This window comes from Periplaneta americana, chromosome 16 (genome assembly GCF_040183065.1).
Source record: "Periplaneta americana isolate PAMFEO1 chromosome 16, P.americana_PAMFEO1_priV1, whole genome shotgun sequence".
Lineage (NCBI taxonomy): Eukaryota > Metazoa > Arthropoda > Insecta > Blattodea > Blattidae > Periplaneta > Periplaneta americana.
In genome coordinates, this window is record NC_091132.1 from 155,963,922 (window position 1) to 156,108,100 (window position 144,179).

The 144,179-nt window shown below is 39.4% G+C and overlaps 2 protein-coding genes and 1 non-coding gene across 8 annotated transcripts; 1 reads left to right on the top strand and 2 right to left on the bottom strand.

The window, feature by feature from the left end:
* Positions 1 to 2,534: 2,534 nt before the first annotated feature.
* On the bottom strand, positions 2,535 to 2,606 carry TRNAY-AUA (transfer RNA tyrosine (anticodon AUA)). The gene has a single exon. It is a non-coding gene; the product is annotated as a tRNA-Tyr (tRNA).
* Positions 2,607 to 35,363: 32,757 nt separating this feature from the next.
* Positions 35,364 to 118,910, bottom strand: LOC138691512 (zinc finger protein 235-like). Of its 5 annotated transcripts, none has more exons than XM_069813506.1 (10): positions 118,623 to 118,910; positions 116,804 to 116,892; positions 115,311 to 115,400; positions 106,836 to 106,973; positions 103,141 to 103,220; positions 92,789 to 92,844; positions 67,766 to 67,851; positions 60,261 to 60,398; positions 58,088 to 58,161; positions 35,364 to 38,950 (listed from the first exon to the last, which is right to left on the bottom strand). In XM_069813506.1, exons 2-10 carry the CDS (start codon positions 116,885 to 116,887, stop codon positions 37,411 to 37,413), a joined length of 2,286 nt encoding a protein of 761 aa, XP_069669607.1. In that variant the 5' UTR covers positions 116,888 to 116,892; positions 118,623 to 118,910; the 3' UTR covers positions 35,364 to 37,410. The 5 variants fall into 5 exon arrangements, with proteins under 5 accessions (XP_069669607.1, XP_069669608.1, XP_069669610.1 ...); XM_069813510.1 differs by lacking the exon at positions 35,364 to 38,950 and adding an exon at positions 48,229 to 50,937; XM_069813507.1 differs by lacking the exons at positions 92,789 to 92,844; positions 115,311 to 115,400; positions 116,804 to 116,892; positions 118,623 to 118,910.
* LOC138691513 (zinc finger protein 678-like) lies at positions 71,445 to 86,807 on the top strand. Of its 2 annotated transcripts, XM_069813511.1 has the most exons (5): positions 71,445 to 71,494; positions 75,777 to 75,874; positions 76,249 to 76,386; positions 78,295 to 78,365; positions 79,634 to 86,807. In XM_069813511.1, the coding sequence occupies exons 2-5, from the start codon at positions 75,797 to 75,799 to the stop codon at positions 80,337 to 80,339; spliced, it is 993 nt and encodes a 330-aa protein (XP_069669612.1). In that variant the 5' UTR covers positions 71,445 to 71,494; positions 75,777 to 75,796; the 3' UTR covers positions 80,340 to 86,807. The 2 variants fall into 2 exon arrangements, with proteins under 2 accessions (XP_069669612.1, XP_069669613.1); XM_069813512.1 differs by lacking the exons at positions 78,295 to 78,365; positions 79,634 to 86,807 and adding an exon at positions 77,646 to 78,257 and having other exon boundaries at positions 71,446 to 71,494.
* Positions 118,911 to 144,179: the final 25,269 nt, after the last annotated feature.

Sequence of the window (144,179 nt, forward strand, 5' to 3'; positions counted from 1 at the left end):
TACATTAACATAACTCTTGTTGCTGTAATATAATATAATATAATATAATATAATATAATATAATATAATATAATATAATATAATATAATATAATATAATATAATATAATATAATATAATATAATATAATATAATATAATATAATATAATATAATATAATATAATATAATATAATATAATGTAATGTAATGTAATGTAATATAATATAATATAATATAATATAATATAATATAATATAATATAATATAATATAATATAATATAATATAATATAATATATCACTCCTATTAGCAAAAAATTGTATTCAAACTCCCATATTTACACAAAACAAACATGGGAACTGAGAGCTTGGAGTTGGTTCTAAATTGCAAAACACTGCACTATGGATTCTGTTTTTGGTGGTTGGTTCAGATCTCTCTATGGGGCAGCATGTTACAGATAGGAGTTGGTTCTATTTTGTATCAGATACTATAGACATTAAGACACATTTTGCAATAGAAATCCAGATATTCATAAAATGGTGGTTGGTTCCATATTGCATAAGTGCATCACAATTATTGTGATCGATAATTTATTGGTGTAAGTGTGTTGTCTTTAGTTATTATTCCTATGTATAGGCGGCAAAGGTAATAGTATTGTCAATTATAAGAATAATTTGTGCTTAATCTACACAATCATTTTCCCTGATGGTTTTTAACAGTGTGGGGCTCTGAGTTATGAATTCATGACTGGCCTACGTCTGTGTTCATTACACAACGGAGTGTAAAATGTTGACATGTTCCACATCTTAAAGCTTCATTGCTCATGTAAGATCTATGGAATAAAATAAATGAATGAATGAATGAATGGGCCATGAAAATTTTAGCTCTCCTTGACAACGCTTTGTTGTTAAATGTTAATTGATTTGAATCTTTCTTACTAGAAATAAAACTGTTCCTGAGTTTGATTTACTTATTATATTGTATTCACACTACTATATTGGTGAACCCGACGTGATGGAAACAGCGAACATTCATAAAGATACAGAGCAAAGTTCTATATCAACTGGTAGTGGTTGTGTGTGCACAATGTGTTGAGAAGCCATCTCCATTCTACAAGGACGATCCAGATCTGTGGTTTGCAGAGGTGCAGCGGTGGATTTTCGGGGGAGGCAAGGGAGGCCGTGCCTCCCCTAATATTTTACCAGAACACAATATGACAGTAATAATTTCAGCAGGATTAAGATCACAGACAAGTTACAGCAAATGACGAACATTTTTCCTTTTATATTAATATTACTGTTCAGTACGACTAAGATGTACTGTAAGTTACGTAAAGTCGACCACATCCAGTTGGTGATGCCCGCTCGCTATACTGTAGATAGTACAAATAATTCGTACTGAAAAATTACAGATAGCGCTGTAACCTGTACAGTCGACATCTAGCAGCCTGCAGTGTCTATGCGAGAGCGGGAGAGAGGAGTCGGCTACATGACGCTACTCCCCGGTAACCATGACAACAGCAGTTCAACCAATAAGATAGCTGGTTAGAGGAGTGTTTAAACTTGATCGGTTTGCGAAGAAAGAGGATCGTCGAGTTAATTTGCTGTAAAATTAACCTATGTAATAGTGATGAGAAACTCCCGGATTCTTAGGTTCGAATCAGTTTTGTTGCTATCTCGTTACTCTCGAAATATTGCTTTTCTTATTCGTTTTATGTAGCAAAGAGTAACGTTCTTAAATTCAATACGAACTAAAAAGACCTAATTCGTAGGTTAGGACTTAGAGTGTCCTAAAGACAGGCAATCTTACCAAACCGTTGTAATATATTAACAGTATGTTGTTTATTCCCCCCCCCCCCGTAAAATCATATAAATTCCTAAACGTAAGATTTAAAATCCTAAAACATAAATTGGAAAACCTAATTTTAGTTTCTTAAAATCTATAAATTCTGGGCTTGGTAATGAGGTACGTCACAGGCTTTATATTTTTATATTCTCATCAGTCACGTCTTGGCCTCCTCAATTTTCAAACCCACCGTCCGCTACTGCTACACAGACACATAAACAAACTAGACCCAAAACACATTACACACTAGAAACTGAGAACAACACATCGTAAATTTTTTAGACATCACAATAACAAAAACAGACAACAAACATAGTTCAAAATCTACAGCAAAACCAACTACTACGTTAACACATACACAACACCTCCAATCACCGCACACAACACTAACATACAGCATTACGATCCACGATACATAAACATGCCTATGAGCCAATAAGACTATAAGGAAGAAATACACACTATCAAATACACAGCATAGGAAAATGGATACAATCACTACATAATAGATATCATAAAAAAGACAAAACACAAACAAAGAAACATAACACATATACAGGGACACATAAATACATCACACTAACATATAAGAAAAAAACACATATAAGATTGCATCATTTTTCAAGAAACTAAAATACAACATTGCATAAAGAACACAGAACACATCACAAAAATACGATGAAAGACTAATGGAACGGAGAAAAATTCTCTCCGGCGCCGGGATTTGAACCCGGGTTTTCAGCTCTATGTGCTGATGCTTTATCCACTAAGCCACACCGGATACCCGGCGCCGGAGAGAATTTTTCTCCGTTCCATTACTCTTTCATCGTATCATGACGCAGAATATCTGCATGGAAATATCATATGTACTTCGGTACATTAAATAATACACATCAAAAAAACATATAAACGCACAAACAGAGGCAACTTCACAGGTGTGTCTAAACTATCATGCAGTATGCAAATCTAGCTTTGAGGTAAAGTTCACTGGGAAGCAGACTTGAATAATATCAAGGGAAAAATTGTTCCGGGGCCGGTTATCGATCCCGAGACCTTTGGCCAAAGGTGGAGTGGAGTCGTTATTTATCGAATCTAAATAACTTAATAGTCCATCAGTGACTCATACTTTGGCCATATTCTATTGTTTTATGAGCTTTTTATGAGTCCAGTATTCAATATTACTCTGAGGTGTGAATTATAAATGATCGATTTTCTCTAGAAAATTTGCGTCATATTTTCTTTTTTCCTACTTCTTAAGTTTTTCCATGTGAAATTTCTTCTCACCTGTTTTCCTCATATCTGCTTCGCCTGTCAGTATTAATCATCAATGACATCAAAATAGTTTCATTACTCTAAAGAATTTTATACTCCACCATGCCGAAATGTAGTAATTATACACCTGGTAGCAGCCCTTTAATGGACCTCATTAAAGTACACCTATTCATTAAAGTTCAGGTCTTCCGCCAATCAGAACATACCATTGTAGCAATATGAAAGCGCAAGTATCGATTTCACCAATTGCACAATAAATAAGCTACATTTGAAATAAAGTCAGTTCTGTTACTATAATAATTAGCGTTAATTGTAAATAATATTCAAATAAATTCAATTTGTCATCTCGTTTTTCAATGTCGAATTCAATTTCAAAGTTATATCAAGATTAATGTTTATTTTATTCTCTAGATTATATCAAGATCATCGACATTTGTTTCTCGGAAAAAATCAATACTTTCGCGTCTGCGCACATCTCACAATTTATGAGGTAAGTTATTGCACAAGGTCAGTTCCGCTCCTCACTCAGATAACAATAACATGAACACTTATGAATAATTTCAAGTTAGAAATATGGTCGAGGATAAAAAGTCGTATGAACCTTGCCTATAATGGTAATTAAGACGCTCGTATGAAAATTATGAAACTTGCTTGCGCTCTTTTCATAAACATACTCGCGTCTTAATTACTACCATTATAGGCTCGTTGCATAATATACTATTATACTTCTGAGTAAGTAATTTTCAAACCTCTGGCGTAATATCAATATATTGACATTATTATGGTATTACGTTGCTACTCATAAGCCAAGAAATATTATGTTAATGCGTTCTTTCAGTAATAATTTTATAAAGTTTAAAGAGTAATTGTTTTGAGTTACTGCAAGTATAAAAGTTCATATGTATACTATATTCACATTGCCAGCAGGAATAACATTTTCGCGTGTGCACAATATGATTTACCCTTTCAGCTGCCCTAATCACGAATTAAGACGTACCGTCCTGGTAAGGTAGTTTCTATGTTGCAGGACTGGTGCAATGCCACGCAGGTATCCAGCGCCACCATCTGCATCCCCTCATGCCACAGACTACGTCAATTACGCCTTCGTGGGACTCTGCATAAAAGCGTACAGCCGTGAGTACACACTCAGTACATGTGCGTGCTGGTCTGTCACATCCTAGACTTAGTCTGGTTTCCTCACAAAGAGGCATAATTTACATAATGTTAAGACGAAGACTATAAAAAATATACTTCCCAAAGTACGCCTCAGGAGAACAAAAACAACTTCTTTGCGCAAATAATGACGGGGGATGATCTGTGCAATGAACGCGTGTCGAGGAAGGGTTGCATGCAAGGGCCAGCGGAGGATTACTTTAGCTTCTAACTGAGCTGCAGTTAACATGTCAAGTGTAAGAAAGGAACAATTTTGTGATCAGGAGACAGCTCTTAATTAGTGAGGGAATATGACAATCTGTACAACGCGTTGTACAGGCTTGGGCAGATAAAACCGGCCCGTGTTATAACATTGATAGGTACTAATGATTTGAAACAAACTTCAAATGGAATGAAAATAAAATGCATTTACCTTCATAATAAATGTTGGAAGTGCATCCAGACACTTCTGTGCACGTTTTAACAGGTTCATGAAAACACGTGTCAATTCCTCATGGGTGATACTGCGGATGCAACTGCAACCATGTCCAACAACCAGCGGCAGAAATTTACACGTTTATCTCTATCGGGCTCTTTCAATTGTTGTACAGCTGTCACTCGGTACGGTTTGAATTTCAAACACTTCAACACACGTCCGCAATTTCTCCTACTCACATGAACCTGTTGAGCCGATCTCGTGGTAGACTTTCGAGGACTCCTAGTCATAAATTCATTAATTCGCGCCGTAAGTTGAGGAGTCCGGACAGAAGGAGTGCTGTTCCTTGTTACATTTTTTATGGATCCAGTCATACGCCATTTTCGCACCAAATCTTGAATGCTGCTTTCCGCTGGTACTGAGCGAAGCGGATATTTGTCTCTGAATAATTGTTGTTTCCTTAATAGAGCTGGTCTGTACGTACGCCTCCACAATGAATATTCGCTCTGGTATTGAATAAGTCATGCCTATTTAAAGAACAACTCTTTACATGTGTTTAGAACGTCTGACTTTTAAACAGCAACCAGAAGAGGTTATAAGCAACAAGTCGACCTGGTTGGCCAGTTGGTATAGCGCTGGCCTTCTATGCCCAAGGTTGCGGGTTCGATCCCGGACCAGGTCGATGGCATTTAAGTGTGCTTAAATGCGACAGGCTCATGTCAGTAGATTTACTGGCATGTAAAAGAACTCCTGCGGGACAAAATTCCGGCACATCCGGCGACGCTGATATAACCTCTGCAGTTGCGAGCGTCGTTAAATAAAAAAAAAACAAAAACATATAAGCAACAATGACACAAAACACGCGGAAGATACAGTATAGCCAACATAATTACATTTTCAAGAAAAAAGAAAGAAAAGAAATCAATACCCTACATAATTTATTTTCCAAATCATATGACATGATATGGGGCCGGTTTTATCTGCCCAATCCTGTAGCAAAACGGCAGCTCTCATGAGAGTTAGGAAAACCACCACACAACATACAACATGCGACAGAAGAGCTGCAGTAACCATTTTCAGAAAGTACTTTGTATTTGCTTCGTCCTTCATTATTATTACTATTAATGCTGTTATTTTTTTACTTGTAAAAAGTCGTACAATTTCTATGCGTTTTGTTGTTTTTGTTCGGGGTTCTATTGTACTGCAGTTATTGAATTTAAGTGAGACTACAGGCGCGCTTTGGATTTTTTTTTAAAATTGTTTGGAATTTTTGCATAATTTGGGATATATATATATATATATATATATATATATATATATATATATATATATATATATATTGCATAATATATAAATATCTCTGCAACTATTTGGTTGTGGTTTATCGTGTTTTGTATGCCCAGTGGTCTATTTATAGACCCTTGCATACTCAACTACATCAGATTTTTTTACTGGCGCCACATTGATTCAATATTAATGATCATTATAAATATATCATATAAGATGTTAACTAAATATGCCAACATTTTATCTTCTTTCAAAAATAAGAATTCATTAAGGTATCTTAGTTCGCATTAGTTAGGTATAAAATGATGTTTCGCTCTGTAAAGAATATAATTATTTTTCCGTGTTATATGGTCTCGATATTGCTATTGGTTTGTGATTTAGTAGTGTCAAGGTTACTACTATTGCATGGCGCAAGGAAAACACAGATGTATGTAAAATGAACTGAAACAGCTGCGGTGTATAGATAGACCGCTGGGCGCTTATGGTAGCACGTCAGAATAACAGTAGAGAGAGGTGTGTCATTGCAACAGTTGATATCAGCCAATGACTGCCAGCAGTAGGACTGTGCAATTGCAAGTAGATTAGCATCTGAAAATTGGCTTACTATTCGATCTCCAGAAATGTTATTTTATACACTAAATTGGAAATAAATGTGATAAAGTGTACGTCTGCAGTGTAGGCTATACATTTTTGAACAGTGGATTTATCTCTTTTTACTTCTAAGTACAGTGGCCTATAAAATGTGCAATAATATTTTTCGGCCAATAATGAAAACCACGCATTCTATTTTCACCAACATAAGCCTATAACAGTAAAGAGGAAAAAAATTGAATATTGTAATGGTACGATATATTGCTTCATTTTCTTTCGCAATATTATGTCAGATAGTATCAGTTTTCACGGATTTCTTTTGTGGCTAGCATCGCATTGAGTTTTTCTTTTCTCTGTGTATAAAATCTCTCGCAAGGACACAGCAGTAATAGGCAGCAGGGTTGCGCATCCTCGGGCTCACGACACATAATTTGATATTTTTTTTAGAAGTAGAGACCTTTTGCTCCACCTTCAGAACCTTGGTTTCCGGGTTACAGAAACTGTGAGAGAAAACAGAATGGACGCCTGTCCTCTTCAGGATACGAAATTACTGCAGAATTCAGTGCTAGAGTCGTACAATTATACATTTGACACTAATGGCGAAATTCTGTTCGTGAAGTGGGATGACAACAGATGTTTATCTGAAGAATCAAACTTTGATGTAGGGATTTCTGCAAGCAGGTGGGACAGAAATGTGAGACAGAAGATAAGTGTGCAGCAACCACTGGTTATATTTAATTCAGTAGGTTATTTTACAACGATATATCAACATCTCAGGTTATTTAACGTCTGAATGAGATTAAGGTGATAATGCCGGTGAAATGAGTCCGGGTTCCAGCACCGAAAGTTACCCAGCATTTGCTCATATTGGGTTGAGGAAAAACCCCGGAAAAACGTCAACCAGGTAACTTGCCCCGACCGGGAACGAACCCGGGCCACCTGGTTTTGCGCTAACCGTTACTCCACAGGTGTGGACCACAGGTCATAAAGAACTACAGTAAGTACATGGGTGGAGTGGACCATCATGATTGATTAGCAGGGAAATATGCCACTTCAATCCGTGGAAAAAAGTGGTACTAGGATCTCTCTGTCAGAATGCTGGATATGGCAATAATAAATGGTTGGATTATCTACAGAAATATACAAGGACGAGACTCCCTGGACATATTTGAATTCCGACGATGCTTGGCTGTTCAATATCTCAAGATGTTCTTGAACTGCAAGAGAATGGGGCGCCCTATTTCATCACCTCAAGGAGTGAAATTTGATATGAGGGTAGATAGTAGAGGTCATTTCATGGAAAAACGACCCTCTCAGGAACACTGCCGGATGGAATGGTATAAATGCAGACCAGTAACATTCCGCAAGAATTGTGATGTAACTCTTTATCAAAGATGATTTGAGCCTTACCACACTCGGTAAAGACAGACATTCCTAAAATAAATGTTTCATTATTGCTGCAGCATTGTATTGTTGCATTAAATACTAAAACTGTCATAAATAAATTTATTTATATTGGTGTAAGCTTTTGTGTTTATAATACATTAAATACGTAAAAATATATTTACTTTATTTCAAATGAATACACAGATATCGTAAGTGCCCAGAGGTCTATTTATAGACCGGGTGATTTTCACCTACATGGTGCACGGCAGAAGAAACGAAACATATTCTTAGCATCTTATAGATAAAATTTATGGAATAGATACGTTCTCTTCGTTTTTTTTAAATATATAAATTAATTTGGGCTTTAATGGGTAAATGTTTGTTTTATAAATTGGAGATATTTTTTAAGATTGTAGTGGTTGACTTTTTTTCAAAACAAGTTTAGTATACTGTGTTTTTAGACATTTAAGTTTTTTTAATCTTTACTTTATCACATATCCTCCAAAGTTAAATATTCACAACATACGTACGTTTTTCTTAGAAGCAAATTTTACAAGTTATCTGCAGTATTACATTGGTTGCTGAGCTCTCGGTCCAAGTCATTTGCACAATAACTTTGTTTTGCTTGGAATTAATACAGTCTATCATTTTTCTCTTAAAAAGTATTCGGTTGCAAAGAAAATTCTCAAAATAATTTTGAGAAAGCCTTTGAGGTAAAATTTTCAGACAATTTATTGCCCACAATAATTTCTACTACACGGAGACATTCCTAAGAAGGTCTATGAGATTACAAAAATACGTTGTCTTAATCAATAAAACATGAGTTCATAGAATTGTTTTGTAAACAAAACAGATGTGATTAGACTCAATAATATGTGACTAAAGTGAATGAGATGCAGAAATGAAATTGAACAAGCACAAATTTATTTGGCTATATGATACATGGCGGCTGTGGCCGGCGTTACAGGGCGGCTCGGTGTAACAGGGTTGCTGTGGCCCGGCGTATCTGTATCAATCTAAATCTGAGTATAGCTATCCAACTATACCTCTCTATCTATATAGGCCTACGTCTATGTAGGGTAAGGTTTCCTAATTTCGTGACATTTAATAAAGTCTATATTTATGCCAAAATTGTACTAAAAATTGTCAAATAACACCTAAATGATGTTATTTGGACCTTTAGCTACAGTGTTTACAACATTGTGTCAACAGTTTCTCAAGTTTGATATATAATATATGATTCTTCATTGTTATACAGTGGTTCCTAAATCCGTGACAGGGATCCAAATTCCGTGATAGTGGTTTCCTAATTCCGTGAGTGATATCCTAATTCCGTGATATTAAAATAATCCTTATTAACTGCTTAGAAAACAAACGTGTATTTGGAAAAAAACACTTTAAAATCATGGTATATTGTTTTAATATAGATTAAGCAAGAAATTACAACATAGAAAAAGGGCCTAAGTGACAAATTTCATAGAAAACACTTGTGTAACTACAGTAATATATATTACATATTAATATATTATAAACAAAATAAACTGAAAGTTAAATTCAATACAAAATTAAATTTGAATAAATTTAATTATATCACAATTATTTCTCCTTATTTATATTCCTAACGACAGCAGTAATTAAGTTAAAAATATGCCCTATTATTTTATTATAATTATAATTTATGTTTTCTATAACTTATTTTATTATTAATTCCACAAACTATTTTTTTCATAGACATTAATTTTCACAATTTAGCGTTGGCATCACTGGTCGAGTGAGCCAGGAAGGAGAAATATGAAAGTAAATCCGAAAATGGGAAATGGGAAATGTAGCATTGTTATTGTCTCACAATGTTTAAATAATCATACGCATTCATTCATCTGACTATAATCTGCAGTACTATATCATTTTTATAATGCTATATTAATTCTTACCTAAAATATAAAATGTTTCTTCAGGAACGGTCACAAGAGAGAGGAAAACTTACTGGTCAACCACCTTTCACTGAACAAAAGCATCTACAGTCGACTGCTTCTATTCAAAAGGCGGATAGTCAATATAGTTGAAAAGAAGACATCTCCTGGCATCTGTTAGGCATTTCAAAAACTTAAAAGTCAGAGACCACAACTCCATGTGAGTCAATTGAAATTTTATCACGGGATTAGGGGTATCACGGAATTAGGCAGCTTTACCCTATGTCTATCTATATCAGAGGCAGAAAGCTAACTACATAGGCGGGCAGACATGCGGGGGAATGGACGAATAAAGGGATAGACGAACATACAGATAGACAGACTGACTTATAGACGGACGGAGGTAGGGACGGACAAATGAACAGGCAGTCAGATAGATATAGATAAACAAATATAGACAGATTGACAGAACAGATAGATAGAGCAGATGGATGGATGGGTGGGTGGGTGGATGAATGGATGGATAGAAAATCTGTACACAATATGTTCTCTTAAATTCATTTCGATATCAGGTATAGTTGATTTTAAGAGGATCAGCTTTCCTCACACTAGATGACGGATTTTTAGGTACTAAAAACTTAAAAATATTCATGTTTTACGTAATTAAAATAAAATTATTTATCCAAAATTTAAAAAGAAGGTAGGTACTCTTAAGTTCGCCAGGTCTCCAAAGTTCGCCATTCGTCATTTTCGTGAAGATACGATATTTGGCCAAACGTTGGCAGCAGTAACTTGATGCGTGATGCATTAGAACTTCGTTGAATACGCAAGGTGCATTACCAGAATCTCTAGCTATGAGGTGATCGCCATATTGTGTTAACTGAGGTTGCCGGTATAAAATTTGCTCCGTAAGTGTCCGTTTCATCCAACGGAATAAGTAATGCATTTACAGATAATAATATATTATTTTAAAGCTTATTTTGTGTACTATTTGACTGTATTTTTATAATTACATTTACTATTGTGATGTCGTACTTTATGAAATTGATATTAAATTTTGGAACTGTTCTTAAGTTAGTCACTGCAGCTTCTTCCACGGTCAACGTAGGACCATTCGTTGCTGCTCTGAGATCGTTTTAAACAGTTGGCGGTTTAAATAATTGATTACATTTTAATTTTAGGTTTAAATGAATGACATTTTAGATATTTTAAAATTGTTAATCCTGTGATAATTTATTATTGATATAACTTTGTTCAATTCCTACTATGTCCATTTTTTTATGTATTATAATATATTACATTTGTACTCTGGTGAAATTAAAATATTATTTGAATTTACAACAGGTACACAGTGACGAACTTAGAGAACGCATTCGTTCTAACTTTGCCGATTGCAACACCCTGTATTTTTTGTTTTTGTACGAGGAGGAGTACATTATTCTTTACGAAATTATTATTTAAGATGTTCTTTAATATGAATATTGCAACGCAATTTTTTATACTTTCGAAATAAGACTTCATCAATTGAAAATAAATTTGCTTATGGTGGCGAACTTAGGGACACTTACCTTAGTTTGGTTCGGTATTATGTAATCAACAGACATCGGATTCTAGGGCAAATGCCTATTTTGTTTCTTTAGGAGAAAAGTAAAAATAATTATTAATATTTGTGTTTCATGGAAATTGAAAGCTATTCAAAGAGTTTTATAGTGCCCTAAAATGCCCTAAAACGGTTATTAGAGCCTAATTTGTTAATATTCGCCTAAAAATGCCTAACTCACTGTAAAGTTTCGCATTTTACTCTTACTTTTTATAATTTATACATACATTCACTGCGAAATTTAAGGCATTTAAAAAGTGGAAAGTTTGCTTCACACCGGCCATGAAACCATTGATAAAGGAAACAAAATGTTTTGAATCTCACGACACTCGCAATAGATTTCACCGAATTTAACATGTTTGGAGGCAAAAATGCTGACAAAGAACCAACCTTAGTTTTGAAGCAGGCAACAACCACAACATGTGCTGCTACCGATTCAGAGATATACTATACTATAAAAATGACTGTTTTCGGTCTGAAACCGATTAGCTGTACTGCCCTTCAGAGTGTCGTAAAATCACAATTTTTGGAGAAAGAGTGTTTTTGAAATATTTATGAAAAGTCGTAAAACTGCGAATTAGTAGGGTAAACCGTTACAAAATATTTAAAAGAATGGCTCTCCTAGTGTTAACACTACCAGGAAATGCAACAATAAGTGGAACTTTGTATTTTTGTCCAATTGAATCTCAATAACAACGGTTCATTTGAATGCTCGTTAACAGTTGCTCTTTCCCTCACCTTATTTGTGTTGAGAAGTTTTGAGCGGTAGGACGTTTTCCTGTGAAGTTTAACGCGATAATGCCGAAAAATATAAGTGCAAAATCTACATTGATCCGGCAATGGCTAACAGAATATTCAGAATTCACTTATGATGGAAAAATAATATTCTGCAAGATTTGTAGCAAACAGGTATGTAACAATAATTGAAATATATAAATTCTATTAATTTTAATGAGTAGGCCTATAATATTTATACATTGACTGAGCTATCCTGAGGTATAATTATTCTTTTTAAGACCACTACACTTTAAAATTTTAAATTCCGATAGTTAAAGTATTTGCAGGTCATTAAAATTTTGATTGTTCGAACCCACTAACTTTGTGATAGAAATACGGCAATACAACAATTAGGATTTTATTTTAATTCAGTTAGTTTACATTTTTAGATTTCGCAAGAAAAGAAGTGCCACCTAAAGCAGCATGTACAAGGAGCGGCTCATAAGACTAAAGCTCAGCAGAAAAATCAACTGCAACAAACTTTACTAACACAGCCTACTTCATCCAATCTCAGCAGCAATTTCTATGTTGATTTAACCAGACCGTTTGTTGCTGCTAATATTCCCTGGAATGCAATTGAAAATCCGGTTTTAAGACAGTTTTTACAAAAATACTGCAAACAAAATATCCCATCTGAGTCGACCCTAAGAAAAAATTACTTAGACAGAATATACAATGAAACTTTAGCTTCCATTCGGTAGGATATAGGTGATTCTTACATATGGGTCTCTGTGGATGAAACCTCAGATCCTATGAATAGGTATATAGCAAATATGGTAGTAGGAAAACTTAGTCCTGATGGACCTTCGATTCCACAACTCGTATGTGTTAAGGAACTTTCGAAAGTGAATAGCCAAGCCATTGCTTATTTTTTAAATAAAGGCCTACAGTCTTTATACTCAGGTAATATAGACGATTCTAAAGTTCTGTTGTTTTGTACTGATGCTGCCTCATACATGGTTGCTGCAGCTCCACTTCTTAAAACATTTTATCCTAACCTCACGCATGTAACCTGTCTAGCACATGGCCTTCACAGGGTTTCTGAAACAATCCGGAATGAATTTCCTCTTGTCAATTCGTTTATTTCTAACACAAAAAATGTTTTTGTAAAGCCCCATCCAGGATTTCAATATTCAGAGAGAACTTTCCAGATATCCCACTCCCACCTCAGCCGGTTGTTACACGATGGGGAACCTGGATTCAGTCAGTGGTGTATTATTCTAAGTATTTTAAAGAAGTGGTCACAGTTATTGATAAATTACCTGAAACTGATAGTGCAGCGTGTGTGAAAGCAGTGAAAGATTGTCTGAATGACTCACGAGTGAAAAACGATATTGCCTACATAACATCAAACTTTTCTTTCATACCTGCAAGCATTGAACAATTAGAACGTGAAAAACAATCTCTTTGTAGCCAAATAGCAATAGTAAAGGAAGCTCAAGTGAACATACATTCTGCTTTGGGCGAAACTGGGAAAAAAGTTAAAAATAAGTGGGACAACGTATTAAATAAGAATGTAGGATTTTCATTGTTGGAAAAAGTATCAAGAGTGATATCGAGGGAAAGTGTAAATGTTGCAGTAAATATTGATGTTTCTATTGTACCTAATTTAACATTTGCGCCTCTCACATCACTTTCGGTTGAAAGAAGTTTTTCTGCTTTCAAAATGATTCTCAGTGACAAAAGGCAAAGGTTAACTGTGGAGAATTTAGAAAAAATTCTGGTGGTGTACTGTGCAGATAATTATAATAAAGTCTGAGCATGGAACTGAATTTCAATAACTTAAAATGAGTAATCTTGATATCAATAATCATTATTTCATTAGTTTCAATATATTAAATTTGTGCAGCTCTGTTTATAAATATAATATAGTATTCTTTTTTAATGTTTAAACATACTTTTTTGTGCGTATTTTAGTGTATAACTAAAAATTTCAGTGAAAGAAATAAGTATGATACCTTGATGTGCCTAAAATGCCTATTTTCATTAAAATAGAGCCTAATTTTACAAATTTTGAGCTTATTTTAGGCGCCTAAAACTGCAATTTTTAGTGCCTAAAAATCCGATGTCTAGTAATCAAACTAATTTTGTATGTAAGGTAAACACTATTACTCGTCAATTATGGCGAGACATTGATGGATGAAAATACTTCGTTGTTGCGCTGGACAATGAATAGTACCTCTTCCAAGTTGTTCATCTCAAATTAATGTCTATTATCAACTCACTGCATTATACCTAGAGAAGGACTTCTTACGTCACAATAAAATAGCATATTTTAGTCACTGACACGCAAATTCTCAATTTCATTTGAGTCTTGACCTTCTTTGCTGAGTGACTTGAGTTAGCTGGTCTGCTTTTACATACTTCTCATATTTTTTACAGTATAGAATTTTGCCGTTACATGTAAATATTCCTTTAAACCAGGGATCGTCAGCACAGTGCACGCTGGGGCTAGCATCTAGTACTGCTTATGATAGGTTTTTCTCCGGAGCGGTTGTTTGTGCGCTTTCAATCGGAGACCTTCGGTTACCTCCGATTGATGTCGCGCAGGTTATATATGTGCTGTGGCGCAGACATACATTTTCCGCTGAGCATTCCTTTAATCGGATCAGGTAGTGATTGGAGTCCGCTGACGTCCGCGTATCTTTTAGAATAAGTGTGTAATTTTTTGTTGTTTATTTTCTCTTTTTTTATTTACCTCTCTCTCTCTCTCTCTCTCTCTCTCTCTCTCTTTCTTCGGCTCTTCTTTTTTTCTTGTTTTGCCTGAAGTACTATGTTAGCTGACAGATTTTTTTTTCTAGTTTTGAAATTCATAGTATATGTGGAAAGGTGTATTAGTTTTATGTCATTGATCAAATTAATAACATTAAAATTGACTGAAAACTAACGCAGAAGTAAAGCTTTTCACTAGCTAATGTAAACATTTATGATTTTCCTGGAAACACTCGTTTATTCACAAACAGTTTTTGTCAATTATTATTCTAATCGGTTTACTTTAACTTAAAATATATTAAGGGAGTTTTAGAATGGAACATAAGAAACGTGTGGTATCAATGGGTTAAAGTTTACTGTCCAAAATAATTTATTAAGATTCTTCACCAGACAGGATTGTGATCATTGTGTTAAAGGGTGTCAATATTTGAACTGTCTCTGCTAAAACGCGTCACTCTTTCTCTGTAATAAAAAATATAAGCGGATATCAACTTAAGGATAATTGTAATTATATTATTACCACACGTTTCTTTAGTTTCAGAATGAAACTCAATATTTTCATGTGATAACTCAAGTTGCCTTTTAAATATTCCATAATTATGTATGATTTTTATTGCCTCGAAAGTTGCGTTTTATAGAAATTTCAAGACTTTTTTTCTAGACTGTGGACCTTTGGAACAATCGTATCAAATGTTTTGCGTAATTTTAAAACTACGAAAACGATGATATCACTAATTAACCGTCAATGTGTATCTGAATGGTAATAATTTATTTTTGACAGCAAGTTCGAGTACCACAACCGCGGCTCTTAATGTTAGCCTAAACACTTAGGTACATACCTAAATTTTAAAATTTAGACCTAATCAGAGAATCTATCTAACCTGATCCACGCCATAGAGAATTCCAAATACGGACCTGTTAGCGTCCTAGGAGCGTTTGGCTTTTCTGGCAACACAATCACCAACTCATACTCGTATTTCATTTCAAGTAAGCGGCTCCTCACTGAAGTTTGGAGTTTCATCTCGTAACAATATGCTGGATCAACCTTAGAGGGTCCTTTTTTTGCTGAAATTCTTCTGCGTTTCAGTTTTTCATTCGCAATGTTACTCTGTCTGCACACAAAACCACGAAATTATTTATTAGAACTTTTATATATAAATCAAAGTAAACGCGCTTTTTAAAAGAGTTCAAAAGTGTTTTGAATAGTTAAATTTATTACTTAGTTTCTTCAAGTTCGCGATTGTGCGATCGCTTCAAGTGGTCTAACAAATTCGAAGTACCACCAACCTTAGAGTAAATTCGCCGATAAAGTTAACAGCGTGGGACTTTATTATTATCTCCAACTAAATTAAAGAATTTCCATGCGACGGATATACGATTTGGTGTAATTTTATTCCACTCACAACTATCCTCGTTCCGTACGCGTCGGTCGTCCTTCAGCTCTACGTCCTCCACCTTCGCTTCGCTCCGAACCACCGCATCCTTCCGTATGTTCCCTGTTCCACCTACGATAGTACCGGAGATCACTGGTGGAGAGCTTTATTCGTAATCTCCGATTCCTCCGCGTAGTAGTCACTCCGATGAACAGCACTACTAGCATGTCTTACCCGCTGAGAACACAGTGCACCATAGTGCACTGCGTAGCTGCTAGCGGGTATGCTCTCTATCTCTCCCTGCTGCACGACGGTGAACATGGGACGGCACCGCGTACCCGTTGCACATTTCAGCGAGTGCTGAAGACTACTGCTTTAAACTCAGCAGCATATTCATGATAACGAGAAATAACATTTGACCTGATTTTCGATATCACACTTACTTTCCATATATATTGTCTCAATTAATAAAGACAACACAAGTGACTGAAAAAAATTCCGTATGCGTAGCGCATGATGCAACAGGGGATTCACAGTCCCTACACAATAAAGTAGCCAAGTGCAGTCAAGATCACGCTCACGACTGTGGTGCAATAGACAGAAGATTTCTACAATCACACATTACAAAATACCTTCACATTGTGTTTACTTTAATTTATGTAGGCCTATATTTATATTAAAAATTTGTAAAAATATGTTTCTTTGAGGAAGAGAATTTCATATATAAATTTATGACCTATTCCTAATTTTAATATTAGTTACAGTCATTTATTTACAAGCAGGAAAATATTTATTTACTTAAAAATTTTTCTCTGGTTATGGCATTAGTTTTGGAAACATTAATTTTTATGCCATTCTTTCCAGACCGGTTTGCTAGAGCGTCTAATAATAATAATAATAATGATAATAATAATAATAATAATAATAATAACAATAATTATTATTATTATTCAGAGTTGTCTATCCAAGGTCAGGTATTTCACTGCAAACCTAACATTCTTCAATCTTTTCTATGTTCTGCCTTCTTCTTAATCTCTGCATACGAACCATATAGTGTATCATCTGATAACGAATCCAGTCTTCTGTCAAAATATCTGAAAGTTAGAATTTATTAAACAGTTAAATTACCGGTTGTTCTTTATGGTTCTGAGCTTGGACTCTCACTTTGAGAGAGGAACATAGATTAAGAGTGTTTGAGAATAAGGTGCTTAGGAAAATATCTGGAGCTAAGAGGGATGAAGTTACAAGAGAATGGAGGAAGTTACAAAACACAGAACTGCACGCATTGTATTCTTCACCTGACATAATTAGGAACATTAAATCCAGACGTTTGAGATGGGCAGGGTATGTAGCACGTATGGGCGAATCCAGAAATGTATATAGAGTGTTAGTTGGGATGCCGGAGGGAAAAAGACCTTTGGGGAGGCCGAGACGTAGATGGGAAGATAATATTAAAATGGATTTGAGGGAGGTGGGATATGATGATAGAGACTGGATTAATCTTGCTCAGGATAGGGACCGATGGCGGGCTTATGTGAGGGCGGCAATGAACCTCCGGGTTCCCTAAAAGCCAGTAATTACATTAGTTAATAAGAAAATTGTAGGTCTTTGAAAGCCAGTGTACTACTCTACGCATTTTAAAACCTTAGGAGTGTCTTGATCTAAACATATATCCTAACATTTTAACATAAAAGTAGATGAACATACGTTGAGACTTGTATGACATGGCATCGATCGGTATGATAACACAGGGTGTTAAATTGACAACGAATAATCATGCATGCGCTAAGAGAAATTTGAGTCCAGCACTGTGGTTTTCACACAACGTTACGTGTTTTCTGTAACAAAATAATTCACATAAAAACTATTCTATAAACCTAGAGATACCTCTGATTGAGGTTCTGGCTGATATGTAGGGGAAACTCGGAAAATTTGTCAATATGGGAAATTTCGCAATATTCTTGTATTTCTTCTGTTGCCAAATTTCCTCCACAGTTTTAAGAAGTTCAATGACACGATCTGAGTGCAACATCTGAGTGTACTTTTAGTTTTCGGTGCATTCGAATCCGCGCATTATAGTGGCAAATATTGTTACTAATAGAAACATATTCGAGCTGAAACAACATTAAGTCTTAAGATTTTTACCCCCTTTTTTACCCCCTTTCTTTTCCCTCAAAGCAATCTATGGAATAAGTCAAACAATAAGTTTGAAAGAAGTGTTGAATACTCCCTGTGAACGTGGTGGTTGTGTGGACGTGTGTATACAAAGACGGAAGAAAAGTGTTGTTCATTACCTATGTTTATTTGTGCATTACATATAAAAATCTGAGATTCCATATTATAAGGTAAGCCATTTATATAATTAATATTTTCTGTTAATTACTCATCATGCCTTAGCTCGTTTTATGTTCTTCTTAGCAAAAAAGTCTTCTACAGAGTAGTGTGAATTAGTCATTTTTCTTTATAGTGATATATTACTGCTCTCTTAGAACAAGAATGTGTACTCGATGGTAAAATTTAAGAGTAGGGACGTATGAGGGATTTTTACAGTCTTCAATGCAGCACTGTGTGTGGTGTGATGCAGATATGCCAAGGAAACGAGGACATTATTCTGAAAAATATTCCAAAGATGATCGATATGCGGGCTGCGGTTGGGAGTGTTTTGAAGGTTTTGTGTTTATGGTATTTAGTGATTTCTTGACCCAGTAAATTAAGTCTTATAAACCTTGTACCGCCGTTTTATTTTGAAAAATTTATTTTTTAATCGTATTGCCAAATTACCCCTGTACTATTGCCAAATTGACCGCAATCAATTAATCGTACAGGACAGCGAAAAAACAGAAAAATTAAATTCCTATTATGCCACTGTTTTTGGGATGAGGACAATAGTACCACACTTAGCTTCTGTGGAAAATACGGGTCAGTTTTCTATCAAGCCTAGGGACATAAGGAGAAGGATCTCTAAATTGAAAACTCATAAATCAGTAGGACCTGATGGTATCGCCGGAGACGTACTAAAATTTGGAGAGGAAGCCATGATTCCCTATCTAGTGCGTATATTTTAAATATCAATTAACAATGGTACTGTCCCGCGAGATTGGAAAGATGCAATGGTGGTGCCAATTTGTATGTATACAGTACATCAAAATTTGTCATACATATTCAACACTATATTTTACAGTATAGTACAATAGCTGCTAACAAGAAAGCCGTTCACATTACGAAAATTAATGTCAGATGTGGACTTAATTTGTGTAAAAAATATTCAGATATTAAAATTGTGTGCACGAGCATTTTACTAAAAGAAATATGCAGAATCACTGGAATGAAAAACTGATGTGTGTTTTTTTAAGTAATGTAAAAATGTTGACGATGAAACTTTATTGAACGTATTTGAGGAGCTCGTAATCAAAACGTGTTAAGTCCACATTTTATCGAGAATGTGTTTTTTTTTTCGAATTTGCCTTCTTTTAGGGACACTTCATCATGCTACACTTGACATTTGTTGCAATTCACATTTTCAGCCTCTTCAAAGCCAGCCTGAAATTGAAGGTCTGATTCAGAACGTATTCTGTCCATCACCCTGAATAGATCAAACCGAGTTGAGTCCATGAACTTAAGATATCTTCTAACGAAAGCAGTACACCAGAATGAACGTATTTAATTCGACACCTGCCTTTAACAAATTTTCATTATTGACTCTTTTCTAAAGTTTGCTTGTTGCTACCTTTAAGTTCATGCAGTAAGATTTAAAAGGACGGGTTTATTACCTGGAATCTCTATTTAAATCTTCACGCGCAGACAGTGAATTGGTGGTGTGCGGTAAGTGGCATTTAAATGCAGGTGGAGGTCGTTTGCAATAAACATGGGTCTTTTACTACAAATTGTGATATTATACTCATAATTTGGTAACAGTTTGAACAGTATGTTAAGTTTCGAAAGAGTCCAGTACAAAACATTGTTTGCACCCCCACGTTGTTTCGCTTCTTTCTTGTGAGATTTACAAACTTTGCAGGTTCTCGCTGGCTTCTTTTTCTGTGATCGCTCAATGCATCCCCAGTTAAAGACAGAGGATACCGCACGCTGAGCGGTGGCCTTTTGAAGTAAGACGGTCCCCCCAACCTTTTCTGTCCACTCGGGGATGGGGTAATCTCTGTTACCGCTTTCTGAGACAAACATAAATGTTGCCAATTCTTGCCTGAATGCTAACACTACGTAACTGCAGTCTTTCTTAATATGTTCAAACAATTCACAAGTGTTTTGTTCGCTGTTTGAAAGTCTTCTGTAATTTTATTATTATTATTATTATTATTATTATTATTATTATTATTATTATTATTATTTGTTTTACGGAGTATCATGTAAATTACTTAGTTTCTTTTTTACAACTCCAAGATAGCAATGATGGATGAACAGCAATGTTAAAGACATAATTAACTTTAGGCCTATGAGTCACAATAATATTACCGTGCCCAACCCCATAACCATCAAGGGAGTTATGTTGCAGGAAATCAAATCAGCCAATATTAGTAAGAAACATGCAGTGTGGAGCTCGTAGCCTTATCTGGACACGAAGTGTTACGACTTCCTTCGTACCACGCGCACTCTGTTCTAAATCCTTTGGAAATGTTAAATGTTATGTTTTATTTAACGACGCTGCCAATTGCCGAGGTTATATCAGCGTCGCCGGTGTGCCGAAATTTTATACCGCAGAAGTTCTTTTACATGCCAGTAAATCTACTGACATGAGCCTGTCGCATTTAAGCACACAAACGCCATCGACCTAGCCCGGGATCGAAACCGCAACCTCGGGCATAGAAGGCCAGCGCTGTACCAACTGCGCCAACCAGCTCGACCTTTGGAACTGGCATCAACTAAAGTCTTTGTTAGGAAAAACAATATTACTCCGACTTGAGTCTAGTGTGTTAACTTCTGCGTGATGGAGCTCCCATAATTGGTCCTCCTGTGTTCAACGTGAAATTAAAACGGAACAGAATTATATTAAGCACGACAGTAACAATCACCAAGAGACATTTGTGATTCATTTAGGAGAGAGTGACGACGAAAGAGGTAAGAGAAGCAAAATGTTGTCATATTTTATTACATAACATTTCAGATTTCGCTGCGGATTTAGACATAAAACACAAATTGACAATATTCTTTCGGTGTTACTTTTTATTATTATTATTATTATTATTATTATTATTATTATTATTATTGATATAAATACGAATTTAATATATTAGTTTGAAGAAGTTGACCGTACATTGGTTCTGTAACGGATCTTTATACACACAGTAACTCAAAATTAACCATTAATTAATTCGTGATTGATTGAATGAAAGTACAATTTGTTGTATAGAAATAAATATACGATTGTTTCAACCCCACGTGGCGAAGTTAATGTAAAATGTGACAACTGCGCGCCTAGAAATTTCCGCACGCGTCCCTTAATGACCGGGGTGGACCGTGCGGCTAACTTCTTCTAGCAACAAAAGAGACCGACTGGGGATCCTTTGAAAAATCCAATGCTCCAACTCGTGTACAGTGAATGTTGTGTATGAACACAAAGACTCATTAATTCAATGTTTCCCTAAATTAAAGACAGCAGCATTCAAGAAGCAAGGGGACTAAGACTAAATTTGAAAGATGATGAATTTATTTTCAGGTCTTATTTCTTTCATAGAATTATGCACAATTTAGAAATCCTGTAAAACCAATTACAGTCCACTGAGAGCAAGAAATAATGAGCAGAGTTTTTCTAGTGCAACAAATAGTGTCAGAGATAGCTCGGACATTAATAACATGAATGCAGTGCAAACGTGGCAGATTCAGCATGCATAGGATTATTGAGGCAAAGGACATTTCAGCACGTGTCTCTCAGGAGGCTCATACTTGCTTTCAGAGTTTTGATCGGCACTATGCAGAACAACTAGTTCATTGTGAGAACTTTTGGGAATATTCAAAGAAATTCCCAGACGCTGCAGTTCAACCCTGTGGCAATGTCCTACAATGCTCTACGTCTTGCTCCTCGCTCGGCGAAGGTATTTATCACATCCTCATAGTTCAGTGTCAACGTAATATCACTTTAAATTTGTAGAACTGCTAAGTGACTAAGCCTTTCTTCTGTCATTATCGTCTGTGATAGCCTTTCAATCGTTTGAGAGCGGAAAGCGATCGTTCAGCAGAGCAGATTGTTGTCATCGTATGCAGAAAAATCGTAACAGCAGTATCCAGTTTAGGATATTGATATGCACTGTAAGTCATCCTGTCGAATTTTTTGTGAAAGTTGTATAAAAGAAGTAATTTCTTGGCCATTTGATTTCAGGTGTGCTTTGAAGTGCAAATGTTTATTAACAAATGCAGGCTCGATATCGGTCGAAAAGTGCTCGTGAAAGATTTTCGCTCCCTTTATGACATCTTTTCCAGATGTTTTGAAGTTCACCGAAGGATTTCATTGCTCTTCATTGTCACTTTCGCCTGGACTGACGTCGAAAAATCTGGTAGACTTTTTTTTTCCTCCTTTTCTCTTTATCATAGACATCAACTTCACTAAGATTCTTGCCTTGTTCTTGACTATACTTCTTTGAAATATTCTTCAAGATTTCCATACAGTTCATACACAATTACTATATCAATGTTCACACTTTGTAATTTCTTACGTGTGACATTCATTCTTGTAAGAATATCACCCCATAGACAGGTCATGATTCCAATCTCCAGTGATTAAAGTTGCCGTAGAATCCCAATTGCTTCGCATCGCGTCAAATTGTTCTGGGTGATACCATTTTCAATGTCAAAGTGGAAATTATCTCTTTCCATCCCTCGAGAAGACTTCGACAGATATCATCACGAGCTGACCAACGAGTAGGCGAAGGACTTTCGATTGCTTTTGCAAAGGTTTTCAGATGCTTTCCCAGATGAGAAAAATACATAATGTTTCTAAAAGATATTAAAAAAAAAAGTGGAAGAAAACCGACAAGATTCGGTAGCACTAGAGATGAGGATTGTCCTGCGCACGGTCTGAACTCTGCCAGTGGGTTTACTTCTTGCTTGCAGCCCTGTGTACTTATTACTAGCATTGTCACATGGCTATCCCCTGCAATCTGCTACATCAGTTTCAAGCTCGTTTAGTGAAGTCAAAACCGCTTGTCGTAACTCTTCAGATCAGTCCATTAGGAATGAAACGGAAGAAACGCTCCGCAGGAGTTCCATCTTCTTTCACATATCATATCTGGTCAACATAACATAAGTCTGGTGTAGATAGAATCAACACTTTACTTCGGTACTTTAAGTTCTTACACAATAAATTTGATTACTTTCTCATTATTTTAATGAATTCCTCAAACGTGGCAAAAGGAAAGATAGGAAACGAAACCTTTTCCTTTATTGCCGCTTTAGGAAAATATGTGCTCCGCAAGAAATGGATCAAACTCACTAATCAACTCCAGACACATCATTGCATTTTCATTATGCACAAACCCAAAATTGTCGTCTTTTCCTCAAGAGGAAGCCCTCGACTGGTCAATGTTTTTACGATTGCAACTACAGTGAAACCTGTCTAAAACGGCCATCTGAAGTTACCTTGTAAAATGGCCGTTTTATCAGGTGGCCGCTTGATTAAGGTTGCGGTTATTATGAATCAGCATGAAAATACTGAATTTCATTCACTTTTTAGTACTGTGTGCGTACAACAATTGTGCATATTAATGTCAGCCTCTTCCATTCTTGCAACTAGCCTTTTCAAAACTCGCTTGCGGTACCTCAGTTTAAATTAATGGATAATACCTTGATCAATGGACGTGTGATGTCCGCTCTAACCACCCATTACTAGCAAAAAAATTGCTTACATTGAGTTCTTTGGTAATTTCAAGAGCTTTCTCTTGAATTATAGACCCGCTTACTGGCAATTTCTTCGCCCTCGCACACTTGAACCATTCGTAAACGAAATCATTCACATTACTAAACACAGATTGTCTCTTCCTTTTTTGGCCTCCGCGCATATTTTTCTCTCATTCTTTTAATATTTCATCTTTATTCTTAATTATACCCTTTATTTGTGTCCTTCCACATTTGAATATATCTGCAATTTTTCTCGCACAGTTCCCTTTTCACTTTCTTCAATCATTTTTCGTCTCGTCTCTAAACTTAACACCACTCTAAATTTATTGTTAGATATGATTTCTCTCTGAAACTAACTTCACAATTCCTCTGAATCAACTGAATGAAAAGAAGAAAAATTCGTAAAAGCTGGCCCAAATAGAGAAAGATAGAAAGAGGAGAAAAAAATATAAAAATTCCAATGGTTAACTACTGACCTAAAACATACTATGACATTTTCGATAGAAAAAGTCCGTGTTTCAATCCTTTAAAAACGAGTAAGAATTTAAAGCTGTGCAGGGTCGGAGTGGAAAGTGACAAAAGAGTCATAAAACAGTAACCAACTAACCCCAAGATATGGAGGGTATACTGTTGTACACTCAGCTATTGTCCTCTTGACATTGCTTCCTGCCCTCTAACCATTGAAAACATAGGTCAGACAGTATCCGTGAAAAGATTTTTTGTTGGACAGTGGACTCTTATAGTCAGATTCCAAACCAAATAGACCCCGGCCGCTGGTCGGCGCAAGAGGTGGCCGCTAAATAAAGAGAGAATTTGTATTGATCTTATGGAAAATCCAATTGGTTCCAGAGAAAATTGGCCTTTTGGTCAGGTGGCCGTTTAAATGAAGTGACCGCAAAGGCAGGTTTCACTGTACTGGTTTCAACAACGTCATCCACTACTTAATTTCTTCCGTTTGCTGAGTTATTTTCAAATCAATTCTTCTCGAGAAATTTGCTTTTTTTTTCAAAGTTATCAAACAATTCATATGACCAGTTACTTCTCAAGGTGAATTACTCGTGATTCTAAATTCTTCCAGTCATTAAATCATTGATTATCACCAGTTCCACCTCCTCCAAAAGCCGACAAGGTGCACACTACATTTTCCCGGTACTTAGGGTGATCAGATTCACATCGATAAAAAAGAGGACACAAAGTTTCAAAAAGGAGGACATTGTTCGAAAAAGGAGGACAGAAAATATGTATTTAGTTTTAGTCTTATTATACTTTAAATTACGTCCATATCTATTTTACTACAAAATAATTACAACAGAGATTCAGGCTTATATTCATACTTAAATATACATTAATATCTATTTTATTACAAAATAATTATGAAAACTATAATAATAATAATAATAATAATAATAATAATAATAATAATAATAATAATGATGATTTTACAGTTAGCTACATTTGGAAGTCAAGGGAACTATAGTTTATTACAGAGAACAGATAATATATATTTAGATTTAGGCTTAAGCCTACATTATACTTTAAATTATGTCAATACCTATTTTATTACAGCATACGTATGATAAAACTTAATATAAAATGATTTTACAGTTAATGAAAACAACGAACACAACCAAATAGGAGCAAAGAGAGTTATGATCGTTCCGTCGATGCTGCTGCCATCTACAGGCAAATTGCTGAGAAGGCGTCAAATCACATAATTAAAAAATATCAGGCATACAAGTTATGAAAATGACGACATTTCTTGATTTTTTAAAAATCCGTCCGGACTCAGAACAAAGGCCTAAAAAGGAGGACATGTCCGGACAAAAGAGGACGTCACCCTATTGGTACTAGGAGAGCAAAGAAGAAAATCCCTTATAATTTTCTTGCAATTAATCAAATTCCTTTCAATGAGCTTTTTTTAGAAACATATTATCTCACTTTGACAGGATAAGCTCTCTGTGATTTTGAAGGCTAACTATGTACATTTTTGTGAAAATCCATTAACTGTGATATATTCGCGCATTGCATCATTTAGAATCCACTCACGTGGGGCACTGCCCACTACCACCTGTGCTGGTAAACTGTTCACATTTGTTGTAGACACAGCATATGAAGTAGACTGAATTTCCATCTCAACCACCTATTGTTCTTTCAAACCAAAATAAAAATTATTATTGTTGTTGTTATGAGCAGATACTGACGCAAACAAAAAAAAAAACCTTTCGGTATTTTTTTTTTGTCTTCGACACTATTCCCTCAACTTTCGCTTCCTTCTCTTTTCTCCTCTTTTTACAATCACAGCCACTAAGTCGTTTTGTACCGCCACTCAAGTTTTAAAATTTAATAGTAACTTAAAACCTGCGCAAATTTTGGATTAATTTACACTATTTAAAACGTTTCTTAAATGAAAAGAATAGAAAAGTCACATCTCCAGCTCGATGGTAATATATTTATGCAACGAGCATTGAAAATGACTGTAAAATAAGTTTCGAGTTGAGCACGTCTTCGCTGTTGCAAAGATATCAGGAAATTGAACTACGAATTTCTGAAGAGGAGGAACCTTAATTAAACAAGAATACTGATTTGAATTTGATATTATGAAGTATATTCTATTGTCAAACGACTCTTTCTGAGAAGGAACGGAAGAAAGAAGAATACTGACATAAAATTAATAAATTGACATCATTCTCTCCCGAACTCGATCTTCTTAAAGTGTGTGCGTGTCAATTTACCGACAGCAATAAGAGTTGTCCGCATGCGCTCGTGTATAATAATGAAGATGACGAATCTGATTAGAAGTCAAAATACATGCCTATCGTTAGAACTTACAATGAAGAATGGCAAACGTTTCTATTATCACGCATGAGCGTAAACGGCATTGAAAACATCTTTTGTACTGTAAAACTACTGCCCCTCAAAATCTGTTTCTCTAGGCCCGGGCCTATATGGCGATTCTTCACCAATACAAAATTGTGGACAGAAGTAGAGTGAAAGCTGAGCTTGGTATCTTGTACAGAAGGGAAAAATTTTCGCCACATTGAGAGAGCTGTCTCTTCCCTAAAATTTAGTTTCTCATAGAATTTAGACAAAACTCGCCAGAATTTTGATAACAATAACGGTAACCACAGAATAGCCAGAAATATATTTTCAACTCTTCGACGGACAAAACAGTCCTAAGGAATACCATGACAACAAAAGTCTCTCTCCACTTGCTACGTTAAATCCATCGAAAAGAAAATTATTTAATAGTAATTTACAACACGCGAAATTTTTTTTTTTCAAGAATATGATCAAATATAATTAAATACAACGAATGTGTGGGGCATAATTATCGCGACTTACACGGTTAGCTTACGCTTGCAGTGACACAATAATTTTTATCTTTGTAACCAATGATGATTCTAAGTTGAAACTTATCAGTTCATTATATCACTAATTGAGGCGTACTATATATTTTTTTCCTTAAAATAGAACCCCCGCATTTTTAAGTATGAATATATGAAAATTGTTTCACCATGTTTTTTTAGTATAATTGAATACATGCAGAAAACAATATAAGCAATAAAAACTATCACATATTAAGAATATATCACCCAATTTTTGTAAATTTATCTGGAGACGTTGTTGAGATATATAATTTTAATTGAAGTGGCGTGCTTACAAAAATATTATTTTTCTTCATGTTTGAAACGCCACTGACAAAACGAAAAGCACAGGACATAATGAAACTCGGCAGTTTTAGTTAGCTCGGCAGGTAAAACAAACCCTCAAATTTTGAAAGAAATCTGAGTCGGTCGGGTTGAGCGCCTTATTGATTTGATATGGAATGACCCAATAATAATAATAATAATAATAATAATAATAATAATAATAATAATAATAATAATAATAATAATATGACGACTGTTCCTATCTCGAATTTCATCGCCACAATATCCTCCATCACGTCCCGGTCTTCGAAAACGCCATTAAGTATTCATCCTGTGTACTTGAAACATATTTATAAAATGTGACCTATTTCCCCAGATCAAAAAACAGTTTCTTCCCCTTCGAAGGAAAAGACGAAATGCGGTTTCAAAACTTCGCGATCATTCCTATAATGTATGTTAAAAGTGAGTTTACTTGTTTTCAGAAGTTGCGCCTCACTTTTATGCAAACCGCCATGAGTAGCATTGCTGATGGGTATCAGATGTTTACATTGCCTTTCCAGAGCACGTGACTGCCTGCCGTTCTTTAGTGATAAAAGTAGGCTACGCGCTTCTTGTACAAACGTGCAGAGAAGAGTTCATATTACATGTGTTCATTGAAAAAAATAGTTTCATTAAAGGTGGCGCTTTTATAGCAACTCAGAAGAATCAAAACTACAACGGAATTAAGCAAACTAAATTACGGAGAATATTTTGTAATCCTAGATTTTTCAGAGTACTACGCCTTCGTTATGAGATGAGGTACATGGCTTCCACTCGAATAACAATCAGGCTACTCTACACCCTTTCGTTAGTCATTGCAAAAATGATTCTACAGTTAAAGTGCTATCAATTCAATTATTTCTGATTGCCTGAAACACGACACAACCGCTGTCCACATGTTTAAAAAAAGATTATTAGTTTCTTGAACTAAAATTTCAACACTGTGGGAAAAATCTACTATTTCAGTGACGGTGCCCCTTCTCCTTACAAAAACAAAGGTAGGCTACTTTTAACAATTTATGCTCTCACGTAGAAGACAGAATGGCATTTCTTTGCAAATCTCACAGTTTAAGAGTCGGAGGTACGAACACGAAACTCGCGACTTAGCCCGTGGATTTATGTCAGTGGGCGCGGAGTACTTTGAAATGTGGAACATTTTGTTTTATTACTAGTGATGAATATTCACGAGAAGTGGAGTTACTAGAACAAAGATTGAGAAGTGCTCGTACGTGCGCGGGACTCGAACGAAGCACTCTCGTCTCCTCGGAACAGGAGAACACTGATGCTAATGACATCCACTTGGGCTGCAGACGGTGTTTATACAAACTCAAGGAAATAACAATAAGTGAGCTGAGTATAGTTTACAAACTTTAGGTTGAGGTTTTCCCTCAACCCATTAAGAGCAAATGCTGGATAACTTTTGGCGCTGAACCTGGACTCATCCCGCTAGCATTACCACCTTCATCTTATTCAGATGCTAGATAACCACAGAAATTGAAAATGCGTCGTAAAATAACAAATTAAATTCATTAACTTATAAGTCTACTTACGATCTGGAAGAGGATTGTATATTTTCTTGTTTGTCGAAGTATTTATGGTAACAATGCAGCTTCCCTTATTCGTAGGCACAACACATTTATATTGGTTTTTGACAGTTGTATTCCTTTGCGCTCTGCTAGAGGTATATTAATTTAGAAAGTTTTGATTCCTCAAGCATAGTTATGATCATACATTTGTACTCAGATGCTAGAGGAGAAGGAAGTTTGAAGTAGCAGCCTAAATGGATTTGCTATTTCCGAGCTTGACGTAGATTTGGAGAGGGCGAAATTCAGCCCTTTGTTCAATGTTTTTAGTGGGCTATTTTACGACGCTTTATCTTAGTTTATTTAGCGTCTGAATGAGAGTCAGCAGTCTGAGTGGCAACGTCCACATAGGTCTGGATAGCGATCCAATTTGCTTCCCAGGTGTATTTGCAAGAGGTGGCGTTTGTGTGGAAGGATCAATTTCCTCTGTAACTTTTTCCATACTGAGGCATAGAACTGTTCCATCGACTTTATTAGTTGATCACTAATACGCTTACACACCTCGAAAAACGTAATATTTTCTAGGATTCGGAACTCTTGAGTATTCATCTCTACCATAAACTTCGGGCAATTTTTAGAATTAGTCGCGTAGTCTCCAGAACAATTCACAGAGTTGTCGGCGCTGGCACATGGGGAATGCCCACGGTCAGCACCACCGCACTTTGCATATATATTAATACGTTTTTGCGTATGTCCGAACCATTGGCACCTAAAGCACCGCATTTGGTCCGGTACATACACACGAACTGGGACACGATCGTACCCGACAAGGATGTATTCTGGTAGGACAGTCTTTTGAAATTCAAAAACATAGTGCTCAAGGGAACAGTCAGTCCGTCCAGCTTACGCAATAAACGGTAAGCCTTGGACACGGAGTGCTCCGCCAGCTCTAGTTGGATCTCTTCTTCAGACATATCGTCCAGAGATTCCCTATGCACTACTCTCTGCGTGGTAAGACCTTAGTAACTTCGCTTTCAACAGCATCTCACTTTGATTTCGAGATATATTCTCGTTGAGGAGACTACCGTTGACATTCCCAACGAGTCTGCCGAGTGCGCGTCTCACGTAAAATGGACCGATATTCTTGATAGCCTTTTCTCTTCCATCCAATGTGATACTAATAAACTTTAGAAGCGGCACTTTAACTGTTACTTTCTCAGGGTCGAAGTCCATTAAAATGTTCGTCATATTACCACCAGTCCTGCCTATTGCAATCTTCTGTATTTATTGTTGTTTTTCTGAGGGAGGGAGAGAAGAGCGCGATGACGTATTCAACTGCCCCCCCCCTTTAGGAACCGTCAGCGTCAGCCTGCAATCAGTGGACGTAAGAAAAAGACACCTTAAAAATTCTTCGCGGTCTGTGCTGGCTATGAGGACCCCCACAGCCCGATTCCAAGCAACCCGCTTCACGCAAGTTACCCTTCAAGCTCAGGATTATACACCTAATGTCAATTCTTACATCAGAGGCAAGTCGCATAAATATAATAGAATAGCATACAGACGAAAAGCAATGTAAAGAGTAAGAAAGGAACAGGAATAAGGAATGGAAGTAGTGGAAACGGAAAAGCATCTGAGACTTGATAAGAGAAGAGAGTAGAAGATTGAAATAAAGAAAAGGAATTGGGGAATTGGAGTAAAATATATTGTCTTAACAGGAATGGAGACGAGTACGCGGAGAAGAAAATTATGATAAGAAAGAGTAAAGATGATGATAAAAAGATGAGATGGAGAATATGGGTGAAAGGCGAAAATAGAGAAGAGAAGAGAAGAGAAGAGAAGAGAAGAGAAGAGAAGAGAAGAGAAGAGAAGAGAAGAGAAGAGAAGAGAAGAGAAGAGAAGAGAAGAGGAGAGGAGAGGAGAGGAGAGGAGAGGAGAGGAGAGGAGAGGAGAGAAGAGACTTCAAGCAGGAAACAAGATTTAAGTGTTGAAACTAAGTGCAAAGAAGGTCACAGGAACGTCTAGTGTGGGCAAGAAAACTTAAGTAGACAATCATTAATTTGTGTCATATTACTGGTTTTCACTTTTCAAAGGTTTTTGCGAAACATAAAATGGCCAATCCTGAATCGGGTGAGTAAAGCTTCTTCGCGTTGTGACGAATCCCAACTCGGACAGTATTCTTTACACTTCGTAATTTATTTCTATATAGTGCAGACCATTATCCATCGCATTGCTACCATATTCTATATTTCAAGGGATTTTGTAAGTCTTGCCATCTCTCGCGCCAATATACCAGAGTGCCATTCATAGCACCACCTTTGGCTGCAGCATCTGCGGCCTCATTCCCAGGAATTCCGACATGGCCAGGAATCCACACTACTCCAATTTCATAATCAGAGCTTAGGAGTGTGTGGAATAGCTTTTTTGTTCTTAAACACAAGGGGATAATCTGAATCGAAAGACTGCAGAGAATGAATAGCACTTAAAGAGTTGGAGCAGATTAGATATCTGCCCCGAGGTTGGCTAATAAAAACAATAAAGCTCTGTAAAAAGTATACAATTCTGCAGTAGAAACACTGGTATATTCACTCAATTTATATTTAAATATCTGTCTATTTGCAATTAAGGAGCATCAAACATAATCATTTACATGCGATGCGTCAGCAAAATCTAAAGAATAATTTGAATATTGTGATAAAAGTTCACTAAAACAAAGTCTATAAACTAAAGCTGGTGTAAAATTCTTAAAACTTCGGCTCAGACTTACATCAAACAAGGGACGTCGCATAATCCACAGTGGAGTGGTGGCAAACTCCAGTGTGTGAACTCATGGTAGATGGATGTCGAGATCAGAAAGCAGTTCACGAAATCGGACGCCTGCTTGACGACGTCTCCGTGAATTTCACTGTATCGGCCGTAAAGAGACGAATGATGGAAACAGTAGTAAGAATTGTGCTCAGACTGCGAGCGGAGCTTAATCACATATAAGCACAACAGGACATTACTTCGCCGAACAGTGATGGTTCCCCCGCTTCACAATACAGGCAAACTATCCGACTCGTTCAGAAGGCAACTGTAGTGAGTCGAATCCCATGATGATGGACAGTATCTACAAGGCGTAATTACATTTATTTGATGAGCCATAAATAAAAGAGCCATAATCCAGCGTTAATCGGATAAGAGTACCATCAACTCATAAAAGCAATATGCGGTCTGCAACCCAGCGAACCACTGACAAAAGGCGTAAATTATTTACAGACTATTCATAACGGCATCTTAAATTACTCATATGCGCCTCCCACGTTAATTTATGGTCAAATATAGAAATAAAAAATCTCGCAGCGTCTGTATATTGCAACTCCACACCATTAAGAGGCAGTTCAGGATGTGAATGAAGACCACGATGGTTGTAGAAGTGGACTCACTGCGTTTACAGAGTGGAGAATTTAAAGCCATTGCGAACAGCCCATTCTGATAGTACGTTGATGACCAGCTGCAACTGTCGACCGATGGATGGAAGATATCGTGAGCTGTAATATGAGCTGAAGTCATCAACGTAAAACAGAGAAGATACTCAGTCACCCACACAGTGGGCAATTACATTGATCGCAATGCAGAAAAGATGAACGCTTAATACAGACCCCTGCGGAACGCCGTTTTGTTGAAGATGTTCGTTAGAAAGTGTGGTGCCTACTGGAACTCGGAAATACAACTCTGCCATGAACGTTGCAATAAACATTGGGAGACTGCCACAAAATCCCCAAACATGCAGAGTTTGCACCATTCCATAACGCCATGTGGTATCGTAAGCTTCCTATAGATCAAAGAAAACAGCAACAAGATGTTCCTTCTTGAGGAAAGCATCTCTAATCGCGGTCTCCAGCAGAACAAGATGGTCCGCGGTGGATCTGTACTTGCGAAAACCACTCTGGATATTAGATAATCGGTTTTCAGATTCCAGTACACAACTCATGAGTTTGCTTATAATCTTTTCCATAACGTATTAATTAATTACTTTCAATTAAGAACAAAGATGGAGTTCTATTAACTTCTAAATAAGACATAATGAAAAGGTGCGAAGAATACACAAGCTGATTATATGAAAAAGATCCCAGCATTAATGTGCAACACAACATGGAACCTTATGTGGATGAACCTCTAATCTTAAAAGAAGAAGTGTTATGAGCTACAAAACATATAGCTAATAGTCATCAGGGATAAATGATATCCCCATAGAGTTGATCAAGAATGCTGGTGAAGAGATTATAAAGATTATCTTCGAACTTTGCAACCTTATATGGAAAATGAAATAATGGCCAGATGACTGAAAGAACCATACAGTATATATACCACTGCCCAAGAAAGGAGACAGCCGAGAATGTGCCAGCAATAGAACAACAGCTCTTACCTCACACGTTAGTAATATTATGCTTAAAATAAACAAAAGACTTGAAAGCTATCCAGAAAGACAATTACCACCAGAACATTCAAGTTTTATAAAGGGAAGAGGAATCAGGGACCATATCGCAAACTTAAGATGAATTCTGGAGGAAACAAAGGGCTTTCAACAGAGTATATTCTTAGGTTTTTTGGATTACTCCAAAGCATTTGACTGTGTCGATCACAATCTACTGTCGAGAATTTGACTGCAGTTGGGAATACCAACACATTTAATTATCATGATAAAAGAGATTTATAGAGATCAGGAAGCAAGAGTTCGACTACAGGAAGGAGAAATAGAGTGGTTCCCTGTCAAGAAAGGAGTTAGGCAAGGGTGCATCCTCTCTCCTAGTTTGTTCAGCCTACATACAGAATACGTAATAAGAGCTGCTGAGCTGAATGACATCAATGTAGGCATAAGGATTGATGGTCACAGATCAATAACATCAGATACGCTGACGAAACTACACTGACTGCAGAAAAAAAGGAAGAGGAATTAATAACAAGAGTGTTAGACAAGAGCAACAAAGCAGGACTCAAACTAAACTAAGACTTCTACAGAACAGTATAAAAAAAAAAACTAAAACTAACTTACTGACTTGTGAAGACTACAATGCGTGCAGCTCTGCGTTGTGTAACTTTCTCCATTCTCCTGCAACTTCATCCCTCTTAGCCCCAAATATTTTACTAACAACTTATTCTCAAACACCCTTAATCTCTGTTTCTCTCTCAAAGTGAGAGTCCAAGTTTCATAGCCATACAGAACAACCGGTAATATAACTGTTTTATAAATTATAACTTTCACATTTTTTGACGGCAGACTAGATGACAAAAGCTTCTCAAACGAATAATAACAGGCATTTCCCATATTTATTCTGCGTTTAATTTCCTCCTGAGTGTCATTTCAAAAACCGCTATTATAAATTCTATAAAATTGAATTAAATTATTATCCCATTCAGTCCCTCTGTTAAATATCTAGGTGTGTACATGGACGAGGGCCTCATATGGAATGTCCAAATCACACACACATGCAAGGCCATCTTCTCCATCCCTCATTTATTAAATCGCCTGAAAAATGTTCTACCTTTTCAATTAAAAATAATTATCATACAAACATTGGTGCTGCCACATTTTGACTATTGTGACATTCTACTAACAGATTTAAATTCTAACTTAGCCCAAAGATTGCAGCGCGTTCATAACGAATGCGTACGTTTCATTTGCAACATCCGCAAATACGACCACATTACACCTTCCCTTGAAACACTCCAATGGGTAAGATTACAGGACCGAAGATATATCCATTCACTCATTTTCCTATATCGCATCATCAATACTTCCTCGCCTAACTATCTCTCGGTGCATTTTAATTTCTTGTCCTCTTATCACAGCCTGGGTACTCGTTCTAAAAATGACCCTTTATTATCTATGCCTTGCCATAAAACAGCTCACTATTTTTCCTCTTTCACAGTATCAGCAATTCGTAATTCGTTTCTGGAATTCCCTACCCAGCTCCCTCAGGAACTGTCGAAAGATACTGCAACAATATGTAAAATTATGGATATTTTAATAACATTTTGACAAGTACACCGGATGACTACAAAAGTGCTTTATGATTTACAATAAACCATCAACGGAAACGACAATATAAATCACTGAACAATGGCGTTCTTTCATGAGTACAAGCCAGTTAACATAAACACGGGTTCAGTCATTCAGTGTTCTGCCGAAGGGAAGGTCTTTCGATGCAAACCCAGGTTTCTCCAATCTTTCACATTTGCTGCCTTAATCTTTGTCTTCTCATATGATCCATATATCTTAGTGTCGTCTATCATCTCATATCTTCTTCTGCTCCGAACTCTTTTCCCATAGTACATTTTCCTTCCAGTACATCATTCAGCAGGCAGTTTCTTTTCCACCAGTGACTCAACCAATTCCTTTTCCTCTTCCTGATCAGTTTCAGCATCATTCTTTCTTCACCAACTCTTTCCAACACAGCTTTATTTCTTATTCTGTCTGTCCATTTCACACGTTCCATTCTTCTCTATATCCACATTTCAAATGCTTCTATTCGCTTCTCTTCTCTTCGTCGTAATGTCCATGCTTCTGCCCCATACAATGCCACACTTCATACAAAGCACTTCACTAGTCTCTTCCTTAGTTATTTTTGCAGAGGTACACAGAAGATGCTCCTTTATCTATTAAAAGTTTCCTTGGCCATTGCTATCTTCCTTTTGACTTCTTGGCGGCATCTCATGTTAATGCTTATAGAACACCCCAAGAATTTGAACCTGTCCACTTGTTCTACTACCTCATTTAGAATTCGAAACTTTACCATCTTTAGTTTTCTAACTATAAGCATGGTCTTCGTCTTGTTTGTATTTATTCTCATTCTATACTGCTCATAGCTGTCATTTAGCTCCAGCAGCATATCCTTTAGTATCATCTCCTCTTCTGCAAACGTCATATCATCAGCAAATTTTATGTACAGTAGAGGAGGCAAGACCTGTCCTGTGATCTCAGTATATACAGTGGCTATATCACTATAAAGGGGGAAAATAGCTTTTACTTTGAGATGACCTTCCGTGTCTGTAGATTCATATAATATTACCCATCATGAAAGTAAATCTTTTTCTGATAACTCAATCTTTTCTTTCTCACAAAAGTCACATGTCAGGTATCGCCTCCATATCTATTCTTTCCTCCTACTACCACTCCTTACACTTTTCAAACCAGTTCTAAAAACACAGGTTAACGTAATAACAAATTTATGACACAGAGCTTTTTAATAATTCAATTCCGTGGTAATCTGGTCAGATAAACGTAGCATAATACTGAAAGTGATTCTATTGAATTTCTGAGTTACTTAAGACACATTGGGTGAAGAAGATGTTATTTTATGGCCTACTTGCTACAAAATATACAACGAGGAAGTAGCTTTATGATGCCAACAGAGTGAATGAACTTTCACTTTCTCTGCAAGTTTCTCGTCAATTGCGAATGCTCACCTTTCAAAGAACGTATTTTAAGAGTATTTCCGTTCTAGTTGTAGTTTTCGTTCCCGGTTTATTGTTGACAAGGCCTAACAGTTTTAGATTACAGAACTGAGAAAAACACATTCCACAGTCATCGCATTGCCAAATCTTTTGGTCAGAATGTTTCAAAACATATTTGTAATACTCTTGCAAAAGAAACACGTTTCAAAGATGTCAGCTCTCTGTCTATAGGTGTTAATGGTTTCTTAGACTTAACTTACCACAAAAATCACAATAGCAATGTTTGTTACCAATATGCTTGCGTACTAGAACACTTAGTTACACGTACTAGCGAAACACGTTTGACGTCCGTCACATTTACAAGGTTTCTTGCCTCTGCACAAAAGTTCAAAGCTTAAAGACTACTAGAAAGAGTCGCTCAAAACGAACATCGCACTTTTAGTTTCTCGCTTCTGTGTCGGCGTTCATGGACTCTTAGGTTACCCGACTTCGAGTAACGCTTACCACAAACATCACATTTAAAGTTTTTCGCCACTGTGCAGGCGATCATGGGCTTTGAGGTTACAACTGTAACACTACAAACATCACATTGCCAAGTTCTCTAGCCAGTGTGCACCCGGTTATGTTTACTTAGGTTACTCGAATCCGAAAAACACTTACCACAAGTATTACATTTGAAAGGTTTGTCGCCTGTATGACGGCGCTCATGTCGTTTTAGGCTACCCGACGTCGTGAAATCCTTACCACAAACATCGCATTTGAAAGGTTTATCGCCTGTGTGACTGCGTGCATGGACTTTCAGGATACCCGACTGCGCGTAACACTTACCACAAACATCACATTTGAAAGGTTTCTCACCGGTGTGCGAGCGTTCATGTTTTTTTAGGTTACTCGATATCAGGAAACGCTTCGGACAAACATCACACTTAAACGGTTTATCGCCAGTGTGCAGACTTCCATGGGCTCTTAGGTAAGCCGACTGCGAGAAACACTTACCACAAACGTCACACTTGAAGGACTTCTCGGCTGCGTGCAAGCGTTCATGACTTCTTAGGTTACTAGACTGCGAATAACACTTGCCACAAATATCACATTTGAAAGGTTTCTCGCCAGTGTGCAGGCGTTGATGCGTTTTTAAGGAACCCGATCGCGAGAAGCACTTACCACAAACGCCACATTTGAAAGGTTTCTGACCCGTGTGCAGAACTTCGTGTCGTCTTAGGGTACTGAAATGCGAGAAAGCCTTACCACATACATCACATTTGAAAGGTTTCTCGCCAGTGTGTGTGCGTTTATGGGCTTTTAAGTTACAAGACAGAGAGTAACACTTACCACAAACATCACATTTGAAAGGTTTATGGTCAGTGTGCAGACGCTCATGGGCTCTTATGTTACCCGACTGCGCGTAACGCTTACCACAAATATCACATTTGAAAGGTTTCTCGCCAGTGTGCAAACGTTCATGGGATTTTAGTTTGTAGGACTGCGAGTAACACTTACCACACACATCACATTTGAAAGGTTTCTCGCCAGTGTGCACTTTTTGATGGATACTTAGGTTACCCGACTGTGTGTAACACTTACCACAAACATCACATTTAAACGGCCTCTCGCCAGTGTGGAGGCGTTCGTGAGCTCTTGCAACACTGGATTTCGCAAAACACTTACCACAAACATCACATTTGAAAGGTTTGACACCTGTGTGAAGGCGCTCATGAATTTTTAGGGTACTTGACAACGCGAAATCCTTACCACAAAAACCGCATTTCAAAGGTTTCTCGTCTGTATGCACGTGTTTATGGCTCCTCAAGCCACTAGACTGCGAGAAACACCTACCACAAACATTACACTTGAAAGGTTTCTCGCCTGTGTGCAGGCGTTCGTGAGTTTTTAGGTTACCCAAGTTTGAAAAACACTTCGCACAAACATCGCATTTGAAAGTTTTCTTGGCTACGTCCTTGGGTACAGGACCGTTGAGTTTCTCCGCAGTTGAGTAACATATTTCAGACGATTCTAATTCCAATTGCTTCTTATCTTCATGACTCCGCACAGGTTCTCCCGAGGAACCCGAATTCTTTGGTGTCTCATGTGCAATAGTGTCGAATTCTGATGAGACAGCCCTCTCATTCGTAGCTGCAATCCTGTCGGAATACATCACTCTATAAAATAGCCGCAACAAATATACTGCTAATTATTGAATATTCACACCAGAAGAAACCTATTTAATGAGGAGGTACATTATCACTAGAGATACAGCCTTGAAAATAAACGCGTCGATATTAAAAGGGAATAACCACCACTACAAGTCATTTTCGTTTTTTCACTGCCTTTGAATCTTGGAAGGTAGGTCTATTAGTCTATGTTAAAGAGGCATATGTATCAGTACCCAATACGCGGTTAGAGACATTAATTTCTGTTTCATGTTAAATGGGCATAAGTATGGCGTTTCTGGCCTATAAAAAAAACCAGTGCTGATGTTCATGCTATAGCTAGTTCCGGTATCATATCTCCTTGGATGTCAGTTATTTGGCGATTGTTTGATTCCAACACTTTAATATCCCTGGATGTCAGCTAAACAACTTTTGTTAATTTGGCGGTTGCTTCTGCATGCTGTAGCTTACATTTTCCGTAATTCGAGATAACTATTGAAAGGTAGAAAATTGAGAACGAGTTGTCCAGGGACGAAGATTGTCCGTAGGAGAGGTTGGTCAGAGAAAAAATACTGCTGTGCTGTACATTTTCCATTAAGGGACAGCTTACAAAGGGCCAGGTTATGCTTTTTCTTTTCTGCGTCACTACTTACAGTCAGTATGATGAGCTGATAACTGTACCGATCAGAATAAGAACCTTACTCTAAGTTCCTAATGTCACTCAGGTTGAAAAGGATTCAGGAGCCGTTTCCTGTTCATGGACAAATTTTTATACTATGCGATATGGATTTTGCAGTGATCAAAAGGAACCTGCGGAGGCATAATAGGATATACACTATTCACCAGTTAACTGAATTGATCATCATAAGCAGCTCACAACAAAAGTTCACCTGTGTTGATCTGGAAACAACTGAGATTTTGTTAGATTACAAAAAACGATGGCCTCCACTTTACATGAAACGCCCCGCACCCAAAGAAACTGCAAACAAACCAAAAGGAGAAAGGTTGTTTTTTGGAATAAGCAGCCTGTGTCATTTTCATTATAATTCAGATAACCATGGATTAAGCCAAAGAGCACAGAATACATAGAGTAGACACTAGCATCTTAATACCATTGGACAGAGTGAAGCCGGTTTGATGGACCTGATGCCATCTTGTTGCTACCAAAACATTGCAAAATAGCTATTACGTTATAGAAGATCTTATGATAATAAGAATTCCATATGTTCCTAATTTCCTGGAGGACTCACACTTTCTTGTTTGTTTCGTAATACAGAATCGCTAGGCACGTATTTTTAGCAAAAATTACAAAACTGGCATCGATAAATCACATATATACAGGTTATTTAAATTGACAGCTCTTCAAATTGCAGTATGGTATTAATAGGTAATCTGGAAGGTTAAACAAAGAATAATGATAAAAAAGGAAGATAACAGTTTGACCTTATTTTGTTACTAGTACAATAAAAATGCTACCTATAATAATTACTTTTATAGGTTGATACATTTGCTTCGATTTAATAATGCAACTTGCTTCTTAACGCAAATTATCATTCTCTTATTTTTGCCAGTATTTCGTATAGATGTCCCGATTTTGTTTAGAGAAAAAGTGGAATGCTCTTAACCATATAATATTTGATAGGCTCTTCGTTTATAGTATATAATTAGATTATAACGGCGAACAAAAGTGAAGTTTTATTACCAAGTGGGTTAAGTTAGTTCACGACCGAGTTAATGAAGCTACTATGTCTGCAAAGCATAAGTCTGATTTCGTGATTATAAAAATTAATTACAATAATATTAATACACTATTTCTTTTTCATCAAACGAATAGGCCTACGTGCATTCGGTTGAAGAGAAACCTCGGTACACCCATTTTCTATAGCACGCAACATAAACTTCCAATTTGGGTTGTTAGGTTAGCTTCGCTCGTAAATGCTAAGTTTACAAAGCGTGTCTGATTTAGTGACTATAAAAATTAATTACAATAATATCAATACACTAATCCTTTCTCTTAATCAAACACACACGTGAACAATACGAATCTAACCGACTAACCTAGGCTAAATCTTCATTATCTACCGGTAATAAGTACATTCCACACATGCATATTTACCTGTGAAAAGTTATTCCAGGAATTTTTTTGAAAACCTGTTTGTGCAGCAATACACAGTACATGTAGGCATATTGAAATTACTTCATTTATTAATTAAAACAACGATGCAACATCACAATCAACTGTCCATGTGCTAACCGGGAGCCCAATGCTTTGGTAGCATCATAATGGCGACGGTCTACAAAAGCGGCTTCACCTCCAAGCTGTTCATGTCTACTCTATGCATTCTGTGCTCGTTGGAGTAAGCATAGCTTCAACGCATATCAACGTGGCAGTGCAATACACGTTCATCCTAGGCCAGTGTTGCCAGGTCTCCGGAAATTTCTGAAATATTCGGAATTTTTTAACTTCCCGGAAAAATAGGAAATAAAGTTTTAATGTCCGGATTTTTTAATGTAGGAAATTATTTATTATTTTTTTTTTTTTTTAGAAAAAGCAATCTCTGGCAAACATTAAAACTGGTAGATGAACATTATATAGTTAAAGTTTTGTTAATATTTTATAGCTTGACTACTAATGCTTCCCTAAATATAAAATATTTTTTTATTTATTTTATTGGGTTATTTTACGACGCTGTATCAACATCTAGGTTATTTAGCGTCTGAATGAAATGAAGGTGATAATGCCGGTGAAATGAGTCCGGGGTCCAGCACCGAAAGTTACCCAGCATTTGCTCGTATTGGGTTGAGGGAAAACCCCGGAAAAACCTAAACCAGGTAACTTGCCCCAACCAGGATTCGAACCCGGGCTACCTGGTTTCGCAGCCAGACGCGCTGACCGTTACTCCACAGGTATGGACCAATATAAAATATGTAACGCATAAAAACGTACATATCTGGTCTGGAGAAATATCTATGAGAGGAAGGTGGTGACTACTAATCAAACTGGTGAGTAGAAAAATTAAAGTAGAAATCTTTTTATTATAGGTTCATATATTGTAATAGTTAGAAGGTTATAATAACATTTTATGTGATTTTCGGAAGTGCCTTCGAAAAATGTTGACAAATTTCCGGATTTTTTCCATTAAGACCTTCGGAAATATTTTTTCAAGATCTGACAACACTGTCCTAGGCAAACATCAAGTCATTTCGTTGAAGCCGTACTCTTTCCTAATCTTGCATATAAAAACAGAACACCAATAGCTAAGACAAAGCTTGAGGACATTGTCAAGACTATCTAGTATGTTCCAGATGAACATTAGCTTTTCTATTAAAAGTTTAAGGAATGGCTTGTGTCCGCAAAAACGTATATAAATGGAGAATGACCCAGAGCAGATGTGGAAGCTGGGGGGACAGCAAACTAAGAAAACGAGCTAGAAGAAATGATATAAATATTATGAGTAATAAATAGTTAAGAGTTTGAAACACAAATGATGTATTTGATGTTATGTTGTTTTCAGTTCTTTCATTTATTTTTTTGTTACAAGAATATACTTTAGTGGATTTTTTAATATGATTACTCTTAATACAGTAGACTTAAAGATTATTTGATGAAGCCGTTGTCTCTTAAACAGTTCTATGTAGTCCATCTGAGATCTAATAAATTTCTCTCTTCGTTTAGTTGCGAAAATATGTTTTGTGTTTTCCCACAAATATAGTTTCATGGAAATATGCCCTTTAAACATCGGCACGTTCAATTAATCTAATGTAGGCTAATGTTCAAGTATCAAATTAGTCTCAACAATTTGGACTTCACCTGTACCATAAATTTTATAAGGATTACACAATGTTAGTCAAATCTTAGTTACCTTTTATTTTTAATAAGCCTCTCTGTCCAAAGTCACCTGCTTTTATCTTACTCTTTCTTCGACATGAAAGTGCTATTTTATGCGATTGTTTCGAAATTCCGGATTAAAAATTTGCTATAACTTTTTCTATCTCTTATTCTTGTGATATACAGAGTGATTGACGAGGATTTGCCACTACTTACGGAGCTTACATCCGAAGACATTATGAGCAAGAATGTCACTTAAACATGTGTCCTAATCTCAATATTTTCTGAGTTACGCAAATTTGAAGTTGTTAGTAAAGTACCTCTTTTCTTTAGCTTTTAGAGTAAATGAATATTACAAATAGATAATTAACTAACATTTCTTTAATTGGGTAGTGTTCTGAAGCTAAACATGTGTTATTACTTGGTTTGTACAGATTTTGTTTTTCAATTTTTAATTAAAAATGACATTACTGTTAAGGACTTATCACAAAAATTGATATAAATTATGCGACTTTAGGAACTTGATATTTTACAGTAGTTTAATTATGCATCCTAATGTACAGTCTTGAAGAATTTACAAGAGTGGCGTGATTTGTAACAAATTATTGTGATAAATGCGTAAGAAAAATGTAATTTTGTAATTAAAATTGAAAAAAAAAAAATCCGTACGAAGCAACTATGGAATTCGCAATACATTTTCAGCTTCAGAACGCTAATTAATTAAAGAAGAATTATTTTATTTTATATCCGCCTGCCATAACAGGTGACCATATAGGTCCGGAAACAATGAACAAAATGTATATATGGAATACAGAGAAAAATCAATACAATAGGTAGCAATCATAGTACAATATGCAATTTAGAAAGTTTAAAAAATTAAACATTATATAAATGATTATGTAAAATGCTTATGGATTTCTTTAAGATATTTAAACAAATATTTTTAATATCTTGGGATGTCATATCATATTGTTTTAAAATGCCAGTAGTATATTTATATGCCGATCCGGGGGCACCAAACAGCAAACCCCTCACCTCCCTGTGTAATCAATTGCATTATATCTCTCACTCAAGTGAGGAACACATGGGCGGTATATGACTTGATTTTTTTTATCAACTGCTAATGCTTGAGATACATCCTTTTCGATCCGTACAGTTGGGTCCAATATTACTGCCTTCTTTTGTCTATTAAGAGCAACTATATCCACTCGTCTGTTACTGCCTTCGTCGGATATACAATGTACTTCTTCATGTACTTCAAGATTTTTGTTTTTCCTTGAATGTGAGGCAATGTAAGAGCGAACACTATGATGACGTACATTGCGCAATAAATCTCCTTTAGGACATAATCCTAGCACATGACCAAGAGTCTCAGTCGCCTCACATCCTGGAGTTCTACACTGTCGTGAAGTCGTTGTTCGCCCTGGTACTGAGCTTACTGCTGCAGTATTGCATGACATTTTAACGGCAGTGATCCATTCTGATGACGATAATCCTACTTTCGGTTCATCTTGGAAAACTGATACTCCTTTTCCTTTATGCAGAAGACTAGCCCAAGCATTATAGGCTTCCTTTTATAAATGTTTTCTAATTTGACGTCCAGTTTGTGGGACAGAATTGTTATTATTTTGGATTGCTAAATTTCGTAAACATTCTTCAATCTCGGACACTAAATTTCTACTAATATGAAGATGTTCATCATCAACTTGGAGTAATGTCTTAGCAATATTAAAGTGCTGAATGTTAGCCTCCCATTCCATTTTAACCAAGTTCAATCCCCTAACATTTCGAGGAGCATAAAGCATATTATTCGAACAATCATATGGTAGATTTAACATTTTTTTAACAGCTGACGGAATTAATTTATCAACATCTTCAAGAAAAGAAACTGGAATGTTGCTCAATTGAGTACACTGTAAATGATAAGTAAATCTTGGCCATATAAATTGATTAAGAATGTAAAGTTTTTGATCTGGTTTCAAAAGTATGGAAGTCGATAAGCTATTTATATCACTTTCTAGTTTTTAATAAGATTAGATTTATCAAGAACTATCTCATCTGCAAATGTAACACCAAGATACTTAATAACGTCACCATTTTTTTTTAAATTGATATTTTGTCCATTTGGTAATAGTAGTTTTCCCTCTTCCATTTGACCAATAACAATATTGGTAATGTTACACTTAGCTGGATTTATTTGCAGACCAAGGGAAGCTAAATTACTAATAGTGAGATTGATAAGTTCAGTACCAGATTCTTCAATCTTTCCAATAACCACTATATCATCTGCAAAAGCTACAACTGATAGCTTACTATTTTCTGGTTTTAAAGAGAAACCATATTCTGCAATGATTTCTGGTTCTGCAAGTTCTTGTAACATATCATTAATGGCTACGTTAAATAGCATGGGGGAAAGAGGAGATCCCTGTGGTAAACTTTTCAGAAGATGTATGCAGTCAGTTTTGTTTGGCCCTGTTTCGACTCTGATGTTACTGTTTTATACAAGGTCAATTATAACACTTCTTAAATTTTCAGGCATATCAGTGTGAAGTAGGCAACGTTTGATATGCTCATGCCCAACAGTATCATATGCTTTTGACACATCTAAGAAAGCTGTAAAGCAGCTTTTATTCTGTGACTTAGCAGTTTGTAAACAAGCAATAATTATAGAAGTGTTTATGTGAGTTCCAGGCAGGAAATAAAACTCTTTTATGACGTGAGCATCCCAAATAGTGTCTCAATCGTTTATCAAAACATTTTTCTGTAATCCTGCGAATAACAGAAAAAATAGATATCGGCCTCCAGTTTTTAATTTCAAGGGGATCTCCATCTTTATATATCAAAACTGTTTTCGTAAATTTAAATATTTTTGGGCATTTTCGAAATTTGAACATTCCATTTGCTATTATATGCAATAAAGTAGATGTCTGCAACATATAAGACATCGCACAATTATGTGATCTGGCCCTGGAGACGGGTCTACTTTAATTCTTGAAAGTGCAACATTAATATCTGATTCTGAAACAGAAATATCTTCAAAAGAACTTAAGGCTGGACAATGGAAGAGGGGTGTTATCATTGACTTTTTCAAAAATACCACTAAAATGAGTATAAATATTATCAATCGAAATTTTGCACCTCAAACCATTTTGGTTTTGCATTATAATGTCGTGCCACTTTACGTCATTGGTTAAAATAATGAAAAGTTCATCGTGATATTTTTTCCGATTATTCTCACGTTTTCTTTTGGCTAATCTTTCAGGATTGTTAGTTGAAAGATAAGAAGTACGAAAATTCCCTTCTTGACGTTTTCTGCTTCATAATATCTAATCGCTGGGTGTTTTGGTCCCGGTAGAGTATTAATAGCATGCATTAAATATAATTAGTAAGATCATGAAGTAATTTCTCAAAAGTATCAAAGTCATTATTATTAATAATAGTTCTAAACATCTCTTTAAAATCTAGAATCTGTGTAGGTTTTGCCTTGTTGGTATCTTTTAGCCTGATTGGGATGCATTGGACTTGAGTTTTGTTCTCGACACCAATAGCGTATTTTTGAGCAATCTTACTGCGATAATTTTCCGGATGAACTTTGCTAATATGGATTTGGACAGATTGAAAGAACTTGCCACAATAAAGGCATTTGTCTTTCTGTGACATACCTGATATAGTTTGTTCCAAATCCTCATTTAGCATAGCATTATCCACATCTGTTTGACTTTTATCCATATGCATTTTACTCACATGAATATGTAGACTATGGGCTCCCTTAAAATTCTTATTACAAAAAGGGCAAATATGTATTTCACAGTTACTTGAAGTGAAATTCTCCATCAATTATATAGATATGTAATCTTCAACAGTCAATTAAGATAAAAATTCTTGCGTTACTGAGTAAACATAGTTGTAAACAAAATTAATAGACTAAGTCAGAATAAAAAAAATAATAAATCGAAATTCTTGATAATCTACACAACACTAAACAACGCTAATATTTGCAGAATGTCTTCCGAAATAAGCTCCGAAAGTGGCAGTAAATCCTCGTAAATCACCATGTATAGTTAGTTAGTGGGATTTAAAAAGGGCGCGTCAGCTACTATGGCTATTTGCGCCCTTATCTAAAATCCTTCACAAAACAGAGGCACACACAACGAGGTACACAAATGCAGTTTCAACAAGGTGATGCATACAATTCATAAAGCTGAGCAATTGTCAGACCCTAGCTAGTATCTGAAAAAGAAACAGTAAAATAATAAAACAAATGCCACCAGAAATAAATTCGGATGTAAAAGATCCGAATGTCAAGTTTGTTAAAAACATATACTAAACAAAATATGTAACCTCCGAATGTAAAGGGTCCAGAGGATAAGTAAAACGGGTCAATAAAAAATTAAATCACCCTGTCAAGTACTGTATTCATTAAAAATCTCAGAACTGTATTTTTAAAATTAAAATCATTTCCAAGAGTGTCACGTAGATCCGGCCAAATTCCATATTGCCGGCGGACATGGTCATATTTTTTACAATGCAATAAAAAATGTTCCACCGTAAGTGGAACACGGCATATATCACACTCCAGCTAAGGTTCAGCACATAGGAGATGGCCATATGTCAGTTGACAGTGGCCAATCCTCAACCGGGTGAGTAAACCTCTTCGTGTCGTGATGCTCTTGTGGACGAATCCCAAACTCGATCAGTATTCCTTATTCTTCGTAATTTGTTTCCCTCTTGTGCAGACCATTCCCCTTCTCATTGTATGTTTCTGGTAATTTTGAATATCTTGCAAACTCTCACGCCAAAACACCTCAGATCCATTCATAGCACCGTCCCTTGCTGCAGCATCCGCTGCCTCGTTAGAAGGCAAAAAGACCCAGAATCCACACTACTCCCATCTCACAATCAGAGCTTAGGAGAAAGTATGGAAAAGTTCCTGGATTCTTAACACAAATGGATCTTCAGAATTCAGACACTGCAGGGACTGAACGGTGCTGTTTTCTTGAAGATGTTTGTTAGAAAGTGTGGTGCCTACTCTAACTCGGAAATACTGCTCAGCCATGAACTTCGCAATAAACGTTGGAAAACTATCACGAAGACCCCAATCATGCAGAGTTAGCAGAATTCCATAAAGCCATGTGGTATCGTAAGCCTTTTTCTAGATCAAAGACTGCCACAAGATGATCCTTCCTGAGGAAAGCATCTCTAATGATGGTCTCCATCCAAACAAGATGGTCTGAGAAGAATCTGTGCTTACAAAAGCCACATTGAATATTAGATAATCGGTTTTCCGATTCGAGTACATGGCCATTTACGTATCATCTTTTCCATAACCCTACATACGCAGCTGTTGAAAGGAATGGGTCTGCAGCTCCGAGATCCTTTCCCAGTTTCCGGACTGGGATTACAATGGCGGAATGCCAAGCAGATGGAAATACCCCTTCAGTCCAAATTTTGTTGTACATTGCTAGAAGAAAGAACTTTCCAGCTGGCGGTTATGGATGTTATCAGGACCAGGGGAGGTGTCAAAGGAAGTGTCTAGTGCCGCCTTCAACTTCTCGGATGTGAATGGTGCATTGTAGACATTAGTGCTATCAGATTTAAAATTTAGGTTTAGTTTTTCTGCAAAATATTTGATTTTTAGAAATACCGGACATACTCCTTGAGGTGCTTATTTGTGCAAAAGTGGTAGCAAATATTTATATGGGACTGGTGGTTGTTACTCCATTGTTCAGAAGGCCTGAAATTACACAACTACGTTTCCCCATTATTCGACGGACTTTGTCCCATACGGTGTTAGCTGGGACGATCTTTTTCAATGAATTGACGTAGTTTGTCCAGGACGTCTTCTTAGCATCGCACACAGTGCGACGAGCTTTGACTCAAAGACGTTTAAACTGAACAAAATCATCTTGGGTCGGATGGCGCTCAAATTGGCGTGAGGCATGTTTGGGGTCTCAGATTGCATCTCTGCAGGCATCCGTCCACGAGGGCACAGGGGAGCGTTTTGGCCTGCAGGACGACTGGGAGATAGGTAATTCTGCTGACTTAATAACCATATTTGAGAAATGTTCTACTACAGAGTCCACATTTTCACGTCCATTATCATCGAATGATACAGACTCCGAAAATCCGACCCAGTCCGCCTTTTTAATAACCCAGTTTGGAGAGCGAGATTCCGCAGGACGTAGAGCGGACATACGCATTCAGATGGGCAGTGGTCACTGCCATGCAGGTCATGAAGCACAGACCACTCGAAATGCGTGGACAAAACTGGGCTACAAATGGAGATGTCTATCATGGAGAAAGTACCATAACCCGGAATTTAGGGTAATCAGATTGATATGGGTACATACCTCTGCTATTTTATTTTCTCTGTCATCATCAGAATTAGAGCCCCAAAAATGGTGAGATGCATTAAAATCCCCCACTAACAAATATGGAGCTGGTACCTGCGACAGAATGTGTTCCACGTCATTAACTTTGTAAGGTATATCTGGGGGCATATAGACACAAACTATTGAAAATTGGAACCTAGATAGATTATTGTAGCTGCCATACATTGATTAGGTGTGCTAATATTGATAACAGAGGAAAAGATACTTTGCCGGAGTAGGATGGCGCAACCTCCACAGGCCCGAATACTGGCAAGATGATCGTACCGGTGAACACTGTATCCTGAAATATTCAGGGAGTATTCGGGTCGGAGATGTCTCCTGAAGACATAAAGTAGCAGGGTTGTGATGATAGATCAATTGTTGTAGTTCTGTATATCTGTTGCATACACCATTCATATTCCACTGTACAATATCAGTCATCATGAGGAGCTAAATCTTGATGGTGGCTTTACAGGGGATCATCTCTTTTTATCTTTTCTTGCGACTCCTTAGTCTTCGACTGTGGCGACTCACTTGCAGTTCGTCGCACTCCTGATTGTGATCTTGATCGAGGACGTGATCTCGACCCGCCACCCAAACTATGAGTGCGACATTCCGGTGTTCTACCAGGCCTAGAATCCTTCTCTGCTGTCACGGCAGCGATCTTTCTAGAGACATAAGGCCTGATATCAAGCCCACACGAGTCGTCTGACTCAGCAGCCTGTGTGGCAGTGTCCACATACGTCTGATTTGCGGTCTCAATTCGCTTCCCAGGCATACTTGCAAGAGGTGGTGTCTGCGTAGATGCATCAATTCCCTCTGTTGCCTTCTGCAATACTGATGAATAAGACTTTCCTGTCGCCTTTTATTGTTGATCGAAAATATGCTTACGCGCCTCTAAGAAAGTAATATTTTCTCGGACTCGAAAGTCTTGAATATCCTTCTCTACCATATACTTCAGCAATTTTTAAAATTGGCGGCGTGGTCCCCAGAACAATTCACACAGTGCTAGGCACCGTCACATGGGGAATCCCCATGGTCAGAACCGCCGCACTTCGCACATTTGACATTGTTAGTGCAACGTTTCTGCGTATGTTCGAACCTTTGGCAGCTAAAGCACTGCATTGGGTTCGGCACATACACAAGCACACGGACACGATCGTACCTGACAAGGATGTATTCTAGCAAGACAGGCGTTTCAAAGGTCAGAAAGATTGTACTCAGGGGTTCAGTCTGTCCCGCTTACGCAGTAAATGGTATGAGTTGGACATGGACTGTTCTGCCAGCTCTAATTGGATCTCTTTATCGGACGCACCATCTAGAGACTCCATATGCAAAACTCCCCGCGTGGTGTTCAGCAAGGAGTGTTGCTCAAGTCTGATGCGGTATGACCCCAGCGACTTTTCTCTCAACAGCGTCTCACTCTGTTTTGCAGATGCAGTCTCGACGAGGACACTGCAGCTGCAGGGTTGAGTTGCATTTCTGACCTTGTCCACGAGTCCATCGAGTGCGCGTCTCTCATAGAATTGACTGATGTTTTACATAGTTTTTTCCGTTCTGTGCAAGGTGATACTAATAAACTTTGGAGGCAGCACTTTAACTGTTACTTTCTCTGAGTCCAAGTCCATTGCAGTGTTCGTCATATGATCACCAGTCGCATTGTCTTTTCCTAACTTTGGTTTCTTATGTTTTTGTTCCTCTAATGCAGGAGAAGAGGAGCGCAAAGAGGCCATTTTGGAACTGCCACCCCCTACGGAACTGTCGGCGTCAGACTGCCACTAGAGGGGCATAAGAAAAAGACACGTAAAAATTCTTCTCAGTCTGTGCCGGCCGTGGGGACCCTCTACAGCCCGATCACAAGCAAACCCACCTCACGCAAGTTACCCTTCAAACTGGACATTTTTTTTATTGGGTTATTTTACGACGTTGTATCAACATCTAAGTTATTTAGCGTCTGAATGATATGAAGGTGATAATGTCGGTGAAATGAGTCCAGGGTCCAGCACCGAAAGTTACCCAGCATTTGCTCGTATTGGGTTGAGGGAAAACCCCGGAAAAACCTCAACCAGATAACTTGCCCTGACCGGGATTCGAACCCAGGCCACCTGGTTTCGCAGCCAGACGCGCTGACCGTTACTCCACAGTTGTGGACTCAAACTGGACATGAAACACCTAACGGCAAGTCGTACACCAGTGGCGATACGCAATTTTATGCCCCTACTACGGGAATAACCACCCTTGGCTCCCCACTCTACACTGAACAACTGCCGGACTAATCGACCTCGCCCACCAATGCCGGAGTAATCCGAGACTGCACAGCTTCAGAGGACTTGTGGTTGATTACACTGCGACACCCATTAGTCAGTCAGCGGTAACACGTCGGACCGATATATCTGCCCTGGAGAGCAGAGTCGGTCACCAGGGCATCTAAATCGTCCCGGGTCCTGGCTCTGCTGCTAAACTTGCATATAGGGGCAGTATGAAGGGTCGACTATTGTTTCATTGCTGGGCGCCCTGTCAGGCCACACAATTGGAAAGTCGCACTCAAAACCGTGGGACAGGACCACGGAGATAGGAAAGATCCCTGCTGGTGAGACGGGAGTTATAAGCCTAAGAATCTTAACCTAAGAATGAATGTAATATCTAGAAGAAGAAGAAGTACGTAGAAGTCTGTAGCCTCACCAGGCATTCTTAACAAGTCCTGTCATTTAGTCGAACATGGCAAAAAGAAAACAGCGGGACTGGAGAGGTAAAAATGGCTGTGATGTTGTGGTAGGCGTTCCGCGTGCAATGGTGGCCAGCGGAGAGAAATATAGTGATGAAAAAAACAAGAGAACGAAAAGGCTGAATGGTGATAATTCGAAAAAATGAGGAAAAGAAGAGCACTATTGAGACACTATTGCACCACCCCGGTCACCAACTTGGAGGAACCCACCACAACTGGTCGCCTTGTATAAAATCTTTATAGTTTATTAATTTCGTCACTTTAAAATTAGGATAACTTGCAGTGGAACATCACTGATTCCATTTCGTAGTATGCGTCATCATGAGAAAAACTGTATTGGTATTATCTCTAACTTCTTATTTGTTGGTTTACGAACAGTAAACTAGTAATAATGCTTTCAAAGGTCTGCAACAAAGTAATTTATAAGTGTAAAAGAACACACGCCTACTAAGTAAAATATTTTTTCTCCACTTAATAATTATACTCGCACTCGACATAAAAGCATTAACTTAATTGAGAGAAGTATTTGAGATGTCTGTAGCACATTTAAGACTTGCGTACTCTATTTAATGCATTATGACTGACGAGCAGCTTCCACCTCTATGTTTGTGGATGTTGTTATTTCAAGTTATTTTTTACAGAATGAAAGCCAGGAAATATGGTATAAAAATCTGAACTTTTTTTAGTAGTTATTTTACGAAGCTTTATCAACATCTTAAGTTATTTAGCGTCTGAATGAGATGAAGGTGATAATGCCGGCGAAATGAGTCAGGGGTCCAACACTGAAAGTTACCCAGCATTTGCTCATATTGGGTTGAGGGAAAACATCGGAAAAACCTCAACCAGGTAGTTTGTCCCAACTGGGAATCGAACCCGGACCACTTGATTTCGCAGCCAGACGAGCTGTTACTCCATAGGTGTGGACTATCTGAACGTCAGCAGATGCAAACTCATGGCATGCAAGTTCACAGAGGAGGGAAACCAGGTAACAGGTCAGGACCAAGGAATGAGAACTGTTTAGGATTCATATTAGCTCTCTATGGCAGAGGACGAAGGACAACATTTTCACAAGCTGCAATACGACAGTGAACTTGCTGTTCAAAACCTACCCCTGAGTGGCAAGGAAAAAGAAGTTGACATACCTAACTGTTCACAATAGTGAAAGGAAGAGAAGTTTTTCGTGTCTTTTTGGGGTCACGGTGATTTTACTGACATTCCATAATTCAAGAAAACAAAAAAGACTTGTGCTGCTGTCATCACAGCATCATGACAAGTCTTGTTCAAAGGGAGACAACAATTTCAAGCCACAAATAATAACAAAACCAAAGCAGGAGTGGATACTATGGAGAAGATGGTCAGAAAGTACACAACTTGTAAAGCGGTCTGCACGACTGTTGTGCAACATAAATGACGTCAGTTCTGTGAAAACTTCCTAGACTCCTGAATGGAAAATGAAACAAAACATCATAGACGCCTATCCCTGCTTGAACTAGGTGATTGGCTGGTATGTACCTGCATCACACAGAGATCTACGGTTGTAGCTTTGAGAAAGCCAGAGCGTGTTTGTACACTTGGTACATACACTCCAAAGAATGAATCCTGCATTAGCCAATGTATCAGCTGGAAATGGAAGGAAAAGTGGACAATGCCACAAGCGCCCAGGAAACTGAGCTGAAGCTTCAGATGACAGACGACACAGGATGTATGTGGAGACGGACCATAGCAAACATTGGAGAATACTGTGTTTGCAAAGACAGATCTGCCCTTGAGCAGAATGCCATGAAAGAATGAATGATTCGGAGTATTGGTTTGATGAGTACAGTTTATGCTCAGTTCAGTGTCTCTTATGTTACTTCTCTCAAGCACTTCATTAGAGTTGATCTGTCTCTTGCACTATTAGCGATATTGCCTAAGGAAAGTGGCTTTCCAAATTTTATATAATTTCGAGTCTGAAGTAGGATATGAAGATGTTGATGGACCTCTTTTCTGACAATGGAAAATAAAGAGGCAGGCCAAACTAATGAAACCATGCAGAATAACAATAACTACATAAAAAATCATACTATAGATCACTAATGATTTCACATTATAGGATTATGCTTCACGGCAAAAAGAGTGGACCGACTCTTGGTTGTTAGATATTCTAAGTTCAACTGCGCAGTTCACACAAGTAAACGAATTGCTGTTGTGTTCGTTCAATGAAACTCGTCCGTATACAATGCAGTCAATCTCACGAGGTGAGTGTGATATCTGCTTTTCGTAACATGGCTTGTGATTTGGCTTCCCAGTAGCATAAAATTATTCTTTATTTTAGTTTTACTAAATTAATTTTAAATGTTAAATGGCGTTTGTTAATAAACTTTGCTATGCTTGTCTTTTAAAATATTACTGCCCAACACCTGTAGGCTATTAGCAAGTGAAGAGTCCACTGCAAGAATGATGGATGTCATTTGGAATACATTTTACAGGAGAAGCAATTGAAAGTTTGAAATGCTTAGCGCTCAAAACTTAACTGTGATTTTCTGATCATTACTGGACAGTGACTATCAGTGTTAATGCCATATAACTCTGTATGTACATTCTATAAGTCCTAAGGTATGCATTGACAGTCTTGGTTTATTTTCGACAAGAAAGTGACATCCATCACTCTTGCAGTGGACTCTTAAAGTAAGACTTGGCCTTTATAAAAATAATTAATATTTGTTTCACTTCCTAAATGAACGAAAAACATATCAGTTATAAACAAACAAAAACAAATATATATGAACAAAAAAGTCTAAGTATTTAATAATAATTGCACTCTTTTTTCGTGGTATAGAACAACTGACAAGAGTGCTACGTACAAACACTTGAACAAAACTGGAATTATTTCTTCACTATTTTGTTCAGTGTGCAAGTGTTTAGGAAGAAGTACATCAAAATCATTTGCAGTGATGTCCAGCCTTTGCTCTAAACCAGCGTCGTCATCCCGTTCTCTTACATGCTGTTCTTCAATTTCGTTTCAGCATAGCACGCGTTCAAACCTTACTTCCCTTGATATCCCTTTCCTATATCCCTGTAGTCTTATGTTAGACGTCATAGGGAAGTACAAATTTAATACAGTGCATCACTCAACCTCATGCTAAAGAGTAAAGAGCACTGAAGTCACCATCAGAATATCCTCAATTACTTTAATTTTTACTTTTTATTTTAAATAATAAAATACATCATATATTGGCACAGATACGTAGACGACATACTAATACTATACAAAGGAAACAAAACACAGATCCAAAACCTACATCAACACATAAACAAAATACATCCAAAGCTACACTACACATTAGAAACTGAAAACAACAAATCCATAAATTTTCTAGACATCACAATAACAAAAGTAAACAACAAACACACATTCAAAATCTACAGAAAACCCACAACAACAACAACACACATACACAACACATCCAACCATCCAACAAACACAAACAAGGCGCATTCCGAACAATGGTACACAGACTACTCAACATACCAATGAACCAACAGGATTACAACGAAGAACTAAACACAATCAAATACATAGCACAAGAAAACGGATACAACCCTAACATAATAGACAACATAATACGTAAGACAAAACATAATCACAAAAAACATAAGAATACAACACAAACACAAGAACACAAAAAATACATCACACTAACATACTAAAACAAAAACACACACAAGGTTGCAACCTCATTCAAGAAATTAAATTACAATATCGCATACAGAACAAACAATACCCTACAAAAACATCTCAACAAACAAACAAATACAACGACAGAGGCGTATACAAACTCAAATGTAACACCTGCAACAACTTCTACATAGGACAGACAGGCAGATCATTTCAAACACGTTACAAACACAGCCATAACAGAATTACAAAACACTTCCACATATGCAGAACACTTCACAAATGCTAACCACACCTACAGAGACATCAACACAGACATGGAAATTCTACACATCCAACCAAAAAGCCAGAAACTAAACACACTAGAACAATACGAAATATACAGACACACAAAAATACATCCAAATGAAATTCTCAACACACATTTCAATTTATTTGACTCCACATTACACTGCACAAACACACCCCCACAGGAAACAAAACAAAAAGCGACAAGACCAGCAACAACCAGTTCTGAAGAAGGCCCATAAGAGGCCGAAACATGTTAACCAGGTACAATAGAATTTAACACGAGAAAGATACGTAATACATATTCCGAAATATAATAATTTGTTTCAGAAATAATATCAATGTTCGACAGTGCGTATAGGTGTAACCAGTTCTTCCCTTCCATGCAACTTAACAAATCTAATCTAAGGAGTCGACTGACAGATAATATTTTAAGTTCAGTGCTAAGGACTGCACCTGCGAACATAATATTACCAATACAGAGAATGTTATACCTAAAAATAAACGTTAAACATCAAGCGTTTGCAGCAGGCCCTTCAAGTGAGAAGAATGACCTCTTGTGAAATAAGAATTACAAGTAGACATTGCAAATGCAACAAATAATTACTTACTTACTTACTGGCTTTTAAGGAACCCGGTGGTTCATTGCCGCCCTCACATAAGCCCGCCATTCGTCTCTATCCTGAGCAAGATTAATCCAGTCTCTATCATCATATCCCACCTCCCTCAAATCCATTTTAATATTGTATTCCCATCTACGTCTCGGCCTCCCTAAAGGTCTTTTTCCCTCCGGCCTCCCAACTAACACTCTATATGCATTTCTGGATTCGCCCATACGTGCTACATGCCCTGCCCATCTCAAACGTCTGGATTTAATGTTTCTAATTATGTCAGGTGAAGAATACAATGCGTGCAGCTCTGCATTGTGTAACTTTCTCCATTCTCCTGTAACTTCATCCCTCTTAGCCCTATTTTCCTAAGCACCTTATTCTCAAACACCCTTAACCTATGTTCCTCTCTCTAAGTTCACAACAATAAAGAACAACCGGTAATATAACTGTTTTAAATGAAATAAAAGCTTAAGAAATAACTATATTTCTTTGTTGTTCAGCTTGTGCATGTATTTACGTACCAGTATATGGTTCTTTCTTCCAAAGTTTCATGACAATATAATTCAAGTACAATATATACTATTTTAGCCTAAAAGAATACACTATATAATTTTACGTGAATTACTGTTAATTTACAAAAAGTAGTGATAAAGTCATAATTATATATCGCAATATTTCCATTTTTAAATAAAGTTTATTCCTTACTTGTGTGTCTTTGCAGAATTTTTCTAAATTCATTATACCTTTTTTACTGCTGATTATTATTGTGCATGGCGCATCTCAGGTACTAATAATATAAATTGTCTCATTTATATGATTGTGATTTTACTACAATACCTTACTTACAGTAAAACTTTCTACAGCCATGCGTGAGAGCTAAGTAGTCTTTTACAGAGAAGCACGTAACTTGAAAATCGTAAGTTGCTACGCTGATTTTGAGCCACCACTGCTCTAAACTCTTTATGTGCGAGAAATATTGGAGAGTAAGAGAGCAAATGGCTTTATTGCTAAGAACTCTGCATCAATAACAACACCAATTAGTTTCTTGTGTGATTGCCACAGTAGGGCAGTGGAAGGGGAAACAGTGGCCAAACAGAAAGAAATCAGAACCTGGTGAAACACTGTTCAAGAACCATTGTATGTATTATTGTAGTTGTAATTCCAGTGATGTGAAAGTGAAAGATTGATGTCCTTAACTATACTAGAATGCATGAACTAAAGAAGAAACAAACAAATGAATAAATAAATGAAATAGGCGAATTAATGTTACACAATGACTTCCTAAACGTGATGAGCGGTTCACAGAAAAACTCTTGGAATGGACTCAAAATGGTAGCTCATTATTTCCTAAGGAATTACAAAGACTTCAATTATAAAGAAACTGTAGAAATTAAATTGAGGAGTTTGAAGATCCTAGGCTGCAATATGAGTGTATGCATGTCCATCTAGATTATTTTCTTGAAAATCTAGGCACTTTTAGTGAAGAACATGAAGAAAGGTTTGAACAGTACTTGTGGAAATCAGATATCAAGAGAAGTGGAGTGTGAATGTAATAACTGATTATTGCAGTCAGTTCTTCTGAAGCTGCTTCTGGGCACTCCAAACACAACGAACTCTCTATGCGAAGACTAGTACACCACACTCACCTTTCGGCAAAAACCTCGTTGTCCTCTGCTGTTACTTCCACCCTTGGCCCCACATTGAAGTCACTCTGCTCTTCCTGCAAATAAATAAAAAAGAAGCACAATTCACATTAACAAAAGCCCATAGATTTTAACTGCTACACAACTGCATTTAAGTCGTATTAGGCCTTGTAGAATTTTAGCTAATAAAAAACAATTCTTGGGGTAGATATTTCATAGGGCACATCTTTTTCTTGTAGAACAGCGTTTTTCAACCCTTTTCAACACGTGGCACACAAAAGTGTACTGGTAATTTAAAATGCTGTGGCAGTCATGCAATCTGCTGTTACCAAGCAGGAGGGCAATTTCGAAGGTTTTCAGAGGATATAAGTATACTATAAAATACAAATAAATTAATTATGTATATGCATTGATACAGTAAATATAATATTTTAAGTTTTATATGAATATTTATGAGCCAACACACTGGGAAATGATAATATGAGGAATGGTGAAAAGGCACATGGTGCATAAGACATTGAGGAGATAAACGATGCACATATTACTTACAAATAGAAATAACACAATTTTTGTATTTTTTATTTCATGTTTATGATAGAAAAGCAAAACATAACGACAGAAAATCATTACAATGCAATATTAGCGTGATAATTAACTTATTATTTAGGAAATTTGAAAACATACAATATCACTATAAGTGTTTGTAAGGCATTTAATGCACGAAATATTTTCTTTCATAAAGCCAAGTACAATACGATAATTTTAAAGATAGGCACGATATTCTAATTTTAATGATCTGGCTACCCTAGATGCGCATCCCTGCTGCTCGCACACCCACACTGTGTTTACTGAAGGCTGAGTTGAGCCGGATTCGGTATTCTTCCGCACACCAACGGATCTTTCGAGTGTGCTGTGGCAAACTTGAGGAAAATGACTGTTCTAGAATAACTATTTAATTACGGTACTGTATAATAGCAAAAATTATCTATGAACGAATAATTCAATTTCAAGTCACGAATTTGGTGAATTTTGAAATGGTTTATTTTACGACACTTTATCAACTGCAATGGTTATCTAATGTCTTAGTGAAATGAAGATGATAATGCCAGCGAAATGAATCGAAGGTCCACCATCGAAAGTTACCCAGCATTTGCTCTTATTGGTTTAAGGAATAACCCCAGAAAAAGACTTCAAATAGGTAACTTGTCCAACCAGTATCTGGACACCAGTGCACCAATTTTACAGTAAGACATGGTAATCGTAACACCACATCTTTGTACAATTTCTCTTTTCCTAACAATGTCTAATACTATGTCAATGTATGGCTTCAAATTTTTACATTACCAGGTATATACTGGTCTGTTCAGAAAATTCGTTAAACCATTTCGTGAACTTGATAACTTTCCCGAGAATTTTAACTAAGTTGGTGTTTACTCATAAGAAGTACAAGAAAATTCAAATTCATTATGTTTATCTCTAGTCATTTTGAAATTGGTAAATTGATGTTTCTAATTTTACGTTTTTCTACCTGTATTAAAATTAAGTACAATTCACTGACAGAATAAGAGTAAATAAATAAACAGTTTCATGTATGTGTCAGGACATATTGCAGAATTTAGAACCTATTCTGGAATCCACTCAAAATCAGCTACATATTTTATCGTAAAGTTGCAAAATATCTTTTCTCTATGGGTAAGATGTCCTACAAAGGATATCATGCAAATATGTAAATATTTGAAAACAAGAGGTGATAAAGAGCTGAAGCAGGAGATAATGTTTGTAGATAAGTCTAAAGCAAAATCAATTATTTCCAAACGGTAAAATGTATTAACAATTTTAGACAAAGACACAGAGAACACAAAAAGAATTCGTGTCCTTAAGAACAACATTTTTTTCAAACGCACTGTGGGAATGTGTTGCTTGGCAACAATTAAGAATAAGCGTAACAAGCAATTTCCTTTTCATATTTAAAACATAAACCGTGGTAAAACTCCAACATTAGTTTTCTGCAACTTGACGTAACTTGTAATAAAAAATAATGGTAAGGTTTTTTGTCTCTACCATAGAGTAAAAGGCACTGCGAGTACTGTTGTAAAGAGGTAGTGTCCGTTACAATCAAAATACAAGGTAAACACTGGAAGAAAAACACACAGAGCATTTCTTGTGCTCCACTCACCTCAGGTTCACGTTTCACCACAGCGAACGAAACTGGCGCAGGATCTTCCTCAAACTTTATCTCAGATTTGAAATCATGGCTCTGGTCCACATATTCCTCCTTTATACCAGTCAAATACTGATCCACAAGATTCCGCTCCTGCAGTACAAAGAGATATCTTAAATGAACAATTTATCACAGGGTGTTAGAAGACGCCTTGTGTTGCTATCAGCTGCTCTCTACGTGTTGAGATGCCTCACAACCCACAGCACATGCATTACACTATGACGAATAGGGTCATGATTCATTTCATCCATGCAAAAACATATTTCAATAAATTAAGTGTTTTTACTAATTATTTAACGACGCTGCAACAACTACTAGATTATTTAGGGTCGATGGGACTGGTGATAGCGAGATGGTATTTGGCGAAATGAGACCAAGGATTCGCCACAATTACGTAACATTCACATTATGGCTCGGGGAAACCTCCGAAAAATCCAACCAGGGAATCAGCCCAAGCGTGAATCGAATCTGCAGAGCTAAGGGCAGTAGGTCTTCTCTTCCGTCGAGCCAGACTCTAATTCTAATTGAATACAATTCGCTTAAATAGTTATTACGTTAATTGTAGACCATAAAAGAACATGAAAGTGAATAATGAAAGTTAGATAAGTAATGTTGGTGAGACAATAATAAATATTGGTAAGAATAAATAATAATAATAATAATAATAATAATAATAATAATAATAATAATAATAACAAAAATAGTAATAATGAGATAATTAAAAAATTTATTCTGTGTTATATATAATCATTAAACATTGAGAAACTTATAACAGTTAACGAGAATTGTTTGAAAAATATTTTTTTAGTCTATTGTTAAATTGGTTTCATGTCTGACAGTCTCTGACATTACTCGGTAGGGAATTCCTAAGTCTAGGAACAGCCACAGTAAAAAATTACGAATATGAGGATGTTCGGTGCGACAGAATGGATGATATTAAGGACTGTTGTGATCACGTGTCTACAATATGGTGGGTGATATTATACCTATTTTTAAGTTTTCAGCATGATTTAAAGTTTTACTGGTTGCATTCTGATTCCATGTAATCAGTAACATAACACGGGGTGAATCCAATCAAAATTTTGAGTTTTGTAAGTGTTATCCATATAAGGTTACATCCTAGCGAAGCGTCAATTTAATTTTATAATCATCTATTTTGCAGAATAATCTCTACCGAATGTGAATGTCTTCTATTGTTTCCTACTTGTTTGATGTATCTTGTTGATCAATAGAGGGGGTGAATTCGATCACACATTACTTTTTCATTTAAAATCGGATACATAAAACTGAATGAGTGAAAACGATCACTAGTTGTAGTTTTAGAAGAGTTTTTAAGGAATATTTTAACATGTATGCAGAATATCATTATAACAACATCATAAATGACTCATTCAATATCGTACACTTTAGTATTAAAGAATATATATTTCCCACGTCACAAGGTGTGATGTACCACCTTTCAAACTATCTGCCCTACCTCTACTTCAGTGGCAGGATGTATAAAAAATTCATCACCATCTCCCACCTCTTTTCAGGGAAAGTTCTTGCCATACAAGTCGTCTTCAATTTTTCTATCCACTCTGACAATGAAATAATTTATTCTTTTCTTAGGCCCATTACACATCTCAATATAGAGAAATGTGTAGTGAGAAAAATCAAAGATTGGATTCAAACGGACGTCCACAAACTGGTTGCTGGCCTTGTATATCTGAGGTTGCGGGTTCGATCCCAGGCCAGGTCGATGGCATTTAAGTGTGCTTAAATGCGACAGGCTCATGTCAATAGATTTACTAGCATGTAAATGGACTCCTGCGGGACAAAATTCCGGCACACCAGTGACGCTGATATAACCTCGGCAGTTGCGAGAGTCGCTAAATAAAACAAAATATCCACAAACTGGAAGGGATTCTCATTCGATGCGAAAACCTCGAGTGAGTTTCTCACTGGAATTGGTAGCTCAGCTCAATTTCTTGACACATTTACAAACGATGCTTGACATTTATACTATTTATGACGACTGAATGTGGAAAAGATGAAGTAATATCACACAGGGTGGTGAATGTATTGTATCGTTTTTATTGATAATGAGGAAAGGTGGCTGATAATAATTTTGCAGTGTGAAATTTATCGAACTTGTACAATGCCACCAGTAGGCCTATTTATATGGTACACTGGATGAAAATTATAAAAACACGAAACTTGAAGAAGAAATCTGGAGCCAAATACAGATTATCTGAAAATAATGTTTTGATGAGCTTTAATAGTATTAATTATAACATTTGAAACTGTATCTATATGTCTTAACATTTTACATAATTTTAAACAGAACGTAGCAAAGAATCCTTTATCATATCATGAATAGCAAAAAACTGAGGTCTCTTCAACCTGAAATAAAGCCTAAATGTAGCATCATCCAAATCCTAAATCAGTGACCAAATGTCGCCCTTATCTTCGTGAGATAAAATGTGATGTCTTATCCAGATTTTTCTGACTTTAATTTTAGGCTTGAATTTTCTTCTCGTGAACAAAATATGTTCATATAACTCCATTCCATTATCATCTGAAGATTCAGATTCAACTAGTGGCGTTCATACATCATTTGCAAAGTACGACAATATACTTAAATACATAACCTGTACTATTTCCCCCGAGTGATTACCACAATCAGAAAAATACTCTCTGCATGAAGGCAGTGCATAGAAGAACATAGCGACAACTCACTGTAGTGTGTGTGGAGACAGGCTCTTTGCCTTTCTTGCTAGCGAGATCTCTTCAAATGTGTAACGGTGCTTAGTGGGGAATCCTATAATACTTACTTACTTGGAAATGGCTTTTAAGGAACCCACAGGTTCAGTGCTGCCCTTACATAAGCCCGCCATCGGTCCCTATCCTGAGCAAGATTAATCCAGTCTCTATCATCATATCCCACCTCCCTCAAATCCATTTTAATATTATCCTCCCATCTACGTCTCTGCCTCCCCAAAGGTCTTTTTCCCTCCGGTCTCCCAACGAACACTTTATATGCATTTCTGGATTCGCCCATACTTGCTACATGCCCTGCCCATTTCAAACGCCTGGATTCAATGTTCCCAATTATGTCAGGTGACGAACACAATGCGTGCAGTTCTACGTTGTGTAACTTTCTCCATTCTCCTGTAACTTCATACCTTCTAGCCCAAATATTTTCCTAAGGAAGAATATTATAATAGCGAAATTATTTTCAGATAACTTAATTTACCATTCAGTGTAGTGTAACGGACATAATGTTCTCCGAAGCTTTTCTAATGCTTAATTTTCCTAACTTTAAAGCTTTCACCACATTACAAAAGGTACACTAACTTGTAATTGCACTTTCTTGGTTGTCGTAGCTTCTTTGCATATACCTATATTGTTAATTTAACCTACAAAACAAAAATTAAGTAAAGGGGCATAATTTAGTAAAAAAATTAATCCCAATCATGACTTACCTGCTTCTTTATTATAAACGCGCGTGATTGGAGTCATGTAACACTGTTGTTCGTACACTTACCCCACGGACAGGGAGTAGTTACGTTTAGATGCATAGTAAACAAGCTTGCAGTGTGCACAGGGTTGTCTGTCAGTGGAGGTCACTTGCTGTTAGTCTGCTATTCAGAATTATGTACAATGGAGCATCGTAAGGAGGTCAGTTCCAATTTAAAGAAAGTTATTGTTTGCCTGGCTTTCAAAGACTATTCCTATAGAAAAATAGGTAAAGTAATGCATAAAACACATTTTACAGTACAACACATTGTAACAAATGTCGAAATCATGAAACTTGGAATAACTTGGCAAGAAAAATCAAGAAAAAATTGCTAAATGCACGTGACGAGAGTTTCATAATTAATCAAGTTGTAAAAGTCCATGAATAGTGTTCTACAAATTCGAGTCATGATTAAGAGTCTTCAAACACGAAGATCAGTACTGGTAATCGAAGTATCCGGCATGTGTTGTGGAAAAATGGTTACCATGGCAGAAGACACGAAGGAGGCCGTACGTTAGTGAGGTAAATCAAGCTCGAAGATTAGACTTCGATAAAGAACATGTTGGTAAGGATGAGGAATTTTGGAACAGAGTGATTTGGTCAAATGAGACAGAAATAAATCTTTATGGTTCCGATGGTATTCATAGGATATGGAGAAAGCTCAACACAGATAACGACAGAAGCAACACATTACCTACAGTGAAACAGAGGGGTGAATGCATACTGTTGTGGGGATGTATGTTTGCAAATGTTGTGAGAAATATTGAGTTCAAAGATGAGATTATGGAGAAGTATGTGTACAATAACATTTTAAGGTCAAATGTTATGTAGAGTGCACAAAAAATGGGGATGCCACTTGTATACATGTTCCAACAAGACAATGATGGTGAACGTACCGCTCATATCAATAAGGATTGGCTCATATGGAACATATCCAAGAACTGCGAACACTTCTTCAATCACTAGATTTAAATGCCATCGAACATTTGTTGGAAATTTTGAAAAGGAGTGTGAGGAAGGAGAAGTGTACAACTATAGAGGATTTCAAACGTGTAATGAGAGAAAAATGACCTAAAATCAAACCAGAACAGTGTAGAAGTTGGGAAAATGAATGAGGAGGAGATGCACAGCAGTAATGAAGTCGAAAAGTTATGCTACATGATATTGTTTTTCAAAAGTGCATATAATCAAAGTGTACAAACGAGACTGTTACAGCGAAATTGGATATATTTTTGTTGTTGTTGTTTTTTTTTTTTTTTTGTTTAATGTATTCAGAAGTTTATATTTTATTTTTTGACTTTGATATATTCCAAAGTCCGTGTGTAATAATTCTCTCATTTGAAAAGAAAGTAAATTGTATATATTCATAAGATAAATTAGAGTTTTATTTGGGAAACAGAACTGCACAAACAACAGTTATATACTGTACATTTCTGTTTACAATTACATTGCATATGTTCTTGCTTACCCATGATTTTGTGATAATCTTATGACGTGTAGTAATGTCGCTAGATGTTTCATTTATAAGTGCCTATTAGAATTTTAGAACACAAGAGGCAGACGTTGACGATTTTGAGAAAGAAGCAATCTAAATATAATCTGGTAATCCACCACTGATAGATGCCTGTGTACTGGAGTGGTGGGAAGTTGGATGGAAGGGACGGGGTGAAGCAAAGACAGTTTGCTGCACTGCCCCTACGACATCACTATTGCTAGTGGTCACGAAGACATTTTTGCAAATCCCTGCCATACATCCTTCAGCAACTAACCATCCATGGCTACATCTCGACTGACTACTTCGCTCCTTCTGTGTGAATGGACCATGCTTTCCAGCAACAAGGAACTAGCGTGGAGCAACCACGATAGTTAAATTGACACAAGTGTTTCACCCCATGGAATGCAGCATTACGAAAACAACAAGACAACGAATAATAAGTTCTGAACATCAAGACAAGAAGCTATCACTAATAATTAAAATACTCGAGCTTCTATGCCTATCCTACTGCAACTACTTCACATCTAAATGTGTGGTGAAACATGTAATTAGGCCTATATTTTACATATGCACCACAAATGATCAACCACAAAATCATAGATCAACTCTGGTAATCACATTTTAATCTTATAAGTTACATTGCAAGCTAGCGTATTAAGTGTCGATCATGTACATAGTTTACAAGATACGTTTTACTTTAGAAAAACCACAAAGAAACGTCGCAAGTTGAAGTTGAAGGCACATGTGCTGCACCATATGCATGCTACAGATGTCGATATGGACTGTGCTTACACTAGGGCCTAGTATTGCATTAGACATGTTGTAAAATATTAGGAAGTGAGAATGGTTTATGAAAGAAAGTTCAAATAAAGCGTCCTGTAAATCATATGTTAAATTAAAACCTCTGATAAACTTTCAAATGGCTTATCCGTAAAAGATACGCATAAAATGTGCTATGGTGACAAAGAAGACGAGGATCTGCAAGATTTTTTTGTTTCATTAAGTCCACTGAATATTATTCGAGCAATGAACACTTTTAGTCGTAAGGTAAACTTATTTATTTATTTTTTATTTATTTATGCCTATAACAGGGTAAAGCCCCAATTACAATAGACAGTACAGATATTCGTTTAAAAAAAAACATAGAATTGCATATAATATGAAGAAAGAGATGAAACAGATACAAATGCAGGATACAAGTGTAAATACAAATTAAAATGGAAAATAAGAAAAGAACAGCCAAATAGGCTAGATACTACCTAAATAAAAGACACAGATATAGATATAAATGAAAAATAGTTAAGTATAGATATCATATAAATGTGACATACACGAAACAGATAGCAATGGCTTATAATATACCTCTAGGTAATTTCCTAGAAGACTGGCAAAATCCAACATGGCTGACGAAAACTACCAAAACGTTCTGCCAACTATGAAGTTCAAATGTCACCAGACATCACAAAATCAAACATATATTCATATTTTTAAAGAAGAACAAGCCCTTCAAAAAATGAAAATATGTTTAATTTTTCACCTTTGATTTTTATGCTGTTTGGTGGGATTCGAACTTCATAGTTGGTAGTACTTTTCTGGCAGTTTTCGTCCTCACTTTACCCCCACAAATCACTAAAACACAAAACAAAACAATAATTTATCACCTCATCAAACAAAATTCAATCCTCATTGACGTCTTCAATGACAACCACTTACTTCACTTCCATTATGACACAGGCTTTAAGGCAATCTAAACTTAAACCATGCAGCCAACAAAGAACTACACCAACACTTTGTCGTACAGTCAAGTTCACATAAATAACCATGTATTGACACAAAATGAAATTCTCTTTGAACTCTTATTACATGTACGGAAAATTCAGTAAATATTTCCTTGGAACCATAGGAACAGTTTTCTCCTCAACAATCGACACAATTCTTATTCACCAGCGAAAGAATAAACCAAAATCGACACAAAATTTAGTACTCTGTTCTATATTCACACATCTTTCACAGATATCATAAAATGACAAACTTTCAATAACTTTGGCCATCAAACACAATATAACACCACTCACGTCAAACAACCAAGAACAACTTACTGACGTCATTATCCATTCAAAATTAACGAAAATTCTAGAACAAATGATGACAATCAAATCGAAGGAAAATCACAAAATGACAAACTTCCAATAGCTTTAGCCATCAAAACAGTATGACACCACTCACGTCAAACAACCAAGAACAATTGACAACGTCATTACCCATTCAAAATTAACAAAAATTCAAGAACAAATGACAACTATAACCAATCAAATTGAAACAACATCATGGCGACACCTCGTATAAAAACCTAGAACCAACAAATAAAAGTCACTAAAAATCACTAACATTTAACTCTAAAGTAAAAAAGTTGTAATACTTAATACATCCAACCAGGTACCCGTCTTCTATGAATTTACCTACCTCTAATATGGGTTTCTTCTCTTCCTCATCTGTGTCTAGAGACAGTGGATCTACCTCGAGTTCAGCCTTGATCACATCCATCGTAACTGAAAAAATTAAGAAAATTACGTCCATTTGCAAATCGTGAGATGTTGGGAAGTCTTATCTCGTTGTTACAAACTGTGATTGTGTACGGCGAATATGGAGTAGTATCCATATGAATATAGACAGATAGGCCTATTTAGGCAGAAAGTATGTGCTGCTGCAACCAGAAACCACTTGTTCATAACTGTAGGCATGTGACACACTCCACTGAAAAAAAAAAAAGTTTAGCCTCCTTAGGATAGATTTTATGGAAAGATAGGTTTGCACACTCCGATTTCTCGTCCTGCAGGTATCGACACAAGTTGGGTGATGTACACTGGTTATGACTAGAAATGGTCGTCTTCGAGTTTCCAGAGATTTATATTTGTGGAGTGGGGTTAAATGCAGGTCCGGGAGTGGGGGTCACAAACAAAAGTCTTTAGCTTAAGCGAGTCGCATATTAGAGAACCATTCCTCTAGACCTTACCTCACCCATCCCTAACATCATTATTATTGTACACGTCTTGCCAGCAATACAAAAAATTAGTGCAGAAACAACAGACTATATTTTTGGTCGGCGGGAAAAGGCACATAAGTAAAGAAAGTCGATTTTTCTGTTGTACGTAATCACTTAAGTCTAATATTTTTTCTAATTTTTTAAACAATAAATTTTCTTGTATTTTAAATACTTGAAAAGAGTCTTACTTTAACATACATGAATTTCATTATTATACTTATATTCAGTTAGACTAAATTAAAAGGAAAGTTTCTCCTGAAAAATTATTATTTTTTTTCATTTATGTGCCTCTTCTCGCCGACCAAAGATATGAATGTACTATTTCCTGATGTATACTGAATCAGAGAGCTGAACTGAAAACCATGCACAATAGTAAGTTCACAGAGTAGCGCGTTGTATTCGTACAAGAGTGTGGTCGTTCGGTGACAAAATCATTCACAGAACAGCAGTGGTATGCACAATGAGCCATCGCGATCCTCCATGCTAAAAAAAAAAAAAAAATAATAATAATAATAAAAAAAAATATCATAGCTTACAAGTAAAATCCATTGTCATAAATATTACTTCTTCCAAAAAGGCATTTGAAAGTTCTTGACAAAAGGAAATCCTCAAAATTTTATTTTTAGTAAGTTGTTTCTCTTTATGTATATATCATTTTCCAATTCTAAGTTCATACACATCCAGTAATGTACATTATAAGTGCCGTTTTATCAGAATTAATATTTTTGTAAACCAACGGTAAACATTTTACTCCAAATGGTTTTGAAGTAATCATATGTTTGAACCAACGTCCCCTTGTAAAGAAGACACTATGTAACTTACGATTAACTGCACAGCAACATAGTAGAATGTAGGGTTTTATGTTAAAAATAAATGCAATAGAAGTTGTTTTGGGCGTTCAGTATTAAATATTCGTACTACGATAAATTTCCTTTCTACACTAATTAATATCGCTAACTTCTAGATAGACTAACCCTCGGCTAGTAAATTTACAAAATTGATACCAGCAAATATCTGATACGGAAAAAAAAACACACACGCACGCACGCACGCACACACACACACACACACACACAAAGAAACCTAACGCGTAAATTCGTAAATTAATACACATTTGACAACTGAAACTAACGTAATAGGCCTAAAGCAGCGAAGACTAAAGCAGTTCTACCTATTTTGACATAAATCTAAATTACTATTCATTTTAACTTTATAGAATATATACTTTTTACTTACTTTGCAAGCAACAAGATTCGATCCGCGAACATAAGTTAGCCACTATGCTATGAAGTAGACAGTTTATGTGTACTACAAATGTAGGCCGGATAGCTCAGTTGGTAGAGCAGCTAGCTACGGACTGGAAGGTCCGGGGTTCGATCCCAGGTGGCGACAGGATTTTTTTTTCTCGTTGCCAAACTTTCAGAACGGCCCCAAGGTTCACTCAGCCTTCTATAAAATTGAGTACCGGGTCTTTCCTGGGGGTAAAAGGCGGTCAGAGCGTGGTGCCGACCACACCACCTCATTCTAGTGCCGAGGTCATGGAAAGCATGGGGCTCTACCTCCATGCCCCCCAAAGTGTCTTCATGGCATATTACGGGGATACTTTTACCTTTACCTTTACAAATGTAGGCCACTGTCGTAACTCGCCCTTAGAAGCACCATGGCATACCTGGTGAATAATAATGGTATCGGTATGTTTTTCGTCATAGGATGTAACGAGTTCGGTTGACAAAGTTCAGTAGAAGCATCAGAATAGATGTTATTTATAACTTTCGTGATAGTTTTAGTGTGAGAAATGTCAAATTCTTCAAATATTGCATGATGAAAATTAATTAAGAAGGTATTATTAATCAATCAAGAAGTACTTTAAATGGCCATTCTCGGATATAATCTGATTTGAGTTCCTTATAGGTTATATGGGTTAAATCAGGAGATAGCTAGAAGCTGAGGTATGTGACAAGGGTAGTGGGTTAGTTGAGGGGATTATTTAAGTGATTTGACCCATGGAATGTGAAAATTGTTTAAATACGTTTCCTCTCTCGTATATGGTGAGTAGGGGGCATACCAAGTTTCACCCACCCTTTAAAATCGCCGTGTATGAGTTTTAAGAAACCTATATGGGATATAGGCCTATATTATTATGAACAAGTAACCCAAAGATAGCATATAAAACAAAGAACTGAGGAAGTGTACTTAACAGTGAGTGTACAAAGTCTTCATACACCAAAATATTTTAACTAAATAGATATATGTGGAGTTTAAATACTTAGTAAAAGCAAGAATTAGGCCTACTTTTTTTCTATACACCTAATAACATAACTAACAAATTTATATGCACATGATTAAGCAGGACCAATTTTGTTAATACAAATTATTTTCTTTCTCTAAAAAAATTAAGAATAACAAAGAAAAGTGTTCGTACAGTTACAAATTAATGTCCCATTTTTCATCATATTAATTAATACTTGGTGGGATTTCCATTTGCTGCCACAACTCTTGTGAGACATCTTGACATTGATGCCACCAAATTTGTTGTGTTGGAAGGCGGAATTTTATTCTATTCTTCTAAGATGGCATCCTTCAGATACTGTTCATTCTTAAGTTCCCTTTGTCTGAATTCAGTGTCGAGAAACGCCCACAGATGATCTATGGGATTTATATCTGGTTACCATAACACGCAAGGATACAACACCAGCAGAGCTCATACATCCTCAAAGAACAGTGGGTAGCCGGATACTGTACAATTTATAGAATACTTAAATATTACTAGTTTATGACTATTTGGAACACCTAACCCCTATAATTGTTGAACTGAGATCCAAAATAGCAAATGAGCCAGTACCCACTAACATACCACCTATAGGAATGAAATATAGTAACAACATTTCAATTTTGTTTTGATATTATAGTTCAAGCTAATACCTCTTACGAGACTAATAACAGTAAAATATCGGTACCAATAGTGAAGTAATGGTTAAAGCCTATGTTTGCTTACATTATAGCCTACAGTAATATTAAACACTTCCAGGAAATATCGTATGTCAGTTCCCAAATTATGTGTTATGTGATACACAGAGGCATTCGCATGTTCACTCAGATCTATGGGGCAGTGGCACTATCCAGCATCAGTGTCCACAAAGGGGAATAAAGTAAGTTTAATTTATAATGCTTTTACAATGACACTTTATTGATAGTAATGCTTGTAATTACAAAGTTCCTTGGTTTCTATAAAGGGTAGTTTGCACGCACTGTAACCAGAAATATTTCAAACATGCCTGCATTTTGTTCCCGCACAGAATTCCTGTAAAGGTAAGCGTTCAGTACATCGTATCGCACTCCTCGTACGAATCGCACGCAACAGATATCGACAGATATTTTAAGTGCAGTGCGTTCACTGTAACCCTAGAATCCTAGATCATATAATATGCAACATCTAGACTGTACCATAGAGGTGGGGAAAAACAGTTCCAAAATAACAGTGTTGCCGGGTTCAAATCCCGGCGCCGGAGAGAATTTTTCTCCGTTCCATCTCTCTTTCATCATGTGATGACGCAGGATATCTGCATGGAAATATCATATGTACTTCGGTACATCAAAATATATAAGTGTTGCTCTGAGCTAGTACCAACGAGCACAGAATACAATAGAGTAGACACTAGCATCTTAATACCATTGGACGGAGTGAAGCCGGTTTGATGGACCTGACGCCATCTTGTTGCTACCAAAACATTGCAAAATAGCTATTACGTTATAGAAGATCTTATGATAATAAGAATTCCATATGTCCCTAATTTCTTGTAGGACTCACACTTTCTTGTTTGTTTCGTAATACAGAATCGCTATGCACGTATTTTTAGCAAAAATTACGAAACTGTCATCGATAAATCACATATATACAGGTTATTTAAATTGGCAGCTCTTCAAATTGCAGTATGGTATTTAATAGATAATCTGGAAGGTTAAACAAACAATAATGATAAAATAGGAAAATAACAGTTTGACCTTATTTTGCTACTAGTCCAATATAAATGCTACCCTATAATAATTACTTTTATAGGTTGATCCATTTGGTTCGATTTAATAATGAAACTTGCTTCTTAACGCAAATTATCATTCTCTTCCTTTTGCCAGTATTTCGTATAGATGTCCCGATTATGTTTGGAGAAAAAATGGAATGCTCTTAACCATATAATATTTGATAGGCTCTTCGTTTATAGTATATAATTAGATTATAACGGCGAACAAAAGTGAAGTTTTATTACCAAGTGGGTCAAGTCAGTTCACGACCGAGTTAATGAAGCTACTAAGTCTGTAAAGCATAAGTCTGATTTCGTGATTATAAAAATTAATTACAATAATATTAATACACTATTTCTTTTTCTTCATCAAACGAATACGTGCATTCGGTTTAAGAGAAACTTCGGTACACCCGTTTTCTATAGCACTCGACACAAACTTCCAACATGGGTTGTTAGGTTAGCTTCGCTCGTAAATGCTAAGTCTGCAAAGCATGTCTGATTTCGTGATTATAAAAATTAATTACAATAGTATTAATACACTCTTTCTTTTTCATCAAACGAATACGTGCATTCGGTTGAAGAGAAACCTCGGTACACCCATTTTCTATAGCACGCGACACAAACTTCCAACTTGCGTTGTTAGGTTAGCTTCGCTCGTAAATGCTAAGTTTACAAAGCGTGTCTGATTTAGTGATTATAAAAATTAATTACAATAATATCAATACACTAATCCTTTCTCTTAATCAAACAAATACGTGAACAATACGAATCTAACCGACTAACTTAGGCTAAATCATTCATTACCGTATCTAGCCTACCGGTAATAAGTACATTTCACACATGCATATTTACCTGTGAAAAGTTATTCCAGGAATTTTTTTTGAAAACCTGTTTGTGCAGCCATACGCAGAACATGTAGGCATATTGAAATTAATTAATTTATTAATTAAAACAACGATGCAACATCACAATCAACTGCCCATGTGCTAACCGGGAGCCCAATGTTTTGGTAGCATCATAATGGCGACTGTCCACAAAAGCGGCTTCACCTCCAAGCTGTTTATATCTACTCTATGCATTCTGTGCTCGTTGGCTAGTACGAAATACTTGCGGTTACAAATACTAGTTTCACTTTGGAACTACATTATGACAACGCCTGTTCCACAGAACGGAATATGTTTGGTACTATTGAAAGCAGTGACGCCAACTTTTGGAAAACAGTGGGTGGGCTCAAACATTTAAAGAGGCTTAAGTTAAATAAATCTCACAACACGAATTGGGTGGCTCGGATCCCACGAGCCCATATAAGTTGGCGCTACTGTTTGAAAGCAGAATTGGGAATGTTGGAAACTAAAGTAAAAGATAAATAGTAAAGATACGAAGATCGTCTTTAAAAAATGTACACATTATCTTGGAACTGATGTTAATTGAGTATAGGATTCTATCAAATAACATAATGCCTGTATTATAGTAACTACATTGTGAAGGGAAAATTTTAAAACACGGATTGCACCTACCAAATTATGTCTTAAAATACTAAAAAGAGCAGATTTGTCTGCGTTTGTCGAATGCGCATCATTATATTTACGAAAAGGCACTTTTCAGTGCCAATAATTTATTTTGTGCGCACAAGGTTGGAATTTTGAAGTAAGAGGGAAAGGGTGCAATCCATGTTAATCAGCAGGCCTATTAGATATTTATTTCACTACTACAAGGTGTGCAAGAAAAACCACACAATTGTACTAATCATGTATTGTGACTTCTGTTTGCCTTAGTAAAAATCAAAACACTTCAACGTCAGTATATTAAAAAAAAAGAGAGGGATAAGTTAGGGCCACTTAGAAATGATTAAATATTGAAGTCAGGGAAATGGAAGATAATACAATACCTTAATTCAATGGAATAATAATAACAATAGTAGTAGTAGTAATAATAATAATAATAATAATAATAATAATAATAATAAATACGTGAAAAGGGTGGACTACAGTTTTCATGTAAAATATATTACGTTTCTTTCATTACTTCTGAAAAGGTACGGTGTATGAATTGAACAACAGAAAGATAGTACCTTAGTTTATAATATCTAATATCTTTTAATATCAAGAATAACAGCCATTCTTTTTAATGTAATTGAGACGTAGAAGTTTTGAAATTACGTCTATTGACTATAAATTATTGTACGAAGCATTTAATAAAGAATGGCGAGTCCTCTAAATGTCAATGCCATTTAAGTGTTTGTTATGATTATCTAGAACCGAACAGCGCTCTGAGCAGCGGAATTGGTATTACGAGGGAACCATTTTAGACTCGTATTTCAAGCGTTATGCTCTAGCTTGTATATAATCTCGTAAGCAACGCTTTCTCCCCACCTAAATTTCCAGTTTCCATGATAACACTATTGGCAAATTTCCTGTTGTGTGTAGAGAATTTTTTTTTTTTTAAGTAACGGCAGGTATTGACTCTTCGTCATACACCCATATGATGCGACATATTATTTACCGACAGAATCGTTGTGCAGGGTGTGCCATAGCTACGACCACGATGAGATGAGATGATGGGGATTTGTTTGGAACCTGTCATATTGGAGAAAACACCTTTCTGCTACAGTATTAGGTTTCTCGCTATAATAGTACTAAATATGTTGCATATTCTTCTGTAACAGATATGTTTAGAAATTAAATATGAAGTTTTCGGTATTTAGGTATCTATTTATTTAACCTGGTAGAGAATTGGCCATCAGGCCTTCTCTTTTCCTTTTCCAGGGGATTACAACTAGATACCCTGAATACATTAAAATGGCAATTATAATACACCCTAAGGATTAAAATATTATCTAATTAGTAATGGCTAGACAATCTACTGGTGGACTACTAAGTTATTTAAATTAAATAAATAACGATTTGACAGTGTCAACAATTGATACTATGGTGTTGTTATACCTGATTATTGTGAAGTCGTTATTTAATTAAAATGACTTAATAGTTCATCAGTGATTATACAAAACGTGTTAAAGAAGTGTATTCAAGAATGCAGGTACACAGTTTATTGTGGAAGTTAAGAAGAAATTAGTTATTGAAGTGCAAATTAAACGTAGAATAATTAAATACTGATGAAGTTACTGAAGATTGAAGTATTTTATGCTAGAGTAGACACTATTTACAAGAAGCCATGTCTGGAAGGGTCTCAGTTACTGACCAAGTACCTAGTAAGTTTACGTTTCGTGATAATTTTATTTCGACAGTCCCTAATACTAGCAGGCAGCGAATTCCAGGGTCTTGGCAGATCTATTGTGAAAGAAGATGGTTACGGTAAAGTGTCATGTGAATTAGATGGTAGCAACTTGTATGAAAGTTTCTCATCAACTTAGTTTCTATAAAATCTCTGTCAGTTACATAACCTCTTTTTTCAGTTGTGACGGATTTAATAAAGATGGAATCTGAGGTTGATCCGTTGGACTTACACCATGACAACACATACATATCAGAAGAAAATAAGTCTTCATCAAAGGTAAAGTGAAACGTTTGCCTGGTTTTATTTGTTTGTCTAAATGTTCCAGAGCAGTATACAGTACTTATATTTGTTATTGTTCTGAGTAATTATTAATAAAATATCACACTCGAAAAGACATTTGCAGACATGGTATGGAATATAAATCGCAGTATATAAATTATTTGCACAAGAAACACTTGGCCCATTATCAGTGATTGTCTGTGTCCCTATGGTCTTGTTCCCTTTTTGCCTTCAGTTGTCTTAACTTGTTACCTGTGTTGAGAGAGTTAGCCAATAACAGCCATGCAGGACTAGATTGACGGTTGTGGCAAGTGAAGTCAATTGAAGAAGAAACTAAATAAAATCATTAATGATGTCTTTATGTTCTATAGAAAGGGAATTTACCGCATCTGGAAGTGACGGGCATGAAGACAGAATGCGTGGACCACAGTTACGAAATCAAATCAGAGATAAAGGTTGAAGACAGTGCAGTACCTACGAGCTTTGCATTCGTGAAATGCGAAGTTAATGTAAGTTGTTCACTGACAGGTAGAGCACTTTTATTTATGTCAGAACCATTAACTGTGTACAGCATTAACAGTTTTCTTGTTTCCAATATTTTCTAAATTTGGACAGCTTTCATTTTTACATTTCAAATAGAATAATAATTCGCAAATATATATTTATAATTGTTAACAGAGAACTATCTTGAATATATGGACAAAGTTCTTGTGGCTAGAGACTTGATTTCATTTAACTTTACAAAATTCCCCTTTTTTGTACTGGTCTATCTATTACTATGCTAGACATTCATCGATAGGTTCATGATGATGTATAGGTTTGTCCAAACTCACAAGAGATTTGGAAGTTCTCTAACTGTTTTAAGAAGTAAGTTTATAGAAAAATAAGTAATATTATTATTAATAATAATAATAATAATAATAATAATAATAATAATAATAATAATAATAATAATACAGCTTCGTTTATAACAGTTTGCTTTATTTTGTTCCAAGCAAATCTATGAAAACACGCCACACTGTTGTGTAGCTCGTGCAACTCGATTCACACTGCCTGTCCCATATTTCGATTTCTTTATATAATTTCCTGATTACAGTTATAAAATCAGTGTTTACATTAGTTACCTAGCACTTGAATCCGTCATAATGTGCTTTATCTGCCCTGGAAATGATCTCATCAAAAATTTTACAAGTCTTCTTACTTGAAACGTTCCACCTATTCAAAACTAATTGTCGAAACCATATGAAACGCTTCACAGCATATTGGTTACGACTACTAGGTCCGATGTAAAAGGTGAATTGGATTTTATCAAAGTAGCGCAGTGGAAGCAAACAAATAAGCAAGACTGAATATTCAACAATTTATATGTAATTAAGTATAAATAAATAAAAGTATACAAATACACTGCATGCAATTCACTGAAGTAATAATAAATAGGTACTAATGATGAAAGAAATATAACAATGTGGAAAATATAAGAAAATAGAAAACACGATAGTCAGGGCAATATTCTGAATAACATTAATCCATGGCCAATACAATATTTGAAGTTAACTCGGCTCAGTAAAAAGAAATGCACACACATCTGCACAATATTACATGACTTGAAATATATGGTAGACTGACGAGAGGAGGAATCTTTCCAAGAATTTGCTAAATACGAAGCCAATACTTTACTACCAGATGAATCTCAGAATAAGCAATACATTTATCTGTACTTGGATCCTTCCAGAATTATACAAGATGTAACTGCCGCGATTTATTTCAGCAGCAGCAGCAGTCTTCCACGTCTCTTGTCTGTACTACACAGGAGCAAGTTTCCAAACCTCTCGCCCCTACCAGGCGCAATCGAATTTCCGAGTAACGGTGTACGATGATCTGCCTGTTCAAGAAAACTCATTTCTCCCTCTCTCGACTATCCACAATTCCTCGCTGCTGTGAGTTATGGAACTTTCGGGAATGCCGAGTGAAAAGATGGCGCTGATGACTGAAAGCAACTTCGTCGATTGAGACGTCGTGCACGGCCCTCACGACGATGTATTTCAGGTTCCATACCTGAATGATTTCTACTTATGAATATTTCTATTGGTCTTTAACAATCTAGTAGTAATACTGTCTAAGGCCAGTTTGCAGGAGTGGAGGCAAAACCTTCATATTCTGCTATCTTACGTGAAAAGAACATGTACTAGAGATTCTAAATTTTGAGGAAATAAAATTTTCACCAATGATGTACACAGCGACAGTACTAATTTTTTCAATAAGTAACCATTTACTGTTTCCTTACATAACATATTGTACCAATTTGTGGTTATGCATTTTTCGGAGCCTTCATGAATAACATGCACATGTTTTCAAGGGTGAAATTGATTCCAAGTGCTCAATTAAAGCTCTCTTTAATACTTAGTGATTTATTTCAGGAATATGTGTTCGATCTGGACAGAGTTAAGCAGGAAGTCTCTATAGAGGAGGATAAAGTGTTGACTGAGAGGTGAGTGTATTGTGCGGGTTTTGTTTTTCTTGCAGTCTTTCTCAGCGTCTTTTAATGATGACGAAGAACATAAATTTTATAATGTATGATGTGTTGTACCTACCATTTATATGTGGTTAATTTTATTATGGGCTCAATTTATTTTTGTACTGAGATGATATGATCCACCAAAATTGTCATTATTGTGATATGTGAGATATTACAACTCTTATTATATCTGCTGCGTTATTATTCTGCCGTCCTTTGAGAACCATACGATCACATAGAGATTGTTGTTGGCAGAATCTCGCTGGGAACCATTAATAACATTCGAGACCAATCCTGTGTTCCTTCGCTGTGAACAAAGCATTTTTCCAGCCGAGAACAGTAATTCTAAGAAAGAGGAAGCGAACTGATTTCTTGCAACAACATTAACAAGAATTTGAAATAGTTCAAAACCAATCTTTAAGATTAATAACAAGTGGCATTACATCTACTCCAATGACAGCCATGCAGATAGTTGCGCAAAACATCTCGATTATATGAATATTGAAAAACAAATTACCACACTCTTTGAGTAACTAAGGACACTTTCAAACAATACTGGAGATTTTATCAGGATAAAAGATATTATAAACGTTATCTGGAATTCTTCAAGATTTTTTCCAAAAAGGTTAAAAAAACACAAAAGAAGTATGATTTAGAACTTACAATAAATTAGGAAAAGTCCTACATCCAAGTCACAGAGTTAAATTTGAATGTACACAAAATATGCCATGTAAACCAGATGAAAACACAACTGTTTTAAAAGCGATAGCTTTGGAGACTATTCAAGCAAGATTCTCTAAAACACAACGGTTTCATGTTTACACAGATAGATGACTTAAGATAATGGAAATGCAGGTGCTGGAATTTATAGGAAATTATTTAGTCTCTAGCTCTTAGCCAACTTCCAAGTTAGATGCAATTTTTAATGTGGTTATGATTTTAAGTACATTATCATTTCCTTCAGTTTCTAACATTTCTTAACTTGTGTAGAAAAAATTACCACTATTGCTGTCAATAGTGCCAATGATGCTTAGATCTGTCTAACAGGTGTTGTCGTAATGTAGTTCCAAAGTGAAACTAATGTATGAGAGCTAGTATTTTGTACTAGTACAGAAGAACACTGTTATTTTGGAATGTAGTATTTCAAGGTCCTGTTACTTTTTCGAACAGTTCCAAAATAACTTATCTATTTTATTTCCCCATCTCTTGAGGTCACTGATATATTTTTATATTCATTTCAGCATTGTACATAATGTTGAGAAGAGTGTGTCTCGAGAACAGGCCAGCGTTGATCGTGAAGAAGAAGATTTCATACACTGTGCTAGCAACAGACCAGACTGTTCGAACATCAGTGACGTCGGTCATAATTGTATGAAGTGTAACAAATGCAACGATGTTTTTGTAACATCTCAATCTCCGAAACTTCATATATACACAATAAGAAACTCATTGAAGTGCGATGTGTGTGGAAAGTGTTTTCCACGATTGTCAGAATTAAACCGACATGTACGCATTCACACAGGCGAAAGGCCATTCAAATGCGAAGTGTGTGGAAAATGTTTCTCACAAATAGGACATCTAACGCAACATGTACGCATTCACACAGGCGAACGGCCATTCAAATGCAAAGTGTGTGGAAAATGTTTCTCACAAATAGGACATTTAACGCAACATGTACGCATTCACACAGGCGAACGGCCATTCAAGTGCGATGTGTGTGGAAAGTGCTTCCCACATTTAGGACATTTAACGCGTCATATACGCATTCATACAGGCGAAAGGCCATTAAAATGTGCGGTGTGTGGAAAATCTTCGGGAGATTTAGACAGACATGCACGTATACACCCTGGCGAAAGGCCATTCAAATGCGAGTTGTGTGGAAAAAGTTTTCTAAAATCGTCAGCTTTAAGGAGACATGCACACATACACACAGGCGAAAGCCATTGAAATGCGAAGTGAATGGAATGTATTTCTTAGCATTGGCAAGTTTAAATAAACATTCACGCTTATAGGTCTCGCAAGCAGGGATTATCGACGATAGGAATGCGAACGAAACTATTCGGTAAGGAAGAGCAAGCGACAGGATAGCTCACTAGATAACTTGAATGATATTCAAGAGTACAGTCGGAAAAGGAACGACATCGATAGAATCAGTTTTGCATTGTGATAGTTACATTACGGTTTTAGTTTCAGTTCCACTGCATGCGAATACGTGTCTTATCCCATGTGCGTTTATTTTATTATGTAGTGATGAAGCGTTCCCCTCACTGGAACGTTTTTCTTTCCGCAGGTCGTTGCCGTCAAAGGAGACATTAAGAGGGCACTCTGACAGTTCATTCCGAGGCGAAGGTTACATTCAGTGTTGTGTAGGCGTTAGACTGTGCGACATGTATTCAAATCAAGAGCTGGCAGAGATACACTTCATGTACGGTAAGGTGGATGGCAATGCTGCGCTGGCTCGTCGTTTGTACCAGGAGAGGTACCCACAGCGACAATGTCCAGATCGAAAGACATTTGTACGTCTCCATTACCGTCTGTGCGAGTATGGAAAATTTAACTCTCCTGGTTTGGGAAGGGGACGACCAAGATCTACAACTCCAGAAGTACAGGAGGAGATTCTGGAGGCTGTGAACATGACTCCTTCTATCAGCACACGAAGGGTAGCGTTGCAAGTCAATGGTCCTCATACGACTGTTTGGAGACTGTTGAAAGAGTATCAATTGTATCCTTATCATTTGCAACGTGTACAGGCCCTGTCACCCTGCACGAGTTAGGTTCTGTCAGTGGTTCTTGCAGCAGTGTGGTGTAAAATATTATTTACAGATGAAGCACAGTTGACACGAGATGGCATAACAAATTTCCACAATCAGCATGTATGAGCGTATGAAAACCCACGTGCAACTGTTCCATCTCATCACCAGGTGCGGTTCTCCCTCAACATGTGGGCCGGTATCATTGGTGATCGATTAGTTGGACCCCATGTACTTGTAAACAGACTTACGGGGCAGGCATACACAAACTTCCTGGAAAACACCATACCTCATGTTTTAGAAGACACTCTACTGATCAATCGTCAACACATTAACTTCTTGCATGATGGCGCTCCTGCACACTTCAGTCGTACGGCTCGCCGGTACTTGGATCGAAGGTTTCCTGATCGATGGATAGGTAGAGGTGGCCCAATTGCTTGGCCTCCACGCTCACCTTATCTGAACCCTCTCGATTTCTACTTGTGGGGCCATTTAAAATCATTTGTTTATTCGTCTCCGGTGCCTGATTTGGAATCCCTTCGGAATCGAATTGTGGCATGTTCTGAGGACATACGCAATACTCCTGGAGTTTGGGATTGTGTTCGCAGGTCAATGAGACATCAATGTGAGGTCTGTATGCAAGCAGGAGGTGGACATTTTGAACATCTTCTGTAATAACAACGACCAGCGGAAAGAAAAACGTTCCGGTGAACTTCAATATTGTGAAGGCCTTAACTCGGAAATGAAGCATTTCCGGACACATGTTGTAATGAACTATTTTGATTGTCTACATGTGGGAAATACATACCTGAAATTATGCCCCGTATTTTTTAAACACCCTGTATATATTTTTATATTATTATGCGAAGAACAAAGTATGCTCTGCTGCCTTCAAATTGAGACAAAGAGCAAATGCCTAAAGGCATTCAAATGCGATGTCTGCGGAAATTCTTTTTCACAAGCGGGTTATCTCAATGATCACGTCCACCTATACAGGCAAGAGATCATTGAAATGCGATGTGTGCAGAAAGAATTAACTGGAATATGGAAGGTTAAAAGTACCAAGTTTCTTTCGCACAGGTGAAGTCTCATCTGCATATTTTTTACACTGGGATAGAGCAATAAGTTTATTTTATTTTAGTAGGTAATTTTACGACGTTTTATCAACATCTTAGGTTATTTAGCGTCTGAATGAGATGAAGATAATAATGCCACTGAAATGAGTCCGGGGTCCAGCACCGAAAGTTACCCAGCATTTGCTCATACTGGGTTCAGGGAAAACCCTAAACCAGGTAACTTGCCCCGACCAGAAATCGAACCTGGCCACCTGGCTTCGCGGCCAGACGCGCTAACAGTTACTCCACAGCTGTGGACTTGGTTATAATATATATTGTATTTGTTAATGTACATTTCAGCTGGAAAATTTTTCAGTTAGAGGCTGCTTTATTGCGGCTGCTTGTTTGTGAATTGGAGCATCAACAACTGCAAGATAGGATCCCCACGCTTTAACTTAGTGTTCTTATGTAGTACTCATATATTTTTGAAAGGATAAACTGATGTTTTATATAAAGGTGATGATGGTAGGATATTTTCCTTTAAGAATGACATCTCTTACTGGCTATATATTTCTGGCATCTTAGGAAATTTCTTGTTTACATTTTCAGGAGACATTTTAGTTATATCTTGACATTCTTTTTTTTTTAAGAAATAACAAAGAATTAGCACAGAATTTACAAAACGTACGGACCTAGCTACACACGAATACACAGCCAAATGCTCAGACAGCATCCCCGCAAGTAACAAGACTCCCTGCATTTGCAGTATATGGCCGTCGACTGGGTCCATCTCTACATATAAATCCTAAGGTGGCCCCACTATATTTATGCTATCTGCATTCATTAATGAATGCAAAGTTTGTGAAAGTGTTCCTCGCTATGGTATGCAAAGTTTGTGAAAGTGTTCCTCGCTATGGTATACAATGTTAAAGGTTCATTACGCCAGGGTTTGCTTTATAATTTTCCAATCTGAGGTCATAGGAATGACTGAAAAATCCTACTGGAATCAAGCGCGGTATATGAAAGGGAAAAAATTTTCGCACTATTGTTAGATATCGAATCAGTGGTGATGGTGATGCATTATTGAAAGAACATTTAGAAACAGCTCTCAAAAATGGAATCATTATCAATAAACCAGCCAAAATGATTTATTTGAATGTTGTGAAGGGTTAATACTTCAGAAAATTGTAGATAGTGTGAAAAGTGGTATTTTACAATACTAGTGGATGAGATGTGAGCAATTGATACTGAGCATTAGGTACTTAGATATGCAAAGTAATACAGTAAGGCAAGATATTGTGGAATCTACGTAAAGATCATTATTTTTTGGTCCTACAGAATACATCTGTTATGATAACAATTAATATTAGAGGAGAAAAATTTGCTCCGGCGCCGGAGATCGAACCCAGGTCCTTGGTTCTACATACCAAGCGCTCTCACCATTGAGCTACGCCGAAGTTCAATCCACAGCACTGGATCGAACCCCTATCCTCCAGTGTTTTTCCCTTTGTGGCCTGACTCCAAGTTGGGCATGTATGGTGACATTTTATGCCGGAGCGAATTTTTGAACTCTAATATTAAAGATATTGTAGGTTTTGTAAATGTTTCTGACTTAACAGGACAAGAACAAACCACAATAATCACTGTTAGTAATACACGAGAGTGATTACTATGATGTACCGAAGTGCAGGAATCTGCATTACCACATGGTGAAGAATGAGCAGAATGGAAAAAAATTCTCTCCAGCACCAGGACTCGAACTCGGGTTTTCTGCTCTACATGCCGACGATTTATCCACTAAGCCCCACTGGATTCCAGTTCCTATGCCGGATTGAATCCCTCTCAGTTCCTCTATGGTGGCCTACCTCATGTACTGTGCCACACAATATGTGCCAGTGGCAAATGTAAAACACATTATGTACAGAGATGCACTCAAGAGTGACCAAGTGGCCGGGGTCCGATGGAACAAGGAGCCATCTTGAATGTCTAAGTTCCGGCATCGGAGGTAGAATCCGATGTGGCTTAGTTGATAAAGTGCCAGCACATAGCTGAAAACCTGGGTTCGAGTCCTGGTGTGAAAGAATTTTTCTCTGTTCTACCCATCCTTCACCACACGAGAGTAAGCCTATGATAGAGACACCAATATGGCAGCGATTTATCAGGTTTCCCTACATCTACTAATTTACTAACCCAATCTGAGGGATCATGAACATTTTCTATTATTTTTCTCCTACATCACATTGCCTTACTCTGAGTGCTCTCCCGATAGACAAAGCCATTCTTATACGTTGCCAAGCCACTGGAATGGCACTTTCTTTCATACTGAATTTTGTCTTATCTTCGAAGATAAAAATACGTCTTTGGTTTAATACAATTTTCCTCTTCACCTCAAAGAAATGTTTCATCTTGAACACAAAATCCATCACCTGTTTGAATTAGCTGCAGTTCAATTCATGAACCAAACCCTAGCAACGCCTTCTTTAGTACTCACAATAATTACAAATTCTTATCATTTTTCATTTAATTTACTACACACTTTAAGCTTACAAAACCATCTGAGTTCGGCTACAAACCTCTACACATTCTTAAGACAATACCAGTTTTCTTGAAATTATGTTCTCGTACTTATTCCTAATGACTGTAACTCTTCTAAAAGAACTTATATATTTTCTGCTATTTTGTCTAACTTAAAATTAATATCTTTGTTTTCAACTTTTATAGTCTTGTACCCGACTTCTCCAACACTATTTATACAGCACATCTGAGGCTTGATGTTTTGATACACTTTCCTGTTCTTACTACTAATTTCCTTGTATTTTCACTACTGTTACCACATCCTCCTTGCATTACCTTTTTGACACTTCTTATATACGCAAGCGGAAAATGAGCTTCTTACGCTTGGTAATATATAACACAATATTTTCAATCTTGTAACTTCTTTCATTGTTAAAAAAAAATGTACTGTAGCACTAAATTATTCATAAGCTGTTACTGCTTTACTCATTGCAGTATCTTGCCTTTATGACTGTGTGCCAGGCTTTTGAGGGGACCGGAATACGTGTAGGTTCCCACAAAAATCGCACTTAAATGGCTTGTAGCATGTATTTCTGTCTCTAAATGTCTTTCACACCTTGCGAAAACCAGAAACATTTACACAAACATTGCAGTCACAATCATCACAACTGAACTCACTTGTGTATGAAAGTGTATGCTTTTTTTAAAATTCCCAAACACGAAACATTTTTTCCACACACATCATAACTGAATTACTTTTCACCTATGACTGCTTGCTTTTTAAAGTTGAAGGCTGTTTCACAATAAACCGAGAACGAGCACGGAAATATTGTTAAAATAAATGTATTCACATATTAACTATTGCGAATGCTCACATTTAAATGCATTCAGTTTAACATTATTTCCGTTCTCATTGTAGTTTCCGTTCCCGGTTTATTGTGAGCCAGTTTACTAACAATGGAATATTAGTTCCATAAATATTCCAAGTGAATGGCTTCTCGCAAGTGCAGGTTTTTAAATCTTAACAGATTGAGCGCGGGTCTTCCAAATGTTTCGGCTTCTTACCCGTGTCAGTACCTGCATAAAATTTCAAACTTCCAGGAACAGATTTTTTTCCCCACAAAGACCATAATTATATATATCTTCGGGATGTGTATGTGCATTCATACTTTTCCTGAATGCTAGATTGCGAAAACGTTTTTCCACATATATCACAACAGAATGGCTTGTAGCGTGTGTACGCGTCCATGGCCTTTCAAATTTCTCGATTCCGAATATTTCTTTCCATTTATATTATGCCTCCCACTTATGTGTATGAATCCGTTCACTCTTTTTCTGATCGACAGATTGTGAAGACAGCTTTCCATATATGCCTTCTGCCCTGTATGTATAAGTCTATGCTCTTTTAGACTAACAAATTCCGAAAATTTCTCTCCACATGTATCACAACTGAATGCCTTCAAACCTGTGTGAACACGTCAATGAATTTTCTGATGACTACATTGCGAATATTTCACAATTCTACGGCGATTTTGCGACACAGGATATTGTATGTCATAAAAACAAAATCGAATGCAGAGATTTCCAGAAAAACATTGGTTCTTACATATTACATATATAGACAATGCACAATTCTGTATTCAACACAAAACTAAAAGATCCGTCATTTGCGTCCAACTTATAACATGGTATATTAAATTGTGTAAACAAGTAAAATCATTTGACATGTTTCACCACTGTCGATATCTGTTTCCAGGTTGTCATATATTTTAATTGAGGGCAGGGTCTTCCAGCGATCCTATCTCACATCTGCTCCTGGTCCTGGTCTTAGGCAATAAAGATACTTCAGAGGAATAAAAACTATTTTCTCTAATATAACAGCATGAACCTACCTCTCCCATCTTCAGTACAGCTTACATATCGGATCACTGGCTCTGTCTTTAAATGTGTATTGTGTTGTGAATTTGTATGTGGAAAGAAATGGTAAGTTCGAGTGATACATCGAGGCTGTGTGAACAACGCGAGCATATTTTTTGACATATGTGGTTGTTATGTGATAAAGCAGCAGAAAATAAATTTTGCCCCATTGATCAAGACTTTGTATCTGGCCTATTTTTAAATCAAGTTAGGATCACAAGACAAACATTTTGCGTCACATATTGTGTGTAGGAAATGTAAGACAGTCGCACAAAGCAGTTTGTTCATCTATGTCCTTTGGTGCTCCTATGGTTTGGCGTGAGCAACATAATCGTTATGATGGCTGCTATTTTTGTGTGTGTTAAATATCTGGGTTCAATAAGAAAAACAAAGTGGGCATTACATAGGTATACAAACCTGACTTCAGCAATGATACTTCGAGTCATATGGACCAGAAGTTTCAAATGCAATACCACAGAGCAGAACTTCATACATTTCGAGTACAGAGGATATCGCCAGACTTGGAAAATGGCAATCCACATCATTTGAGTCCTTCTATGGGTAAATTAAATGATTTGGTACGCGACTGGAATCTTATCAAAGAAAACAGCTAACTTTTATGTTCAACATTGAAAGAGGACAATCTTATATGACCTGGGATAACCTTTTCGTACAGCTATTGTGAAGAGTTGAAAATATATTTTGTGAAGGAAGGGGAACTAGTGTACTGTTGTGATATCTCTAGGTTGATTGATCGCTAGGAACAGATATCTATTTATTAATTCGGTTAACGAAGTCTAAAATGTGTTCTTCACAATCGAAATATTGTTGTTTCAGTTCCAGTAGGTCATTCAACAGTCCTTAAAGAAACGTATCGAAATTTGTATAGGCCTACTGTTTTAGAGAAAATCAAATATGATGAACAAGTGGTACTTGTGCTGTGATCTTAAGGTGTGAGGTATTTTATTGAGGCAACAAGGTGGATACATCAAATTTCCATGCTTATTGTGAGAATGGGACTCTAGAGCCAGAGAGAGACTTTGGGACATTACACATTGGCGGCCGAAAGGGAAAGAATTGGTGCCAGGGAAAAAAATGTTACAAATGTTCCACTAATTGGACTCACAAACAGTTTCGCTAGCCCCTTCACACATAAAGTTAGGAATAATGAAGCAATTTGTCAAAGCTTTTTACAATAGTGATCCTTGTTTTCAATACCTTGTTCAGAAATTTCACAAGTTGCCAAATCAAAAGTGAGGGAAGACGTTGCTGATCCAAAAACTGATTAAGGATTCTGATTTTAGAAATATTATGACTGACTTAAGAGTTTCAGGATTGCGACTCATTCAAGGATGTTAGTAACAAGTTTCTGGGTAATGTTAAAGATGACCAATATTAGCGTGTTGCGAAAACCATGCTCAAAAATTTAAAACCACTCGGATGTACTATAAGCTTGACTGCATTCTCGGCCTGAACATTTCCTGGTAAACTTAGGAGCACTAAAGCCTGGTTCACAATAAACCGGGAAAAAAACGAGAACGAGAACAGAAATATTGTTAAAATAAATGCATTTAAATGTAGGTATTCACAATTCACTATTGTGAATGCTCACATTTAAATACGTTCATGTTAACATTATTTCCGTTCTCGTTTTTGTTGTCATTTCCGTTTCCGGTTTATTGTGAACCAGCCTTAAGTGAACAGTGGGGTGAGCGACTCCATCAGGTTATGAAAGAGATGGAAACGAGGAGCTAGGGTCGATGAGAGGTGTTCAGGATGGCTGACTATTGTTGGTATTTAATAAGACATAGCCCTCGTGAGAACCACAATGCATGTCAACTAAGTGTTCATTTTCAATGAAGCGAAGTAAAAAATAGATTTCATAAGATATGTTTGAAGTTTTGAATTTCATTGTAAACTGTTGCGTCTGAACAACTGAGATAGTATCATGCTTTGCATGGTCTAACGAATTTTAAAATGTACGTAAAAATATAAATTTCTAAAATATTAAATATTTGTCTGCATGGCAAAAAAAACCGTACGTGATACGAAAAAAATTGTTAATAGATTTGAATTCACCACGCAAAAATTAGGTTTAGTGACCTGTTCAATCCTGTGCTGTAAAAATAAAAAAATTAATTAGGAGCTTGTATTTCTTTCCAAGTGTTTCACTGTGTCAACGGCTTGTATGTACCAATGGATGTTCTTTCACGTCACTCGAATTGGCAAACTTCTTTCAATATAAATAATAACAGACTGGCTTCTGCCTGATGTGAAAAAGTATATACTTTTTACACTACCAGATTCCGAGATTCTTTTCCCACATATATCACAACTGAATACCTTCTCTCGCGCACACAAGCGCAGGCTTTTTTTTAAACTACCGCATTTCGAACATTCCTTCTCAAATATATGACAACAGAATGCGCACAGTGGGCCAGAATGGGATTCTAGCGGGAAAAAATTAATTTACATAAAATGTTATATCAGTAGGCGACAAAACGATTATATAAGGAAAGTTGAACATAATAGATAACAGAAAAATCAAAAGAATGGCCATGAACTCAGCGGAGGTTAGCTACCACAAACATTTTAGTAATATTAGAGCTTACCTATTTGGAACTGTAATCAGCGTTTGATGAGGGACTAGAATCATCTGTAGAATTATCACCACCTTCGTCCGTGTCATCATCATCATCATCATCATCATCATCATCGTCGTCGTCGTCGTCTTCACCGCCACCTCGGTTGTTACCTTTTCATAAGAAGCTCCAGTTAATCTTGGTTCCATGAGCAAACAACGAACTCTAAGGATAATGATCCCTTCTTTCTATTCCTCGATGCAGCACTCAACTGAGCAATCACAGGATCCGAAGTTACGAGTAAGATATTAAAAACATCCTGTATAGTAGCCCTACGAGAAAACTTTGTGGCATGGCTTTCCCTGTATTTTGTTAAGCGCTTATTTCTTGCCTCTAGGGGCTCTTCTGATAACATTCCAATTGGCAAGACAACTTTTCTCCCGTTTACCATTCCTTCCAGTGCATCCTTCATTAGGCAGTTTCTTCTCAGCCATTGATCCAACCAATTCCTTTTCCTCTTCCTGATCATTTGTTATTCTGTCTATTTCATACGCTCCATTCATACTTCAAAAGCTTTTTTAGTCATTTCTCTTCACTTCGTTATAATGTCCATGTTTCTCCTCTACATAAAGCATTCACTAGTCTCTTCCTTAGGTATTTTTACAAAGGTCCGCAGAAGATGCTCCTTTTTCTATTAAAAGCTTCCTTAGCCATTGCTACCCTTTTGACTTCCTGGCAGCAGCTCATGTTACTGCTTACAGTACACTCCAAGTATATGAAGCTGCCCACTTGTTCCACTGCCTCATTTAGATTTCTCACTTTTATCTGCTTTATTTTCTTTCATTCTTCGACTTGTTTGCATTTATCTTCACAAGTCGTTCAATTATGTGATCTGACAGTGACTGTAAATCTATTTCGGCGAAATATTCTGTAACTTTCACGTTTTTCTTTTGGTGGATAACTTCTTAATTTTGCTTTCCTGACAGTATTGTATAATGAGTATATATTACTGTGCCTCCGTTTAGCTCCCATTCGTATATCACCATATTGGATTTTAAATTATTGTCTATAAGAAATGACAAAGTTTCTTCTGGAGAATATAGAATAGATAATGAGTGGGATGACTCGTATGCCTTTCTGTATCTAGTGGCTCTGTGAGGGGTAGGTTCGGTATAGTTCTCAATAATTTTTGCTGCGTCCCTTTTACCGGAAGCTCGAGGTGAGATTTGAGAAGCCACTGTTAATTATTGTTGCGATCGCTCTTTAATTGAAGCTTCTAACCTTTTCTGTTTAGTTTTCATTCCTCTTTAGTCAAAGAGTTTTCCAAGCCTTCCACATTTAGAGGTGAACGAAACTGAACTGGCCGTTTTAAAATGTTGAGATGTAGCTTTATAAACTTCATCAGAAAAATGTAGTTTTTATTTCTAGCGAATTGTAATTTATTGTTAGAAACCTAGTTTAATTCTATTATTTTTTGCCATCGCTCTTGAAATCTGCATTTGAAAACACTCAGTGATATTTTAACACAAAGTAATACAGCAGAAGAAGAAGAGACCTCTATGTTCAGTTTAGATTCTACATAATGCACCAGCTGATCCTCACTCTGTGTTTTATCACTCAACACTTCTCATAGCTCACAATGCGTTATGGGAGGTCGCGGCGAAATGCGCGTCTCTGCAAATAAAATAAAATTTCTAAGAATGGGGCAAATTTGGGCACATACTGAAACTTTACCCTCGATCGTTATGAGTTTCCGTACATTTTGGTATGACAATATAAACGGATACATTTGGATACATTTTTAAATTACTGTGTAAATTTAGAAAATTAGAATTTCACTCGCTGATTACATCAGCTTGTTAACACCTTCAATATAAATCACTGATGAAAAAAATGAGAATTTTAACTATATTGATTTGCAAGTGCATATCTGTAGCTTTCTTTTCCATACATCAGATATTCACAATAATGCACTGGCATCAAACTAACAACCAACAAAGTTCACTGTTAACATACAACTAGCGACGAGCCGGAATGCTATCTCAAGGAAGTGCAGATTACGGTTGTTATATATAAACATGTCCGTTTATTTTTCGTCTCTAAGGTAGATTTTCTTAAGCTATGATTATCTGTTAACAGATTCAGAGGGAAAAAATGGGGCATAAAGTAAGTTGAATTTTTATTTTTTTTTTTCCTGCTAGATTCGAATTCTGGCCCACTGTGCTGTGTTTTCGAGTGCATTCTTCTTTAGACTACCAGATTGTGAAAATGTCTTACCACATATGAAGAGCTTGCGGGAAAAACGATGAATGTCACATTTCTATTAAGGATTACATAATGATTAGTTCAGTCTATAACTCCAAGATGTAGTGCTGCTTCTATAGAAAATTAAGGAAAGGATAACTGTATTCGTGGTGATAATTCTCCTTTTTACCATTTTTCATAACAAAAACATTAAATTTCGCAGTAATCCATTGAATTAGATAATGACATCAACCTTAAGAAAACGTAACATTCATTGTTTTTCCCGCAAACTCTTTATATGATACAATCGATTGGCTACTCTTCTGTGTGTATGAGTGCAGATTTTTTTTTTCAGATTAGTAGGTTCTGAAAATTTTTTCCACATTCATCACAACAGAATGCTTTCTCCCCTGTGTTAACGAGTTCATACTTTTTTAAACTACCAGAATCTGAAAATTTTTTTCGACATATATCACAACTGAATTCCTTCTCCCTTGTGTGTAATAGAATATGCTTTTTTAGACGACAAAATTCTGAAAATTTCTTTCCACACATATCACAATTGAATGCCTTCTCCCCTGTGTGTATGAGTGCATGCTTTCTTAAACTACTAGACCGCGTAAATTTCTTTCTACATATATCGCAACTAAATGTCTTCTCCCCTGTGTGTATGAGCGTATGCTTTTTTAGATCACCAGATTGCGTGAATTTCTTTTCACATATATCACAACCAAATGGCTTCTCCCCTGTGTGTACGAGTGCGTGCCTTTTAAGTCCATTAGACTGCGTAAATTTTTTTCCACATATATCACAACTGAAAGGCTTCTCCCCTGTGTGTACGAGTGAGTGCCGTTTTAGATCACCAGATTGCAAAAATTTTTTTCCACATATATCACAACTAAATGTCTTCTCCCCTGTGTGTACGAGTGCATGCTTTTTTAGATCATTAGATTGAGTAAATTTCTTTCCACATATATCACAACTAAATGCCTTCTCCCCTGTGTGTATGAGTGAATGCCTTTTTAGACCATTAGACTGCGTAAATTTCTTTTCGCATATATCACAACTGAATGCCTTCTCCCCTGTGTGTACAACTGCATGTTTTCTTAAACTACGAGAAGCCGAAAATTTCTTTCCACATATATCACAACTGAATGCCTTCGCCCTTGCGTGAAGATGTGAGTGTCTTTTGAGTCGATCCAACTGCAAACAATTCTTTCCACAAACATCGCAAATGAACGGGCTCTTGCTCGTGTTTAAATGAGCATGGATCTTGTGCCTTGCCAAGTCGTGAAACCACTTTTCACAAACATCACATTTGTAAGTTTTCTCACCAGTCTGAAGGCACTCATCTTCTGTAATACTGTTGCTAGCAGCTGACACTCCAATACTGTGAAGAAAATGGGCTCTTAGTTCGACCAATTAAGACTAAAGCAGGAAATATCACAAATACACAGTGTGATTCACGAGGATTTACCGTCGCTTACATAGATTACACTAGTCTGCGATGAAATTCCTGCCTCCAAAGTTTTAATGTTTTTAGGGTATTTTTAGCATGCTGAAATCAAATTCAAAGCCAAAAATTTCCTATCACGTACCATTTTTTTGTTATTTTAATTTTCTTATAATATATTACGACAATTTATAGCGTAATTACTTAAACTGTAATACTTTAACATATTGTGACAGCGACGTGAGATTCGAACTCACGACCAGCGTCCCGCAAGAGAGAAGATCGCGCGGAGCACTTTGGGATGGCGCGCGGCGGAGAGGGGAAAAGGGCCAACGCGGCGAGAGAGTGGAGAGAGAGTGCGCGCGCATCTGGTGCTGGTAGAGAGGAGAGGGCTCGGGATTTTTCTGGAGTGCCATCTCTAGAGACGCGTGGAACCTTCGAGGCTACGTCGCTGTGGTTATAAATTACGGACGCGAAGGAACGACAGCAGTTTTAGAGTTTTCAGTTGATTAGTCAGCCAGTCAGTGAGAAAGCCAGAGCAAGCAAGCCAGTCTTGTGTACCGGAGTTCGACTCGAGTGTGCGTCCGCATCTGCGTCAGCATCCGAAGGCCTGAGTTCGAGTGCACTGGACCGCAGTTGGAGGGACCTGAGTTCGAGTGCAGTGGACCGCAGTTGGAGGGACCCGAGTTCGAGTACAGTGAACTGTCTCTGAAGGTCTGTGGTTCGAGATACTGTGAACTCGAGTGACTGAGATAGAAGAACTGTGAACTGAGAACTGGTAGTTATGATTTGTAAATAGTGCTTTGTAAATATTAGTTAAGATTAACAGTTCATTGTTGTTCGTACTAGTCCAAGTAAATTGTCATTGTCGTCGGTGGAGTGCTATAACGAATACTGTGTTGAGTGAAAATCCAATTGTTGACGAGAGCGTTTAAGGCGAATTGTAGAAAGGAATTATTGTTGGAAGAATAAAATCCTATTGTTGTTACTAAAAAAATTCACAATATGTAGGTTTAGTATGTTAGGATATGAAAATCAAATGTATTCAACATATTTTTAAGGTGTTTATATTGAAAACCAAGGACACTGGATGTTTCTTAGCAGATAGGGGTGCAAGCACATAAGGAAGTTAGGGCGAAATAACGTGCAGCCTTGTCATTATTTTTATTTGTGAAAGATAGAAATGTCAGCCACTCCTTGGTGAGAGACTCAACTCAACTCGTCTAGTTTCTGTCACATTTCATTAGTCTGCGTTTCATCTGGAAACGAAACGAAATCAGTTTGAAGCTTTATTGTGGAGTAGAATGCTGAAAGTTTTTAGCTCAGTAAGAAAGTATTTACCATGTTGCATCGGGGATGTCTAAATAATCCAGACCGCTTTTGTTATATAACTTACGTAGGATATACACATTGCCTAAGCAGAGGTGTAATGTTACACATTTTGTGAAAAAGTCATACCATGCCTATTTTGGAATCAAACTTGGAGACCAAAGTAAAGCTTGGACACGACACAAATTATGTAGAGTATGCACTGAAGAGCTTCGTCATTTCATCAATTGGAAAAGACCGTTGCTATCTTTTGGAGTACCTATGGTTTGGAGAGAGCAGTCGAACCATAGTAATGACTGCTACTTCTGTTCGTGTGATGTGAAGGAGTACGATTCTAAATATAAAAATCAAATCGTGTATTCAGTTGTCAGCCATTTTACCTGTGCCTAATGTACCAATCCCTGTGCGACCAGAAAATCTCACACAAACATCATTCTATTGGTACTGACAACGTGAAATAGGTTTTAAATACTTTTTCTCCGAAGATGATAATCTTGTATATTGCAGTAATGTGAAAGAATTTATGCTAAAACTTGGATTTCCAAACTATGACCTAAGTGAATGGAGACTGTTCATTGATGCTTCCAAGCGAAGTTTAAAGGATTTCCTCCTTCATAAGGGAAACATTTTTGCTTCAATGCCCATTGCCTATTCAGTGATCCTCAAAAAATCATACACAAATTTGCAACTGCTGTTATTACAACTGGACTATAGGAACACAACTGGCAAGGTTGTGATGATTTCAAAGTTCTTACTATGTTGCTGGGTCAAAAATCCGGTTTTACCAAATTTTCATGCATTCTTTGCCTGTGGGATAATAGGGCACGAGTTGATCACTGGACTATGAAAGACTGGCCACCTCGACAAAATTTGGAAGTCAGTTGTAAGAATGTTGTGCGCGATAGCCTTGTGAGTTCTTCTAAAGTTGTGCTGCCATCTCTCCACATCAAGCTTGGCTTAATGAAACAGCTTGTAAAAGCTTTAAATAAGGAAGGAGGCTGTTTTAAGTATATATGTGAGAAATTTCCACTACTATCTGAAGCAAACTGAAAGAAGATATATATTTCATGGTCCTGACATAAGAAAACATGTCCGGTGCAGCATTTAGAAACAGTATGGGTGAAAAGGAGAAATCAGCATGGATGTTGTTTTGTGAAGTTGTTTTAAAATTTCTTGGCAACAAGGATCCTAATTACCGAAACATTGTGGCTAACATGCTTGAAGCATACAAGGAATTTGGTTGTAAGATGTGTATCAAAATTTTCTGTTTTCTCAGCTAGATTATTTCGCCGAAAATCTAGGATTTTTCAGCTAAGAGTAAGATGAATGATTTCACAAGGATCTGCAGGAGTTTGAAAGAAGGTACCAGGGACGCGGGAGCACTAGTATGCTTCGTGATTATTGTTGGATGTTAAAACGTGAAATACCTGAAGAAAACATAAAAGAAAGAGGAACAGGAGGACTCTCTCAACTAAGAAGCAAGTGGTGTAATTTTTTGTGTGATACATTGTGCTAATTTGTACATCCAATAGTGAAGTAAACAAGACAAAACAAAGCAAAAATACTCTAGTGACATGTATGAACAACCATACACATAATTTCAGCAAGTTGTGTCTTTTAAATATTGTTTTTGAATTTGAAATAAAAAAGTGAAATGAAAAAGTTTGTGATAAAATTCACGTAATTATAAAATACATTTAAAGTGATTTGCAAACAAACCTGACGTGATAGAAGCAAACGGATTGAAAATTCGGATTCAGCACATCGACATTATATAAAATCACATTACTTAGTTTAGGCAACAAACACGAAGTTGAAATTCGCAGGCTAGTGTTATTTCCGAAGATATTCTGAGCATAAAATGTCATATGAACATGACTGTGTCTTAATCTCAAAATTTTCAGAGATACGTTAATTTGAAATTGTTTGTAAAATACCATTGTTCTTGAGTTTTAAGGGTATAAAAATATTACAGATAAAAAATGAATTACATTTCCTTATGCGTTTATTAAACAACTGTTACAATTTACGAAACTGTGGTAAATTCTTCAGTTGGTAAAGTCGTATGATTTGTAACTATTTTTGCGATAAGTGCGTAAGAATGATGTAATTTTGAAATTGTAAATTGAAAAACAAAATCTGTACAAAGTAATTGACAACATGTTTTAGCTTCAGAACATTAGCCGATTGAAGAAATGATACTGCTGAATAGTTCATTCACAATTTGTAATTTTTTTACCCTTAATATTGTCGGCACAGCATATCCTGAGGTACTAAGATGCAACTTCAACATTTTTCCCCCCATTACATGATCACCAGCTGAAATGTAGTTTTTTTTTCGCAGCCCCCAGGTTCACTTCACTACTGGCAACACTTACTTCAACATCCACATGTTCTAGATATTATGATACTTAGTCATTTTGTAGTTCTTATGTTGGTACACTTGGAATTATTATTCAGGCCGGTCTGCTCCTCGATTTAAAATTCACTAGATTTATTGAACCGTAATGTTGTGTGCGTATTTTATATCGCGATTATAATATATAAATAATATATTCCGGGAATTGCGAGTTGTAAAAAAGGTAAAGGTATCCCTGTAACATGCCATGAAGGCACTTGGGGGGCATGGAGGTAGAGCCCCATGCTTTCCATGACCTCGGCACTAGAATGAGGTGGTGTGGTCGGCACCGTGCTCTGACCGCCTTTTACCCCCGGGAAAGACACGATACTCAATTTTATAGGAGGCTGAGTGAACCTCGGGGCCATTCTGAAAGTTTGGCAACGAGAAAAAATCCTGTCACCACCTGAGATCGAACCCCGGACCTTTCAGTCCGTAGCCAGCTGCTCTACCAACTGAGCTACCCAGCCGCAAGTTGTACGTGAAGTTACTATTTCCATCACACCACATAATACAACTCTGTGGTGCAATTATTGTTATTATCAGAACTGCCGGTATTGTATGTTTCTAGGTAAGTAGAAATTTTGTAGCATTACATTGCAATATTACAACAAATTAACATATTAGAATGTTGTGTTGTATTAAGATTCACTGTTATTAATTTAATATGTATTAAGATATCATATTACATAGGCATACTTATATTCTAGAATATTGAAATTTATAATTAGGCCAACAGATGATTCTGCTGAGGTAAGAGCATTATTTTAACTTTAAAACATTATTCATAAAAAAATTAATTATATGATATAACAATTACATTTTTTTTATCATAATATAAGATATTCTCCAGAGAAGCTACATCAAAGAAGGCATGTTTCACTGTCTTATGAGAGATGTATATAGTGGTAAACACGTGGTTTATTAGTTTGCTGTAATAAATACCTCCATCTATCCATTAGAATATACAGGTATCAAACGACTTTTATGTTGTAAGCATTAATAGCTACAAAATAAAACCATGTGTTTATCACTAAATTATCATCCCACAGAAGTCAGTGGAACAAAAGAAAATTGTGTCTCCTAAGGTGCAATTATTTTTGAGAATTACGTAATATAATTTTACATAACCTCACAAATATTCAGTCTAATGAAAGTGAATAAAATCAAGGCTGAAGTTAGGTTAATGTGTAGTTCATATTTTAAAATGCAATAACCATTTTATTTTAAGGTTATAACATATCCAGAAGCAAAGAGTCTGAAGAACTTATAGGCCTACATTAAGAAAGAAAATACTTTCGTTACAGAGCAGCTTACAATAAGCAGTGGTTAATATGTACAGACAATTGAAGGCTGAAGGAGAATAGAAAGATATTTGTCAAACCAAAGCGGCTCTAATGACAAGAATTGCAAATCACTTGTAAGTAGGACTACCTGTTTTTATACATAATATTTGACAGGATCAGTACAGATCTTTTTCCATAAGGATCCAACCATAATAGTGTGTTAAAAAAATATTTACACATAATTTAACATACGAAGACTTTTCTGTAACCTACCTCACGCAAGTTACCCTTCAAACTTGGCATTATACACCTAACAACAAATCTTACACCGGAGGCGTGTTGCAGTTTTATGCCCCTACCACGGGAATAACCGCCAGTGGCTCCCCACTCTACACTGAACACAACCGCTGGATTACTCGGCTAACTTCGATCTCACCCACCAAAGCCGGAGAAATCCGAGACCGCACGCAACTTCAGGGGACTTGTGGTTGATTACACTGTGACACCCAATAGTCAGAGGTAACACGTCGGAGCGATATATCCACCCCTGCGAGCAGAGTCGCTCACTGGGGGTCTAAATCGCCCCGGGCTCCCATTGGGGCTTGGCAACTAAACTTGCATATAGGGGCAGTATGAATGGTCCACCATTTCTTCGTTGCTGAGCCTCCAGTTGGGCCACACAATTCGGAAGTCGCGCTCGAAACTGTGGGACAGGACCACGGAGATAGGTAAGATCCTCACTGGTGAGATGGGAATTATAAGCCTACGAAACTTAACCTATTAATGAATATAAGTAGCTAGAAGAGGAAGAAATATTATGAGGTCTAATCGGGCATTCTCAGCAAACCCCGGCATGTAGGCGGACGTGTCAAGTCTATACAGCGAGGATGGAAAGTTGAAAATTGCTACGATGACGTGGTGCACGTTGTGCATGCAATGGTGGTCAGCGGTGAGAAATAGTGATGAGAAAAACGAGAGAATGAAAAGGGCTGGATGGTGATAATTGATAAAAGTGCAGAAAGGAATGCACTAGAGCCACCATTGCATCCCGCAGTCACCAACTTGAGGGAATCCACCTCGACCGGTTACATATCGATATTATAACAGTAGTCTACATCTGATTCATTTGGGTAATGAGGGATGGCTACTACATCTGCGTTCGTCCCAATGTTTCATTTTTGTTTAGAATATAGATCTATGATATGAAAAGTAATTAATGAAGTGCATACAACATAGCTGCTCTTGCAGCGAAATTCCGACATTAATCGCAGCTCACATCAAAGATGTTCTAAGTGGTTTACAAACCTTTATCATGCATTCTTCTCTAAGATAAATATAGTCGTTCCGAAATCGTGTCTACAAATCAAACGAGTGTCTGCATAGGTCTGTAGCTGTGACGAGACAATGGTGAGAGGTCATGTGACATACACATTTGTATCCGCAAATTTGGATCCCTCATGCCTGTAGTAAGGAGTGGTGTCACAATTCAGCAGGCTCTCACAAGTTACATTCTTTCATGCTTCAACTACAAATAACATTAAGATACGTCTCTGGCTCAAAGTCTTGTAAAATAAAGTGGGCTTGGCAAGGTTACGAACTGCTGTTTATCAGATTGCACTTTGTAAGTGTTGTGATTGCAGCATGTAAAGAAATCGTTAGTCAGGGTGTACATTGTTTAGAGAATTACTACAGGAATGTACATTTACCAGAAGTTACTAGGCTATACAGTCCACTACAATCATTTATTTAGGAAATTTCTGTTCCGACCATGCTAAACAATATATCTTTGGAGAATTATTTGACAATTATTCTTTTATTTTTATTTTATTGGGTTACTTTACGATTCTGTATCAACATCTAGGCTATTTAGCATCTGAATGAAATGGAGGTGATAATGCCGGTCAAATGAGTCCAGGGTCCAGCACCGAAAGTTACCCAGCATTTGCTCGTATTGGGTTCAGGGAAAACCCCGGATAAAACCTCAACCAGGTAACTTGCCCCGACTGGGATTCGAACCCAGGCCACCTGGTTTCGCGGCCAGATGCGCTGACCGTTACTCCACAGGTGTGGACACAATTATTGCTAATAAAAATTATTTCACATAACACGAACAATTTCAAATATTACTACAATGTGAATGACACAACCTATTCGTGAATAAATGCGCAGTAGGCTTTATTCTGATGCCTTTTCAAAATGTTTATACATTGCTGAATTTTTAAAATAAAACTAAAATGATACAAACCTCTTTTGTTTCTACATGCACAGGCAAATAACCGGGTTTGTCCTTATTCGTGAAAATTGTCAATCTTGCGAAATTTTTGCGAAGTTCTCTAGAAATAATTCTTTCAATGTCAGTGTTACTGGAAACTATCCTCATAATGGACTCTACATGAGAATCAGTATAATTTCGTTGAGATTCATTTGTGAAAAAGCTGATAGCACATATAACTACAAATATTCACATTATTTCTGCTGGAAACTTACGAGCGAGATGGAATTTGAACAAATAAATAATAGCCACATTAAAACTGTTAATAAGGTTTTAACACAGCATTAAAATTTGCAATTAGATTTTGAATATGTCAATAAAGTTTTGGACTACATGCAGTTTCAAATGTTTTCCTTATAATCGTTAATAATTTTCATCCTATCATCTTCCGTGAAGTACTTGTATTCATGGGAATTTCATACATCTTAATGTCGCTGTACAATAAATGTCCTAGAGAATATTAAAATGCTTTACACATTGTGCCTTTCCATCGTGATTGGGGCATAAAAGCTTTAATAACCAATCTTCATGCCAAGATTGAATGGTGGCTACTGCTGATTCTAGAACTAGTAGTGCGATTTGAGTGCCAATTAATACTGTTCATAAATATGCTGACATCCCTAATGTAACTTAAACCTATAATGAACAAAAATGGATTTGCTTCCAATAATATATGAATAAATATAAAAGAGAGTTAATTAATTCTTCCCATCACTCCAACAATATTTGAAAAGAAAATAATCAAAGAAACATAACATAAAAATATAAAAAAACTACAGGGTCTCATTATCACTTGCCATTGTGTTGTTTCTGGCAGGTACTGTAAAGCAAGGAATCCTATGTTTCATACAACCCGTGTACTTATGCACTGCTCTTTCGATTAAAGAAAGGAAGAGTATAGGTGTAGCTGTTAAAGAAGGGACTTAAAAAAGATGTTTTCAAGGAGTTACATAATAAAGTGTGTTACCTAGTGAGCTGTGTTTGACACTGAAGCTATTAGTAATACTTTGTAAACAAGGATGTTTATCTTTCAGCTCCTACACAGACTTCTAGGTGTTGTTCGTAATTTGTTCGCTGAGAAAGTTACAAAGAATAAGGTCTGGTAAAGGAAGTATACCAATTATATGGTGAGACAGTCATGTACAGTAGAGAACCTGAAATTTTCAACTGGTGATTTGCGTAGTTGATTTGGAACTTCTCCTAAACTTTCTTATATATTAAATCTTCCCATTTATTTTTGACTGTGCCTTTAATTTTCGACTTATACCTCAATTTTATTGTCGACTGTACATTTCACTATATATAGTGTCATTCTGGTGGTCACATAACCACAATTTTTGCTGAGGTACACAGCATTGAGATTTTCCAGATACAAATTTTGAGAGACCTGATATGGCTAACTGAAGTAATAACACTTTTTTCCATAATACCTGTGGTTTCCTTATGGTGTAACACTATATGAGTAGTTTAATATCAAAGACTGACATCTGTCGTCTCCATATTTTTGATCTAGAGGCACTTTTTTGTTTCACAGTGTTTTTTGTAGTATTTTAAAACAATTTATTTTTATAAATGTAGTGTTAGAGTTCATATATAGTTTCACTATAACTGAAAAAAGCATGAAAAAATCTATAAGAATCCACATTATATAAATTTCATCTGAAGGTCAGATGTCCGCCTTTGATATTAAGCTACTCATATATAGTTTTCTTGTGAAGAAGTTTCTACCTGTTTTAATATTTCCCAACCATATAATATTCAACTGGCTTTTGTACTGCAAATTGTGTGTTCATTTTTTTATTAAAGAGCATAAGTTCCCTGGAGAAATACCTTCATTTAAAGACACGATTAGGAACGTTCAAAAGGAAATACAGGTAATAAAAAAGAATAGGATTAGAAATCCACTGACTTTTCAAAGACATAGGAATAATTATTCCGCCATAAGTTAGCTACTCGTCTGACAAATATTTTGTCTACAGAGTACCATGCTTTGAGCAAATAAATTTCTTCTAGCAGTAATAGCCAACACTTAAAATGTCAGCTACAAAGAGAAACAAATTTAAATACTTCATTTTGGTGCGATTGTCATTTGAATTTGATATTTAGCAAAATGCTCATATAGTGACCAACACCAGTTTCAAAGAGGTGTAAGTTACATGGGCTACATTTTCTTGTACATTAATAAGAGGTCCTTTTCTGGTAAACATTTCTGCAGGTTCACTGATAGAAATTCCACAGTGTAGGGGGATCCGATGAAGGGCAAATCATTTTCCAACATTAAGCAGTGTAGACATACGAGTAATTCTGTGCCCTTACGTTTTGTCTGAGCTATGGGCCAAGACACACCCTGAATACCAGCTTTACAAAATCAACTACAATTTAGTAAACATATTTTTTCGCAATTAATAGAATTTCGCAGCTGTCTTCATTGTGTGGATTTCTCCATGAAAGTTTCTTGGTCATTGTCCAGTCTGACAATAAATGCAAAACAGTTCACAAATTCCACCTGCTGTAGCAACTGAATCATATAATGACATAAAAATATTCAAATTTTAAAGTAAAAATGTGGAGCAATTATATTAATCTGATCCACTTCTATGGTTTGGACACTGCAAGTGGAAAATGAGAGTAAACTGTTTACAAAGAAATTAATATACTTACAAATTGCTTCCATAGGTGGGCTTACATTCACATTGACGGACGCGTGGCTGGATGGTAGGTGGAATGTTGGACAGATAGACAGACAGAACAAGACAGAAGACAGACTGACATACAAATAGACAACCACATAAACAGACAGACAGACAGACATGGCAATTAAGAATATTAAGTCATTCATTTGAACAAAAATCATGTTAACATTAATTACACATTTCCATTCTTCAACGCTATAATAAAAATAAAGCAGTGAAACCAACAACAAATAAATGATCATACAATGCACTCACCCCTCAGTAGAGACTTCATCCTCTTCTGTCGCTCCTTCCAGCTTGACCTCCTCCTCCAGGTGGTCGAACTCACGTGCCTCCTGCAAAACATTTTGTGAAACGAAGCTACAGCACAGCAGTAGTTGAAGAAGCAATGCAGACAGTAGATTATCCAGACCTCCTTCCAGAAGGACGGAATGCTGGGCTTAAGAAATAGTTCAGGAACATCTGGGTTAAGGAGTCAGGCGCAGCTTACAGCAGTACAATTTTGGAAATATTCAACATTTTTTCCCTTCATTACTGTATCTTGTACAGTAATGAAAATTAGTATGTGTGAAACACTGTCTTTCTGCCATATGGAAAAAATATTTTGCGGTTTAAAAAGAATTATTTAGTCCCCCCCCCCCCAAAATTCAGTACACTGTGCAGTGATGAAGCGTTTCCCACATAACTAAAAAACTATCCAACATTCTCTGATGAAATTTTTTGTGTATTTATGCAGGTCACATCTACAATATGATGCAAAATCACTTCTCTATCTTTGATAGATTGTCTGATAAAAAATAAATTCATTTTAAAAAATGGTCAAATATCAGCATTTTCCTCTAACACAAAACAGAAAACATATTATTTATTAAGGAATGTACTTGAAAGAGTACGATATTGTAAACATTAGCTTCAGCAATAAAATAAAAGAGAGAACATGAAAATGTTAACAAGTGTATGAGTTATGAGGGAAACGCTTGTTCACTGGAAAGTAAAAATATTTTTTTCATATAACAGAATAATGTGTTTTATACATATCAATTTTCATTATTGTACAAGATACAATAATGAAGACAAAATATGCTGAATATTTCCAAAAATTTTACTGCTGTAAGCTGTACCTAACCGTTTGACAAAAAAAAATTAATTTAGTTTTTTTACCATTCTCGGTAGTTTAACATGTGTAAAAATATAATATGATTTTATATCTTCTAATTGTCAGCTTTTAGCCCTATACTGTAGCAATTCCCTTTTGAGAGAAGTTCTCCCAACATTGAAACATTTAACATTGCAAGATATGGAGAATGTGACACCATTTTTCTCCACTTCCTTATTCTTGTGACAGTGGTGCACTTTTCTCAGAAAGCATTGTGCCCAGATGGCTGAACTCAATATACAACATCAATGTGATGGGATTTTACACGGTATGTTAAAAAAGTTAAGATTATTTCTATTTTCAGCAAAAATAATAAATAAATTATAGTAATTCTTAATGCAAAAAATATTATGAATTTGTTTTTTTGTTTCCCAACCGCTCAGTGGTTGTATACATAAAGGTATACATATTACACATTCCCTATTTTTCTACATTTGTATCTTTCATAACTTCTGAGAAAAATGTACTCAATATTGAGAAACTTAACACAGGTGAGTAGGATTCACGAAGAGAACTGATCAAACTGTTACCAGTGCTGGATTTAGGCCTAGGAAACCTAGGGCAGCAATTTCCAGGGAGGGCGGCATTTTCTCTTTCTTTTACTCTTCCTTTTTCATTTTCATTTTACAGTGAAATTTGTTTTTAAAACACTTGTTGGTAAATCTTTTCTGCAGTTTGTTCTTGAACAACTTGTGGAAGTCGGATAATGTTTTGGTATAGCATTGTCGCTGTTGTATCGAGAGTAAAAGGAAAGTGTGCAGCTGCATAATTATATTTTAATGCCAGTATCACGTTATTATACCATGAAACTACTTAAATACAACTGCTTGTATAAACAAGAATGCATTGTTGAAAATCAAGTTGGATGTGCGTTTTCTATTTATCGCTATGAATAGTAACCACAACTCTCAGTTACATTTCCAATATACTCTATAGTCTACAATACTATTTAATCTCTTCCAGCACGTGCACTACATAATCCTGTATGAAAGTTTTATTCCGCAAATAGTTGGAGTTTGCTGTTAAATTTACTTTATGCTTCTAATCCAAGTGAGAAGTACTCGTAATAATTACATACAATTAACAAAACCAATGCTTAAAAATAAACCACAGCCTAACATTCACAAATCAATTTCGTTTCAACAATGAATAAATTTGAATATTTTTCTTTGCATTCATGATATCATAAATGCTTTCTCTTTGAAGAAAGTGCGAATGAAATCTTTATAATTCACAAGTACGATCCATGTATTTTGAATCCAGTAATTTCTTTTCTGCATTGTAACATTTCATTTAAGGGGACAATCAACTTAAAAATTGGAGAAAAAGTGTCATAGAAATGAAAAATTAAATTTCTACACTAATTTACGTGACAGAACTAAATCAGTACGCAGAATTCTTCCTCTCTTCATTGAGAAGTCACAGTCAAATGCACAAAGCCAAAAAATAAAAAATAATTAAAAGTGATATTTCAATTAATGATTGATTAAAAATTGAAATATTTTTTTATTTGAAAAGTATTGGATCTAATGAGCTGAGATTTTGCATGTTACTTTCCACGTGTACATTAAACTTTTTCTCCAAATTCGAAAAAGATTGGTCAAATAGGAAAAAAGTTCCAAAATATAGTTGAGTGTCCCCTTAAAACTAATAATAGTTGCTCATAAACTGTTTATGGGAGTTGGGGGAGGGTGGAAAATTTTAGCACTGGCTAGGGGCACTATACCTAAATCCAGCCCTAATTGTTAGGGTAAAACTGAATAATGGAAAATATTTGTTAGGAAAGTTTGGGACTATTTCAGATATTTCTGGATTTGTGGCAGGCATACAACTAAGCTAAACAAATCAAGGTTTGTACAAATGTAAGATAATTTGAAAATCCAGAGAAAGTAATTTAGGACAGGTAAAGAATGGAAGAAACTATCTATACCGTGAATATTCAGGTCGACTCTCGCACCTACCTCTTACGACCCCTTAAATGTTTACTTTCCCAGAGTCTGGTTTCATATTATTTCAGTTTCTTGCTTTATTTCAGGGATTTGGACTCGATAACGTGATTAAATGTCCTCCCCATGAAATAGTGTGAGGCTGCTACTGCAGAGTGGAGGAGGATGGCAACAGAACTGTGAAGATGTCTTTGTGAATTGTGGCGTTCATTGGTATTTACCAGCAATCTGTCCCAAGAAATAGACAGCAATCAAAGGAAGTTGAAAAGACAAATTACAAGAAATCTAATTAACAGTATTTCCTACACCAGGCACAAAATAACTGGCACCTACCGCCAGAGTGATTAAAGACGTCACCCGAATAAGGGCGTACAGAACAAAATGTAGCTCTGATTTAAACTAATTTCAATGTTTGTCAGCTGTCGGATTCATCACAGTTGTGTCGAAAAAGATTTCCTTCGCTGTTAAATTATACTTTTCGGATGCAACTATGATGAACCTGGCAGCTGACAAACATTGAAATTAGTTTATATCAGAACTATATTTTGTTCTATACTCCCTTTTTCGGGTGACGTCTTCAATTCAGACTGACCCTACTCTATACTTGGCTGACCATTACACCTGAGTGAACACTGGGAAAAATTATCAATGGTGGCTAAAAGTTTGAAAATAGATATGATTTAGTGAACGCTCAGCATCGCAGTCTCTACCAGAAAAATTGGGTGGAAAAAATGCATGAAGGACAGCAGGATAAAGAAATGAGGAGCATGAGAGCAACACTCGTAATCCTTGGTCAGTAACTAACAAGTGAGAACTACCGACCAACTAACTTCATAAACTGTACTCACCTCAACTTGACTTTTCACTTCGGGAAAGCCAACTGCCACAGGAGTTTCATCAAATGTCATCTCTGATTTCAATTCATAGCTGTGGTCCATACATTCCATCTTTATTTCAGTCATGTGTAGATCTGATACATTTTCTTCCTGCAGAACACAATCCATAATAATAAAATTATGTAATATATCTTATGTAGTTGTGACTATTTTCATGTCTCTTCAATGGCGTAACTTACACCCCCGCAGACCCCGTGTTGCGGGGGGTCTCGAGGCCAGGGAGGGTCGAAAACATTCAGTGAGTACTGGCATATATTTGGAACTGAGTTCGAATTGCAGCTCAAGGCCCACGTTATGTATTTTCCGTAATGCAGAGCCACTCTTTTTACTCTTTGGCATATGGGGATTAAGAAGGGTACATCAGCAACTATGGCTACTTGCGCCCTTACCTCAAATTTTTCACAAAAAATAAAACACAATCAATACAATAACCAGAATGCTAAAGAGAACTGAAAACGTTGTCACAGTAAAAACAAGGTAAACAAATGCAGTATCAACAAGGTGATTCTTAAAATTCATAAAGGTGAGCAGTTCTCAGGCCCTAAGTATTATTCAAAACGAACCAGTAAAATAATAAAACAAAGGTCACTAGAGATCAATTGTGTAGCACATTTCAAAACAATAAAATTTTATAAAACAGGCTCTTCACATGTAAAAGGTCAGAAATGTCAGATATGTACAATAAAAATATAAAACAAATACAACATCCGGTTGTAATGAAAAAGGGTCAATAAAAACTAAATCACCCTGTCAAGTCCTGTATTCGATAAAAATCTCAGAAATGCATTTGCACAATTAAAATCATTAGCAAGAGCGTCACATAGAGTCGGCCGAATTGCATATTGTCGACGGTCGCGCTCATATTTCCTGCAATGCAATAAAATATGCTCGACAGTAATTGCTACACGGCATATCTGTCACTCGCCCACCAAAGCCGCACGCAGCTTCACGGGACTTCTGGTTGATTACACTGCGACACCCATTAGTAAGCGGTAACACGTCGGAGTGATATATCCGCCTTGGCGAGCAGAGTCGGTCACCGGGGCATGCAAATCGTCCCGAGCCCTCATTGGGGCGCTACGTGAGTGTACTTGACCTCTGGTCCGGGCTACGCACCTAAACTTGCATATAGGGGCAGTATGAAGGGTCCACTATTGCTTCGTTGCTGGGCGCCCTGTCGGGCTGCACAATTCGGAAGTCGCGCTCGAAACCGTGGGACAGATCATGGAGATAGGGAATATCCCCGCTGGTGAGACGGGAGTTATAAGCCTAAGAAACTTAACCTAAGAATGAATATAAATATCTAGAAGAGGAAGAAGTATGTATCCTCACCAGGCATTCGTAACGAATCCCGTCATATAGGCGGACGTGGCAAAGAACTAACAGTGGGGATGGAAAGGTGAAAATGGCTGTGATGAAGTGGTGGACATTCTGCATGCAATGGTGACTGGGGAAGAGAAATAAAGTGACAAAAAAGAAGAGAGAACGAAAAGGGCTGGGTGGTTATAAGTCGATTAATGTTCGAAAAGAAAAGCACGAGAGCCACCACTGCATCCTCCCGGGTCACCAACTTTGTGGAACCCACCTCGACCAGGGCATATGAAAATCTGTGGTAATGACTGCCGTCACTGGACCCGAGGATGCGCATACGATGATCCAACTGGCAGAACTCCGCATCATACACCCCCATCGCTTGCCTCAGTAGACTCGCCCACAACCGTACTGCAGTGACACCAGCGTTGAAAATGTGACAGACTGATTTTCATGGATGGAGACATTGTTTCTTGTGGTGGGTGTAGCCATAGTCGCAGTATATAAGCAGTAAACACACATTGAAATAAAGAAGTTTTGTATAGCAACACGTCTACTTGTTACCAGATTTTATTCATCATTTTTTTCGTGTTTTGTGGCAATGAAATCTTTTAAAAGTAATTATGAACATTTGAGTGGTGCAGAAACATGAAAAAGGAAGAAACTTCAAAAGTATGTTTCGAATTTAATTAAAATAGATTCAGTATATCGACCAAGTAGTCAAACACAAACTATCTGTGGTGGAACGAATCCCAGTGTTCCAGTACCATGACTCAAGAAAGACTTAGTGCTCTCAGTGTATTAAGTATTGAATGTGAAAAGGCCCAAAAGACTTGGTCTACAAGATCTGACTGAGTCATTTGCTTCTCAAAATGCCAGATGAGAAAATAGATGTTCAACTAAGCTTCACATTAAATTTATTTTAGGAAGGCCTATTACTGTATAATTATTATTACTTTAGCAAAATAGAAGTTATATCTAGGGAGCAGATTCCTATGTAATTAAATATTATTTTTGCATGTGATAAAACACAATTAACAAAGTTAAAAATTCCGAACATGAAGTTTGAAGTTTAAAACCCGAATTTTATTTCACATAAAAACACATATTTTCACAAAAAAATTATGCAAATACATATTTTCAGGAAATGCATTATAAACACATAATTCTTGGAGTTTTTTCTTACCTAAATAATTTTTTACAAGAACTTTTAAACATTTCAAAACTAAATCAATTATGTAACTCAGAAGTACGTTATCTTTTTAAGAATTCTGGGTTACTTCGTGTTTCTAAGCGCCGTGTGGTGTATCTGTGATCCATTTTTGTAATATAAGGAGCATTCAAAAAGAAACGAGCCGGAGGCCTAGGAACAGAAACCAGTACCTGTATGTCAGAAGTATTAGTCCTGGCTGTTGAGGCACTTGTCCCTCTGCGACACAAGGCAGTGAATGGCTGTCTCGTAAAATTCCCAGGGCTGCGTTGTAAACCAGTTCCGCTGGTATTCCTTGACGTCGTCGTCCGAGGTGAATCGTTTGCCCGTCAGAGCCTTTTTTAGGGGACCAAGAATGGCGTAATAGCAGGGAGAGAGGTCTGGACTGTATGGAGGATGACCGAGAATCTCCCACTTGAATTTCTGCAATAGTGCCTTGACTGTGTTGGCCATATGAGGCCTTGCATTGTCTTTTGACATTAGAGCCTTTTCTAGGGGACGAAAAATGGCGTAATCGCAAGGAGAGAGAGGTCTGGACTGTATGGAGGGTGACCGAGAACCTCCCACTTGAATTTCTGCAATAGTGCCTTGATTGTGTTGGCCGTATGAGGCCTTGCATTGTCGTCTGCCCCTCACAGCCTCTTTTAGGGGTCCAAAAATGGCGTAATCGCAGGGAGGTCTGGACTGTATGGAGGATAACCGAGAACTTCCCACTTGAATTTCTGCAATAGTGCCGTGATTGTGTTGGCTGTATGAGGCCTTGTATTCTCTTTTGCTATTAGAGCCTTTCTTAGGGGACCAAAAATGGCGTAATCGCAAGGAGAGAGAGGTCTGGACTGTATGGAGGGTGACCGAGAACCTCCCACTTGAATTTCTGCAATAGTGCCTTGATTGTGTTGGCCGTATGAGGCCTTGCATTGTCGTTTGCCGATCACAGCCTTTTTAGGGGACCAAAAATAGCGTAATCGGAGGGAGAGTGGTCTGGACTGTACGGAGGATGACCGAGAACCTCCCACTTGATTTTCTGCAATAGTGCCTTGATTGTGTTGGTTGTATGAGGCCTTGTATTGTCTTTTGCCATTAGAGATTTTTTTTATGGGAACAAAAATGGCGTAATCTCAGGGAGAGAGGCCTAGACTGTATGGAGGGTGACCGAGAACCTCCCTCTTGAATTTCTGCATGATAGCTGTGATTCTGTTGGCCGTATTAAGCCTTGCATTGTCGTGGAGCAGAATGACCCCTCGGGTGATCTTGTCTGGTCGTTTTGATTTCATCGCTTGGTGAAGAGTGGGCAAGGTTTGCGAGAAACGCTGGGCATTCACTTTTGTCACGTGCTGCAGGAATTCTTGTTGTCATTACTTCGAACCAGAATCGAAACGACAAAGTCTGCAATGGAAGCATCCAGGGTCACCACCACCACAAAAATCCGAGGCCAACCACACAAGTGCAGAAAAGGTTATGCTGATGTTCTTCTTTGACCAAGACGGCCCCCCTCTGATAGACTTCCTGCAGCACAAGACAACAGTGAATGCCCAGCGTTACCCGCAAACCTTGACCACACTTCGCCAAGCGATCAATTCGAAACAACCAGGCAAACTCACCTGTGGGGTCATTCTGCTCCACGACAATGCAAGGCCTCACACAGCCAACACAATCACGGAACTCTTGCAGAAATTGAAGTGGGAGGTTCTCGGTCACCCTTCATACAGTCCAAACCTCTATCTCTCTGTGATTACGCCATTTTTGGTCCCCTAAAAAAAGACTGTGAGGGGCAAAAACGACAATGCAAGGCCTCATACGGCCAATAAAATCAAGGCACTATTGCAGAAATTCAAATGGGAGGTTCTCGGTCATCCTCCATACAGTCCAGACCTCTCTCCCTGCGATTACGCCATTTTTGGTCCCCTAAGAGAGGCTGTGAGGGGCAGACGACAATGCAAGGCCTCATACGGCCAACACAATCAAGGCACTATTGCAGAAATTCAAGTGGGAGGTTCTCGGTCACCCTCCATACAGTCCAGACCTCTCTCCCTGCGATTACGCCATTTTTGGTCCCATTAAAAAGGCTCTGTCAAAAGACAATGCAAGGCCTCATATGCCCAACACAATCAAGGCACTATTGCAGAAATTCAAGTGGGAGATTCTCGGTCACCCTCCATACAGTCCAGACCTCTCTCCCTGCTATTACGCCATTCTTGGTCCCCTAAAAAAGGTTCTGACGGGCAAACGATTCACCTCCGACGACGACGTCAAGCAATACCACTGGAACTGGTTTACAACACAGCCCTGGGAATTTTACGAGACAGCCATTCACCACCTTGTGTCGCAGAGGGATAAGTGCCTCAACAGCCAGGACCAATACTTTTGACATACAGGTACTGGTTTCTGTTCCTAAGCCTCCGGCTCGTTTCTTTTTGAATGCTCCTCATAGTATCACCTCAAGTTCTGAGAACTGCTAGGCAGCATATCAGTGTTATTATTAGAGAATAAATTAACATGGACAAGGAGGAGAGATCTTGCAACACAAAATTAGGAATGTTTATTGTTGCTGAAGATGATTTCATTCCATGCTTTGTTTGTGAAACACAACAGATAAGAGCTCGGGTATGAACATTATTCAATTTAAACAAATCTCTCACCTCTCGCTCATGTCCATCAAGTAAGGCAATACATCTTATTGTGATTCCCTGTTATTGGCTTCGTCAATCGATGTCCTTCAAGATATATTGAAAGATGGTTGTTTAAAAAACGATTTGGCTTTCCTATTAGCAAATCTAAGCTTTTTGTGTGACACCATAAAAAAACCTCGAAACATCTAAAAACCTGTTGTCTGAAACAGAGAGGTGCGTGCCATGGGAATTAAACTAGCCTCGCTACCAGGTTCAGAAGTACAAGAACTAAGGGACAATTTCCAGAATGTGTTTGGGAAAAACAGTGGATACAAAAAGATGTGTAAAGTTCCTCAAGTATTGGAGGGTGTGCCTGTAGGTGAAATAGACGGTGTTTGTGTTTGTGATATTCCTCTCTTTAAATATGCACGTCAGACGTCCTGTGATGTGGAAAGATCGTTTTCACCGTATAAATCATTGTTCAGAGATAATCGGCATGCATTCATGATGGAGAATTTGGAGATGATCTTTGTTGTTCACTGATATTCTCGGCCAGGTACTAGCACTCAAGTGTGGTTGGTCAGTACCTAGTAACTTTTTTTTCCAAGCTCAGCAAGATATTTTTGTCATATTTAAAAAAATATACATATTTTTTTTATTTTAACACACAAAAATCCGCTCCCTAGTTAAATTTAAATTTTTTCAGTTCTGTTCAATTAATTTTGTTTAAAAATGGAGAATTTTTCTATCCTAATTAGTTTTATTCAAATTAGATTTAAAAAATAAAATTATGAAAATATGACAAAAATAGCAGTAAGGAAAGGGGCCCAGATTATTATCTTTGCTGGGGCGCCCAGCTATAAAAATTTACGCCACTGTGTCTCTTCATATTGCGAGAGTCACTCCAAAAGTAATGCACAACATTTATTTAAAAATTATACTTCTATCCTACAGCTTTGCTATTTTCACAGTATGTAGATACATCCTTTGAAAACAAAATGTCACTTTTCCACATGATCCCCATCCCTATTAATTGCCTTGAGCCACCTTGGAAAGAGGCCTGTATACTTGCAAGGTTAAAGTCTGGACAAATACATCTCAGCCACTCTTTAGCAACATGCAAGAGTGAGTCGTCATCTTCAAACCTCATCCCTTCAATTTATCAAAGAGCTGGTAATCGCATGGTGTCGGATCAGGACTGTAAGGCGGAAGTTTTAGTGTTGTCTATCCAAAGTTTCTGATCTGGTCTGTGGTCTTGTGGCTGACATGTGGTCGTGCATTGTCACACAATAGCAGAACATCCTGCTTCTCCCAATGTGGTCGAACACGACTTAGTTGAGCTTGAAGTTTCTTGAAAGTTGCCACATACGCGTCAGAATTAATGGTGGGTTCATGTGGCACCATGTCCACAAGCAAGAATCCTTCTGAATCGAAAAACACAGTAGCCATAACTTTCTGCCAAAGGCGCAGTTCTGAATTTCTTTTTTATAGTGAATTTGCATGATGTCACTACACTCTTTGTCTCCAGTTCAAAATGGTGGAGCCACGTTTCATCTCCTGTCACAATTCTTGCAAGAAAGTCATCTCCTCCATTCTCATACTTGTCCAAAAGTTTGTTGCACATTGTTCTATGGCTTTCTTTGTGGGCATCTGTCAGCATCCTCGGAACCCACTTGGCATTAACCTTTTTTAACACTAACTGTTTCAATATTCTGCACATACTTGCTTCTCCTATTCCAACTTGGAGTGACCATTCTTTCACTGTTACGTGTTTGTTAACCACAGCCATGTTATCAGCGCGCTGCACATTGTCAGGACTTCGTGCAATGCAGGATCTGCCGCTGCGAGGAGTAACCCGAATACTGATGTGCGTTCTTTCACCAGATAATCTGCTTGCCCACCAACTAACTGTGCTGCGATCGACAGCTACATCTCCATACAAATTTTTCAACCTCTTGTGAATGTTTCCCACTGTCCCGTTCTCACAGCACAGGAACTCGATAACAGTACATTGCTTCTGAAGAATGTCAAGTACAGCAGACATCTTGAATAAGTACTATCATGACGCCACTCACGGCAACGACTTAAATTTGAATACAAGCGGGAAGAATGTACCTATGACCTCCATAAATGCCAAAGGTGTAGAATAAAAAATACTTACTTACTTACTTACAAATGGCTTTTAAGGAACCCGAAGGTTCATTGCCGCCCTCACATAAGCCCGCCATCAGTCCCTATGCTGTGCAAGATTAATCCAGTCCCTATCATCATATCCCACCTCCCTCAAATCCATTTTAATATTATCCTCCCATCTACGTCTCGGCCTCCCTAAAGGTCTTTTTCCCTCCAGTCTTCCGACTAACAATCTATATGCATTCCTGGATTCGCCCATACGTGCTACATGCCCTGCCCATCGCAAACGTCTGGATTTAATGTTCCTAATTATGTCAGGTGAAGAATACAATGCGTGCAGTTCTGCGTTCTGTAACTTTCTCCATTCTCCTGTAACTTCATCCCTCTTAGCCCCAAATATTTTCCTAAGCGCCTTATTCTCAAACACCCTTAACCTATGTTAAAAAAATAAAATAAAAAAATGTTGTGCATTACTTTTGGAGTGACCCTCGTATTATCAAATCCTAACATCTGCGAATTTACCTATACACACTACAGAATGACTAGTGAAATAATTTGTATGAAAAGCCTCGTTCACAATGGTTTTATTGTTCGCAATCCTGTGCATTGGTTTACTGAAGAAGTTGGACGGGGAAATACGAATAATTCTTCCTTCCCATGTAACAGTCAGTGTGAGGATGGAAAAGGAACTATGGAGTAGTCTTTGTGATCCGTGGTTTTAATGTGTATTTACAAACAACTGGTCCCAAGAAATAGTCATCAAATGTGGAGTTTCGCTCACAAATTAATTTAGAAATCAAATAAGAAAAAAACACAATTAAGTGTATTTCTTAAGCCACCAGTTTGGCCACTTACCACAGGATTAACTGAGAGCGGCCCCCATTCCATACTCGACTGTCAATTAAATTAAAAGCAAACATGGCAGAAAGTATCAGCGGGAATCAAATTGTCAAAATGTATATGATTTAGTTAATGTTGAGCATCGTAGTTTCTGTGATAAAATTGGGGTCGGAAAGATTCAGGAGTGATATACCGTAGGATGAACAAATGTACAGCATGAGAGCAACTATCGTATCCCCTGGTCATCTGAATCTAGTAGGCATATCAGCCAATACATAACAGAGGGAGAACTACGGACCAACTCATTTCATAAACTGCACTCACCTCAACTTCATCAAATGTCATCTCTGATATGAGATCGTCCTTACATTCCGTCTTTATTTCAGTCACGTGCTGATCTAATACATTTCCTTCCTGCAACACAAAACATAATAATTATGAAATATATTATATGCAGCTGTTCACGGAAACCAGTGACTAGTTTTAATTCTCTCCACTCTATTATTATATCCCGAATGCACGTGAACACACTCCAGAGTCAGTAGTGACATATAAGTTGTATGAAAAACCTCGTAACGCAGCATGTAAGCGCACATGATACTACTTTCTTCAAATATATGTTTACCGGTACTTCTTTTTAAATTTCCACATACAAATATATTTCACTTCAGAACGACTTAATTTATTACAAAAAATGTGTGTGGGGAAATATGTCTTAAAATGAGTTATTTTTGTTAGGTGTTCCTTCTGAGAGTAATCAGAGACAGAATATAGTAGAGTTGTATTGATTCCAGCAGCAGATAACTGCGAACTCTAACATCTCTCCTTGTATTACTACAGTAAGACAAGTTCGGATGGATGCTATTTAATCTATGGCCAAGGTAGGAAATAAATGAGTGCCATGTTTTAAGCAGCAGCATCTCCTTGTTGGTGAAACTAAACAAACAACCTATTCTGTCAGTTCAACAGTTGAATTTCTGAGGTTTGTTAGCCGATTAGTCTTCGTCAGGAAGATATGTTGTCATGAAACTTCAACTACTGTGTGATACCTTAGTGCACTAAGCATTCTGATGGATATGAGCAGCAAAATCCGGTTCTGTGGACCAGCTGTAACAGCTACAACAGCATGAGCAGCACAAGCAACTGCTGACTTGACCTTTGTTAGTGTAGGCCTACTTAAGTCTGCTAATTGTAAATTTAAACATGAATAGTTATTTGTTCACGTAGGCTTCCGTGGCTGGTGTACATGGTGTGTGGATAAGCTTCAGGGCTTCTACCGCATTGTCTTGGTGTTATTGGCTGACGTTTCGACCGCTGTGTTGTGGCCATCTTCAGAGCAGTTGTTGGATAAGGAAATAGTCTGCCAGTATATATATATATATATATATAGTAGTCTCAAGGTCACTCTTTCGGACCTTATGAGGGCCAGTATTTAATATGAATACTCCCCTTCATACAGACCTCAACTGGATTGGACCACGTAGGACCAATCAGATGCCAGAAGGAGAATCTACGACCAATCACAGCAAGTACTCCCCCCCATCGAGACTACTATATATATATATATATATATATATATATATATATATATATATATATATATATATATAAGTACTGGCAGACTTTCCTTAACCAACAACTGCTCTGAAGATGGCCACAACACAGCAGTCAAAACGTCAGCCAAAAACACCAAGACAACGCGGTAGAAGCCCTGAAGCTTATCCACACACCATGAATAGTTATTGATTGTGTTACAGTTTACAGTGTTACGCATTTCGAACATAGAAAAGATCACATAATAATCACTTTCAATTTACCTGTGATAAGAGCTTCTTCTCTTCTGTATCACTTGGTGGTATAGGCAATGGGTCGATGTCAGGTTCCATCTTTATCACATCCATCTCAACTGAAAGAGGAATTTATAGAGATTGACATTCATATGCAGGATGTAAGACATTAGAAGTGTCTTAAAGTTTCCTAAATACTCCGAACTTGTTCTGACGTGGGGTGAAATTTATTTCTATGCCACGGGACTCGGTAGGTCTTGCACTTGTCCTGTAACGTCTCCACGATGGTCCTGTATTGTGAGAGATGTCATCCCTTACATCTCGTTGGCTTGTTGAGTCGGTTAAGGCGGAGATAAAACAAGACAAAGAAAGAAGTTGTGTACGAAGACCTGCCGAAGGATAGCGAGACTCCCTCGAATCATTAAGAAATGGACAAAGGGCTAAAGTAACGAAGAAGTTCATTACGCGTCATCATCATTAATTATCAAATCAGGCTTGGCATTGGAATCAGATAAACAAGGCAGAGGGAGTCGGATGTTAACACCGAAAGAGTAAGTCCAAGGCGACATTTATTATTACTAAAAACTTTAAACAATTATATAGAAGAACACATTAACTAAACTAAATTGTTATAACAAAAACTAAATTAAACTAAAGAGCTAGTAATATATTACAGAACGCGAAAGATCACCAGATCAAATGTTTTCAACACGCAGGCAGGCAGGCAAGACTAAGGACCTGACCACCTGACAACCATAAACTGACTGACAAACTCTCGCTACTGAAGCGTGTGGTGGGTGGGGAGCAATTTTCACCCCTAACTTCACCAAGTCCTAGGGTCGGATTTACCAGTCACTAACAGTAGGATACTTAAATATTACTTAAATATTATGACTATTTGGAAGACTTAAATTCCACAAATGAATGGGAGACCCAAAATAGCGGATAAGACAGTGTGCGCCAGGATACAAACTATCGGAATAAAGGTGGAACTACGTTTAAAACTCGCTGTGACATTATTGTTTATGCTGAAACCTAATACGAGGTATGAGAAATAGTGAAATATCGGTACCGATAGAGATGTAATTTCGTAATCAGTTCAGAATGCTAAAATATCCACGACTAAAGCCTAAGTTTACTATCTATTCAAAACTAAAGCTGGACAGGGTAGAGTATGCACCGGCCACTGAACGAATATATATATATATATATATATATATATATATATATATATATATATATATATATATATATATATATATATATATATATATATGGAATTATCACTACATTAACACATACACTCAACGAACTAAATGTAATTATTATTACAAATCACCATATTTTCTTCCAGTATGACTATTCACGTCAAATAAATGGCTCCCGACACGAGAAGTATGGATGGCAATACATAAAAGCATATTATACTAAATGTAAGGTATGTTACTACAGGTGTATAGTATTATGCAATAGGTTAGGTTAGATTATGTGACAGATTAGGTTACGTTTGATTAGGTGTGTAGTATCATATGAGAAGTTAGGTTAGATTTCATTACTACGTTGGCGACACTGAAACGTACTCCAGTTTCTGCTTCAAATTACGTCATATTAATGAAATATGGCCGTATTCTTCATTAACGCAGGACAATTTTCGTATATAAGTTACGTATTTAGATCGTGTTGGGTGGGCTTACAGCTCTCCCAGTGATCACAATTTCTACTAATCAATACTATAAATCCATGGCATCTTAGCAAGTTCCTATAGTGCTTAGAACATAATTAGTGTTCACACTAAAGTCTATGTTTACTTAGAATAGTTATATCTTAAATGTAAACAATTCCAACCTACCTCTTCAACTACACTTCCACTAAACGAAACTCCTAGGCTGACAACCAGTCTACGGCGAACATCAAAAGGGCCGTGAAAGAGGTGGGCTATGACATCTGAATAGGCCTACACAACAAGTTAATTTCACCCACTAATTTAGATTGTATGCCACAATAAAATACAAACGACATGCAATGTCCGGTTACAGCCCCATTTCGACTAATTTATACATGCATTTTTGTAAATTCGGTGTTATTTAAAACCGGAAGATAATTTACTAACATCACAGCTATCACGAGAGACCCTTACAAACACCACGGACGGACAGACAGACAAATTCTAGCCTACATACGGCCTGTCTATAAGAAATGATTTCATATTCGAATCTTTGTTGCCTTTTATCAGTCCTTCAGAATATCATAGCATTGCTTAGTACAGAAATATATTTCTAGAGAACCTACCTATATGAACTTTGTGTCATTTAACATCTTAATAAGGTTTCATTGTTCAATGTTAATAATTTTCTTAGTTTAGGAAAGGTTTCATTCTTAAAAGCAAAACCTAAGCCTATATTTAATAACAATTTTTTGTCAAAACTATTCTCATTCATATTTTATTCCTATGAAATACTCTAGGAACTTTTATATTAGCTAGTATATGTAGAAGAGTTATTTCAATAAACATAAATAGGTCTATTAATTGTTTTCATTAAACCTTACGGATTCGCGCTTTATCTCCTAACATTTGTACTCCCGTTTGGTGTCACTACAGCTCAATCAATAATAATATAATCAATGTTTTGGGCTTAAGCTAATATTTTTATTTTATTACTAGCCGTACCTGTGCGCTCCGCTGCAGCCGTTAGAAATAAATATAAAGTAATTACATAATTAAAATAGGACATTTGATCCAGGAAACATTCGTGTTTGATAGAAGGATAAATCGTTTAATATGTTACTTAATTTAAATTGCATCCAAATAATTAAAATGCGATCATTTTGGTCCAGAGACACTCATTTGGTGCAATGACAATTCCTTTAACATGTTTCTTAATTTTTATTACATGCAACCATAGTTTAATGAAGATTGACATCATTTAGATTTAATGTGTATATTTTATTTTACTTGTTATAGGTTTCCATTAAATTATGGTAATAACTTAATTTTAACCCTTGTTTTCTACGTATTCAGTAAATGGCGCTTGGCCCACTATGGTTCTGAACCCTTCAAATAACTTAAATTATATTATATAATATTACATATTATATTATATTATATTATATTATATTATATTATATTATATTATATTATATTATATTATATTATATTATATCAGAAGTTACTGTAATAACATTATAGCATTATGTCCATCTAGAGAAACTACACTTTCCAATGGTGAAATAATAATTAATTATACAAATCGGTTAATTTAGCTTCCGATATTACTTCATACAAACACAGAAACATTCTCTGTAGGCTATCTTTCATAGCCTTCGATTGTTGCTGTCCAAGGCCCGTTATAGACGAAGTCATTTGTTTTTTAATTCATTACACGGCCTTAGATGGCAGTTATTTTAATTTTAAAACTCATTTATCACATTAAATATCAGTCCTATCAAAATTTTTCAAGGAATAAAACTTATCGCAAATTATTTTTAAAGAAACTTTTGTTATGTAACATTTTTCACAAAAATCAATAATAAGCGAGATATTTCGATTTATTTAATTCAGGCCCCCTTATAACCCCCCTTTTAAATAATGTATTTTGAATACCATATAGCCTAAAATCTAAGTTACAACGAACTTAATTTATATTCCAATTTTCATCGAAATCCGTTCAGCCATTATCGCGTGAAAAGGTAACAAACATACAGACAGACAGACAAAAATTTCAAAAAAGCGATTTTCGGTTTCAGGGTGGTTAATTATATATGTTAGGACCAATTATTTTTGGAAAATCGAAAATTACCAGAAAAATTTCGGCTACAAATTTATTATTAGCATAGATGCGATATTTGTCTGCATAATGTTAAAATAACTGACTTGCAATTAATTTTTAAATATTAAATATAATGTTATAGGATTGTTGTTTAGTCAATTTTTCGAAGACAAGTCTGAACCTCACAAATGATACCAAGAAGGCACCACTTATGAGGCAACTAGGCCAGGAGATAATGGAGTAGGGTGGCCAGTTCCTTTCCCCCTCCATTGCATACATCACCGAAAAAATTAGCAAAAATCTACACCTAGCAGATACTGCGTCACACTTACATTTACACATAAACAGGATAATTTTATTAATTATATGCGAATATTACTACTTGTGGGTCACACCTCTCCCAGATTTCACACTTGGCATCATCTCTTGTCTTCCTTCTCTTGAAGGACGCATTATAACAGAATCAAAGAAAAGTCAGAAAAGACGAGACAAAGTAGAGTCTTTTATGTTTTCGAGATTTTGTTACGCATTTAACACATGTGTATTGCATATTATTTTTGCACGATCATATATTTAGAACAGCAAATACTGTACTGTATGCATTTTATGATACTTTCTGCATTGAGAACGCATTTTAGTGAATGTAACCATTATACATTCAAGGTAGTATTAGTTTGCTAAAAAGTTTAATAAAAGTCAGTATGGTTTTCTTTTTTTTTCTAATGATGAAAAAAAAAAACATGAAAAATATGTTATTGGGAGGGGGGGGGGGTTAGACGTATTACATTACGTTGTAATAGAAACGCGGACGATTAAAGTAAAATAATTGTTTCCAAATGTGAATGTATTGATTTCACGGCACTAAAATGATTTATATCGTGTTAGGAGTTCGTTGAACATAATATCATCAATTCCTAGACAATTGATAAGTGACCGAGGATCGTCCAATGTCATCTCTCTTAGTAGGAATAAATATAAATATAAATATATATATATATATATATATATATATATATATATATATATATATATAACCAACAAAGGATGTTTTATTTTTATTTCACTATTTTAAATTATTTATACGTGCTGGGATGGTAATTCAGTTATGAGGGATTCTTTGAATATTCGTTTCGTAGGTAATTTATCTTTTCAGAGATCATTAACTTCTTATTTCTAATGCACTTACGTTTTTTTCTACGTGGACTTTACTTTCTCACCTACACTTCTTTCTTTTTTTATGTGTTCTCTCCTCCAGAGCTATTAGTTCTTTGACAACGTTTGCAACCGCAAGCACAATATCTAAGGCTGTCTAAATACTAGGTATCATCGTTCGCCATTTCGATTCTTTTCTTTTAATAATTTAATTAAATGTATTCTAATATTTCAGTTACATTTATTTTAATACTGTAATTATATTTATTTTAATATTGTGGTTACATTTATTTTAATATTTACTTGCATTATTTATATTATAATTACATTTATTTTAACATTTATTATTGCATTTCAAAACACATAATTAAAACAATTTAAGCGATGGAAGTATTTTGTAAACGGATTTGAAATCAGAGCGAAGATTTCTGTATTAACAAACAAGAGGTTGTCTTCAGTTCTTCACAAAGTAAAAATACACTTTTCTTTAACTCGCTGTAACTTGAAAACCAGTAATATTTTGAATAGCGGTAACTTTTAAAAGTAATTTCCATTCTTTCTCAACATTTGACTCGCTTTGACCCCCATCTAACGTGAAAAATAAAGAAATTCGCCACTAACCTCTTCTGAACGTGTAAATGTCTATTTTGAACAGATCACTTCGAAGTTAGTATTCCCCCCCCTCCCCGCGTTTTAAAAACAATTTTGATTTTACTATGCTTTCCTCAGACATTGATCTGCCAATCATAAAAATAACAGTGCGATTGATTGACTATCTTAGGAGCTAGGACATGATATTCCGCTGCGTATGCGAAATTGATCTCCGAGAGCGCTGCGAATATTTCGCGTGTGGGGAAACGTGCGAATTTCGCGTTGGTGTGGGGAGGCCTTTAGTTTGCATCATTTTCGGTTCTCCCTTTCAAATTTCCCTTTCTTTCCTTCTATGGAACAATGAAAAAAACAGCATGACAAGTGCCCAACAAGCTTGAAGCACACCTACATTCTTCCTCAGAGATGGAAATTTCATTACAAAGGAGGAACATCTTGTGGCGGTCTTCTTTGATCTACAAAAAGCTTCCGATACAACATGGAATTCCGCAAATTCTGCATGACTGGGGACTTCGTGGCAGTCTCTCAACGTTTATTGCTAAGTTCATGGCAGAGCGGAATTTCCGAGTTCGAGTAGGCGCCACATTTTCTCACGAATATCTGAAAAAAAAAAAAAAAAAAAACGGCGTTCCGGAGGGGTCTGTATTAAGCGTTCTTTTCTGCATTGCGAGCAATAGAAGTGCCCATTTTGTGGGTGAGACACTGCGAGATTATTGAGCCTTCTCTTTGATTATAAATTGACGTGGGAAGCACATATACGTGATTTGAGAAGGCGTTGTGAAAAATCGTTAAACATTTTACGCCTTTTGTCAGCGGTTCACTGGGATGCAGACCGCATGGTGCTTTCACGCTTTTACCGTACTCTTATCTGGTTGAAGCTGGATTATGAATGTTTTGTTTACGGCTCAGCAAATAAACAGAAGTTACGTGTCTTATGTCCTCTCAGACCACTCTATCTGCTCTCAGTCCACTCTATCTCCACTCAGTACACTCTGTGTCCTCTCAGTTCACTTTTTGTCCTCTCAGTCCACTGTATGTTCTCTCAGTCCACTTACTATTCTCTCAGTCCACTCTATGTCCTCTCGGTCCACTCTATATCCTCTCAGTACACTCTGTGTCCTCTCAGTCCACTTTCTGTCCTCTCAGTCCACTCTATCTGCTCTCAGTCCACTGTATCTTCCCTCAGTACACTCTGAGTCCTCTCAGTCCACTTTCTGTTCTTTCAGTCCACTCTATCTCCTCTCAGTCCACTCTATGTCCTCTCAGTACTCTGTGTGTCCTCTCGGTCCACTTTCTGTCCTCTCAGTCCACTCTATCTCCTCTCAGTCCATTCTACGTCCTCTCAGTCCACTTTCTGTCCTCTCAGTCCACTCTATGTCCTCTCAGTACACTCTGTAGACTCTCAGTCCACCTTGTTTCCTCTCAGTCCACTCTACATCCTCTCAGTCCACACTATGTCCTTTCAGTCCTCTCTACATCCTCTCAGTCCACTTTATGTCCTATCATCCACTCAATATCTTCTCAGTCTACTCTATGTCCTCTCAGTACTCTCTGTGTCCTCTCTGTCCTCTTTCTGTCCTCTGAGTCCACTGTACGTCCTCTCTGTCCAATTTCTATTCTTTCAGTCAACTCTATGTTCTCTCAGTCCACTCTATATCTTCTCAGTCCACTATATTTCCTGTCAGTCCACTCTATACCTTCCCAGTCCACTCTATGTCCTCTCAGTACACTCTGTGTCCTCTCAGTCCACTTTTTGTCCTCTCAGTCCACTATATGTTCTCTGAGTCCACTTTCTACTCTCTCAGTCCACTCTGTGACCTCTCAGTCCACTCTATGTCCTCTTAGTGCACTCTGTGTTCTGTAAGTGCACTTTCTGTCCTCTCACTCCACTGTATCTCCTCTCAGTACACTTTGAGTCCTCTCAGTCCACTTTCTGTCCTCTCAGTCCACTGTATCTCCTCGCAATCCACTCTATCTCCATTCTGTCCAAACTATGTCCTCTCAGTACACTCTGTAGCCTCTCAGTCCACCTTCGGTCCTCTCAGTCCACTGTACATCCTCTCAGTCCACTCTATATTCTCTCAGTCCACTCTATATCTTCTGAGTTCACTTTATGTCCTCTCAGTCCACTCTATATCTTCTCAGTCCACTCTATGTCCTCTCAGCACTCTCTGTGTCCTCTCTGTCCACTTTCTGTCCTCTCAGTCCACTTTATGTCCTCTCAGCCCACTCTACATCCTCTCAGTCCACTCTATGTTCTCTCAGTCCACTATATATCTTCTCAGCCCACTTTATGTCCTCTCAGTCCACTCTATGTTCTCTCAGTCCACACTACATCTTCTCAGTCCACTACATGTCCTCTCAGTCCACTCCACCTCCTCTCAGTCCTCTCTACATCCTCTCAGTCCACTCTATGTTCTCTCAGTCCACTCCATATCTTCTCAGTCCACTTTATGTCCTCTCAGTACACTCTGTGTCCTCTCAGTCCACTTTCTGTCCTCTCAGTGCACTCTATGTTCTCTCAGTCCACTCTATGTCCTCTCAGTACACTCTGTGTCCTCTCAGTTTACTTTCTGTCCTCTCAGTCCACTCTATCTCCTCTCAGTCCATTCTACGTCCTCTCAGTACACTCTTTGCTCTCTCAGTTCACTTTCTGTCCTCTCAGTCCACTCTACCTCCTCTCAGTCCATTCTACGTCCTCTCATTACACTGTGTCCTCTCAGTCCACTTTCTGTCCTCTCAGTCCACTCTATGTCCTCTCAGTCCACTCTATATTCTCTCAGTCCACTCTATGTTCTCTCAGTCCACTCTATATCTTCTCAGTCCACTTTATGTCCTCTCAGTCCACTCTATATCTTCTCAGTCCACTCTATGTCCTCTCAGTCCACTATATCTTCTAAGTCCACTCTATGTCCTTTCAGTCCACTCTATGTCCTCTCAGTCCACTCTCTATCTTCTCAGGCCACTCTATGTCCTCTCAGTCCACTCTACATCTTTTCAGTCCACTCTATGTACTCTCAGTCCACTCTATTTCCTCTCAGTCCACTCTATATATTCTCAGTCCACTCTATGTCCTCTCTGTCCAGTGTATCTCCTCTCAGTCTACTCTATACCTTCTCAGTCCACTCTATGTACTCTCAGTCCAGTCTATGGCCTCTCAGTCCACTCTATGTCCACTCAGTCCACTCTATGTCCTCTCAGTCCAGTCTATGTCCTCTCAGCACACTGTGTCCACTCGGTCCAATCTCTGTCCTCTCAGTCCACTCTAGGTTTTCTCAGTCCACTCTATATCTTCTCAGTGCACTCTATGTCGTCTCAGTCTAATCTATATCTTCTCAGTCGACATTTATGTCCTCTCAGTCCACTCTGTACCTTCTGAGTCCACTCTATGTCCTCTCAGTACTCTCTGTGTTCTCTCAGTGCACTTTCCGTCCTCTGAGTCCACTGTATGTCCTCTCAGTCCAATTTCTATTCTCTCAGTCAACTCTATGTTCTTTCAGTCCACTCTATGTCCTCTCAGTACACTTTGTGTCCTCTCAGTCCACTTTCTGTCCTCTCAGTCCACTCTATTTCCTCTCAGTACACTCTATGTCCTCTCAGCACACTCTGTATCCTCTCAGTCCACCTACTAATCTCTCAGTCCAACCTATGTCCTCTTAGTCCACTCTACATCCTATCAGTCCACTCTATGTTCTCTCAGTCCACTCTATATTTTCTCAGTCCACTTTATGTCCTCTCAGTCCATTCTATATCTTCTCAGTCCACTCTATGTCCTCCCAGTACTCTCTGTGTCCTCTCTGTCCACTTTCTGTCCTCTGATTCCACTGATTGTCCTCTCAGTCCAATTTCTATTCTCTCAGTCAACTCTGTGTTCTTTCAGTCCACTCTATCTTCTCAGTCCACTTTATGTCCTCTCAGTCCACTCTATATCTTCTCAGTCCACTGTATATCCTCTCAGTCCACTCTATGTTCTTTCAGTCCAGTCTATCTCGTCTCAGTCCACTCAATGCTCTCTCAGTCCATTCTACGTCTTTCAGTCCACTCTATGTCCTCTCAGTCCACTCTATGTCCTCTCAGTCCACTCTATCTCCTCTCAGTCCACTCTGTACCCTCTCACTCCACTCTATGTCCTGTCAGTCCACTCTATATCCTCTCAGTCCACTCCATGTACTCTCAGTCCACTCTATGTCCTCTCAGTCCACTCTATTTCCTCTCAGTCCACTCTATCTCCTCTCAGTCCACTCTATGTACTCTCAGTCCACTCTATATCTTCTCAGTCCACTCTATGTCCTCTCAGTCCACTCTATATCCTCTCAGTCCTCTCTATATCCTCTCAGTCCTCTCTATGTCCTCTCAGTCGAATGTGTGTCCTCTCAGTCCGGTCTAACTATTCTCAGTCCACTCTATGTCCTCTCAGTCAACTCTATGTCCTCTCAGTCCACTCTATTTCCTCTCAGTCCACTCTATCTCCTCTCAGTCCACTCTATGTCTTCTCAGTCCACTCTATGTCCTCTCAGTCCACTCTATATCCTCTCAGTCCTCTCTATCTCCTCTCAGTCCTCTCTATGTCCTCTCAATCGAATGTGTGTCCTCTCAGTCCGGTCTATCTATTCTTAGTCCACTCTATGTCCTCTCAGTCAACTCTATGTCATCTCAGTCCACTCTATGTCCTCTCAGTCCAGTCTATCTCCTCTCAGTCCACTCCATGTCCTCTCTGTCGAATCTATGTCCTCTCGGTCCAGTCTATTCTCAGTCCATTCTATCTCTTCTGAGTCCACTCTATGTCCTCTCAGTCCACTCTATGTCCTCTCAGTGCACTCTATGTCATCTGAGTCCATTCCCTGTCTTCTCAGTCTACTCTATGTCCTCTCAGTCCACTCTATTTCCTCTCAGTCCACTCTATTTCCTCTCAGTCCACTCTATGTCCTCTCAGTCCACTCTATGTCCTCTCAGTCCAGTCTATGTCCTCTCAGTCCAGTCTATGTTCTCTTAGTCTACTCTGTCTTCTCTCAGTGCACTCTATGTCCTCTCAGTCAACTCTATGTCATCTCAGTCCACTCTATGTCCTCTCAGTCCACTCTATGTCCTCTCAGTCGAATGTATGTCCTCTCAGTCCAGTCTATCTATTCTCAGTCCAGTCTATTTCATCTGAGTCCACTCTATGTCCTCTCAGTCCACTCTATGTCCTCTCAGTCCACTCTATCTTCTCTCAGTCCAGTCTATCTCCTCTCAGTCTACTCTATCTCCTGTCTGTCTACTCTATCTCCTCTCAGTCCACCCTATGTCCTCTCAGTCCACTCTATCTCCTCTCAGTCCACTCTATGTCCTCTCAGTCCAGTCTATCTCCTCTCAGTCCACTTTTTGTCCTCTCAGTCCACTCTATTTCCTCTCAGTCCACTCCATATCCGCTCAGTCCACTCTATCTCCTCTCAGTCCACTCTATCTCCTCTCAGACCAGTCTATATCCCCTCAGTCCACTCCATATCCTCTCAGTCCAGTCTATCTCCTTTCAGTCCAGCCTATCTGCTCTCAGTCCAATCTATGTCCTCTCAGTCCTCTCTGTGTCCTCTCAGTCCACTCTATATCCTCTATGTCCTCTCAGTCCACTCTGTGTGCTATCAGTCCAACCTTTGTCCTGTCACTACACTCTCTGTCCTAGCAGTGCAGTCTTTTTCCTCTCAGTCTTATCTCTATGCTGTAACTACACTGTCCGTCCTACCAGTCCATTGTCTGTCCTCGTAGTTCACTCTAAGACCTCAGTGCATTGCCTTTCATGTCATTGGTGCATTATATGTCCTAGTATTATGATTATTTGCATATCTGTGGTACTTATACATGTTCCACGGAATTACATTTATACGGGGATCGAACCCGGGTAATAATTTGTTTGGTCAACAGTTTCTTTCCCGTACGGTTTTCCTGAGCTGGAAGCGTCGTGTCAATGCGACTCTGGTGTTCTGTCTGTAAACTACGTCCATGATTTCATACAGTTACAACATATTGGCTATGGAAATGCATGATAGCAGCTCTTCTCTCATCGCTAAGGAGTGTAGTGTTGGCTGCCATGCATACATGCTTAATTTGATTTACGTAGTAACCTTGCGCGCGTCCGCCATGACACTTCGCCTCGGCAACATAAAGGTGGATTTAACCGCGTTAGTCACGTCCAATAATAATACATACAGGATAAACATGCCGGAATGGCCATGATGAAGTGATCGAGAAAGCCGTGAGAGAAATCACGAAAAATCAACTAGTTAGAAAGAGTATATCAACGAGTTCGTATCTAGCTCGGAGAATATAGAGCGGCCTGTTGCTGCCATGTTGTCCTTTACAGCGCTCTTTGCGGTGCCACCGCAAAACACGGCAGATATGAACTAAGCGCCTACCATGCAAATCTGGCCACAGTAATGTGTATGATAATTCCAATTTGGAAACCAAAATCAATATCAATATACAAAATATTATTGTCAATAATAGGAATAATCATGCAGGGCTAAGTATAACATTACTGGTATGAAATAATATCCATCAGTAATACGGTATAATGTTATTAGCTAATCAACAAAATTTTATTATATCCATTGTTGACGTTATAACACAGTCTACTATATACAGTCGCGAAGCTTGAGGTGTTTTTTTGCAAATCTCGTGATAAAGCGCTCAAGCGGTTAGCAACTAGAAACAATAGACTGTCCATGGTCGACTTTGGACTGTGTCGTATTTCTGTCGAGTGTTAGCTCGTTGCGTATTTCACATTGATGCTTGTGAAATGTTCGTTATTGGTTGTAATGAAAATGTTAATGGCTAAAATATAATAATTGGAATAATAATATGGGACAAGGAGGAGACGTTTGTAGTGCTATAAATTGAAGCAACAGTAAGAGAAAGAGGCCAGAGTTATCCTTTGTCCGATTTCCGAAAGATTCAGAAAGGTTCCTGGGTTTCCACAAGAATGCTGTGCAGAAACAAAACTCTTAATTTTGAAGTTCTTTGTGACTGTTAGAATACATTATATCCTTAAATTTCACAATGAAATGTTTCAGTCTAACCGAAAGGACATTATATACCGGTTAGAGTCCTGTCACTTAGGCTGCTATATTTCCAGAGAAATAAAGGTTAGGTCTACTTTTTTTTTTCAGAGGATATATTTTTAAATGTAGCTATTAATTTTGTTATAATTTTTATGTGTTATTTTACGAAAGACGTAGAAAAATTAAGTTTGTTTTAATGAAATTTATTGATCACGTTTTATTTTCAATTCTGGTGGGATTGTTATTGCTTAGGCCTATTTTTTTCAAATGATATGTTTTTAATTGTAGCTGTTAATTTTGTTGTTTTTTATATGTTGCTTTACTAGAGATGTAGAAAAAGTCTGTTACAATAAAATTTATTGATCACGTTTTATTTCCAATTCTGGTGTGATTATTATTGCTTAACCTCATCCCACTTTGTTAACTACGTAAGCCTACACTACAGGTACCGGTACGCGTAAGTTACGCCATTAATTCATATTTCCATTATTATTGTTGTAAATGGAAATGCAAATTAATATTTATTGGTTTCATAGTTAATTATCGCTATAATCTTGAATGAGTGAAGCTATTATAGTAAATTTCAGTTCGTTTTGCACAAACAAAAATTATATTACTTATTTCTTGCAGGTATCTTCGAGTTTATGGTGGAATTTAATTTACTTCATTAAAATAATAAATTAACTTTATGCATTTAATATCTCAATAATGGAAAGAAGGTGTTAATTTTTCCAAACGAACACGACAACGAAAGTATAACATATTTAGTCGTCTGCTAGGAGCGAGATCTGCGATGATGAGGCGATAGTAGCGATCCTTGTGGTAGGCAACTACACATGTTTGCATTTTTACTACATATTGAGCTTCGCGACTGTATATAGTAGACTGTGGTTATAACTTCATCGAAACGAATGTCGTGATCTATGTAGCTAATGGTTCAATACTACGTTATCAACATAAGCATCTACCAGTGACTTTAAAATTAGCGTCAATTAGCGAATATTTTCATGATGTTTACATGCGGACGTAATTATTATTATTATTATTATTATTATTATTATTATTATTATTATTATTATTTCGCCATTCCTTTGCCTCATGTCTTTCAAATTGTTTATTTTTATTTTATTGGGTTATTTTACGACGGTGTATCAACATCTAGGTTATTTAGTGTCTGAATGATATGGTGTTAATGCTGGTGAAATGAGTCCGGGGTCCAGCACCGAAAGTTACCCAGCATTTGCTCGTATTGGGTTGAGGGAAAACGGCGGAAAAAACCTCAACCAGGTAACTTGCTCTGAACGGGATTCGAACCCGGGCCACCTGGTTTCGCGGCCAGACGCGCTGACCGTTACTCCACAGGTGTGGACTTCAAATTGTTAAAATATGAGAAATAAATCTTTTCAGTTAATGTTCAATTATGCCAGTTCTGTCGTAGATGGAGAACCATCTGGTGGAGATTTCAGATAATACACCCGGTTTCGTGACATGCGCACTCAGAATTTGCTCCCACGAAATGGCCTAGTTGTCTTTACTAAATTTTCTTTATACTGTGATCTGGCTTTCAGCTAGTAGCTCCCTGTAAACCAGGTTTGAATAATTTCAAGGTATCGATCCCGGGACCCTTCGATTAGCGCACGAATGCCCTCCCGACTGAACCACCCCAGGAACTATACACGACACCGTTACAATTTTTCCCTTATATCCACATAACTCAAATGAGCTGACAAGACGCCAGAACGCAACTTTGAGTGCACACGAATACTGTGTGACTTAAATTGTGGCTTTCTGTTAACGTACCTCCCTTATATCCACATAACCAGAGCCTTCTTTAGTTACAAGCCGGGGCATGGGTAGGTTTGGCAACGCAGAGTGGAGGCGGGAGATTTTAGAGTGATATTGCGTTTGCTCATTGCTTTCGTTATATGTAACGCGTGTTTTTTCAATATTACTTCATGCACAAAGGTAAGATCAAGATTCAGAGTAGTGATGTAAATTATTACGGGTTCGAAAATAGTGTTTTATTGCAATCAATTAGCTATACTTCAGAAAACGGCGTAAGTAGGCTACTTACATACAAAGGCTTCCACTTAAAATAATTACAATAAAACATGTTTTTATTGACAGTACGAAGGTAAATAAATAAATAAAAAAGATATTCCTTGCACCGAAAATAATAAAATCAATAATGCAATAAAGACGTAAGTTCCTACGCAGTATTCTTAAGTTCCATTCAGTTAACAAATTTGTGGCTAGCAAATTGGCAATGTTTTGCGACTTAATGGTGTTTCATCTGTGAAAGGTTTAGGATATATTTTAATATTATCTTCTGCGATTATCTATCGTGTTTTTCTACAAATATTTCAGATGCCTAGAAAGTGCTGTGTGCCTATGTGTCGTAGCGACTACACTTATAATTAAAAAAAATAAAAACATACTTGTTTTTTTATTGATGGTATAAGGGAAAATAAATAAATACTTAAAGAAATGTTACTTGTACCAAAAATAAATAAAATAATGACGTACTTTCGCAATACCCTATTCCAATCAATTAACCATTATGTGGCTAGTAAATTGACAATGTTTTGCCGCTTAATGTTGTTTCACCTCTGACATGAAAGGTGTAGGATATCATATGCATTTTAATTTCATGTGATTATGTCGTGCTTTTCTATAAATATTTCAGATGTCCAGGAAGCCAGTTTTAGTTTGAACCTGGCCAGTCACCATAACAATACTGTTATCCTAAATTATTTGTTATAAACTTTTTAAAATATAATTTTAAATAAATATAACTACAGAAAACAAGCTAAGAATGTGAATTGTGCAAATAGGCCTAAAATAAAATGTAAACAGAAGAAACTATTGGCATTCCTATTATAATAAAATTATGAGGATGTAAATACAGTTAAGCCAAGTAAAACAATCTATGAAAAAATGAAAACACATCCCTTCAACATAATACTTAACAAAACACAACATTATCTATTAAGTACATGTATGTATCAATTAACGTAAACTCTGTGCACTTTAAATCCTGTAAATACCAAGTGGGTGAATGTAGAGTATCCAACGCCCACTGAACGAATATTTCACTTTTATCACTGCCAATGTTGCGCTATAATCGTATATGCAAGGTAGGCTATAACAAAAACCTAAACTAACCAAACGTAACCTGTCAAAGAAACAACAAGTTATACTAAATATGTGTAAAATTGGCCTATGTCTCTATAGTGGGCGGGACATAAGTAACATTGGCCAAACCAACAAAGTGATTATATGCATGTACAAATTATAGATAGTTCTGACGTATAGCAGGCATTCCGAATCTTCAACAAAGCTGCAACATTTATGGGATCACAAAACAGCTGTTTACAATGACTTTGAAAACCAACGGCGTAACTTTATTGATATAGCAGGCGAGATCCAACAATTTGACTAGAATTCTGATACACATAAATCACAAATAAGAATATAAAAATGTGGTTATACAATGTTTAATAGAATAGTCAATACTTTGTCATCCATAACCTTAAAAAATCCCAAAGACTGCAACCATTTTATTTTCATTTATTGTCTTGTTTTTTTATCACCAACACGCATTTAGTTTATAATACATCAACAATTAACGTTTGGTACGACCGCAAACATAATTCCATCGACACACACTTATATTGTAACATTAATTTACGTTGGAAATCGGCATTAGCACAAACACGTGTACTGTACGGTCAGCCTCCGGGTGACAGATAATTACAGTGTTGCCGACGTATGGCCCCGGCTTGTAACTAAAGAAGGCTCTGACATAACTAAAATGGCCTGACAAGACGCCAGAACTCAACTATGAGTGCACACAAATACTGTGTGACTTAAATTGTGGCTTTCTGTTAACGTACCTTCAGTAACGAATATATTACGAAAGCCTGGGTTTCAGGTAGTAGCTCCCTGTAAAGCAGGTTTGAATAATTTCAAATAAATAGTACCTGCACAGTCTATTGTCTCCAGTACCCTCATAAACTCAAACTTCGTGACTGTATATACTAAGACAGTGGTTTTAGGTTGCTCAACATCGGTTTGGCTACTAAAAATTAGGCCTACATTCCTACATATTGCCCCTTTTGGATTTCAACTGGGACTTATGGATCTCAGCGAATTGTGTAGTAACAGAATTGTTATTATTAGTATTACTATTTGATAATTATTATACATCTTGATTACACAACTTTTAACACTGTATCACTTTGGAATATGTATGGTAAGACTTTCCTGTGTTAAATTTCAACGTTGATATTTAACACAGGATAGTCTTACCATACATATTCCAAAAAGATAATTATTAATTGGTCTTGTTATTCCCTTTTCGGAATGCACCCACATAAATCTATAACACGGTGTTTTACAATATTTTGCAATTACATTCTTGCTATGATATCTACAAGAAATTGTTTCAAACCGCCTTCATTTGTTTAGTGTTAAAAAATCTGTTACCGGTACTGCATTCTCAATAACTGATTTATGTCTGAGAACAATTTCATTCAATATATCTCCATGTTCTTAACAATTTTATGAGTCGGTAGAAGTAAACGAAACAACCATTATTTAAATACGCAACGGGCCAAGTAACACGGGACTTGGAAATATTTCCAAATTGTATGAAAAGACATGGCTAGGAACATCACTGTTTTCAGATATAATAAAGTGCTACTAGGAAGCAATGCTTTCAGGTTTAACACCAGTGAATTTCTGTACTATTTACGGTATCCTATTCACTTTCAGAATTTTTGTAAAAATTACGACTTATTTTTTACTGGTATCGTGATTTTGTAGCAACATCAATGATAGTGCACATAAGCAATAAAAAAAAGAAAGATAGAAAAAGATTATATGAAGTCTGCGGGAAAAAGAAGTGGGATTCAATGAAAAAAATACAAAAAATAATAATTTCGTTCAGATTTCAAATAACACTTGGTAGTAAATAAGATACAATACCATAATGATTTAATTTAATACAGGAAATTGTTCATATAAGAAATTTACCAAATCGTTAGTGACATTAAAGGTAAGTATACAAGATTTATAAAAAAAATAGGATGTTGTTACTCGTATCGTTCTACCTCACATCTGTGGGATTTACTGATGAAGATGACCAAAAATATCTGGTATCAAATTAAAAGTAATGATTCATAAAAAATTGACCATCCCAACGTTAGAAGTATCTGATTCATCTCAGTTCTGTACCTTTAAAATTTCTTCTCAAGACATTCTTCATACAATTAAACTTCAGATCTGGAAAGCTCAGTGAATCAGGATAACGAAGGATAAATCCGTAGAAATGATTTTCACAACTATGGATGATTTTGAATAGTGGACAAAGAGTGCAGTTTTCAGGAAGAAAGTGAACTTGAACAGTATTTCCTCCTGTATCCTTTAGTGGCATCAACAGACATTGAGCTGGAAAGAACAGGGCTTCCGATACATGATGAATTACCCGAGTTATTATTTCAAATGTGGCAGAATAATGCTGCATTCATGAAAGCTTCACTTCTAGTAATTTATACTATTAATAACTATAATCCAGTTACAGTTCAGCATTGGCTGCAGTGATCTGCATTGATGTTCATCGCTCTGCATTGCTTTGGCTTCAATTCACAAAAATGATCGTCGCTCATTTAGAAAACTAATGATAAAACAATATGGCTACAAAAATTGTGTATTTGACAGTTACTCAAATTAATTATGAAAGTGGAATTAATCGTGTTTGCATAAGTCCTACCCTGTATACGAGTATTCAAGCCTGCCTGCCTGCCTGCCTGCCTGCCTGCCTGCCTGCCTGCCTGCCTGCCTGCCTGCCTGCCTGCCTGCCTGCCTGCCTGCCTGCCTGCCTGCCTGCCTGCCTGCCTGCCTGCCTGCCTGCCTGCCTGCCTGCCTGCCTGCCTGCCTGCCTGCCTGCCTGCCTGCCTGCCTGCCTGCCTGCCTGCCTGCCTGCCTGCCTGCCTGCCTGCCTGCCTGCCTGCCTGCCTGCCTGCCTGCCTGCCTGCCTGCCTGCCTGCCTGCCTGCCTGCCTGCCTGCCTGCCTGCCTGCCTGCCTGCCTGCCTGCCTGCCTGCCTGCCTGCCTGCCTGCCTGCCTGCCTGCCTGCCTGCCTGCCTGCCTGCCTGCCTGCCTGCCTGCCTGCCTGCCTGCCTGCCTGCCTGCCTGCCTGCCTGCCTGCCTGCCTGCCTGCCTGCCTGCCTGCCTGCCTGCCTGCCTGCCTGCCTGCCTGCCTGCCTGCCTGCCTGCCTGCCTGCCTGCCTGCCTGCCTGCCTGCCTGCCTGCCTGCCTGCCTGCCTGCCTGCCTGCCTGCCTGCCTGCCTGCCTGCCTGCCTGCCTGCCTGCCTGCCTGCCTGCCTGCCTGCCTGCCTGCCTGCCTGCCTGCCTGCCTGCCTGCCTGCCTGCCTGCCTGCCTGCCTGCCTGCCTGCCTGCCTGCCTGCCTGCCTGCCTGCCTGCCTGCCTGCCTGCCTGCCTGCCTGCCTGCCTGCCTGCCTGCCTGCCTGCCTGCCTGCCTGCCTGCCTGCCTGCCTGCCTGCCTGCCTGCCTGCCTGCCTGCCTGCCTGCCTGCCTGCCTGCCTGCCTGCCTGCCTGCCTGCCTGCCTGCCTGCCTGCCTGCCTGCCTGCCTGCCTGCCTGCCTGCCTGCCTGCCTGCCTGCCTGCCTGCCTGCCTGCCTGCCTGCCTGCCTGCCTGCCTGCCTGCCTGCCTGCCTGCCTGCCTGCCTGCCTGCCTGCCTGCCTGCCTGCCTGCCTGCCTGCCTGCCTGCCTGCCTGCCTGCCTGCCTGCCTGCCTGCCTGCCTGCCTGCCTGCCTGCCTGCCTGCCTGCCTGCCTGCCTGCCTGCCTGCCTGCCTGCCTGCCTGCCTGCCTGCCTGCCTGCCTGCCTGCCTGCCTGCCTGCCTGCCTGCCTGCCTGCCTGCCTGCCTGCCTGCCTGCCTGCCTGCCTGCCTGCCTGCCTGCCTGCCTGCCTGCCTGCCTGCCTGCCTGCCTGCCTGCCTGCCTGCCTGCCTGCCTGCCTGCCTGCCTGCCTGCCTGCCTGCCTGCCTGCCTGCCTGCCTGCCTGCCTGCCTGCCTGCCTGCCTGCCTGCCTGCCTGCCTGCCTGCCTGCCTGCCTGCCTGCCTGCCTGCCTGCCTGCCTGCCTGCCTGCCTGCCTGCCTGCCTGCCTGCCTGCCTGCCTGCCTGCCTGCCTGCCTGCCTGCCTGCCTGCCTGCCTGCCTGCCTGCCTGCCTGCCTGCCTGCCTGCCTGCCTGCCTGCCTGCCTGCCTGCCTGCCTGCCTGCCTGCCTGCCTGCCTGCCTGCCTGCCTGCCTGCCTGCCTGCCTGCCTGCCTGCCTGCCTGCCTGCCTGCCTGCCTGCCTGCCTGCCTGCCTGCCTGCCTGCCTGCCTGCCTGCCTGCCTGCCTGCCTGCCTGCCTGCCTGCCTGCCTGCCTGCCTGCCTGCCTGCCTGCCTGCCTGCCTGCCTGCCTGCCTGCCTGCCTGCCTGCCTGCCTGCCTGCCTGCCTGCCTGCCTGCCTGCCTGCCTGCCTGCCTGCCTGCCTGCCTGCCTGCCTGCCTGCCTGCCTGCCTGCCTGCCTGCCTGCCTGCCTGCCTGCCTGCCTGCCTGCCTGCCTGCCTGCCTGCCTGCCTGCCTGCCTGCCTGCCTGCCTGCCTGCCTGCCTGCCTGCCTGCCTGCCTGCCTGCCTGCCTGCCTGCCTGCCTGCCTGCCTGCCTGCCTGCCTGCCTGCCTGCCTGCCTGCCTGCCTGCCTGCCTGCCTGCCTGCCTGCCTGCCTGCCTGCCTGCCTGCCTGCCTGCCTGCCTGCCTGCCTGCCTGCCTGCCTGCCTGCCTGCCTGCCTGCCTGCCTGCCTGCCTGCCTGCCTGCCTGCCTGCCTGCCTGCCTGCCTGCCTGCCTGCCTGCCTGCCTGCCTGCCTGCCTGCCTGCCTGCCTGCCTGCCTGCCTGCCTGCCTGCCTGCCTGCCTGCCTGCCTGCCTGCCTGCCTGCCTGCCTGCCTGCCTGCCTGCCTGCCTGCCTGCCTGCCTGCCTGCCTGCCTGCCTGCCTGCCTGCCTGCCTGCCTGCCTGCCTGCCTGCCTGCCTGCCTGCCTGCCTGCCTGCCTGCCTGCCTGCCTGCCTGCCTGCCTGCCTGCCTGCCTGCCTGCCTGCCTGCCTGCCTGCCTGCCTGCCTGCCTGCCTGCCTGCCTGCCTGCCTGCCTGCCTGCCTGCCTGCCTGCCTGCCTGCCTGCCTGCCTGCCTGCCTGCCTGCCTGCCTGCCTGCCTGCCTGCCTGCCTGCCTGCCTGCCTGCCTGCCTGCCTGCCTGCCTGCCTGCCTGCCTGCCTGCCTGCCTGCCTGCCTGCCTGCCTGCCTGCCTGCCTGCCTGCCTGCCTGCCTGCCTGCCTGCCTGCCTGCCTGCCTGCCTGCCTGCCTGCCTGCCTGCCTGCCTGCCTGCCTGCCTGCCTGCCTGCCTGCCTGCCTGCCTGCCTGCCTGCCTGCCTGCCTGCCTGCCTGCCTGCCTGCCTGCCTGCCTGCCTGCCTGCCTGCCTGCCTGCCTGCCTGCCTGCCTGCCTGCCTGCCTGCCTGCCTGCCTGCCTGCCTGCCTGCCTGCCTGCCTGCCTGCCTGCCTGCCTGCCTGCCTGCCTGCCTGCCTGCCTGCCTGCCTGCCTGCCTGCCTGCCTGCCTGCCTGCCTGCCTGCCTGCCTGCCTGCCTGCCTGCCTGCCTGCCTGCCTGCCTGCCTGCCTGCCTGCCTGCCTGCCTGCCTGCCTGCCTGCCTGCCTGCCTGCCTGCCTGCCTGCCTGCCTGCCTGCCTGCCTGCCTGCCTGCCTGCCTGCCTGCCTGCCTGCCTGCCTGCCTGCCTGCCTGCCTGCCTGCCTGCCTGCCTGCCTGCCTGCCTGCCTGCCTGCCTGCCTGCCTGCCTGCCTGCCTGCCTGCCTGCCTGCCTGCCTGCCTGCCTGCCTGCCTGCCTGCCTGCCTGCCTGCCTGCCTGCCTGCCTGCCTGCCTGCCTGCCTGCCTGCCTGCCTGCCTGCCTGCCTGCCTGCCTGCCTGCCTGCCTGCCTGCCTGCCTGCCTGCCTGCCTGCCTGCCTGCCTGCCTGCCTGCCTGCCTGCCTGCCTGCCTGCCTGCCTGCCTGCCTGCCTGCCTGCCTGCCTGCCTGCCTGCCTGCCTGCCTGCCTGCCTGCCTGCCTGCCTGCCTGCCTGCCTGCCTGCCTGCCTGCCTGCCTGCCTGCCTGCCTGCCTGCCTGCCTGCCTGCCTGCCTGCCTGCCTGCCTGCCTGCCTGCCTGCCTGCCTGCCTGCCTGCCTGCCTGCCTGCCTGCCTGCCTGCCTGCCTGCCTGCCTGCCTGCCTGCCTGCCTGCCTGCCTGCCTGCCTGCCTGCCTGCCTGCCTGCCTGCCTGCCTGCCTGCCTGCCTGCCTGCCTGCCTGCCTGCCTGCCTGCCTGCCTGCCTGCCTGCCTGCCTGCCTGCCTGCCTGCCTGCCTGCCTGCCTGCCTGCCTGCCTGCCTGCCTGCCTGCCTGCCTGCCTGCCTGCCTGCCTGCCTGCCTGCCTGCCTGCCTGCCTGCCTGCCTGCCTGCCTGCCTGCCTGCCTGCCTGCCTGCCTGCCTGCCTGCCTGCCTGCCTGCCTGCCTGCCTGCCTGCCTGCCTGCCTGCCTGCCTGCCTGCCTGCCTGCCTGCCTGCCTGCCTGCCTGCCTGCCTGCCTGCCTGCCTGCCTGCCTGCCTGCCTGCCTGCCTGCCTGCCTGCCTGCCTGCCTGCCTGCCTGCCTGCCTGCCTGCCTGCCTGCCTGCCTGCCTGCCTGCCTGCCTGCCTGCCTGCCTGCCTGCCTGCCTGCCTGCCTGCCTGCCTGCCTGCCTGCCTGCCTGCCTGCCTGCCTGCCTGCCTGCCTGCCTGCCTGCCTGCCTGCCTGCCTGCCTGCCTGCCTGCCTGCCTGCCTGCCTGCCTGCCTGCCTGCCTGCCTGCCTGCCTGCCTGCCTGCCTGCCTGCCTGCCTGCCTGCCTGCCTGCCTGCCTGCCTGCCTGCCTGCCTGCCTGCCTGCCTGCCTGCCTGCCTGCCTGCCTGCCTGCCTGCCTGCCTGCCTGCCTGCCTGCCTGCCTGCCTGCCTGCCTGCCTGCCTGCCTGCCTGCCTGCCTGCCTGCCTGCCTGCCTGCCTGCCTGCCTGCCTGCCTGCCTGCCTGCCTGCCTGCCTGCCTGCCTGCCTGCCTGCCTGCCTGCCTGCCTGCCTGCCTGCCTGCCTGCCTGCCTGCCTGCCTGCCTGCCTGCCTGCCTGCCTGCCTGCCTGCCTGCCTGCCTGCCTGCCTGCCTGCCTGCCTGCCTGCCTGCCTGCCTGCCTGCCTGCCTGCCTGCCTGCCTGCCTGCCTGCCTGCCTGCCTGCCTGCCTGCCTGCCTGCCTGCCTGCCTGCCTGCCTGCCTGCCTGCCTGCCTGCCTGCCTGCCTGCCTGCCTGCCTGCCTGCCTGCCTGCCTGCCTGCCTGCCTGCCTGCCTGCCTGCCTGCCTGCCTGCCTGCCTGCCTGCCTGCCTGCCTGCCTGCCTGCCTGCCTGCCTGCCTGCCTGCCTGCCTGCCTGCCTGCCTGCCTGCCTGCCTGCCTGCCTGCCTGCCTGCCTGCCTGCCTGCCTGCCTGCCTGCCTGCCTGCCTGCCTGCCTGCCTGCCTGCCTGCCTGCCTGCCTGCCTGCCTGCCTGCCTGCCTGCCTGCCTGCCTGCCTGCCTGCCTGCCTGCCTGCCTGCCTGCCTGCCTGCCTGCCTGCCTGCCTGCCTGCCTGCCTGCCTGCCTGCCTGCCTGCCTGCCTGCCTGCCTGCCTGCCTGCCTGCCTGCCTGCCTGCCTGCCTGCCTGCCTGCCTGCCTGCCTGCCTGCCTGCCTGCCTGCCTGCCTGCCTGCCTGCCTGCCTGCCTGCCTGCCTGCCTGCCTGCCTGCCTGCCTGCCTGCCTGCCTGCCTGCCTGCCTGCCTGCCTGCCTGCCTGCCTGCCTGCCTGCCTGCCTGCCTGCCTGCCTGCCTGCCTGCCTGCCTGCCTGCCTGCCTGCCTGCCTGCCTGCCTGCCTGCCTGCCTGCCTGCCTGCCTGCCTGCCTGCCTGCCTGCCTGCCTGCCTGCCTGCCTGCCTGCCTGCCTGCCTGCCTGCCTGCCTGCCTGCCTGCCTGCCTGCCTGCCTGCCTGCCTGCCTGCCTGCCTGCCTGCCTGCCTGCCTGCCTGCCTGCCTGCCTGCCTGCCTGCCTGCCTGCCTGCCTGCCTGCCTGCCTGCCTGCCTGCCTGCCTGCCTGCCTGCCTGCCTGCCTGCCTGCCTGCCTGCCTGCCTGCCTGCCTGCCTGCCTGCCTGCCTGCCTGCCTGCCTGCCTGCCTGCCTGCCTGCCTGCCTGCCTGCCTGCCTGCCTGCCTGCCTGCCTGCCTGCCTGCCTGCCTGCCTGCCTGCCTGCCTGCCTGCCTGCCTGCCTGCCTGCCTGCCTGCCTGCCTGCCTGCCTGCCTGCCTGCCTGCCTGCCTGCCTGCCTGCCTGCCTGCCTGCCTGCCTGCCTGCCTGCCTGCCTGCCTGCCTGCCTGCCTGCCTGCCTGCCTGCCTGCCTGCCTGCCTGCCTGCCTGCCTGCCTGCCTGCCTGCCTGCCTGCCTGCCTGCCTGCCTGCCTGCCTGCCTGCCTGCCTGCCTGCCTGCCTGCCTGCCTGCCTGCCTGCCTGCCTGCCTGCCTGCCTGCCTGCCTGCCTGCCTGCCTGCCTGCCTGCCTGCCTGCCTGCCTGCCTGCCTGCCTGCCTGCCTGCCTGCCTGCCTGCCTGCCTGCCTGCCTGCCTGCCTGCCTGCCTGCCTGCCTGCCTGCCTGCCTGCCTGCCTGCCTGCCTGCCTGCCTGCCTGCCTGCCTGCCTGCCTGCCTGCCTGCCTGCCTGCCTGCCTGCCTGCCTGCCTGCCTGCCTGCCTGCCTGCCTGCCTGCCTGCCTGCCTGCCTGCCTGCCTGCCTGCCTGCCTGCCTGCCTGCCTGCCTGCCTGCCTGCCTGCCTGCCTGCCTGCCTGCCTGCCTGCCTGCCTGCCTGCCTGCCTGCCTGCCTGCCTGCCTGCCTGCCTGCCTGCCTGCCTGCCTGCCTGCCTGCCTGCCTGCCTGCCTGCCTGCCTGCCTGCCTGCCTGCCTGCCTGCCTGCCTGCCTGCCTGCCTGCCTGCCTGCCTGCCTGCCTGCCTGCCTGCCTGCCTGCCTGCCTGCCTGCCTGCCTGCCTGCCTGCCTGCCTGCCTGCCTGCCTGCCTGCCTGCCTGCCTGCCTGCCTGCCTGCCTGCCTGCCTGCCTGCCTGCCTGCCTGCCTGCCTGCCTGCCTGCCTGCCTGCCTGCCTGCCTGCCTGCCTGCCTGCCTGCCTGCCTGCCTGCCTGCCTGCCTGCCTGCCTGCCTGCCTGCCTGCCTGCCTGCCTGCCTGCCTGCCTGCCTGCCTGCCTGCCTGCCTGCCTGCCTGCCTGCCTGCCTGCCTGCCTGCCTGCCTGCCTGCCTGCCTGCCTGCCTGCCTGCCTGCCTGCCTGCCTGCCTGCCTGCCTGCCTGCCTGCCTGCCTGCCTGCCTGCCTGCCTGCCTGCCTGCCTGCCTGCCTGCCTGCCTGCCTGCCTGCCTGCCTGCCTGCCTGCCTGCCTGCCTGCCTGCCTGCCTGCCTGCCTGCCTGCCTGCCTGCCTGCCTGCCTGCCTGCCTGCCTGCCTGCCTGCCTGCCTGCCTGCCTGCCTGCCTGCCTGCCTGCCTGCCTGCCTGCCTGCCTGCCTGCCTGCCTGCCTGCCTGCCTGCCTGCCTGCCTGCCTGCCTGCCTGCCTGCCTGCCTGCCTGCCTGCCTGCCTGCCTGCCTGCCTGCCTGCCTGCCTGCCTGCCTGCCTGCCTGCCTGCCTGCCTGCCTGCCTGCCTGCCTGCCTGCCTGCCTGCCTGCCTGCCTGCCTGCCTGCCTGCCTGCCTGCCTGCCTGCCTGCCTGCCTGCCTGCCTGCCTGCCTGCCTGCCTGCCTGCCTGCCTGCCTGCCTGCCTGCCTGCCTGCCTGCCTGCCTGCCTGCCTGCCTGCCTGCCTGCCTGCCTGCCTGCCTGCCTGCCTGCCTGCCTGCCTGCCTGCCTGCCTGCCTGCCTGCCTGCCTGCCTGCCTGCCTGCCTGCCTGCCTGCCTGCCTGCCTGCCTGCCTGCCTGCCTGCCTGCCTGCCTGCCTGCCTGCCTGCCTGCCTGCCTGCCTGCCTGCCTGCCTGCCTGCCTGCCTGCCTGCCTGCCTGCCTGCCTGCCTGCCTGCCTGCCTGCCTGCCTGCCTGCCTGCCTGCCTGCCTGCCTGCCTGCCTGCCTGCCTGCCTGCCTGCCTGCCTGCCTGCCTGCCTGCCTGCCTGCCTGCCTGCCTGCCTGCCTGCCTGCCTGCCTGCCTGCCTGCCTGCCTGCCTGCCTGCCTGCCTGCCTGCCTGCCTGCCTGCCTGCCTGCCTGCCTGCCTGCCTGCCTGCCTGCCTGCCTGCCTGCCTGCCTGCCTGCCTGCCTGCCTGCCTGCCTGCCTGCCTGCCTGCCTGCCTGCCTGCCTGCCTGCCTGCCTGCCTGCCTGCCTGCCTGCCTGCCTGCCTGCCTGCCTGCCTGCCTGCCTGCCTGCCTGCCTGCCTGCCTGCCTGCCTGCCTGCCTGCCTGCCTGCCTGCCTGCCTGCCTGCCTGCCTGCCTGCCTGCCTGCCTGCCTGCCTGCCTGCCTGCCTGCCTGCCTGCCTGCCTGCCTGCCTGCCTGCCTGCCTGCCTGCCTGCCTGCCTGCCTGCCTGCCTGCCTGCCTGCCTGCCTGCCTGCCTGCCTGCCTGCCTGCCTGCCTGCCTGCCTGCCTGCCTGCCTGCCTGCCTGCCTGCCTGCCTGCCTGCCTGCCTGCCTGCCTGCCTGCCTGCCTGCCTGCCTGCCTGCCTGCCTGCCTGCCTGCCTGCCTGCCTGCCTGCCTGCCTGCCTGCCTGCCTGCCTGCCTGCCTGCCTGCCTGCCTGCCTGCCTGCCTGCCTGCCTGCCTGCCTGCCTGCCTGCCTGCCTGCCTGCCTGCCTGCCTGCCTGCCTGCCTGCCTGCCTGCCTGCCTGCCTGCCTGCCTGCCTGCCTGCCTGCCTGCCTGCCTGCCTGCCTGCCTGCCTGCCTGCCTGCCTGCCTGCCTGCCTGCCTGCCTGCCTGCCTGCCTGCCTGCCTGCCTGCCTGCCTGCCTGCCTGCCTGCCTGCCTGCCTGCCTGCCTGCCTGCCTGCCTGCCTGCCTGCCTGCCTGCCTGCCTGCCTGCCTGCCTGCCTGCCTGCCTGCCTGCCTGCCTGCCTGCCTGCCTGCCTGCCTGCCTGCCTGCCTGCCTGCCTGCCTGCCTGCCTGCCTGCCTGCCTGCCTGCCTGCCTGCCTGCCTGCCTGCCTGCCTGCCTGCCTGCCTGCCTGCCTGCCTGCCTGCCTGCCTGCCTGCCTGCCTGCCTGCCTGCCTGCCTGCCTGCCTGCCTGCCTGCCTGCCTGCCTGCCTGCCTGCCTGCCTGCCTGCCTGCCTGCCTGCCTGCCTGCCTGCCTGCCTGCCTGCCTGCCTGCCTGCCTGCCTGCCTGCCTGCCTGCCTGCCTGCCTGCCTGCCTGCCTGCCTGCCTGCCTGCCTGCCTGCCTGCCTGCCTGCCTGCCTGCCTGCCTGCCTGCCTGCCTGCCTGCCTGCCTGCCTGCCTGCCTGCCTGCCTGCCTGCCTGCCTGCCTGCCTGCCTGCCTGCCTGCCTGCCTGCCTGCCTGCCTGCCTGCCTGCCTGCCTGCCTGCCTGCCTGCCTGCCTGCCTGCCTGCCTGCCTGCCTGCCTGCCTGCCTGCCTGCCTGCCTGCCTGCCTGCCTGCCTGCCTGCCTGCCTGCCTGCCTGCCTGCCTGCCTGCCTGCCTGCCTGCCTGCCTGCCTGCCTGCCTGCCTGCCTGCCTGCCT

Coding starts and splice junctions, on each gene's coding strand:
- LOC138691512 (XM_069813506.1), bottom strand. CDS start 116,887: ATGGATGTGATAAAGATGGAACCTGACATCGACCCATTGCCTATACCA. Junction 67,852..92,788: donor AGATGAGTGCCTTCAGACTG/GTGAGAAAACTT, acceptor TAATTTTTTCAG/TTACGATGGATGTGATCAAG. Junction 60,399..67,765: donor AGAAGAAACCCATATTAGAG/GTAGGTAAATTC, acceptor TTTGTACTGCAG/GAGCGGAATCTTGTGGATCA.
- LOC138691513 (XM_069813511.1), top strand. CDS start 75,797: ATGGAATCTGAGGTTGATCCGTTGGACTTACACCATGACAACACATAC. Junction 75,875..76,248: donor AAAATAAGTCTTCATCAAAG/GTAAAGTGAAAC, acceptor TATGTTCTATAG/AAAGGGAATTTACCGCATCT. Junction 78,366..79,633: donor GATAAAGTGTTGACTGAGAG/GTGAGTGTATTG, acceptor TATTCATTTCAG/CATTGTACATAATGTTGAGA.